Here is a 119,782-nt window from a genome sequence, read left to right as displayed (position 1 = left end):
AAGTTGATGTTTGTCTTCCTTGTATCCCTATATGGGGTTAAGTACAGATGGGTTGTAATAACAGACAGGTAAATTTGATTAAAGGTAGGAACAGGTACTCTGACGGTGGGAGACCATAAATCAACCTGTGTCTCTCTCTCTCTCTCTATTCCGCCCTTTACACCCCCTCTACCTCCACCCTCCTTCCCTCTCTTCGCTCAGATGAATGGGGGGAATGCGAGTGAGTCAGTGGAGCGGCGCTGGGCCTTTGCCTACTGACAGACAGTCTCCTGTGTGCTGCTCACTTCAAAGCGCTGCTGAAACCTGACTAGCTCCTTGTAAACAGTGCCGCCTGGCCCGAAGGCCCACTTCCTGCGCTTAACTCAACTTAATGGCTGGCTTGTTTGGCTTTGCACTGAAGCAGAGAAACGAGTGAAGAGTGAGAGAATGAAGAGAAGCGGCATGTGGGTGGGGTGCTGGTGGTAAAGAGAGTCAGATTGTTTTAGGGTTAAAGGGAGGAGGGGTTTGGAGAGCACGATGGAAAATCTGTATTATTTGGTTGCTTTTGTCTTTCTCCAGGGAAAAATAACAAAGGAGGAAAAAGAGAATCTAAATGAGGAGAGACATCTATGATTTTGTGAATATTTTAAGTAAAAGCTTGGATCTCAGACCATCAAAACTATTGTAAATGGAATCAGATGCACTGCATGTATGCCAGGTAAAAAAAAAAAAAAAAAAAAAAGCTTTTCACAAAATCAAAGTTGGTGTTGCATGACCCATCTGGGGAGGTTTTACACAGACTTTAACCTGATGGTCTTGACCTTCTCTACATACAGAGAAATGTTAGACGTACATTTATAGTGAAAACGCTGTGACAAAGCTACTGTACCAAACTGTGCAAGAGTTGATAGTTCTCAAGAGTAGATAACTCTAATTGTACTTTCTTTAATGCTGGTGCCCAGTTTTTTTTTTTTTTTGTTTTTTTCCTTCTGTGGCAGCCGTCTCCCATGTTGTTGATCTCAAATCTTAAATCTTGCATGCAGCCGTTTCCTGCTCGCTCGAGGGCAAGAAGGGACAAGCCGGGGGTAAGACAAGAAGAATGCTTTTCGAGTTGATATTATGATGTCGCTCGTATTGGAAGAAGGCCTTGGCATGTCAGAAAAAGGGATCATGTTAGTTACAAGCGCCAGTGTTCTCACTGTTACTGAGAAGCCTTTGTTCAAGTGCATGTGATTGCGGCGCGCATTTCTCGGTTTCCTTTAGTAGTGTTACTGTATATGAATTATATAAGGTCTATGGAGGGGGTTGAAAACATTACAAACAAAGGAAATCAGGACTGAGGAAAAGAGGAAAAAAATGAGAAAAAAAAAGAAAAGAAAAAAGAGCCAGACATGTAGTAAGCCTGTTTCTAATCAAATCTTGGCACAAACTCAAGAAGAACTCATGCTCTGAAGGCTAACTCTGGATTAGTTGCAGTCATACATTATCCTAACCATAGGAGAGCAGCTGAGATTTTCCAGAGCACACGCTACATCTATCTGTCTTGCTCTCCCTTGAAATCTCAACAGGAAGTGCAATATGTTCTTTCTCCTCCTATCACTGCTTTCAGAGGCGGACGCTGTGAGTGGGATTGATGGAGCTCAACAAGTTGGCAGGAGAATGTAGGTTTAAATGTACATTTCAGTTTTCTGACTTTGATTCAGGGCCTCCAGCCATAAATTCTGATTCTGGCAGTCGCCGTGAGGAGGTGTCCTGCTTTTCTCCGTTTATCTCGTGTCCACTAAATTCACTTTTATACTTGACATCTGCCCTACTCTGCTTCAATTCGGAGACATTTAGAAAGTGAAGAGAAAAAAAAATGGTTGTAATGGTTGTTGTTCTTCACTTTTCTTTTTTAAGAAAGGGGTTTGACATCTTTAACGACTGTTAAGCCCCTGAAAAGACTTACAAAATAACATGGTTCCAAAATGAAATATATCTCGTCAGTATTTCATTTATTTTCATATTACTATGATGATTTGTCCTCCCGGTCTCTTTTTTTAGGCTTTCATCAAGATCAACAGCTGTTCCAAATTCACTAAACACAGCCTCTCATACCTTATTGCCTAAATAAGATCAACATGTGGATTAAATTCTTGCAGCAGAGGCAAATATAATAGAAACTGGGGAAAGAGGTTCACTGTACTAAGCTCCCTAGCATTACTTTCTTGGTGGCTCATTTTCATGCCTCATGCACACCATTTGTCCAGGATTTTATTGCTCATAAGTGCACAGACCACTCAGGGGTGAAAACAAACACACACACAACAGACTGGAGGAGACTAACTGCAATGATAGGGGAGGGTTGTTGTTGTTGTTTTTTTGTTTTTTTTCTCACCCCTGTCCTTCAGGGCAAGGGTGTATGTTATCAGGGTAGAAAGTGAGGGAGTACTTCAGAGCCTCTCCAGCTGCTGAGCAGAGAGGTGCCGACAGCTGTGTGACAGATATTTTGGGAGTCTGCAGCACGCCTGGGATAATAATGGGCTTGATTGGGAGGAGTGTGTGTAGAGGGAAGGGAACGGTTAACGTGCATCCAGACACCACAATGTGTATACAAGCGTGCCACTCTCATAAACTTTCCAAGTGATGGCGCAAGTAGCAAATGATAACACACGACGGAGGGAACAAGTGTCTGGTGTTTCCAGCTACTGTGTTAACGTCATTGAAATTTGATGCAGCCAGTATTTATTTGTTAAAATATTATTTTCAGTAATATCTCCGGCCCGTAGACATGGAGCTACAGCGATCTGGGGTCACCATTTAAAGTATGAACACACTCACAGACCAAAAGCTTTCTGTTTGATGAGTCATGTATTATAATGTCCATGTGTCTTGTAATGAATCTACTGTATTTTGCACACTACTCTGTATGTACTATGAACTCCACACATTTATTCAAGCAGAAATATGCAGTATCAGTGGATATAATGAACCTCTCTCCCCCTCCTACATTATGTCCTATGTTGCTGTGAAATACTGTAATAATTATTCCAACTGATATTTTGGCTCGTGATCAAAGCTTTTTTATGAACCAAGAGGAAAGAGGAGGTAACAATGTCTTGAAATAACAATGGGCCAAAGGCAGTGTTGTTCCTATCCAGCAGGGGCTTAAAAATGAGTTTTACGGCCGGGGAAGTAATCATTGTGCTATTAATTGATAAGCAAACCAACCTATACAGATGCTTTACAGGGCAGTAAAAGCATTCTTATTGGCCCAATAATGCGATATTGCAGCACTAGGAGCACCTGTATTTCCAGGTAAACTAGGTAGTAATGCTCTAATCCAGTCTGTGACTATAGTTATTCTCCCCTGGGCCCCAGTAAGGCTTGAGGCTTCGATGATGACTTATTGAGTCGGCTCCTCTCTGGCGAGCGCCGGCCCCCCTGTTTTAATGGAGGCCCTCTTAACAGCTCTTTCTGAGGAATTTACAGCCCTGGCCCCGTCCCACTCTAGTCCAGGAGAGAGGAGGCGGGGAGGGAAGCACACTGCAGCCTTGTCCCAACAGAGCCAGCGGTGGAAATGAACAGCTTCAGGCAAGGTGGCAGCAGAGCTCCTCTGTGAGTGTGTATGTGTGTGTGTGTGTGTGTGTGTGTGTATGTGTGTGCCCATGTCTCTCTATCTCTGTGTGTGTGCTCACTTGGCTGTATATGTTTCTGAGCTTGTGTTCATGGGTGTACATCTAAGTGAGTGAGTGAGTGGTTATAGAAGGGCTCCAGTTCTGTAGGTTCTCTCTGTAATTTCACTCTCTGCACAGCGTAATCGCTTCCATGTGGGCCCTCACCAACAACAGAGTAGCGGAGGGGCCTCATTGCAAAGGTGGGAGTTAAACACATAGACACATACATGCTCACAAATGCTCTCTCTCTCTCTCTCTCTCTCTCTCTCTCTCGTGGAAAAGAGCTGCTAAACTAAGCATGTTCACGAATGTAAAAGACTGCGATATGATTTTTTCAAAACAGAAACATATAGATAACTATTTTACCATCAAACTTCTAATGCATAAATTCCCAGTGTGCAAACCAGATAAAATCTTATCATTCCAATGTCCCAGTCAGAGAAACAGCAGGAAGGCCAGTATTCCCAAATCATGCACATTAGTAATTTCCTTTAGAGATATTCAGAAGTTTAGTGGTTTTCCTGCGCATCCTGTGTGGTTATTTTGTGGCGACTCTCCCTGCACATGTCGAGCTGTCGGCTGGAATGGCCCGAGGACTGCTGGGCCAGACAGTCACGGTCAATGTGTGAAACTAACAGAGCGTAAAACAACAGGAGCTTTTGCACAACAGGGTCAGCATTTAAAAGACACCTCACCAGAGCTCATTTGCTATTTCAGGAAGAGAAATTATAAGGTTTTAGAAATCCTGACAGGAAAAGATGGTATTTTCGGAAGACAAGGGCAGAGTAATGTGATCTTAACTGAGAGACTGAATTGAAGACTTGAAGAGAGATGGATTTAGTTGAGCGCTCTGTGTTTCAAACGTTCAATTCAAGGATCTTCCTTCAGTGACAGCCAATGTTAATATTGTTATGGTGAACAACACCCTCTGCTGTTCTGGCACATGTACTGCTGCAATAAACACTTAACAAATAAACCACACAGCTACAACATGGTGACACGGTCCCTCAGCAATAAAATAAATAATTATTTGCTGTTCTAGTTTTGTTTAAAGGTTGTGACCATGCATACATATATATGTAAATGTTGTGGTGTCTCCTAAATGCTGGTTGGGCTTTAGTTTCACAGTCCGTTATTTCATTAAAAAAAAAAGCCCTTTGCAAGAAACTCATTCCACTTGTGTGAGAATAGTTGTGAGAATAGTGAGTGGTGGCACAGCCAACAGAAAACACAACAGCTTTGGCCTCTCAGTCGTACAGACAGAAGGAATGCTGACTGTTTGTCCAGCAAGCCTTAGAGGCAGCTGCTGCGGGAGACGGCAGGGGTCACAGCTTAAGTGTTACATTTTTTCCTTGGAAGCTTCATAATATTGTTGCTGAATAGTTGTATGTTTTCTGCTTTAACAAGCAAGCACAAGGAGGGAAAGGTCAGTAGGTTATTTAAGCCACAACTCTGCTGGTTGAGAAGGGGGGGTGTGTGGAAAATATGTATGTATGGAGAGGATGGAGTAATGCTTGATGCCATTCAGTCATCATTATTATATCTTTATTGTTGCAGCTAAGGGGATATATTTAACAACATATTACCTTCAAATAAAGTAAAGAAAGATTATTGAAACCATGAATTTTGTTGTTCTTTTAAAGCACTTTTAGAATGCAGAATTTAAGAATTACAGGAACATTACTGCATTAACAAAGTGGAAAGTACCATGTTGCAAAGTACACAATATCTAGTTCCTGTGAGTGGTTTAGTGCTCTGTCTGAAATCAGCCGAAAAGCAAAGTACTACTTGTGTGTACATACTTCACATCTAGATGGTGCCAGTGTCTTCATTCTTAGCGATGGTGTAAACTGAAGGACTGTCTCCTGCCAGCAGCAATACTGAAGAGGAATAATTAGCTGAGCATGCAGCTTTTAGATCATTACTGTGAAGTGGTTGTTAGGATTCATTGTTTAACCCTTTGGCTGCTTTTCTAAATGAATGGCCATGTTTTACAGCTTCTTACTGGGAAATCCAACCTTACCCAACCTGATTGGCACAGTATGTTGCCATCACTTGCAAGAGCTGGTTTATAAAAAAGCGAGCAAAGAAATTTGACACCAGAGGGCACTGAAGTTCAATTGTGCAAGCCCGATCATGTAAAGGTAAGTGCTTGTTGTATGATTAATGTACTTTCACATATGTCATGGTAGTAGAGACTTACAATTTGTTAGTCTCTATATCTGAAAATGGAAAAAAAAAGAGTGTGATACTGAGCAGAGACTGGGCTAGGCTGCTTCCACTGCAGCACCTACTGAAATATGCTTCACAACTTCTCCTATTTTAGCAATGAATCTCACACATTTGGCCCATACAAGACATAAGTTCTCTGATATGGAGACTTATAGAGACATTTATCATTAATATCACAAATATTAGCATTATGTCTTTTCTGATTGACTGTGCCCTTTGTTCACCATCAGTAGTCAAGGATATGGTGTTATGAACACATACAATTATGAGATGGATAAAGAATAGCTTTGTCAAACCATCAGAAGATAACAACGCATTCATGACTTTCCTGTTACTTGCTACTTGTTGCTACCAGTTTTCATGACACTGTGTCTCTTAGTTTAATACTTCCTTATTTTTATACAATTTCTGTTATTGCTCATGTATTGTTTGATGCATTAACTTTCATTCATTCAATACCTTTTCCACATTATTTAATTCTACAACTGTCTGCAGTTAAACATCTTTTAAATAAGCTTAACGGCTGCAACAACGTCCTCAAACATATGTCAAGAAACATGCTGACAAGTTTGCACCATCTTGCTTCCCATATTGTATTTAGTCATGCATGCGGTACATAACTGTGCCAGGGTATTTTTCCCATCATAGTCTGATGTCATATTTTTCATTCTGTCTTTCATGAGAAAATTAGTCTTTTGTAACATTATTATTAGTTTCGAATTCACTCACATTGCATCAGTTTCACTTTTAAGATACACAAAGATTCTTATCAGCAGACCTTCACTCTGTTATGACTATCTCTAGTCCACATCTATCCCCTCATGTTCAGACTGAAGAGTCACGGGGGATAGATCTAGAAAGACCGGGACTAAAATCACCACAGTCATTCAAGGACAGAGAGCAAATCAAACTACCTGCATGCATACCAGCTGCTGGTAAAAGCTACAACACATATAGGGGGCAACATCGTAGAAATAATGGGTCAGTCAGCATGTCTCCTCCCTGATCCAGGCCCTATTGTGTGCAGTAAGTGGCCCCAGTGCCTAAATTACATTAATTATGCTCCTACAGGCCACAGCTCTGTGGGAGAAATGCAGTGTTATCACTCTGTTTCCTCTTAATGAGCAGCTCAGCAGCCTCAGTATTTCTGCCAACTTTCTCAGCGTGTGTTTTCTTTTTCCCAGGAAGCTGTCACGTCTTATTTTCAGCTTTGAGTCAAACCTTATTAGATAAAATGTCTGTCATGGTGTGCAATACATATATATATAACTGTCCCTGATTTTATTTTGTACTGTGACACACTGAGTTCTTCCAGCATCATAACGATTTGTAGCTTTAACTAGGGGGCCCATGAACACAGTTACAATCAGATTGAAGCCCTTCATTGGATGACTGCCGTGTGCACGGTCACTCACACTGTGTCTGACAATGTGTGCTACAGCAGGGTATTTGGACACACGTGATGGGAGACACCATGATGGTTTGACAGATTATCTTGTGGATTCATCTGCCAATCCTGCCTTTGCTAGATGGGGCTTGTGGCTACAGACAGTAATTGCAAACAAGGCATGGAAGATGTCTGTGTCTTTTTAATGTGTTGAGTATTGTTTTTGGCAACTTTTCATTTTCACATTGAAGTTCTAGTGAATTGCAGTGGTTTATTTCTTATCTCTTTTCACAGCAAACTGAAATATGTTTCACAACTTCTGTTATTTTGGCAGCAATGATTCCCAAAAAAATATTGAAACTCATATATATCTACACTATGAAAAGGTCTTTACAATGGTGTATCTGTGTGTGCAGCCCTTTGGTAAATGTTTGATTTGGGAATTCTCTCCTCACAGAAACTAAAACAAGCCCCTCACACAGTGCTTTTCTTTGTGATCACTGATGTGGAATTTGGGAGGCTAGGATGGGAGTGGAGTGGAAAGAGATGTTTTAATCACCACGGTGGGCTTCTGTTATCTCCACTGACATAAAACACTTCTAATAATGTTTTCTCCCCTCATCAAAACTGATTCAGACATGTTAAGTTTGATAATTGTGACACATTTGTTCCCTCATGATCGCATCTTATAATAAATGATGCAGGTTGTGTGATGTCTTAGTGCTGCTCTGTTAGGTTGACTCTCTCAACAACGACATATGTTCATAACGAGAACAACAGCAGGCCCCTCTTGAGAGATCTTCTGGTTACCATCGCAGCAGGTGGGTCTATTGAAGTGACGCTATTACCCCGGGAACAGACACCTTGCCATGTGTGCTGGGATATACTGTACCGGGGCAGGCACTCACACTTAAAGCTACATAGGATTTATGAGCCTGTTGTTCCCAATCACAGCTCTACAGCCCACAGGCGTGAAATGACCCTCTGCAATGCCAGCGTCACTGGTATCACAAAGTTCAGTTGCAGCATTGATAAGTGAGCAGGCAAACATGGAAATCGATAAACTGCAGCGCATTCAACAAACAGCAGACAATACGACCTTTGGCTGGGTGGGTAGATAAGTCTCCCCTCCTTCCTCCCACTCTTCCTCTTCCTGCCTTTCCTTGTTTATATGTAGTATGTGTCTATTAGCCATGATAATAAAGACAGGGGGTGTGAGTAGTGGGTGGGGGATCTTGCATTGGAGTGATTTTGGAGAGATAAGGAGATGTCTACCCTGCCTGAAATGGCCAAAGTGAAAACAAAAAGATTTGTGATGTAGGTGGAGTTAGATTAGGGGAGGGTGAGAGAAAAAGGGCTTGAACATGTGCAGAGAAGTGTTAGTAGGGAGGTCAGAGCTGCACTGGCTTAGCAGAGAGTGAGAAACAGACACAGTGTTGGTTTAACAGAAGACAGAGACAGAGAAAGCAGCAGAGGCCCACACAGAAGTGACAAAGAGAGGAAGTGTGATAATCAGCTTGGGAAATGACAGTGTAAATTATTTGTTGGTTTTTTTTATTATTTCCGTTAAGAGACTGGGGTTGTTCTTCAAAAGACATGAGTGGTGATGGCAGCAAACAGCGTTATGTGTCAACCTTCAGGATACACATCAAGTCTCCTCATGCATCGGCTGCACCAGGGAATGGGCCAGGAACTATTGACACTAGGACCACAGAAAAAGGTACTGACACAGGTAAGGGCGGCATGAGAGAAGCAGAGATTAATAATTCAAGGTTGTGTGTTTGTGTTGGAAAGCGTTCAACTGGTAGTATTTACCATGTTATTAATGTCAGTACTTGAATAGACAAGTCTGAGCTTGGTAATGCTCCCTGATAGCAGTTGGTGCACTGCAACAAATTTGCTTTAATTTCCTCCTGGTGTTAAAAAGAGATTATTTTCTAGAGATAACTCCATATTTGTTGCTATCAAAGTTAATATCAGCTGTTTCTCCTGAGTTACACTTATCTGATTATTTTTATTGCATTTTTGTTCTTTCACTTTCATATCAGCCCACACTGAATATCATTTTTCTAATGCTCTCAAAGCTTCAGTATTTGAATTTAGATTCCTATTTGAATACATGACCTTTGACATCTTTTTCACTTTGGGCATGTGACTTTTGTCGTGAAACCTCAAAGGCTGATCTGAAGACATAACACAGCCAGTTTTAAAGTTTTGGTTAGTTAGATATGATGTTGTTGTCTATATGTCTATGTTTATCTGCTTAAGTGAACTATTTCAGAGTAAGTTGTCATCTAGCATTCATTATCACACAAACATCTCTCTATCAGATGTACACCTTCTACTGTATGCTTTACTTGTCAGCATTTCAGAAACTGGCAGATATGTCACCTCGGCCACAGAACATGTCTGAGGTTTCCAATGGTGTTTATGAAAGTTTCATTTTCAACAGCGGTAAACGGTTTTTAAATAATCCTGCAACACTTAAGTTGAACTAAGTTACTGACATAGTTGACATGCATATAAAAGCTTCTAAAAAAAAGTCTTGTAAAAAAAAAAAAAAAAAGGTTAAATAATCATGATGTGAAAGAAGTGTGAGAATCCACCCCTCAGTGTTTCTGAGTGCAGAAGTGCAATTCAAAGTATGATGCATGATAAAACAAGCAGTCAGCGTCTGCTACGGTGAGTAATTCAGCAGTATAATCCTCGGCTAAAGGTTAATGGTAAAACACCTGTTTCGTTAAACCATAACTAGTATACTGTATATGACTTAACATTACATCAAACAAACAGATAGGATCACTTTTACACAACATTTCCTACACCTGACCAAGCCTCTGTAATGACTATTGCTTACTCTCATGCGCTGCTGATGATAAGTTCTTGTTTATAAAACGTTACAGAATCAGAGGGAGTGAAGTTTCGTTGAATACCCACCCCTGTACGACTAATATCCGAACAAGAACTCGACTCTGGGTCCAGTGAGAGTAGAATACTGTATCAATACAAGACCTGCTCCTAAAAGGCTTAAAAAAAATAAAAATAAAAATGAAACAGGCCCGTCTGTGTGAACTATGTTTGAGAGAATAGATGTCAGTGGTTTTCTGGGCAGTGGTTACCTAAATTAAAGACAAAAGGAAGAGCAAATAATAGCTTTTGTAGTGTGAAATGTTATGGTAGATGACAGAATGGAACATTATACTCTTGATCGTTTTTGTAAAAACTAGGGTTTCACTAGACTTAATTGATTTTTATAGATAGTAAAGTTGTGAAAATTTATATCAGGTTAAGTTCTGTCATGTTTTGAAAAGTAGGGATGCAGTTAAGTGAAGTTTTGTGTTTGCTCTATACAATCAGGGAAGGATCACTCATAACACTCATTATGAATCCTCCTGCTTATGTTGCATTTTCTTTCTGTGTCTAACTCTTCTTCTCCATTTTCAGGGTTTCTTTCCTCTCGTAAACGTCCGGATATACCCGTCTTCATAGAGCCCCTGGAGGACTGCTGTGTGGACGAAGGAGGTGACATCACGCTACGTGGGGTTCTGACAGGAAGTCAGCCTATCAAAGTATCGTGGTTGCACAATGGTGAGATGGGACAACGTACTCTAAGATTTCTGGATTCCAGCCACTTTTTTTTTTTTTTTTTTTAAAGAATAAATAACAGTAGCAAGAACTTACATTTGGTTTATGAGAAGCAGTTTGTGAGATCCATCTGACCTCTTGTAAACTCTTGAACCCTAAATTTGACCTTAAGCTGTAAATCTTGGGGGGAAAATCTACTCTGTTTTGTAACATCAAGTGTACCGTTTCTGTTTGTGCTTGTTCCAACACAGCGACTAAATGAACCTTGAAACGATGCTATCTTTTAGGGTTGCACCATTTCATCAAATGGAAACATAATCGTCTACACATTATGCTTCACTCAGCCTTTCATATTTGGTATTTTGAGAAACGGGGGTGTTGGTCAGAATTTAAACAATACTTGGCCGTGAAACATGCATTAGTAATGATTGATCCACAGATCCTATATGTGGTCTCATTTTCAGGACTTCCTTCCTCACATTCATTCTCTTCATTGCTCTTGCACATTATGCCAATGAATGAGAGTGTTTCTAGTTTGTTTGTTTGCTCCAATGGGCAGGTGAAGTGGCTCGTTTTGGGATTCCTTCCTTCAATGGCAGGGAGGTGAATTTCGTGGTGAGGGAATGCTTGCCGGAAGATGCAGGTGCCTACACCTGCTTGGCAGAAAACAGCGCAGGGAAGACATCCTGCTGCGCCGCTGTGTTCGTCAGAGGTGAGGTGGACATTGAGACACATTGGTGACTGTTCCTTAATGGACATAAGAAACTGTCTAATTCTCATAAATTCCCATTTGCAGTTAATAGCAAACAAGCAAGAGTTTCATTTCTGATGTCCTGAGGTCTGTTGTCTCTTTCCTCTCTTTTATTGACAACCAATCCAGACTTTGAAACCATCTGTGGTGTGCACAATCGCGTGTCAAAGATCCCCACTTCTGCATCCAAGAGCGTTATGGAAAATGGAAAGTCTCACAAAGTTGAGCCACAAAAGCTCAGAGGAGGATCCACTTGTACCTCACCTACAGACTCTGACATGCAGAGTCCGGTCACATCTCCAAGAGGTAATCAGATTATCAAGATTTAATCATTTGTGGGCATTTTAGGAATTCAAGTCAATGTATGTATGTATTGCTGTGACATCACAAAAAGTCTTGCATGTTTTGATACCCCAGGAAGATATATTGGCCTCTTCACCATTGTTTTAACCTCTTCCGGATATCCATGTTATATTTTTAAATAAAAAAGGAAACGCATCATTTCCTGTCCTTGTGTGATTGGTGTATACAAGTAGGATTATGCAGGACTTCTACAACAATATAGCTCTTTGATACACCCACTAAAGGCTTTAAGTCCCAAGTGAGCACCATTTAGGGAAGTGGACAGTGCACAGTGCACAGTAAAACTTGCTGAGTCTGTTAACTGATAGCCATAGACAGAACAGGGCCACACCTCTATCCTCCCCCGTTAAAACCTACCTGCACTTGATCTCTCTCTGCAGAAGTCATCCCAAAGAAGAGAGCCAACTCGGGGAAAGGTAAGAAGCACACACTCATTTTTTAATTCCTCCAAATGACCAAGCAATGCACCTGTCGTTCCACCATCTATTCACTCTTACTTCTCTTTCTCCTTGTTCAGTGCCGTATTGTCTGCTGCTCTTTCTATTATCCATGTTCACTGATCAGAGTCTGTTGCTTTGTGTGTGTTTGTGTGTTTGTGGTGTGCCCTTGAGCTACACATGCACTTTTTCAGCCTTTGTTCTTGTTGTTATGTTGTCGAACTCCAAGCTATTGTGCCTCCATACACTGGGAAACTTTACCTTGGGGTGTATGCTGCAATAATGAAAGCATAAAAGCTCACATAATTAGGTCTGAATGGTTGTTATTACTGCAAAGGACACGTCATATTGATACAGTACGGATAATACTTAATGATTTACATGAAATATAAGAGAGGGCAAGAGAAGGAGATGTAATAATTAAACATCAGGCTGCCGGTAAATAAAGGAGAATGTAGATACTTAAGCCATTTAAACCTAATGGGGTTATCAGATTGTCTCCAGGCAAATTCACCATCATGATGCCAAAGTATTTGAATACTGACAGTGTGACATTGACTTCAGCTCATATATGGAATTTTCTAGTCTAATGTAAACACATGATAATTTAATATAACTGTAAGATACAGTACAATGACTTCAAATGTGTGTTCAGCCAAGAGGCAAACACATACTTCCTTCCTTTAAGGACATTTGTAAATAGTTGTGAAACTTATTATGGAACCAGGATAAAGAGGCGTCTTCAAAGATCAGGTGAAAATATCCAGCTTAACATTGTTTAACACGCTTCATTACACAAGGACTGGTTGTACTTGTATTGGGGGAAGGTTATCTGTGTTTTGCATTGGTTTCCACTTGAGACACTTGGTGTGCTGTAGGCTATAACAATAAGGGTCTTAGGGGAAGCAACGCACTTCCAGTCTTACCGCACAGCACACATCCCATGCCGCGGATCACGTAATCCCATTACACTAGTAGACATTTTCTCTGTGTCTCTGTCTTTATCTGACACTGTCACACTACACTGCATAGCTTCCTTGCAGTGTGACGTCACAGGCATTTAGTTGATGTTTTCAGCAGAGCCGATGATACTACATTGAGTCAGCAGACCGAAATCAAAACACTCACTTTGTTTTGTCTTTGCAGGTCCAGCATTACATTTTGAAAACCCCCCTCAGCACCTTGAGGTGAAGGTGGGACAAACTGCCCGTCTGACTTGCTGTTTCACCGGCAGCCCACCTGTAGTGTCCTGTTGGATCAGAAACAAAGATCAGGTGCTGTAATTTAAAGGCTAGTATACAAAATATCCACTTTCTGACCACCCAACTTTATTTGTCTCCATTGTCTGTCAGTATTTATCTCCTCCTCTCTCTTTTCCTTACTTTTTATCTGCAGATAGTGGATGGTCCAGAGCTGTGGGCAGAAAATACTGATCAGAGCAGCACACTTGTTATAGCGGAGGCTAAACCACAGCACACAGGTCGCTACACTGTTGTAGTGAAGGACCGTAAAAGCTCAGCACAACACACACTGACCCTTTCTGTCATAGGTAAGGCAACACACACTCCTTAGTGTCAAGACCATATCAAGTAATATTGCAGTTTTTTGAGCGGTGTATTCATCATCGTCCCACCAGAGAAGCCGCAGCCTCCTGCCTCCTGCCCTGTGATCTCCCTCATCACTGCCAGCAGCCTTGTACTGTCCTGGTCGGGCCCCTGCTACGACGGTGGCAGCGCTGTCCTGGGTTATGTGGTTGAGTTAAAGAGCCAAGGACGTGCGGACACTGGGGACTGGAGTGAACTCACTGCCCAGTGCAAGAGCACTTCATACAAAGTGTGCTCCGGGCTGCAGCCTCAAGGGGAATATTGTTTCAGGGTGAGGGCCTACAACACAGTGGGAGTAAGTGAGCCAGGCCCAGTATCAGCAGTGGTTAAGATGGAGCAGAAAGGTAAGGTGATATGGGTTATTCATATATGAAAATAGGGCAAATATAATGAGGCTACTATTACAGCTATTGTGTCTGTGTGTGTAGATTCACACAAACCACAAGAAGAGGAGGGTCCTCAAGAATATACCTGTGTCACTGTTGATTCATCTCACAAAGTCACAGATCACTACAATTTGCAGGAGAAACTGGGAATGTAAGTATCTGCCTGGACAAAACCCATTTTCCAAACAGGTTTGTTGAGAATTGATAAGTGCCTTTCCACAGAAAATAGGATGAACATTTCAGCGTCAGTCTTTCCTTTTATTAGCATGGGTTGTCTGGAAGGGATGGAAGTCCTGCCAAGTGCAAAGGAGGGAGGATTAAAATGCATGCATGTAGAGACATGGTTCTCACCGTATTAACAACAGTTGTACAACAGTGGTTGCAGTCATACTAAAATCACAGATCTGAAGATTGTTTTCCGGGGTTTGATTGCCAGCCTTTATAACTCAAGAAAAAATCATTGTGATGGGCTTACTTCATTACAATACCTCACTTTTTAAAGATCTATGATGACACAACATTCACATTTTATTTCTTGAGGTTTCGAAATAAAAAAGACTAAACACGTCTCTTCATCAGGGGAAAGTTCGGACTGGTGTATAAACTAACCCACAAAGTGACCGGACATGTGTATGCTGGGAAGTTCTACAAAGGCCGACGTGCCAAGGAGAGGGAGGCTGCTCGTAAAGAGATAGAGTTGATGAACTACCTTCACCACCCCAAACTGGTTCAGTGTCTGGCGGCATATGATCACAAGCCTGAGATGGTCATGGTGATGGAGTTGTGAGTATCGTCATGAAAGCCCAAAGTGGATGAATTCTTATAGCACCTGCAATGTTTCAACACAAAGAGATTTAATAACAGTTTGCTGCCCCTGTGGTTTGTCTGTCTGCAGTATAGCAGGCGGGGAGCTCTTTGAACGTATTGTGGATGATAACTTTGAGCACACAGAGCCTGCCAGTGTGCGCTACATGCAGCAGATCCTGGAGGGGATTGCCTACATGCATCAGCAAAACATTGTCCATCTGGACCTCAAACCTGAAAACATTGTGTGTGTTGACACCACTGGCACCTCAATAAAGATCATTGACTTTGGATTAGCCAGCAGGCTCGGTATGTGAAATAAAACCCTCAAATGTTTACTTGTTATTCTGGTGTGTGTTTCAGCACCAAATTATGCCTTTTATGTTTAACAGATGGTGACGCACCTCTGAAGGTGATGCATGGGACTCCAGAGTTTGTGGCACCTGAAGTGATCAGCTTTGAGCCTGTGGGTTTGGCCACTGATATGTGGAGCATTGGGGTCATCTGCTATATATTGTGAGTCGTATTTTTAATCCTATAGCCTTTTCTACATTAAAGGAATAGTTCAACATTTTGGGAAATACACTTATTTGTCTTCTTGCGAGTTAGATGAAAAGATCAATCCACTCACATGCCTGCATTATGCTTTGTTACCTTTGGACAGAAGCAGCCTTCATCCTGTTGCTAGTCTTTGTAATATGCTAAGCTAACGGCTACTGGTAATAGGTTTATATTTGTTGTACAGACAAGAGAGTGGTATTGAATTTCTCATCTAAATTTTGAGAAGGAAGCGAAAAAGTGTATTTCCCAAAATGTCATGATGTTCCTTTAAACATATTTTGTGTCATGCAAATGCAGCATATTCTTGACATTTGAATAGGTGAGAGCTGATTTTCTGACACAATGACTGCAAAACTTAAATTTACAGTAGTCACATCAAACTAGGATTGAGTCAGTTGAACCCACGTCTATCAAACTGACCCAGTCCTTTACCTATAAGTCTTGAGGGACTTAGTAAATTGCAACTCCAGAAAAACACTTTGAGAAACTGAGCAGAACATAATAGACTGTGCTGGTACTGATGGTCATGATGGATTGACTGCCTGTGGTTTGAGAATTTTAGCCTTTTAGTACCACCTAGTGGATATAGACTGATACAGTCAATATAATAACACTGCTCTTTTTCTGTGGTTGTCAGACTGAGTGGCGAGTCTCCATTCCAGGGTAACAGCGATGCAGAGACCCTGGCCTTGGTCACAGCTGCCCAGTGGGAGTTCGATGATGAGAGCTTTGAAGAGATCACAGACGAGGCCAAAAATTTCATTAGCTCCCTGCTTAACAAGGACACCAGGTGATGTCATAATCATACAGCTATTGCACAGCATCCCAGACCCCATCTTGACCTTAACCTTAAGCTCTGTGTGTTTCCCAGGCGGAGGATGTCCTGTAAAGAGGCACTCGCCCACCCTTGGATGGCTGCATTTGAGTCTGGAGATCATGCCGCCACCAAGTGTCTGTCCAAGGAGAAGATGAAGAGGTTTCTAGCCCGGCAGAAGTGGAAGGTAACACATTTCAGGACATTACTTTTATTTTTTTCTTTGAGTTTGAAATGTTGTTTTTCTTTTCTGACTTTTTTTCGTAATATTTGCGTCATAGAAAGCAGGCAAGGCCATGCTAGCCCTGAAGAGAATGGCTCTGCTGTCTAAAGGTGAAAGCTCTGTATCTCCTACCAGCCCTGGAGACGGTGAGACACGTTCTTTTATTATTTTCTCATCAGAGCCATTCGTTTTCCTTGTCTAACCGGGCTATATCTGTGCTCCTGGGGTTTTACCCGTTTTTCCATCTACTTCCTCTTTCCTCCTCCTCTCTGGCCCAGCATCACCTCTGAGTCCGGAGGCAGAGCATGCCCTGGAGTCTTTGGAGCGCAAGATGCAAGAGCCACCCCATTTCACCCAGACCTTGGAGGACCAGACAGTAGCTCAGGGATCCAGTGCTCGTCTCTCATGTCATGTCACAGGTACACACAGACTTGTTATCTTCCTTCATTCAGAAGCTCAAGACTTACCGCAAGTCACAAAAATGAGGACTAGGGACCTGATTTGGACTTGACTTGATGGTTAAATATTCAAATCTGAGGTTTTGACCAAGTAAAATCATGAAACAGTAAAAATAAACAGTCACTATCAGACCTATTGCTTTGAAATAAATATGTTCAGATACAATATATTCATTCAGTCATGTGACGGTCAGCATTCAGGCCTGTAGGACTTGGATCTTGGCTTGCAATTAGTTCATGAAGACTTTTGCTTCTTGCCCCTGTCCTCCCCCCTCCCATCTATCTTGGCAGGATATCCTGACCCAGGGGTAGTGTGGCTGTGCGGGGAGGCGCCTGTGGAGGAGTCATCCACAGTTCAGATAGAATATGAGGAAGATGGCTGCTGTACCCTGGTCCTAGTCAAAGTCGGCCCAGAGGACAGCAACGTTTACACCTGCAGAGCCACCAATGACCACGGAGAGACATCCTGCTCAGCCAAACTCGTTGTTCAACAGTAGATTCATTTCATCAATGCATGCTTACTGCATATGACAGAGACACAAGTATAAATATAATGTTCTTGAGTCTTGAACAGTTTGTTGTAGATTCTTATTTTAATTCAAAAAAAGGGACAAAGCTGGACATTCTGTACTGTGGCTGGATATATTTCTACGTGTATTATTGTACAAAAACTACAGATGAATATTGTTACAGAGTATATAGATAAAGGTTGATATTTCTTCATGGGACAAAGATGTGGTTATACATTGTCTTTAACAAACTGCATTTTCATTTCTTGTTTTAGTGAGCAGTTGTTCCAGCTAAAACCAAAAAAAACGCATTCTTACTTTGGCTCATGTGTGAATTATTTTACCTTTGTCTTTCCAAACCTGCCACCTCGCAAAATATGAATAAACAGATATCTGTTTTAAAAAGCACACATGCCTTAAATTATGCTGTTTGATGAAGAGCATGTTTTTTAAGCTGTTGTTGGGTAAAAGGACGTGATGTTTTTTGAAAAATATTCTCAGTAAAACAAATCTTAAGAAAACGACAAAGCTATTGTTTTTTTTCGTTTCAACAGTGTATCTCACGAAATATTCAGATGACAACAAAATGTGCAAAAAATTACTGGCTGTCCAAACTGTAGGAGATCTCTACCAGTATCAAAAGATACACTCAAACCATCAGTGTACAGACGCTTCAAGTTGTAATACTGACACAAACTAAAAACAAGTTTTAGTGGAATATCAAACTCAAACCATAGCAGGAAAAAAAGAAAATATTCTATATTTTTCTTGCCTGCAAATCACACATAATGACCAAAACCAACAATAAATTTCTCCTCACAAGTATTGTCTGTGTAACCTAAGCCTGATAGACTGTACGGTCGGTAGTTTATTAGTACAATAATACTCTCTAGCACATCAAATCCACAACTGAAAATATTCCAACAAACGCACTATTTACTCCTGTTTGAGTATAACAGTAACCAGCTGTTTTAGAAAATTAGCGTTTTCAAAAAAAATATTTGTGTATGTGTGATTCATATCTTCAGTACAAACGAATCAGCTTGCCTCATCCTTTCAGAGAATTAAGTTGTTCTATGTGATTAGCAATGAGAGTCATCCGTGGCGGTCTGACCCGTGTCGGACATGGGAGTGGGGTCCAAGGGTTGGAGTTGCTGAATTCGTTTTAACTGCGTTTCCAGAAGCTGTGAGTTACAACACGCGTTCCTGTGTTCGATCATGTTTCTCATTATGAACATGTGTGTGGAAGGTGCCACGCTGTTCAGGAAATAATTATTTTTTCTCATGTAAGTAAACAGCCGCTTCACCAGCTTACTGTTTACACAGTCCTGGAGTTCTGGGACCAGATTAACCCTTCGCAACACATCATGTGGGTCTTTTGTGTTACCCTGGTGAAGTCTGTCGTGAAGTGCGTAATGGTGGCTTGATCCAGTTACCGGATGTGCATTTTCTTCTGAATGCTCAAGTTTTTCTCTGAGCCATGGCAGGGGCACCTTCAGTTTCCGATGAACTGCTTTAGCCAAGTTCTTTGATGTCGGAGCAGCTGGTTTTCCTTCATGTGGATGAAAAGGGGGGTTGTCAGGAACTCGTGAGTTTGTGTGTGTTGCTAAACCATGTGCTGAGTCATACAGGCAGACATTTGGGAAATGTTTCCATGACAGGAGAAGGTCAGCAAAATCTCTTGGACTTTCTGTCTGCAAGTTGAATTTCAGACTGTAAACGATGCCATGGGGGCAAGAAACTACACACCATCCACCTGTAAAGGGGGGAAAAAAGAGGAAATTTATTGTCTCTTTTCTTTTCAGACTTATGTTTTTCACAGTTACATTTAATTCATACTTACCAGAGGTACCCCAGATAGATTGATGCACTTTGACATAAGTCTGTTGATTCTTCACTTTCTCCCTCAGCCGGAAGATGAGATCTGCACGAGATCCACTAGAGTCAACACTGGAACTTTTGCACAGACTTCGAAGAGTTGCTTCCTGGGAGACATGAAACAGAAGTGTTCACCAAGAATTCAAGTTAAAATTATCATTCTTAGCAATGCATTTATTGTAACATCTCTTGAAAGACACAAGGCATGAACAGAGAGAGGGTGAGCATGTTCACCTTCTACCTGTGAGATCAGTTTGATCATTCCCTGATTAAAAAAGGCAAATCAACACATGGATTTGGATTATAAAAAACTACACAAAAAGAACAACAACATTTTTTGTGGTTTTTCTGGCTTTACATAAAAAAGGAAGCTTAGGCCAAATAAATAAGGCTTATTTTTATTAATAACCTACATTTTGTTTGAGCAAATCCTCACAAAGACGGTCTGCAGTTACACTACTCAGTTCTCCCTCAGTCTCAGATGTGGGCATCTTTTTGAATTCGGTGTTGAGGACACTATCGGATTTGCGGGTTTCCTTCCCAATCCAAGGAGCCCAGAGTTCATAAGATGGACGAACCAAAAACGGATTTGTTGAAGAGTCTAAAAAAAAAGTAAGAACAAAGTCATAAGTGCATTTCCGATGGAAAATTGAAAAAAGTGTTAGAGCCACAATGTTATTTTTTTGTTTGTCTTATATTATCCTTACCTAAACCACAATGTGATTATATGTATACACATGCAGTTCTCACATTGGACACAGTGTGGAGCATCAATGCAGTAAGTGCATATAGCAAAGGTGATGAGAATCAAGTGTGCAGATGGGGAAGCAAACCGTTTTGACCGTGTCAGTGTGGCATCGTGTCGGCTTGGCCGAAATTTGAATCTGTGTTTGTTCAACGGAAACATCAACGTGAGTAAATATGGACAACGCTGTTATCTACTTATGTTAAGGTGATCGTGTGTATGCTGAACTTGGAATAAACAGATCACCTAATCCAAAGACATACAGTGCATTGGACACTGGTTTATTGTTTGGCTCAGAGCACACGTCTGAAACAAGTTTACCCGTTCGCACCTCAGTGGCTTATATGAGTATGTTATTTTTATCACTACGAAAGGAAAATATGTATCTATGCACACTGGAGTTGACTAATTGTAACCAGACTATAAATTAATGATATAAGAGTTTGAGTTTAGAGTTAGTGAAAATACCTGGGGCACTCTAGAGTACTTGCCCTGACGAAGTCCTTAATGGCTAAAACAAGTAGGTATGTTTTTAACTATGACTAAGTAGCCATGAAGTATTAAAGGCTTTTTAAATTTTTTACCTTCTTGTGGGCCTCAGATCTTTTTAATAACTCTAAATTAGCAGGATCCCCAAACTGAAGAGCACCAGCACTCCATGCATCTGTTTTTATAAAGAGTTTGTGTTTGTAAAAAAGATGAATCAATGCAAACAGTTACTTTATACAGTATGAAAGTTTGGGCAAATAACATTCAATCTTCTGCAGCTATGAACAGAAAATATGTTTTTGACATTGTCTCCTTCGTGTGCTCTAAAGGCCACTGACACTACAACATGATTTCAATCACAATTAACTGTTGAATTAAGAATGATCGATCTGGTCATCTTTGAAGTTCAACTAGTGGTTTAGCAGAATAAACAGACATAGCAACATACAGTAGGATTTAACTCTTTACTTACTGGGAAAAAAGCCTTGACTGATCATTTCCAGATGTACAGAGTCCCAGAAGTCCTCTATGTTGTGTTGTCCATCAAAGTCTTCAGGAGGTGTTTCCAATTCACTCACTACATTCACAGACACATCGGATAAATACAGAAACCATTTTCAATTTAAATTACAAAAATAAATAATAATTAATAAATAAATAAATATTTTAATTTCTTATTCTCAATTGCTAATAACTTACCCTCCAGTTTGGAGACTCTGTTTCTGTGGATGTCCATCATGACAACAGCGGGGGAAAAGCCACAGTTTACGCAGGAGTAACTGTACTCTGTGTTGTTCAAAGCCTCGAAGTGACAATAGGCTTGAAAAATGATGTTGATCGCGGGAAACTTTTGGCCCCGAAAACTCTCCAAACAGCTGATCAGTCTGGACACCGACACATGATTCTGTAAAGAAAAACAAAGGGATTATATAGATTTTTCTTTCTTACATGTATGCAAGTACAGAAAGATATAAAAGTGCAGTGTGATAAATACACATTGCTATATACACACCTGTAGGTTGTATCGCATATAGAGGCAAAGCTCTAGAGTCAAGATGACATGATCATTAAAGTTGTGAAGACCATCTCGCCATTCCTGGTACCGGTAGTCCATGTGGCATTTAGGGCATCTTTTATTGTAAGTCGAGGTGTCTGCAGTGAGTAGAAGAATAAAATCAGGACATCGAATCAGCAGTACGTGGTCAGTCCATGATGTATTTTACTTACTGTGATTTACACCATTCATGCTGACTATTGTAGCTTTGTCTGTGATGAGAAATCCATCTTCTAATCTGGGATGGCCTTGACAGAGCTTGCATGTTTCTTCAGTAGGAATCAAACATGCAGGATAATCTGTCAGTGCTCTTGGTGCAGTGGCATCTCCAGGAAGAGTTGCAGGTATTTTCTTCTCTTCATAAGTGTATCTCACACTTCTCTCCAGCTCTGTGGTAGCAGGATTACTGTGAGACTGAAATGTCTCTTGCGTTGAAGCGGGCAGGAGGTCTTTCCTAGTTTGAAACACGTGCCACTTACCGATGCTCTTGTGTGGACATGATTTACGAGGGTTGGTACAGGGGCAATGCCAGGTTTGTTTTTTCAAGTTATAAGTGACTATAACTCTCCCAAAGGAGGAGAAACTGCGTATTTTGGGCTCATGAACAGAGAGACAAAGTTGATGTGTGGAACCTCCCAAATCCACCAACACAGAAAAAGGCACATGGTCTTTCTCTGCTCCTTTTTGCCTCAATTTGCACATTGCCATCATAGATTCTTCGACAATATGCAGAGACACCAATTCCTCAAGAACCTCTGGATTAAGAAACTCCTCGCAAGCAATCTTGGTGCAGTAATCCAGCGATCGAATGTGCTCACACAGGCTGTAAATTAGCCCACTCTGCTTTGCAAGCAACTGGTACTTGTGACATTCCTCCAACCCACATTTTATCTGATGATGTTTTCCCCATGTTTTGCGCTGTACATGTATCGGCACAGAGAACCCATGAGCAACTCTTTGGACAGCAAATATTCCACGTGTTTCATCAACACACACGTTTTTAAGATGTGAAGCAGCAGTAATATCCTTTAGCCCTCCATGCTTCCTCTTTATGTGGGCACCCAGGTTTTTCTTGTAAAGACGAAGCGAGCAGTGAGGGCACCGCACTAATCTTAAACTTCTGATACCGTAAGACGGCAGCGTCATTGTGTCAGGATACGATGCAGCATCCTTGACTGAGCCCTCGGGTGAACGGGCATCTGTGCTCGAGGCCTCTGGTTGTGAAGCTGCGGGAATATCGCTGGATACTGGTGAAGCTACAGGGGAGTGGAGAGAAACTGAGGGTGGAAGTGTATAACAATGGTCTTGCTCTACTACTGATGTATTACACTCCATAGGCTCCTCCAGCAGATTCAACAGGCTTGGGTGAGGCTCTGAGTTGGGTACTGCCAGTGTCGTAGCTGGAGAAGGGGGTAGTGCTGATGTCGTAGCTGGAGGAGGGGGTACTGCTGTTGTCACAGATGGAGAAGGGGCAACTACTGATGTCACAGATGGAGAAAGGGGCACTGCCGATGTAGCATGTGGGGGTTCTGGTGATTTTGCAGGTGGAGAAGGGGGTACTGCTGCCGATGTTGTCGCTGAAGAAGGGCATCTTGAAATCTCCTGGGAAGCAGCAGTGCAGAGTAGTGATGGCAATAAGAGTGGTTCCAATGTGAGTGATGGAGGAGGTTTATTTTGACATCCGAGCGCATGACTTTCCATATCTTCCCTCCGTATGATTGTTTTTTCACAGTAGGGGCAATGATAATGACCCGTGAGTCTGCATGGCTGATTGCATCTGCAGATGATGTTATCTGCAAGAGGACACAGAACAACAGTAACTACAACCTTAACTACAATATTAAATAATCAATAAATATATGTAAGTTCTACAGCTAAGACAGTCCACTTACCTTTAACATGCAATGCAGTGCTGATATGGCAATCCATGTGTCTCTGGATCTTCTTGCTAGTAGTTGGCTTGAATTTGGGACACAGAAGGCAGTGAAACAAAGTCTTGCTGATATTCGAGCACTGTATTTCGAACTGGCCCCCAGGTTTAACTATTGATTGGTGGATCTGTAAAATAGCAATGTTTTACTTGTATTACAACTTTAGGACATTTTTAAAAACAACTTTAAAGGAGTAAGCACAACAGAGGAAATACAGACATTGCTCTGCACACATATAGCATTTCTACAATTATAACATGAGGAAAGGAAAAAAAATACAATTAACAAAATATATGAAATAAAATATAACAAAGATTTGACAAAACATTAAACGTGCTTCATGATGTCTTCCAGAGGAATGCCAGCTTTGTGTTGCAAAGATTGTTTAGTGATGGATAACATAATAATTAGAAAACCTTAGTTTGTTATTGTTGCAGACAACGACGTTTATTACAGTCATTCACGGTTCTGTTATCAGTATGAACCACAGTCAGTGGCATGAACAAATAAAAACTAGGTACATTGTAAAAATCTTAGAGAGACATTGTATATTATGGCTTTGAACCTTGTGTCAACTGAAGACTTTTTGGCTTAATTGTCAACATTAATGCTAGCTATTCCGTCCGCATACATGGGAACAGCTAACGCTAACTACAACAAAGTATAAAAGCGCTTTGAAATGACATGTTTAGCACTGAGGACTGCAGCTCTGATGAGATGTTAGTCTAGTTTATAATCACTTACTTTGACCATGATGCTTTGAAGCATCCAGTGGCTCAACTTCCATTAAAAATGTAGTTTTAAGTGTTGCTGCACGCAAAACTCTCTGCAGTCTGAGTGCAACTGTAATTGAAGTGCGCATGCGCGATAGCTTAAAAGGACCCAATTAATGCGGTTGTTCACCACAATGCCTGTATGGAATCAGGCCTTTATTTTAAAAGGTTTATCCATAGATGTATAATATGACTTACACCTATCAGCCACAACATTAAAACTACTGACAGTGAGATGTTAGAAGAGATGTTGGAAGCAAATCTATTCAGTATAAGATTGTACAAATATTATTTCACCCCACTCAAGCTATATAAAATGAGTCTGATTCAGAATAGTAACTGCTGGCAATGTAAGGAGGTTTTTCACATTCTTACACGCTATACGGGAATGCCCCTTGGTTCTGTCCATTAACTGTATATAAATATCTCTCTATATATATAAAGTCAGTGGTTCTGCCTGGTGTCTATCCAACTTAGCCACTTCAATTGCTAAATTGTATAGTTCTATAATCCTCAGCCTTTTCCCATTCTATAAGTAATCTTTAACTTTTTGATTATAAAGTTTCAACATCTTATCTGGTATAATCGGTTGGAAACGTCATTGAGATATAGTTAAATTGTGAGGCAACCCCCATCTTAATAGTATTTATCTTGCCCCAAAGCATGAGGTTAATTGCTTTCCACCTATCCAGATTGTTTTTTATCTTTTGAAGTAATGGTGCAAAATAATATTATACCTGGCTGGGTGGCACATGCTGTCAACTGGGTGGCGCAGGATAACTGGTTAGGTGGTTTCTGGTTTTGGGTGGGGTTACCAGGGGAAGAGATGGCACCAGGATGCACTATGGGAAGTAGGCAATCAGGCAAGGGTAGTGTGATGCTCTGGGCAATGTTCTGCTGGGAAACCTTGGGTCCTGGCATTGATTTGGATGTTACTTTGACACGTACCACCTACCTAAACATTGTTGCAGACCAAGAGCAGCACTTCATGGCAACGGTATTCCCTGATGGCAGTGGCCTCTTTCAGCAGGATAATACACCCTGCTACACTGCAAACATTTTTCAGGAATGGTTTGAGGAAAATGACAGAGTTCAAGGTGTTGCCTTGGCTTCCAAATTCCCCAGATCTCAATCCAATCAAGCATCTGTGGGATGTGCTGGAAAAACATGTCCAATCAACAGAGGCCCCACCTTGCAACTTACAGGTCTTAAATGATCTGCTGCTAATGTCTTGGTGCCAAATACCAGAGGACATCTTTAGACTTTGGAGGAGTCCATGCCTTGATAGGTCATCTGTATTGGCGGAACGAGGGGAACCTACACAATATTAGGCAGGTGGTTTTAATGTTGTGGCTGATTGGTGTAGGCCAATAATACATCCATGGGCTTATCGTGTATCTTGTCAAATCTGTGGACAATATTGCCAATTTCTTGATAACTGGCTTGTCAAAAAATGTGAAAATAAAATAAACCTAAAAGTTTGACTTGTCAGACAAGATGAAGATGAATAACATTAATCTAATTTTCTCATCATCCATTGCATTGATGGGACAAAAGACCACAATCATATTGAAATTGCTGTTCTATCAATTGTAAAAAAAAAAAATGAGACAATCTGTCTACACATCATGTGAACACATATTTTAACATTTTTTACGTAATATCCAAGGATTGTCGTTGGCATGCATGACATAGAAGGTCTATGTCATGCATGCCACCTCAGGACAGCTGACATGATCCACAGTAAACTTAACCCCTCTTGTAATTTTCAGTCTAGATGTGTACACTATGTAAATGTTCCAGGCAGAGATGAAAGGTGCCAGCCATCTTAGTAAATTGCCTCATTGGCTTACATAATAGTTGTTTTTCTTCATTGTTCAAGGGTAGATTAATATCTGTAAAGCCTACTATTCTTGCAACACAGAAAATGCAGTTATAAAAAGAACTCACAGGCAACAGTATTTGTGGATTTTATTGTATTTATTATCTATTGACTATGTTGAATTATACCTTCTTTATGTGCATTTTTTACCCTCAGTACACATAACCACACTTAGTTACTTTTTGTATAACTTCACAAGAAACATTTCTACATGAAATCACATTTTTTCACAATTGTCTATTAATACCCAGATATTCATAAAATATTTCAAACAGTTTGTTTGACTAATTGTATGATCATTACATAATTAGTTTGGCTTGTGTGTAAATATTTTTTATAGTGCAACAAACCCTCTTCCCATTTGGCAGTATGAATAATATGAGATGTATTTATTTTATCGTAAGAGCATTAGGAGCCAGGCAGACCTGAAATCATGTTGTTTGAATCACATGGTGAAGAGCAGAAAACCACTGAAGGTGTTGTAATTCATGCTATCATCATAGATGATCCTGTGTGCCTGGAGCTCCACATATACGTTATCTCCCACGTCCAGGGGGATGACCGCAGCATTGCTGCCCATGTCGTTGCTGTCAGTCCCAGATGTGTCCCAGACAGATGTCAGCCTCACACCATTCTTCATGAGGCTCACAACAGAGTTGGCATGAGGATTGATGTTGTTGAACATCGAGAATCGAAAGAAGTACATTCCTTTGACCATCGCTGTGAAAATGCCTGTCAAAAAAAGGAGAATGGTTTACATTTAATGAGTCCTTATATGTCTGTCTCTCTCTCTCTCCTTCTATGTCTTTCTCTGTCTGGCACACTACCTGTTGAAGGATTGTAGCCACTGCCAGTGTTGGAGAAGACCTTCTTATACTGCAGTGGGGTATTAGCAGAGATAGGCCCAGTGTTTCCAGAGCCAGAATCCCTGAGAGCTGCTGAAAAGGCCACTTGAGGTGCACCTGAGACCATCAAATTACCACAAACACATCAGAGGTTAGAACTGATAAAAAGATCAGGGAAGAAATATATCTCCTTGTTATAACCCACTAAAAACATTTGCCATATTTTACCTTCAATCAGGCTCCGCAGCTCCAGGACTTCTTTCCCAGTGTTTTGCAACTTCTCCTCCAGGTGTGTTATTTTTCCCACCATGTTTGCTACTTTCTCTCCCACTGCCCCCAGGGTTTGACTTATGGAAGTGAGGGAGCAGGTATCAGAGCAGCTGGTTGATCCTGGGTACAGAGAGACCCTGTCATTGTTTTTGTCGGCTTGTGCTTCAGATAGCCAGCAGCTGAACGCAAGAATCAGGACTGCAACTCTCATCATCCTTGCAGTTTTGAAATCTCTGCTTCGATGTAGTTTTCCTCTTTCAAGTCTAACCCCCTTTTATACTCCACCTGACACTGTGCAACACAAGAAACACCGGTTACAGGAAACGCCCATTTAAAAAAGAAAACACTATCTCAGTTGGGAAAACCTACCCAAGTCCAAAAGGTGATTAATGACACTTATACAGCATGTTACTGGCAAAGTTTACAAAGTTCTTTATGTGTCTGAGATAATAAAACACTACATACAGCAAGTTTAAAGACTTGATTAAATACACTTGTTAAAATAGGACATTTTGCAATTTGTTAGCTTTGCCCCATGACTGCACTCTGGTTAACAGGGAACTAAAAAATCTACAGATAAGTACGTTTTACGATACAAACCTTGTCATACTTTAAAGTTAATCAAAACGTATCATATCTGCAGCCAGTGTAGTGTCGCTGAAATTGGGAAGACAGGTGTTGATATTATATAATGATGCTTTCTATGTGTGTTAAATAATGTTTGAGTTTCTGATTCATTTCAGCACATTTTTCTAATGTTTTTTTAAATTACTTATATGTTTTGGTTGTACTTGTTTTCATGTTGATTGATACTGATAGTGTTCCTAGTGTGAATACTCATATGGCAAAAATGATGACTGTGGATGAACGCGTATGAATGTGGGTGCGAATGGGTCAATGTGGCATGTAGTGTAAAGCACCTTGAGTGACTGAAAGACTATAAATGCAGCCCATTTACCATTTACATATTGGTCTTTCTCAAGGAAAGTTCAATTCAAGTGTCAGATACAGCCTATATATATATATATATATATATATATATATATGTGTGTGTGCACACCCCACATCTGGTGGTAATGTACAATCAGTGACATCATCAGCAAGTTACAAAGATATAGTTGAGGTAACTGCAATTACTGAACATTAGAAAAAGTTAAGAGAATACATCAATACCTCTATCTATATACGTTTTGACATCAAGAGAAAAAAGTTTATGTAGTTTGATACATATTGTCAGGTAATATTACCAGGATTCACAGACATGATGTTATTAGTGCTTTTGCTCCCCTAATTGAGGTTTTTCCCTTTTGTGAAAGGAGATCAAACAATGGATGATTGAGCTTGCACTGTACTCTCAGTTCGTACTCGTTAATTAGCCATGAGTTGTTTGGAATGTAAAACCAGTTCTTTTAATTCCACAACATGAAAACAGACCATCACCTACCGAGTAAAGCTAGTTATTCTCGGAAGCTGAATACCTGAGCAGGAAGAATGTGTTGACTGTAGCCTCAGGTCACCTGAGGAGTGTTTCATCACGCTGGCTAACAGGATAGTCTGGCTTATTTCGATAAACCTCGCTAATTTAAGTGGGAGGTCCTTTCCATCACTGCAGCTTATATGAGTCCCAGCTCAGTAACCATGGTAACTTAGCAGAACTAGCCTGCTCTGTGGCAGGCTAACGGTCAAGCTTAACTCACTAAGACCAAGAAAGTGGATCATATCACTCCAGTTCTCAGATCTTTACACTGGCTTCCTGTCTGTCAAAGAATTGACTTTAAGATATTGCTGTTGGTTTATAAAGCACTAAATACATCTCTGATCTGCTGCTACATTATGAACCATCTAGACCTCTCAGGTGGTCTGGGACAGGTCTGCTTTCTGTCCCCCAGAGTAAAAACTAAACATGGTGAAGCAGCTTTCAGTTTTTTATGCTCCAAATATCTGGAACAAACTCCCAGAAAACTGTAGATCTGCTTCGACCCTCAGTTCTTTTAAATCGCAGCTGAAGACTTTTCTGTTTGCCGCTGCCTTTCATTAAACCACATTGAGGGTTAATGTATTAAACTGCACTGCTACTTTTATTCTCTTGTTTTATCTGTCTTATTCCCTTTAAGCTTCTTTTTTATTTCCAAATTTAACACTTTTTAATTGTGTTTATATGTCTTTTTACTTGTGTTGCTTTTATTTTCTGTTTTAATGCCTTTTATGCTCTATGTAATGCACTTTGAATTTCCTTGTTGTTGAAATGTGCTATACAAATAAACATGCCCCGCCTTGCCATGCCTTAACATAGCTGCATGTCAAAGAATGTCAGACAGACAGAAACAGACTCAAAAGACGGCTCCATCAAGTGTCTTTTCACACTCGCATCACTTGTCTGTGTTCAGGAAACATAAAATAGAAGAACCGTGAGGGACTTTTACAAAAATACTTAAGTAAATCCCCATTTTATTCGTGTTTACTCCTGTATTGGACTAGACCCTTTTATTTAAAAGTCTAGCGTTTATAATTTAAGAAATGAAAGTGTGCCAGCGTTATTTTGAAGTTATTTATTTATTCACTCACTCATTTTGTTCAAGCTGTGAAGACAAAAAGAAAACTAAATAAAGGCCAAACCATGTCCTTCTGCTGTGTTTAAATGTATACAGTATTAACTCCTTTATAGTAAGCAAAATTCACCGCTCTCATCACCTGTTCTGCCGCCGGGGAAAAGAAGGAACATGTCATTGGCAAAAGTCAGAACCTGCGGCTTCAAAAATGCTCACAATGTGTTTGAAACAGCTGTACTGTATTTTGAAACAGTCAATAAAATTCAGTAAGTCTATATTCATGTAGAGTAATAAATCTCCAAATGTCAATTAGATGGTATTCTGCATGAGAAATAAAGAAAAAAGGTTATGATATTATAGTGATATTTGATCCGGACAGACGTGATCACTAACCGGTATCCACTGTATTCATATCCTTCCCCAGTTTCTTTATCTCCAACTGCAACTTAATTTTTAACTTTCATTGACGCTTGTTAATGGACATTTTGTGAAAGAGAAAATGTGTCAAAGAGTATGATAATGCTGGTAAGTTGGTTCTCTTAAGTTGCTGACACTGTAATTTTAATTATACATCTGATATTATCTAGCCAGTGATTATATAACCACACTAATCTGAAGGGCAATACTATTGAATGCTCATTTATTAACAAATAAAGATAAAATCATGAACAGGGACAAGCGCTGCTCTTTACTTCCCCCAGACTCATCCAACCGGATGCAGGGATTGAATCGTCATGGAGGGACAAACCAGTGACTGGAAAAGGCTGGATTGAAAGACAGCACAGAAGCACTAATCATGGCAGCACAAGAACAGGCACTTAGTATAAGATCAATAGAGGCCACCATACCAGACAGGACCCCAGGTGCAGGCTGTGCAAAGATGCTCTGAGACAGTTCAGCACATAATAGCAGGGTGTAAGATGCAGGCAGGAACAGCATACATGGAACACCATAACCAAGTGGCTGGCATAGTGTACAGGAACATCTGCACCGAGTATGGGCTGGAGGTCCCGAGGTCACAATGGAAGACACCTCCTAAGCTGGTTGAGAATGACCAAGCCAAGATCCAGACTGACAAACTGGTGATGGCTAACCAACTGGACATCGTGTTGATTGACAAACAACAGAAGAAGGCAGTGTTGATAGACATAGCAATCCTGAGCGACAGCAACATCAGGAAGAAAGAACACGAGAAGTTTGAAAAATACCAAGGGCTGAAAGAGGAGCTAGAAAAGATGAGGGGAGTAAAGGCAACAGTGGTGCCAGTGGTAATCGGAGCACCGGGGGCTGTGACTGACAAACTGGGAGAGTGGCTCCAGCAGATTCCAGGTACAACATCTGAGGTCTCTGTCCAGAAGAGCGCAGTCCTAGGAACAGCTAAGATACTGTGCAGAACCCTCAAACAGACCGGAGCTTGAGGAACTTTCTGCCTAGTGTCTAGCCAACTTGGCCATTTCAATTGCTAAATTGTATAGTTCTATATTTGGAAATGCAAATCCTCCCCTTTCCCTAGGGGCACACATATTTTTTTAAAGTTAATCCTCAGCCTTTTCCCATTCTATAAGTAATTATTTGATTATATTGTTTCAATATCTTATCTGGTATAATCAGTTGGAAACATCATTGAGATATAGTTAAATTGCGAGGCAACCACCATCTTAATAGTATTTATCTTGCCCCAAAGCATGAGGTTAATTGCTTTCCACCTATCCAGATGTTTTTTTATCTTTTGAAGTAATGGTGCAAAATAATATTATACCTGGCTGGGTGGCACACGCTGTTGACTGGGTGGCGGCACAGGATAACTGGAGGCAAGGGTAGTGTGATGCTCTGGGCAATGTTCTGCTGGGAAACCTTGGGTTCTGGCATTGATGTGGATGTTACTTTGACACGTACCACCTACCTAAACATTGTTGCAGACCAAGTACAAGTACACCAAATCATTGTCTATTAATACCCAGATATTCATAAAATGTTTCAAAAATTGTATTTTCATTTCCTAATTCACAGTTTGTTTGACTAATTGCACGAACATTATATAATTAGTTTGGCTTGTGTGTGAATATTTTTTATAGTGCAACAAACCCTCTTCCCATTTGGCAGTATGAATAATATGAGATGTATTTATTTTATCGTAAGAGCATTAGGAGCCAGGCAGACCTGAAATCATGTTGTTTGAATCACATGGTGAAGAGCAGAAAACCACTGAAGGTGTTGTAATTCATGCTATCATCATAGATGATCCTGTTTGCCTGGAGCTCCACATATACGTTGTCTCCCACCTCCAGGGGGATGACCACAGCATTGCTGCCCATGTCGTTGCTGTCAGTCCCAGATGTGTCCCAGACAGATGTCAGCCTCACACCGTTCTTCATGAGGCTCACAACGGAGTTGGAAACACTATCGAGGTTGTTGAACATTGAGAATCGAAAGAAGTACATTCCTTTGACCGTCGCTGTGAAAATGCCTGTCAAAAAAAGGAGAATGGTTTACATTTAATGAGTCCTTATACGTCTGTCTCTCTCTCTCTCCTTCTATGTCTTTCTCTGTCTGGCACACTACCTGTTGAAGGATTGTAGCTCTTGCCAATGTTGGAGAAGACCCTCTTATACTGCAGTGGGGTATTAGCAGAGATAGGCCCAGTGTTTCCAGAGCCAGAATCCCTGAGAGCTGCTGAAAAGGCCACTTGAGGTGCACCTGAGACCATCAAATTACCACAAACACATCAGAGGTTAGATCTGATAAAAAGATCAGGGAAGAATTATATCTCCTTGTTATAATCCATTAAAAACATTTGCCATATTTTACCTCCAATCAGGCTCCGCAGCTCCAGGACTTCTTTCTCAGTGTTTTGCAACTTCTCCTCCAGGTGTGTTATTTTTTCCGCCATGTTTGCTACTTTCTCTCCCACTGCCCCCAGGGTTTGACTTATGGAAGTGAGGGAGCAGGTATCAGAACAGCATGTTGATCCTGGGTACAGAGAGACCTTGTCATTGTTTTCGTCAGCTTGTGCTTCACATAGCCAGCAGCTGAACGCAAGAATCAGGACTGCAACTCTCATCATCCTTGCAGTTTTGAAATCTCTGCTTCAATGCAGTTTTTCTCTGTCAAGTCTAACCCCCTTTTATACTCCACCTGACATTGTGCAACACAAGAAACACCAGTTTCAGGAAACGCCCATTTAAAAAAAAACACTATCTCAGTTGGGAAAACCCACCCAAGTCCAAAAGGTGATTAATGACACTTATACAGCATGTTACTGGCAAAGCGTACAAAGTTCTTTATGTGTCTGAGATAATAAAACACTACATACAGCAAGTTTAAAGACTTTTAAAAATGTTATATTGATTAAATACACTTGTTAAAATAGGACATTTTGCAATTTGTTAGCTTTGCCCCATGATTGCACTCTGGTTAACAGGGAACTAAAAAATCTACAGATAAGTACAGTTACGATACAAACCTTGTCATACTTCAAAGTTAATTAAAACGAATCATATCTGCAACCAGTGTAATGTCGCTGAAATTGGGAAGACAGGTGTTGATATTATGTAATGATGCTTTCTATGTGTGTTAAATAATTTTTGAGTTTCTGATTCATTTCAGCACAGTTTTCTAATGTTTTTTTAAATTACTTAAATGTTTTGGTTGTACTTGTTTTCATGTTGATTGATACTGATAGTGTTCCTAGTGTGAATACTCATATGGCAAAAATTACTTAAATGTTTAAATGGCAAAAATGATTATTTATTGAATTTTATTTACCTTTATTTATGCTGGACTTATTTTCATTTCATTATTTGTGTATTCATAAGGACAATGCACATGAATTAACATTTCTGCAACTGAGCCAGCTGGCTAATGTTCTGAAACCAATTAATTAGCAAATTATTATTTTTTAAAGTGTTGTTCCAGACTGACTCTGACTTGGAATGAGTTTAACTCAGATTGTTGATTCAGTGAATCAACAGTTACTGATTACCTGCTCAAGGGTATGCTGTATTTGAGAAAGCTTTCTGCAAGTCAGTGGTTCAAGTGAGGTGATGCTCATTATTGCCTGTATCACTAGGATTATATACTTTTCCTTTGGACTTATATTTTTGTCTCAGAATAACAATGCAAGATAAAAACAAAGATGTTTTTGGGGTGACTGACGGATGTACACCCTTCTTATTCCCAATTCATATACTGTATATACTTACAGGGCAGCTGTGGCTAATCAGAAGATTCCCAGCTCCTCCAGTCCGCATGTTGAAGCGTCCTGCCATCAGTGTATGAATGTGGGTGTGAATGGGTGAATGTGGCATGTAGTGTAAAGAACCTTGAGTGGCCAAAAGACTAGAATGGCGCTATATTAATGCAGCTCATTTACATATTGGTCTTTCTCAAGGAAAGTTCAATACAAGTGTCAGATACAGCCTTATATATATATATATATATGTATATATATATATATATATATATATATACATATATATGTGTGTGTGTGTGTGTGTGTGTGTGTACACCCCACATCTGGTGGTAATCTACAATCAGTGACATCATCAGCAAGTTACAAGGATATAGTTGAGGTAACTGCAATTACTGAACATTAGAAAAAGTTAAGAGAATACATCAATATCTCTATATATGTTTTGACACCAAGAGAAAATCATTTATGTAGTTTGATAAATATTGTCAGGTAATATTACCAGGATTCCAGACATGATGTTATTAGTGCTTTTGATCCTCTAGTTGAGGTTTTTCCCTCTTGTGGGGGGAGATCAAACCATGGAGTGAGTTTATACTGTGCTCTCAGTTTGTACTCTGTTCAGTTACATTAGTCATGAGTTGTTTGGATGAGTTCTTGTAGTTTCACAGCATGAAAATAAACCATCACCCACCAAGTAAAGCTTGTTATTCTCAGAAGCTGAATACCTGAGCAGGAAGAATGTGTTGCCTCACGTCGCCCGGGAAATTTTGCACCTGTTCCTGGAGGCACGTTTTTTTCGAAACTTGTCAAAACACAACAAGTAAGCAGTTAACAGATATGATCTACTACACTGGAAATCCTTGCTTGTGTCTTAATGTGGCCAGTCACTGTGATCGATTGCAAAATTCTCCAAAAAAAAAAAAAAAAAAGTGCAACAAACGACGCTTAGACATACAGGTTTACGAAAATACAAGAGCTTTTTAATTCCACTGATATAGACAAGAAAAAGCTCTAAACAGATGTTTGAGCAGGAGTCACTTGTAAATGTTCCCACTAATTTTGAAAGAAGACATTTGTGTTCAACATCATCATTTGATGTTGAAGTCCTATTCATAAAATAAATATATATGTACAAGAGAGTAAATAAATGTTTATGTGGCTTATAAATATAGAGTTTTAAGTATATTCCACGTGCATGTCAACTCAAAAATAAGATATGAGTGAGTGCAAAAAGAAGATCCAGTCTCTTATGTAAGACAAGTGTTAACAGTAGGTACAAGTAGCAGGCTGGCAGGGTTTGGTTAAAGGTTTGAGTGGATGTGGATGAAGGGGAGGTCAAAAGGGTCGCCCTCATGTCGAGCGCCTCCTCAGTGACGCCTCCTGCCGGTTCCTGTAAAGTGTCGCTGCCCGTGACTCAAAGGCCCTGACCATCTTCTTAATCACTTCGTCGAAGAATACGCCGGCCAGCTGAGAGTGCAGAAGAGACTTGAACTCAAATGACACCTGCGGAGGACACAGGAGAAGACAAGCATGTTAGCTAACTGTTTGTGAGACTCTTCACTAATTAAATAGTAAGTTTAAAGAATATAGACCTCGACCTGTCAGTTCTAAAATCAAAGCCAAGATACCTTAAAAGTCTTTTTTTTGTCAGTCAGACTTTCCCTCCTGTAAATGTATTTATTGATAATCAGACAAGCAGCTTCTCTTTTTTAACATGTTCCACTGAAATCCAACCACTTCCTGGCTGACCCTGAGACAATCTGAGCCAACATTAAGGTCAAACTCCTGTCAGCGGCTCTTTAACACCGTTCCCTGTCACAACAGCTATTTCAAGCCTCCAAGGACACCAGCATGCTATTCAAGTCTAAATTTAGAGCATAATGAGATTTTCCTCAACACTTCCTTTCAGTCAGTAATCCTTTCAAAACAGTACAAGAACAAAAGACTTGGAATTAGTCTCTCTGTAAGTATGCAATCTGATATCTCAAGTCTCATGAGCAAGTCATTCTTCTGTGAATTCCATGGATTCACTGTCACTTATCTTTTATTCTTTTGACTATTTACATTATTCTATTTTAATTGCTTTTCCCCCCCATCTCTCCAGCTAGATCTCTCAAATTTGGCTGCTTCAAAACCCTAATTTCCTCATGGCTGTCAGAGTCAAGTTTACACACTTACATAGAAATCCACTTTGCAGGAATCTGGTTGGTCTTTGTGTCCAGGGGCAAACCTCCATACTGTTTCAAGATGGTTAAAGAGGGATCCATCAGTACACAAGGCCTGTTTAAAAAAAAAAAAAAGAATCTTTATTCATCAATGAATACCGAGCACAGAGTCCGTTCATTGTCTGTCTACAGTCTCTCTACTCTATAACATAAACATTGTTTAAAGTCACAAAGAAGTGATATTTCCTTCGAGTGAAGACATTTTAGGGTGAAACAGGATGATGTGGTGGGACCAAGAAGAATCCACTGCAGTTGACTAATTAAGTCAGTGTGAAAGCTCATGCTGGTTTCAAGAAAATGTCCACTGTACTGTCAAATGCATCAAGTTCTATCTTAAAACACAAAGTGAATATATTTTTTCCTCATACGAGAATAGAAATTTTACTTCTGTGTGTCTCGGTGGTGGTCTTTAAGGACCAGTTTGTAGGATTCATGCCATATAATATTGATAATTATGTTTTCATTAATGTATAATCATCTGGAAATAAGATTTGCGGTATTTTTGTTCCCTTAGAATAGGCCCTTTATATCTACATAGTCACCAGTTTACGTTTCCTAGGATGGTGACGGAATTTTCTGCTCTACCTCTGATTGGCTCTGACCCTGATATTTTAATCCTAACCATCTCACTCCTCATGCCTAAACCTAACCAATGAAGGCAATGAATACTAGCCACTCAGAGGCAGGATGAGGCAGAGTAGGTCATTCCGTCGCTATCCTAAGAAGAAAAATTTTGCAAGCAGGTCCTTTTCCACAGAGCCTGCCACGTTGCACTGCCAAGTTTCTACAGTAGCCCAGAACGGACAAACCAAACACTGGCTCTAGAGAGGACCTTTCACATTTTTTGTGAGTTTCACTGCCACCGTAGTGGGCACCGTAGGGATTTTCAGTTGGTTGAAATATGCAACCTCACCGCTAGATGCCACTAAATCCCACAAACTGGTCCTTTAAGACTCATCCTCTCGCTAGTCCTCCCTCAGTTCCACCTAGGCCTCTTCCTCTTCAACCAAATTAAAATTTCCTACCCACAGTAGATTGCAGGATGGCAGGAAGTAGTAAACATAACTTCAGAAACATTGGATGACAGCACTGACAAGATGTTTGTGTTTTGTGTTGTGTTTACTGTGAAATAGTATTTGAGTGAGTGAGTTTACTGGAGCTACCAAGACAAGGACTTACCCTGACTTGGTGGTTTGGGATGACGGTAACTTCAGAGGTGTAGCGCTCCACGACGGGGGGGAAACCTATTTCGAGCTCCGCCCGGATGTCACCGTTTCGTCCCTTCATGACCTGAGATTTCTTGCACCAGGGAACAAAGTGCTGATACTGGTCCACACTGGCCACCACATTGAACATCTGCTCTGGAGTATACCTGAACACACAGTTACATGAAGACAAGAGAAGAGATATAGAGTTGTGAATTTTATTCTCAACGTTGTTTTATACAGTATCTAATGTTCCGGTTTAAGTGTATTTTGATATTATAAATTTTATTTTCTGTCCTTTTGTACATTGTAGTTAATATATAATGCTCCAAACTGCTATGTGTATGACATTTTAAGTTTAAAATCAGGTGTTTGATGTAGGTTTCTTTTAAATAAACCCATTTACATTATTTTTTGTGGCTAAAATTCATTCCTAATGTTACCCTGCACAAGAACTAAAGGATGTTTTCATTTCTTTTATTAACTGTTATGAATAAATACATGACTTTCAGTTAAATGTTGGTTGTTTTGTGGGTTATTGTCTTCTGATTTCAATGGTTTCCAGCATGTTAAGGTAATATATTGTGGGACTCACCGTAATGTCCGGCACTCGGTGTACTCCATCCTCCGTGTGCTGATGGGAGCAGCCAGGTTGATGAAGCTGCGGCTGGGTGTGCTGACAGGGGTGGTGGGGCATAGAGGCAGGCTGGCCCTCCTCACTGCCAGGGCCCCACAGGAGCCCAGATGTCTGAGGGGAGAAAATGTATGGGAACACATAAATTAAATTGTGAAAAAAGAGGTAGCGGTGTGCTTGAGGACTGTCTTTATCATATAAAAGTCAAGAAAAACACAGGTGCTCTTGAAGAAAAGGAGCATCACATGGAGGGTTTGTGCCTGAAGTTTGTTTTTCCTTACACATAAATTAATTTGTAGGAAATATAAAAAAGGACATACGCAGTGAGGGGTTCAATGCCACCTGACAAGTTCAATCAGCATTTTCCTGAGCATTTACTCATTTACACACAGTATTTATGTTGTGAATTCATACATTTATATTCATTTAATAGCATCAATTCATTATGTGAAGATCTTTTCAGGGCCAGAAAAGCAATCATTAACATCAAATAATTTTGTCTATCTGGTGGATGCGTACTGAAGATGATTATACTGACTTAAAGCTGCAGCTAACCATTATTTTCATTATTGTCGATTATTTTCTTGATTAGTTGTTTGATTCATAAAATGTCAGAAATTGGTGAAAAATGTTGATCACTGTTTCCCAAATGCCAAGATGATATCCTAAAATGTCTTGCTTTGCCCCAACCAACAGTCCACAACCCAAATATATTAAGTTTACAATCATAGAGGGCTAAAGAAACCAGAAAATATTTACAATTGAGGAGCTGGAAACAGTGAATCTGGAAATTTTCTTCTGAAGAAATGACTCAAAATGATTAATCGATTATTAAAATAGTTGGCAATCAATTTAATAGTTGACTAATCGATATATCATTGTAGCTCTATTCACTACATTTTATTTCTTAATTAGTAAACGTGCTGGCAGCTTATTGAATACAGCGTCAAAAGAACCAATAAGAGGGGGAGGATACATTCCGAATAATAAAAAATATATCCGGTAATCTGAAGAATATTAAACTGAATCCAAATTAGGACAGCTGTATGACTAATAACAAGTGAAATTGAGCTACAGTCAATGTGTCGCCCACCTGTTGGCATCTCAGAGGGAAAGTCCCACTATCACTCACCTGACATTTGCTCTTCTAAGGTTTCCTCGTACAAGCTTTCCAGAGTGCGCTTCAGACATCTCCAGCAGTGTCTTGAGGAGAAGAGGAGTCGTTTTGTTGGCCATGGCGATGTGCACGATGAAAACTAACACAGGTTGGTTTTTTTTAGGAGAGATATCGAAGTTAGTTCCCCAGCAGCGGTGACCCGGCTTTTGTTCCCACTGATGAGTCGCCTCGCTCTCCTGATAAGGACAGTAATGACGTAACGGCGTCATTGGCTCTGGCCAATCAAAGAGAAAGGTTGATAAAGTTTTTAAATAATGAGATGATCGCTTATAAATTATTCTAGCTACATCATTGGTGAATCATAAACGTTTTAGGTGATGTATAAATTCCCGAAATAAAACTTTTTAGAGAATTTATTGATTTCTATGACGTAAAATGCATAATTAGACAGCGGGGTACTACAGCATCTTATCAGTTGAGGACTCGTTATTTACGGGTCTTAATAACATCCAGTCATCTGCGAAGCACTGTATGCGTGTGTGTACAAGTCTGTCTTTTTGTAAACCACTTTATTACTTGTTTTTGCATATATTACAAATAAATGTATTAATTGAAGTATTGTGGGATGAATAGTGATATTATTGTGTACTAGTGTACTAGTCAGACCTCCCCATTCCTTACTCACAGATAGACAGATTGAGGTCCTTTAGACCAGTGGTTCTCAAACTTTTTCACGTCAAGGACCCCCAAACTGACACAAATTAGACCACAGACCCCCATTTGATAAGATTTTTGCTTTTAGATGTTTTATCACAGAAAGTGTATGAAACCCATGACCAAAATAGTCATACATTCTCAGTCATTGTGTTACTTATGGATAGAATCACAATGAAAAACCCTTTTTGCAGGAACCCCCTTAAGGACCCCTGGGGATTCTCAGATCCCATTTTGAGAAACACCACTTTAGACCAAACACTCATATCAAATGGTTTACATGAAAAGATTTGTGATGTCATGGTTTATGCAGTGACGCACAGAACTGTCAGACAAAAATAAATGATGAGGAAACACAGATTTGCCGCCTTTTTAAAGTAATGACAGTAATATAGTACATGAATCATTTGTGATTGAACAACTGAAAATATTTGTTCACAGGATTTTTGGGGGGGCAAGTCAAAGTCTAAATGATTCTGTGTGAGTAATGAGAACAACAAGCACATGATTGGCACATGATGAACCCGGACTTTGTTGCTACACCTGGAATAAAGGTCATCATCTACATTCAAATTAAATGAATTACATTGAAATGAATCAATTACATTAAAAATAAATTCTAATACAGACTAAATTGAAATGTCTAAATTATGATAATAGAAAACTAAGTTTAATTTTGATATGTTTTACAACAGCCTTTAACTAACTCTCATTATGCTGATCCACATACAGGCTGTATGAAGTGGCTGCACAGTAACATAGCCAGAACTGTTAGTGCAGGATCGGGCTGGAATTAGGGCACCTGATCAACGAGGGATTTAAGAACCTCAGTCAATCCAAAGATAGGACGGAAACGTAACTAGTAGATGTACAGACGAGCTTACATGTCCCAGGTTATAAGAGAACAGACTCAAGGGCTTAACAGAGGCACGCCAATCCCAAAGTTACACAGGGAGTTGGATTCTGTACAAGTTGGCACTCATTCAGTCTGAACTTTGATTCAACAGCCCAACTTTTTGCTGATTTGTTATCACAGGGATACTCTCCAAATTCAGCAAACTGCTGCTGGTGTCATGAAGGCACTGGATTGATGTCACTAGTTTGTAAAGACGTCACTGAACCTTCATTTTCAGTTCACTTCCCTTTTAAACAGTGATGTTGCAGCTGAAATATCAGCTTGTCTAGTTAGGTGAGAACTAAATACCAGAGACACAGTATTCTTTTGTGGTCCAACTGTATGCAAACGGGCTCCTTGATCTCTGCAGCAAGAGAAGAGCACATTGCACAGCTCACGCAAACATTTTATACTTTCAGCCTCCACCCAACAGCAACCGTCAACACAAGCACCTCATGTACAGTCACACACCTCTGTCTGCAGACACCTGTTTCCTGCAAGATATTCAATATTAATTCCATATATGGTGCTGTGCTTGTCTTGTGCAGCTTCCAGTTCTTGCATTTAGTTCCTCTTTTCAAACGATCACTTCTTAGAATCAGGGTCATCAGACGAAGCACTTATTTCGTCTACACAAACAAGGTGCGAGACATCTTGGTGAGACATCTTACTTAAAACAGGACAATGTGGTTACAGCATAAAGTTACAGTTAAAGGTCAATAGATAAGTCAAGACTGCATCATGTTCTTTTAAGGCAAAAATGATCAGCTGAATAAATACACTTCTACACTGGATTAATGATCATCAATGTATTAATACAATAATATAGTAATTTCTCCAACAGCACACTTCTAATATCATTTTTTCCTCCACAGCAGACATATTTGGTATATGTATGGTATGTGTATATGCTATATGTTCTTATATCTTTATTAGTGTGATTGCTGCAAGCAAGTTACCCCATGTGCTTTCCTCATTTAAGCACATGCAGCATTGCACACAAAAGTGAAGTAAAACATAATTGCCAATTTTGGCAATTCACCCATCTCAGTGGCATATCAGCATTAAGTTTCTATTTCAAATTCTGTTTCACAGTCAGGTTTACTTTGGACATAGCCCAACTCAAAAAGCTCAAATATCACGCGGTTTTGAGGTCCAAAGGTCATTGGCCTGTGTTCCAGATACGGGTTTTTGCCCTCAACTGCCTGTAAATGGAGTGGACATTATCTTAGGCAATGACCTGGCTGGGGACCAGGTCTGGGCTGATGGAAAGCTGCCAAAGGTTGTAACCAAGTTGTCATCTATCTTGCAGGAACCTGTAGTTGTTCTAAAGTGTCCTGAAGAATTTCCTACCACACGCAGTGAGTCTTGCTGCTCCCCAGACTTCTCAGAATGGTAAACAGGATGCTGTTTTCCTTGCAACATGAGGCTGTACTGTGTGGGGGAGGAGGAGTTGGCACTTGATGATGCCATTTTTCAAGTTTGTCAAGAAAATTCTGAAGCGCCGCTTGTTCTGTTGAAGGCTTTGGCCGAATTAAGTTTGTCACCAAATTGTGTTTTTGAAAATGTAAAAGCTGTTTTGTGTGCTAAGCCAGTGCCTGAAGCACATAGTTTTGATCACACACACACACACCAGCTCTTTGGTAATGCCAGTATGGATGGGGCTGGAGCTGCATGGGTCCAGACAAATGATCAGTGGGTTGATCCCCCAGTCAGCCACTTCTTTAAGAAGTTCAGCCTGGGACAGCCTCTGTCACTTTCAGTGCTCCTCCTGCTGTCCTGTGCTTTTTCCTTTTGCAGGTTGAGATGGGTGGAGCCATTTAATCTGATGTGGTTCACCTGGGCAGTACTGGGCCTAGATTATTTTGGCTGGCTCCTCCACTCTGTCTCTCTCATCATCATCACACCTACCCTTCTGGTTTGCTTACATTTTACGTTTTTCCTGCTCAACACCACATTTCCAGTCAACACTGTATACGTCACTGACTTACAGACTGCAGATTCATTTATTAAGTTACTTTTGCCTTAGTTCTGAATAAAATATAATTTAAAATATTGTGTGATCTCCCTACTTGTCTAGCTCACTGAATCTGGGCTGTGATGATTTTCAAGTCCACAAGTCAGTGCTCCAGATATGGGTTTTTGTCAACTGCCCAACTGAATGGGGTGAACACTATCAGTGAAAATCTAAGAATGATTGTTAAAAGTCTTGGACTATTCGAGGAAGTTTAATTCAATCCACATAATATTGCTCACTGGTTGTAATATTGCCAGGATAAAAAACTATTGGGAGTACTGGTTGAGCATGAATGTGTCATAATTATTTTCTTTATAATATATCTATGTAGGTAATTTAATACCACATGATATTGTTTTATTCTAAACTGTAATTTCTATTCACTCATCTCTTTGCTTAATTTCATTTTTACAAAGTTTGAAATTCCAGGTTCAATTTAATTTAATCTTTTTTTGCTTAATGAAAAGATTATTACATGACATAGGTCCTGAAAATTATTCAAGTACATATACAATGAGCATATTGGTGGCGGTGTCTTACATTTATAGAGGAGCGTGGGAGTTGTCTGGGGTTAGGTATGCTGGATGAGGGGTCTATTTGGATACTTTTAAACAGGTTTAGGCTCAGCACATATAATGACACATTAGGTTCTATGGTACCCTGTGGTTTGGGGACGGGGTTAGGGAAAGGCACTGCTTCTTATCTCAATAATGTTATATATCATTGTACTTTCTCAGTTTAAAATTTTTTTTAAACATGGGGGTCCTCTTATGGTGTTTTGTTACTCACAACCAGCTTGAATAGTTTACTATTTTTCATATCCACAACTTTACTCAGGACCTTACATGATGGATGAGCTCAGACTTATCACCCGGACTGTTCAGGGAATTGACCATGTAATTAAAAGGAAAAAAAAACTCCAACTCACTTAAAAAAGCAGAAGGCTTCTATGGCATTGTTTCTCTGTATTTAGATTTCAAGTTAGCGTGACAGTGTTCTCCCTATCAATTAAGGTTTAGATCTCAAAAACTTATGAAGTAAATATGTTTACATTTAGAAAGAGAGGAGGATTATGGCAACTAAAAGTAGCTTAAAATGGAAGTACTCCGATTAAGTTCCTCAAATTGTACCTGAATAAATGTGCTTAGGTACATTAGAAAACTTTCAAACTCACTGGATATTGACGTGTTGCAGGAAGACATCCAAACTCTCACATGCTCCCTCTACTGCAAATTTACTGGCACAGTACACCTCATTAAAAGGGAGACCTGTGACAGAGCATGAAGTGCCAAGATAGGGGTTGTTTTGGAAATTTCATGCAGGCAGCATGCATCAACATGATTTTCTTACATGATTTCCATCAAACCATCACAAAAACTGCACGAGCGGAACGATGCTGACATTCAGCTACTGCTCAACCATTCGCTTGTCTCACCGTGAAGCCCTCAAGTGCTTCTGGTGACCAGAATGTGGCCCAGACCCTGAACCAGAAAGGCCTGAATACTCTGGACGGTATCCAGGAGGTTGACCTCAAGAATCTGCCTCATTGAGTCCAAGGACTGGATCTTCAGTGGCCCCATCAAACCCACACCTGTATTACACACTGCATGCACCGAAGGAAAGCCCATTAACACACACAAATTACAATCCTAATCAGAAAAAACTGACACAAGACCACATTGACATACCCAGAATGACCACTCGTTTCTCCACATCCCTGTCCCTCGTATCCAGGATGGATTGTCGGTCCATCTGGAGTATGTCCGAGGTGTTCTCGTGCAGGCCGATCACACACTCTAAAGATGCTCCTTTTTGGCTGGATTTCTCATCGTGGCATGCACTAAACAATTAAACAGGAACACACACATTGGAATCAAATGTTTTATCGCACACAAAAAAAACAACATTCACAAATTATCTGTTGCAGAATATGTGTGGAAAGGAAGTCAGATGGGTGTAGTATCACATAGTGTATACAGTTTAATCATTACATACTGTAGAGTGTCTCAGTGGGCCTCAAAGGTCCTTAACATCAACAGGTCCTGGCCCAGTGCAAGCTTTCTAAGAAGACACCTTTGCACAGCCAGGCTGAGACTGATCCCCGAGGACCAGCCTGTGATCAGCACCACCTTTTTGTCCATGGAGCCTAGCCCATCAACTTCTGGAGCTAATTGAGGAAGACACCTTTAAATGAGCCAGAGGATGAGATAGAGGCATGGGAAAACTCTCTGTTTTCATATATTTTGCTATTACAAGGACAGCCAATCCTAAACATCTTCCAGTTATCGGCCAGCTGGAGTCCTCCCATTTTTTCTCATGTCCTTGTTAGTAATTTTTTTTTTTTTTTCCATCGAGACATGGAAAAAAACATGAATGTCTTGTGACAAAGTGTAAATGTATTTTTGTGGGTGTGTATATCAAACAGGTACCATGTGTACCAAAAACTTGGTACACATGGTACCTTTTTGTCCTTGAATTTCATTAGTGACACCAACACCAGGTGGCAGCAAAACATCACAATATCAGTCCTGTACCAGACCATAATCAAAGCCACACTGACCTCTGGGTGCTCCATTGACCACATCGAGACAATAAGGCTGGAAATAGTCAGCAAGAGGCACAATGGGTTTGAGTTGAACAGATCTAGGAGGGAAATGGCTGTGTGTTGTTCTCATAAGATCTCTGATTTGGTGATTTGCATTCTTTTCCCAGGTTTGTGTTGAGGAAAATTGTTATTTCAGATAAGTCTAATATAAGGCCTGCCATTCACTGATGCCATCAAGCTCTGTTAGTTTTGATTAAAGTAGTCAGACCATACAGCAATGCCTGTAATATTATTTGAATGAGTGACAAAACAATCTCTGTTCAAAGATCTACTTATTCTAATCTTTTTTTTTACATCTTTATCAGCTGATGAAAGCTCAGAAAAATTAAGTAAGTGGAGCTTAAGTTGAGAGTATTTTCTCACACACACTGTTCCCAAGGTCAAGAATGAACTTCCATGATCAAAATGCTTAAATTGTGTTCAAATAGTCTTTGACACAGAAGAGAAAGGTCTGGCAAGTCACTGTTTTCAGGATGTGGAGTCTCAAGTGCTAAACTAAGATACTTTTCATTGTCTAAATTAATCTTGTTAAGTCTTGTCATCTGTGAGCACAATCATTTGGATTTAGGCATTTCAAACAAAGGCCTTGCAAATCAAATTTAGTTGCACTGAGAGAAAACTGAGGGAAAATTTGACCCATTTTAAAGTAGGAAATTCTAACCAGAGCCCAGAAGTGTCTGTTATTAAGTACAAATAATCCATCACACAAGTTCTTAGTAGTGGAAACTATTATGATCAAGGGATGACATACCGCTGCATGTTTGTGAGTTTTCACTAGGTGGAGACAAAACCTCAGGTACAAACCAGTCAGCTATCAGAGTCTGCTTTTCTTTCAACCACAGCCTGGTTCTTTGTGCTGTGATATGGATTTCTAGCTGATTAAAATGTGTGTTAAGTCTAGTAATCATGAACATAGCACATCTTCCTATTATAAGCTATCAAGAAAGACTTTGCACGTTACTGGGTTTGGATGAATTATTGGGTAAAAGAAGTGCTCAGTGTACTGATTCTCAGGAAATGTCATATAGTGTGTAGAATATTCAAGATTCGACCTTTAAGATTTCTTGCATGACAGTTGATCTAGAGCCAGTATTTATGTTGATATCGTGAACAAGCCTCGAGCCTGTATTTCTTTAAGAAACTCTCCTAGTTCTCTCCTACGCACTTTTATTCTTCCTCTTACTATGTCGCAACCATGTTTCTGCATTTTATGTAGTTACAATCCCATTTGCATTGATTCTCCTGCTGAGTTTTCTGTCTGGTTTAAAGAACTCGGGTCTTTATACAACATTTCAGCAGCCTGATTTGAAATAATTTCTTCTGCTGATGGGCGCAAACCAAGTAGGAATTTCCTGCCATTTTGTTGCGTTCCTCCCCTTGAGATGGCATCAGCTTGGCTGCTGTCCCAGAGTCTGTGGGACAGATAACAGCAGGCCATGAACCTCTCTCAAATATCTACAACTCCCAGACATTGTTAAAAATCTTGAACTGTTTGACCTCAGATGTTAGTGAGTTTTTGCTGTTATATGGTACACGTATACATTCATCATTTTTTATACCTGCTTATCCTGTTCGGGGTCACGTGAATCTTTGCCATATACATGTCGCATTGTTACTGTTCTTGTAGATGAGGGGGTGAAGCACATCCATGTGTGCAAATTGCTTGAACTTTAGTGAGAAACCAAATGCAAGTGAAACAAATTTAACTTTCATGATCGTTATATTCAAACTCATTATGTTCTGTATTGAGTTTCACTGGTGCAGAGTCAAGTGAATCATCACACAGAGTTGTTTGAGCTGCACTTCATCCATTAGTTTTCTCTGAATCCATCCTGGCATCATGGTATAGTCTATGGTCCATGGTCTAATTTGGGCGGCTTCCTGCTACACATGGCCTACAGTCTCCCTGTGGCCCAGTAATTACCAAGAGAAGGTCTAGTGGAGGTGCAGAGTGGTCTGGAAAAGCCTTTAAAACGCCTCCTGGACATGATTGGCCCACAGAACCGCGAGTAAACAGACTTCTGAGGATCTAACAGCTTTTCAGGGCAAGAGCGAGGACATCCCACGTGCACACCTGTGTGTTTTTGTGGCATTTTTGGAAGAAAAAAGAAAAGTGGCTTTTGGAAGCAGTTGCGGCAGGAGGCCAGCCTCGTGCTCAAGGAGGAAATACATGTGATGGAGCAGTAATTCTGGACTGTGACTGCAGTGCAAACAGTGAACGAGGTATCTGCTGCAGCTTCAGGACAAAAAGGGTAACAGCTCCTTGGTATCAGTCACATTGGGCCGTGCTATTCGAGGACAGACACATGTAGTGAGAGCACAGTGCAGACACAATGCAAGGTCTGTAATACTGTACTCTCACAGTAGCTGCAGGAGCAGATGTACTCGACAGGATGTCCCATGTGAGAGTGATGAGCAGAAGTGAAACAGCTGAAGATGTATCGTGGTGGATGTGGTGAAGCTAAAATGACAGGCTATACCTGGAAACAAAGTGAAATGACACGACATTTACTGAATTGGACTGAATTATTCAAAACTTCTCGGGGGTGTTGATTCACTGACAAGATAAATCTGTTTACTGCCCTTTTCTTGAAGATGATAGATCAAACGTATTAGTCTCACAAAAGGATGATGTTGGATGTTTGTCTTACATGATTAGCTGATGTGATAAGTCAAAATAGGGGTTCCTCATCAGCTCAGTAAGAAGAATAAGAAAGGGCTTACTTGGAAATAAAGCCTATTTTTGACTAAAGAATTGGGTTATGCATGATAAGGTGATCATATCTGGAGCAAAATGTTTCCCTGTGCAGCTGAGATGCTGACAGCATTGCTGAAGCTTTAAAATAACAAAGACTATTAACTGTGTTGTGAAGGTCCTCCATAATATCATGCATTTTAAATGTGTCGTTGAAGATAATCCAAATGTGAGACACAATTCCTAAGATACTCCGCTCGATTTGTCACATTATGAAATGATACACTGAAATACAGTAACGGCCATGTTTTTTTTCATACATCTCAGAGACATTGTGACTTTGTGTATGCAGCTCAGATTACTCATCGCTTTGTTGAGTAAAACCCCCCCTACCACTCTTATTTTTTATTCTTAAGTCAGTGAGAATGATTTCCATAAAACCGACGGATATGAAAACAGTATGGGACGGACATTTTAATATTTTGGTTTGTGTTTTATTGTCTGGTGTTGCTCCTATGCCAATAAATTCATGTTACTACAGCATTTCAATCTGATATCGAATTATTTCATCTCTACCTGTCTGAGGAGTTTTGTTTCACTGTGTAAAACCACATTTTGACTGCTTTGGTCTAGACTTGATGGATTTTAAGATTATGCGTCTGCATCTGATGAGGTTGGGTTACTCCGTGTCTGTGACCTCTTCTTGCCTCTCTCCTCAACTCACAGTGGATACATTTAATCCATATCTTTTTCTTCAGCTATGGCTCTAATCATTCATCAAAGTCTGCAATCTCTCGACATTTTTACTTAAAAAAAAAAAAAAAAAAAAAATCCACCTTGAAACATGTTATTTTTGGTGTCTCTCCAGAGTTTCTTCTATTTCACTATTGTATGTTTGCATGTATCTCTTTGCTCACAGTTATAGTAAAATCCCAAAATAAAGGAGAGAGGTTTTGTGCTTGTGTGTGTTGCAGTTGGGGCTCTTATATTAGATGTTGCAGGCATATGTGGTAAAAATAGAAAGTATCCCCTGCTCTGCAAAACCCATCTGGACAACTATAAGTGAGGAAAGAGATTGAAAGAATTCCTTCCTCTGAGAATTTAATCCAGGATGATAAAAACCCAAACCGAGAAGCTATAACTTTATACGCCCGCTTATAAACCACCGGCTGATGAGAGATGTGGCTCCGACAAATCATTCTGTTCTGACGACCATGGAGAATATGGTAAGTTTGCTTCAATAAAGAGTAAAGCGAGAGCCTGAGAAATGCACAGTGCATTTTTCACAAGGTAATATGGAGGGAGCGGGGCACTTTCTGGTAAAATCATCACGGGTGAAACAGGAGAGGACGTGTGGAAAGTATGAATGGTGCTGAACACACATATACAGAGGCAGGATCAGCACATTTTCAAGTCCTAATCTACAGAAGAGAAAGAGAAACGCCATCTGTCTGACAGCATTATTCATGCGAAAGCTGCGAGTTCATACTTCACTGTGTTTTGTGTTACGACAGAACCAAGACAGAAAAGAACAAATAAATAGTCGTCAACATCTCAAGTGCAAGAATATTGCAATCTTGCTGTGGGTTCAGTGGAGGTGTCTGGTCAAACTTTCATCCCAGAGGTCACTCAGGTCCTGTCATGGGGTCACATGTATTTTCCCAGAGTCTTTGATATATGGGATGAGTGAGGGGTTATGGTGGCCTGCTGGACATGAGCCTTTACGTCAGCCGTAACCCTCGGGGGCCATTGCCTGACCTGCCGGTTTGGCATTCCACAGAACCAGTTTGTGTACAAAACCTCAGAGCTCCAGGAAATAGCCGGGATTGTGTCATGGGAAATGTCCCTTCTGTCTTGATTCGACCGCTCAAGGCATTCTTTCTCGCTGTTATATTGGGGACATCCTGTTCCTGCTCGTTTCTGGGCCTTTATGCACTTAAGTCTGTCCTGGGACTAGACCTGACTTGTATTTAGCTCAAAACACTGATATCTTAGTCATGACTTAGGCGTGGAGGTCAAAGCAGGACAGTTTCAGCATGTATGCATTCCTCCTGCAGCTGCAAAATCATGGAGACTTTTGTTCGATTGACAGGCACAAACATATCTGAACAATGTATCAGAGGCTTGTTCCATTGCGAGATCTGGGTGGTTTGATAACATACACAGGAAAATTTTGACAGTCTGAGGGCCGATCTCATCAGTAAAGGTCTGCTGGGTCCCCGGTCTGGCTTGGAAAAATACACTTTAGGCAGCTTCAAGGTGTCAGTGGTTGAATGTGAAGCAGGATGGGACTCTAAATGTTGAACAAAAAAAATTAAAAATATGTTTTTCTTGAACGTTGGGTGGCTGTAGACTGCTAAGTAACACACATTCCAGTGTTTTATCTTTTCTTTCTTGGCTCTCTGTCTCTTTGCTTAAAGTACAGCAGGCAAAGAACGCCAGACGCTCCATGCATCAGTACCTCACCTGTGAAATAAAATGATGGGTGGTGTGTTGGGGCATGGCAAGTGACTCAGCCATGCTGGTATTTACCCAATATCAAATGGAGTTTCTCGGCAATAAAGGCAGGCATGTTTTTCGCACTACCACTCTCACTTGGCACAGTTCTCACAACGAATGTCTTCTTTTCGCCCCCTCACAGTTTTCTCTTCCTCTTTATTTTTTTTCTCTCAATGCCCCACTTTCTTTCTTTTTTTGCCCAATTCACCTCTAAATAATACTTCTCTGTTTGCAATTTTTGCCTCCCTGCAGACACTGATGCAGTCAATGGTGCACTCCACCATTCTAGTTACCTGGATACCCTCTGTTTACAGCTGTGTCTGGACATATTGTAACTAAGTGTGCAGACATAACATGAGCCATTGTGTTAGCATGCATGACAGTAAGAGGCAAGACTTCCTTCACAGCGTTTCCCACAAACATAAACACTTTTTTTTTTTTTTTTTTTTTAAACTGCAAAAATTTCATTTGCATTTTCACATTCACATTGACACGTGCCTTTGCCTCTGTATTTCTGAAACTCTTTTCTTTGTTCGCATGTGCACATGCTGAATAAAAACCCACTTCCTCTGCTTTTAGGCATACAGACATTCACACAAAGGAGATTAGTGTGCTCTGCAGTTAAGATGCAGAGTTCAGACCTGCATACTTAATACTTGGCAAGATATGGGTTTGTCTCAGTGCGCACATTGTCGCTGTTTTGTTAAGTTTTTTGCTGGTTTAAGGATACCCCACCTATATTATTAGATTGCATAAGCTTGCTGTTGAAGGGAACAGTGAAAATTGGCACACAGTCTGTCAGTGATTGTTTTACCTTGGAAAAATTATCTGAACACAACCCACATCGCCACTTCATACCACAGTTGTATAATCAACACCTGAACTTTCAAGTCACACGAGTCGAGAAGAACACAATGACATCAAGTTTTACACCCGTGGCATGCAAACCTGCTACATGCCTATCACAGTGAGAGCACTTTCTTTAATTGACGCATTTAGAGGATCATATTTCCTCAGTAACCTTTGTCATCTGCTCTCAGCACAGGCCCAGTATACCCCGCACTCTCACAGTTGAGAGCTAATCCTTGTTATTACCTCAACAAATACCTCTCTCACACACCCGAATAGAAAGAAATGATGCCTGTCGTCATTTCATGCATACTTGTTCTGGTTTGTCATTGTTTTTTCCTCCTGACACTGCGGTGTTCTCAATGGTTGTGTTCATGCCACATTTGAAAAGCCTTGCCCAGTAATAAACTCTGAAATGAAACTCACTTCATATCTATAATGCTTAAGAGTAACAGGGGTCAAATATTTGTATGAGTTGTTTTCTATTCTGCTTTCCTGCTGCGGTTCCTGTCAATTTCAATTCGTCTCTGGTTAGACAATAACTCCTTTTTTTATGGCTAAAGAACATTTTTACGAGGTTTAAAAGGAGAAGTCCCATCTCAGATACCCAGATGTCTTTCTGTAGCTAAATTTCATGTGACAGCACATGGCTGTGCCTTGGTTTTTTTTTAGAAGTTTAAGACATCAATGTATGGAAGCCTGATGATGACTTCAGCAAAGCCTAAAGATACACCGGATAAAACACAACTGAAAGCCTACAGTTTTAAATGATGAGAAACACCACTTTAATTTCATGGAGGGTCATAAGCAAAAAGAAGTTAATATATTATATTTTCTAGCTTGCTGTAAGACATTCTGTATTTTACTTGCATTGTAATCATCTCTTCTTTGCTGGAAGGGATTCAATGTCTTGCTCAAAAACACCTCTTAAGTGTGAATACTTGTTGACAGCTTGACGTGAATGTAAGCCTTTGAAGGCACTGTGTGGTTTCCTAGTGCACTTTGTCACTCTGCTGCATAACTTTTATTTAAATTTCCATTTGTTGTTTTGTTGTTTGGTCCATAAATGAGAATATATTGCTGTCAGTGCTAGTGAAAGTAAAAGTCAAATGCCACTATTGTTAATAAAAATGTCAAATTGAAGGATATTTTGCCCTCTTAAAATCATCTTCAAACATTCTTTGGCTCTCAAAGCATCAGAGAGTGTTATTTATTATCCCAGGGATATTTTAAAACTTCCAAATAAACAGTGGATTATCTAAATTTACTCATTCTACACAACCTCCTTGTCTGAGCTGAGGATGCATATTCAAAACATTCCCAAGGACCATCTGGGTCTTATCACCTCTCAACATCACTTCCTTCAAATAAAATGACCGAGATGAGGAGCCAAGTCCCTTAAGTGTGGTTGAGCAAACTGTAAATGGTGCTACGTGCTTATCACACATCACTCCCTCTTTTGTCATGTCACTGGCCCTGGATTTTATTGCTAATGTGGATGAGATGTTCTTCCTCCACTTGTACTAATGTTCTGACCGTGCTCTAACACTGCTGTCTTTTAAAAGGATTAGCAGGAGAGTGAAAGGCTAAGACACATTTCGACAGAGACGGCGGAGATAGAAGGGGTCACGGTGACATGCGTTGGTGAATTTCTCAGACATCCTTCTGGTAGAAGGCAATTTGAATCTGTCATGTGGTTATAAAATGACAGAGCAAAGGTCAAAGGAAAGCTCTGTGAAACGTGCTGAGCTGCATGATCCTCTGGGAACTAGAAGTTCTCCAACTTGAATAGATCACTCAGCTGTATCTGGGGCGAACATTTTTGCTGACGATATTTCATACTTAGTAATTATTACATAAGACCTTTTTGGCCTATAATTTAGGTTTTGAGAGCTGACTTCTGTGGAGGCAGCAGATATCAGGAGGAGGAGAGAAGCCCTGAATGCATGATTATTAGCTGCCGGTTATATAAGGTGGTTTTTCCGTGACTTCCTCGACCCAGCAAATCAAATCCGGAGTGGAGTGACATCTGTGGCAATCTTTATGACAGGCATGTTGGGAATGCCATGGCATCATAGCCTAATATGGGCATTATGCTGAGTTGATGGGCCAGTTTGACTCTCAGTAACATTCCACCTCCTCTTAGTTTCTGTTTATCACGGTGTTATGAACTCACCTTCACATTCCTTTCTTGTGTTAGGCTCATTTGAGGACGGTGACAGGATTAGTGTGTCTGAAAGTGTCTGAAAGCATGGGCGAGGTTAATGCCCTTCCTCGCATTTACAATAAACTGAAACAGTTCAGTCAGTTGTTTGATTCTGATTTGAGATGTTGCTAGGTGACTCATTTCATTTACCATTTTGTTAGGCTACACATATAAAGAGTTTTGTCTTTTATCTAGCTGTTGAATTACGGGATGGCTGTGGCTCAGGAGGTAAAGCAGGTTGCTTGCTAATCACAGGGTTGGAGATTCAATCCAAAGCTTTTCCCTGTCCGCATGTCGAAGTAGCTTGCTGCTATCAGTGTGTGTGAAAGGGTGAATGAGAAGCAAAAAGCGCTATATAAATGCAGCCATTTAATTACTCCAATGGACAGTTTGGCCACTTAAATTCTGGAAAAAATTATAACATGAGAAAGATCACTTGATTAATGACTTACTAATTTATATATAACTGCAGTCACAATGGCTAATTGGAAACTGTCATCACTAAAATTTGCAGCTAGCTGCAATGTTAACAAAAACAAAGAAAGTTATGGCGGAGGAGGATGAACATCAGCCAAATGGATTTTTCACAACCCGCCAACCTAAAAGTTGGTTTTACAAATGGTTTATTAACATTACGTGTTAACGCAAAAATGATTGAGTTGCAATTGACAGGGCCACTATAATGTATGCCTTATGGGAAAACTATTTGTGGTGACAAAATGATATTTACACTACCTTGTGCTTCGGCTTCGATGGTAGCAGGATGTAATCTACTTACACTTGTTTTCACCTGATAAATCTACCGTTGAATACACGTGTGCCTTTAATTTTCTGAGAGATTAAGGGGAGGAAAGTAATGTGGAAAGACTCTGCTTGGCCTCATCCTAGTAAGCTTAGAGCTCACTTGTGAGTTTATTTAATTCATGACTGTCCTGGCTGTCTGAGTCTCACAGTGGACTCAGCCAGATCATATGACTGATCTGTCTCAGGGGTCTTTGATCAGTGCTTCGGATCACATACTGCAGTGGACATATGCTGTTCTTCTCATTAACATTATACTCCAGACAAAGGTGAAATGACATCAAAGGTGCTGGAGAACTCTTACGTGACAGATATGTCATGCTAGATTTTGGGAGGTGATAGTTTTTATGGGATTTGTAATCTAATTTGTATGGCAGGAGTTTTTGTTTCCTGTGTGAGGAGCTAAATTTTGTGCTATTGTAAAATCATTACCCTGAAAAATGTGGACCTTGTCAAATATTTCAGTCAAATGATGGTATTTATTTGTTCAGTCTCAGTCTTGTCTCTAGTTTAACAGGGATGTGGCAGCAGATTTCTCCAGCCTGGCCTTGCGTCAGCAGGGAGATTCCTAGAGATCCAGCATCTGAGTGCTGCATTCTTGCCGTCCCTACACATTGCCATTGCGACCCTCACGAGACAAAACAATAAGACGACCACAGTCACAGACAGAGTTGTTTCCTATCCCCCAGCTGGAGTGAGGGGTGTGAGAAACATGCCCGCTGAGCTCAGAGTTATGGCCAGAGAGGCGAATAGTAACACACAACCAAATTCCACGGTAGCGATGGTCCCCTCTCCTCCACAGACACTCCACTCAATAGATGAGGAAGACAGACAAAGGAGCAATTCTCTTGTTAACACAAGAGGCCCTGTCTATAATAAATACGAGGCTATGAATGAAGATAGAGATGTGTGATGAGGCTTTGAGACCAAACCTGAAAATCCAACTTCAATTCAAGTTAAAGAACTTAAACCCAACACAACACATACTTCACTCCTCAGATTGAATCATTGGAATTAATTAGGAAGATTATGTTAAAACCTAACAGATGGCGCTGACCCTTGCGTTTATGAGTGGGGTTTCAGGGTTTTCGAATTAGAGGAGGGCCTGTCAGGGGCGGGTTTCCCATCAAAGTGGGGACTCGCCCTCAGCGTGGCCACAGACGTCGGGCTGGAGGGCGGCTCTCAGTCTGAATCCCTGCCAGAATGTTTTATGTTCGCATTCAGCCCGAGCAAGGCGCTTCAGACCACTGGAATCCAGACACTCTCCAGCTCTTTACATATTATTTAAAGGGCAATTTATTTTACTTTACATTTTCTGTCGCCAGTTCAGGCCAACATTACTTAAACACTTAAAATCCTACATAGTGTTGTAAAACAGGAGTGTAAAAATGTTCACTTCTGTTTAATTCACCCAAAACAAACTCCTTCCTGTGGAAAATTAGATTGTCGGAGTGAAGTATGCTGAGAAATGATTCATTGGTGGCTGCGGGTCAGTTGTCTGATTTGTGATGCGATCAGCTGAAAAGCTGAGGAGTATTATAAAGAAGGCAGTTTTAACGCAGAGGCCTGAGGGGACGCATGAGTAACTAGCTGTCGACTAAAGCTATAAGTCATAGCTGTGGGGTCCTTGAGTGCTAAGCTAATGGAAACTTATACACTTTATAAGGATACACACACTTGAGTCTAGGTGCCTCCCTGGGAGGTCTTGCAGGGTTAAAGAAGGTAGTGGGAGCAGAATATAAAATTATGGGAGCGAACGAGCAGCCAGATTCTCATTTAAGTTCATGGTAGTGTCAGGCCGCCCGCTGGATTTATTCAGGCTGAACGGAGTATTTTTTTGTGTTTGAATGAGAACAAAACACAGGAAAACAGTAGCAGGCTACTGGGCCGCAGCCATGCAGCGCTCAACAATATGGGATGAATGATTTCCGTAGGAAAGGAGGGACAGGGTCCAAACCCACTTCATCATTACTTCGCCTCTTTGAGGCAGCAGGAAGTCAAGAAAATAAATTTCTGAACTGTGGATTTGATTTATGGTCATACGAGAGAATGCAGGTGAGGAAACATAGGTATGTGTTTGTGTAACAAAAATTAGCTGTCATGTGTTAACATAAGCTTCACCATGTGTTTTTTTATACTTTTTTGGTGAACTTCTTGTCTTCTGTGTTAGTGTTGGTGAATGTTGATTGGTTGCTTTGTCCAACATTTAATCTCGTCCACAATAAACCAACCATATTGCCACGAATCTTAGTTTGGCTATTTATGGTTTCAGGAGGACGACTGCTATATTTTGTCAGGATATATTTAAAACTTTCCATGAAATTATTATCGGTCTCTAAAAATAGGAACAAAAAGTGCTGAATAACAATAACAAATGATTAAATGATAACGTACTGTACATAGTGTACATACCGATCAGATTAGTGCACAAAACAAAGGACATTGTTCCCTCTATTATTCACTGCACCTGTTCACAATAAGAATAGAGGATTGGCCATGAGGTGTGACAGTTGCAGCTAAAAAGAAGGTCATCCACTTTGTCTGACCTTTGACCTAAACCTCCCCTCCACCACATTGGATGGACATGCAAGTCAAAAAAAAAGGAAGGGCCACACAGTGACATAGCAAAGCTGCCCCTCAATTACATGTGGTCAAACACAAACTATCACCACAAACACACACATGAACAGGCAAATCACACATTATGCATAAGCAAACAAATTTGATGCAGTGTATCTCACGCAAAGCTGTGACCTTTTAGCTCTTGAGATCTACCTCGTGCGGTCTTCACCTCACAAAATTTTGACCCTTGTATGTTTTATGAGGTATGTTATGATTTTTGCCTGTCTTTCACCTCTTTTGAAGTTGAGACCTTTCCATAAACCAAAACCACAAAGCTCTCCCCAATGGCCTTGTGGTGGGATGGAAATAAAGCCTAGCCTAACCCCTTTAAAGATCTACTTGGCTATGGTTTAAAGCAAACTTCTCCTCCCACACATATTTATTCTTTGTGGGGGGAAAAAAAATCAAGTGCTATTTAGATTCTGAAGTCATAGAACTCTTAGTCTAGTTATGTGTTGTATTCATCAGCAGTTTTGAAAGTCTTCACATTGTTTCTCATTGTATATTCTTTACTTGTTTGTCTACGTGCACTTGCGTTTTTAACCCGGCAGCTTGTTGCACCGTCACCACGGCTACGCAAACAAACACAGAGAACCAAAGCAACACGCTTCAGCAGGTAATCATTAGTGCCAAGCTGACCTTTGACCCCTGCAATGCCTCAGATGACATATGGCCACATCTACCTGCTGTTACTGGAGTCACTGGGCCGCGTCACCCAGCAGCAGGAGGTGTGGTGTAAATGCAGTGACTTGCGTGCCAGTTAGATTTGTTTTATGTAGGCTGTTAGCTCACTGATAGAGCATGCCACGTTAGGTGGTTTTCAGGTACAGCGGACGGTGTAAAGGTTGTTTTTTTTTTAATTCCCAGAGGTATCACGTGTCAGTCTGTCATCTCCGATAGCTGTGTAAGGGAATATTTCCTTTCTCTTTTATGAAAGAAACCCACTTTTTTTAAAGATGATCAGGAAATTCCCTTGGCAAAAGCCAGCCACAACATAGAAATGTTAGCAAACGACTATTGCTGATTTCCTTGCAGACGTTCATCCTGTTTACAGTTCTTAATTTATGGGTGTTGGGTTTTACAAGAGGTTTTTTTTTCAATAGAAAAGCAATGGGAGTTTTCTATTGTCCTCATTCTCCCTTTTAATTTGACTTTGTTTCTTTACATTTCTATTTTTTTTTATCTCACTGGTATGTCTGTCTGCTAGACTACCCTATTTCTAATACTTATACCCCCACCTCATATTCTCAGTTGGCAATTAAAACACATTTTTTCCATTTCTCTCTTGAGTCAGACATTCCAAATGGATTTCTCTGTTTCCCCATTTCCTCCGTCTCCTACGCTCATCCTTCTTCTACCCGCTGGCATGTCTTCTTCTGTCACTTTGGAATTCTTCAGGTTTACACTATTATCTGACCATTTCAGACAGAAGTGAAAAGTCAAACTCCTCCGCCACTTGTATCTTGGGTTGTTGGGAAATCATGTTTAGTACCGTCAGGACAACAACTGCTATTTTTTACAACTCTATTTTTTCTGAGTCATCAAGTCCCTGAGACAACAGTAATTTGTTTTTCCAGCCAACCCACACAGATAAGCTTTTGATGGATAGTAACGGGTGCAGTACCGTTGTGGCCAGTATTTTTCATCTAGTTTAACAAGCTGTCTGTCATTAAAGTTGTTGTTAATCCCATTAGATACTATCTGAATAATAAGAGTATTATGTAGACATAAGGCATAAATGGGGCTGTGAAAGGCTTTATATTGCCTGTTGTTGGATTAATGATGTGGTTGTGAGGGGGGATGGAGACCGGAGACAGAAGCAACCCACAGCAACAGCTGACAAAACCCTTTCAGTTTCTAAGTTGGTCTGTCTGTCTTGTGTCTGTCCTTGGTTAAGCCTAGATGCATCTGTTGATGCCCACACCCCAACAGCCTTTAGGATAGTGTAATATCTAAATCTGCATGTAGCTATTTTGGCCAATCTAGACAAGTGTTGTTAAGCTGTTTGGAGACTTCCTGCATGTGTAATCAACCAGAAAAAGCCCAACAATATGCTGCCTCTATTCTACACTTTGTTGAGAAAGATGAAAAGATGGTCTAATTATCCTATGTGAATACATAGCATTTGTCATAGTATCACTTACACAAGTCTTCCTAAATCATCTGCCTGTGTTGTACAAGTTTATGCAGTTTCTTTTTTTCTTTTGCCTGAAGAAAATAAGCACTTTACCACAATCACTGCCTTTAAGTGCAAACAGTGTCTCACAGACATGCATACAGCTATAGTTATGAATTCCTCCAGTCTGGGAGGTCATACAGTGCCAGAGAGCAAAGCAAAGCAAAGCAAGGCAGGATGTGGCAAAAAACATCTCCTCCGTTTCACTCTACCTGAGTACACTTTCATTTCACTCTGTCTCATCCTTCTCTTCCTGTGTGTGCTCTTATCTGCTTTGCAGCAAACCCACACAGTATGAAAACAAATCAGTTGCTGCAACCCAAGGGAAAAAAAAAAGTCTGTTAAAAGCCTTTTTTCATATTTGTGGGCAAGAAAATGTGCAGTTCACACTCAACATTTCCACTGCAATCAATGGGTCTGAAATTTAAACACAAGCATTCCCAGTGCTCAACTCTGTCTTTCCTCAGTGTTTCCCATCTGTTGCATTTATCCTTAACATCTTGTCACTTTTTCCCCACAGATTTTCAGGTCAGGAGAGATGAACCAAAACCAGCTGTTCAAATTTGATTAACATCCATGCCTGTGTTGCCCCTTTGAGAATATTAACACACTGAGTGGGCGACTGGCAGTTGCTCATTGCAGCACCCAGGGAGTCAAATAGGGTAATGTTGATGACTGATTTGCAATCAGAGGGGTACATCTTATATGTATGTAAGCCCAGACGAATGCATTTGATAAATGAAGCCCCACTGGGATTGAAAGTAGTTGAAAAACATGTTAACTTCCTCACTTAAAACATCAGGGTGTAGGGTTTTTTGCTGAAACAGAAGCTTGAAACAGAGGCAGTGCCCTGTTAGTTCACTGTGAAAAACCAGAAAACAAATTATTACGTACAGAAACATTGACTGTTTCCCAACTACTGCTAATTATGTCAATTTCTCAGACATGAGACTTAATACTCACATGCTATAATTCACTAAAGCCATATACGTCTGGAGACTTATTTGCAAAGGTTAGGCAAGTCACAGTCACAGTTTAGGATGTTTGTTCTCGCTAGTTTATTTATTTTTTCTTGATTTGGTTGGATCAATAAAATAACTGTGAAAGACTATGCTCATCCTCAAAGCATACGGAAGAAATAAATAAGTAGTAACATATCGCCAGTCATTTAACCTATAGTTTAATCTGAAATTGCAGATGTGTCTTAACCCAATAAAATGAACAAATAAACAGAACATGCTAACTATTCATTGAAAAAAGACTGTATATACATTACCCTTAATATTTTTTTTCTTTTGTAAAGTTTTGTAAAGTTTTTTATCTTTGTTCCCCAACATTATGGAGGACTGTTCAATCAGAGCATCCAACTCTACCACACATGATAAGATAATGTGACTGCCTGAAATCCAAATGGAGGATTCTCAATGAGGCCACACACTGCTTCCTCTCCAGGCCTGTTTGCCATGTGTTGTCTTTAGATTACAAACAAGGCGATGTGATCTCGAGCCTATTCTGATGACTTATTTTTATCCCTCTTTCAGTCCTTTCTCTGTTGCCAAAAGGATTAGGAACTTATCTTTTAATACCGTTCGAGCGTCAGCTCTGCACGTCATCCTGCAGTCTAGAAGTGAATGACTTCCAGCACTGATGTTTGGGAACCCACTGAGGAGACGTCTGTCCTTTTTGTTAACCACAGTAGTTGATGTGGCAGAAATACCAGCAGTAAGAGAGAGAGAAGGAGTTAAGACGTGGGTGGTGCGTTAAGCATCTAAATCAACCAAAGCTATTGGGCTGTTTAATTTTATGAGGTGTGAGACCTTTGCGGCTCCATTCACTGAGGTCAGCGCAAACAGATTAGAGATCACACCAGTGTGTGACCTAGGCTCGCCATCATTACACCACTGCACCAATGATTTATAGAGTTGATGAAAGCATGACATCATGTATTAAATCAGCCTTCTGTTAGTCTGCCCTAACCCTCTAAATGGTGACATACACGCTATCCGACCAAGCAAATTAGGGTCTGGTCGTGCAGAGACATGGGGCCCTTTTTGCCAAAACATCAGTTGCTTGTTAATTACAAATTGCACAACACATGATACGATACGACAGATAAGATGTGTATTGAAGCCCTGTATAAGCAACCGAAGAAGACAGGGAACACTTATCGACTGAGGTGAGATTAGCAAGTAGCCCTCCTGAGTCTGAACCCATTCATTACATGGAATCCTCTTTCTGCATAAACAATGGTTTATAACTAAGAACCATAAACAGAGAATTTAGACAGCTACCAATCACGCTCTGGAAGGACTCAGCATTCAACAATTTTGCAGATGTAGTCTTTTAGACCTTGTTAACAAGGAAAATTTCCTAAAAAAAAAAAGGTGGATGGCGTTATCATTCTCATGAAATGTTGCCTGTGAAGCTATCAGATGGAGCAAAACAAAGGGAAGAAAGGGAAGGGAGGTAAAGTAAAAGACTCAGAGAGACTCAGTAAGAGCTGTTTGACTTTATTCTTCATTACCTCCTCACAACACCTCATAAGTCAGACATTTGCCGGTGCCGGATGATGGCATACTTCCTCATTGATACCGCCTCAGTGTTATAAGCACCGGGTGGAAACAGGTCATTGTGGTCCTTCAAACAGAAAGGAAAAAGTCTGGGATGTTATCAGGAGATCCTAACATGATTCCACGGGGCCTCCAAGCAGACTCATAAAGGAGCTGCAGCAAACATTTAACAGCACTGTGTCACAGAGTCACAGGAGAAAAACACTTACATAATGAGGAACCCCCCTCTCTTTTTACACACCCATAGGCAACAAAAAGGAGAGGAGAGAAAGGACATCTTTGAAAATGTGGACAAAAGACTGTCTGTCTCTCTAACACATTTACCTAAGGGAGTCATAAGAGAGCTTAATAGTGTACCCTGATCCTGCGATGGCCGCCTCTTTAACTCCACATTGCCTCTGCCCCTCCACCCACAACCTTTTACCTCTGCTGGCTCTTTTTAGCGGCTCTTTGTAAGAATAACTGCACCTCTGATTATTCATCCTGCATGAGGGTGAGATGCCTGCCTGCCACAATGAACGGAAGACGCATTCATTGGACTGGAATGAAAATCACATCTTGTTTTACAGTTGAGAAATTATATTGTTATTTCACCAAATCGTCACATTTAACCTATCACATATCCTTTACGTCAGTCAGATCCATATCTTGAACACTTTATTGGAACGGATCCAATCGTTACTCTACAGCCGAGGTCTTGTTAAAAACATGAGCTGTGTTTTCTGACCCAGTCATGACTAGGCCTGTTTGTTCCAGTGGTTCGGAAAGCGTTCTTGGTCCCCAGGTCATGGCTGAACTTCTCATATTTATGTTAGCTAAACTGCAGGCTGGCAGGCTAATTCGCTGGTATGTGTTTTCATTAGGTCTCTGGGGCCAGGTAGAGCTCCCTCACTAACGTGGCTCCTCTGAACTCTGACCTCGGCTTTAATGGGATGGCTGGCAGAGAAAGAGGGTCATGGCTTCAGCGCGGGCCTGCTAGGACTTAAGGTAACAATTTGAGGAGGCGTAACAGGTTATGTAACCTTGACGCTGGATACTAATGACTCGGTAGGGTTTGTGGAATGTCCACTCTCAATAGGTCTCTTTTACATCAGTTGCTGTTTGTGGCAACAAAATTAGCTTTGGTATGGTAAGATAGGACAAATCCTGCTCTGTGTGCTAGATAACAGCTATGTAGGGCATGTGATCGACCACTAGCAATGTGCTAAGCCACGGGCAATAAAATCAGTACAGAAGGACCTGTCATTCTGTCATCTCCTCTTTTTCTGCTCGCTTCCCTCAAGGCAGCACAGATACCCATCTCCTCATTTAGAAACATGAAATATAAAGGCTGGTATGAGCATCTGCCTTCTTCAACAAAGACATGTGCCCAGTAGAGCTGTACCATTAATCAACTCATCGCCGACTACTTTGATAATCGAAAATTTATTTTAGTCATTCTTCAAGTCACACCTTTGCTGGTTTCAGCTTCTCAAAAAGTTGAAGCTTTTACGTGTCATACATGATAGTAAAGTGAATATCTTTGGATTTTGGACTATTGATCAATCAATATGAGACATTTTTGGAGCATGAGGAAGCATTTTTCACTATTTTCTGACATTTCATAGCCAAAACCATTGATAAATTAATCAAGAAAACAATTGTCAGATTGATTGATAATGAAAATCATCTCTAGTTGCAGCCCTAGTGCCTGCTATTATGATGAAAAGAGTGCCGAAACACTTACTTAAACAACGACTACACAATTAATCTCAAAAATAAATACAGGAAAATAATCATCAGATGAAGCTCTAGATGGCAGTGACTGATAGCATGAGTCCACTTATTGGGTACAACAAAGCATTTGAGGAAGGAAAATGTCTCATATTGCCTAGTGTCTGATATTACCTCCTTACACAAGGCTATAACCACAGCTCCTACCACTGGTTCCTTTATTGTCTGGGATCGGCTCTCAGCTGGGGAAGATTTGCTGTGTGTGTGTGTGTGTGTCTGTGCTGTTTGCTTGGGGTCAGTCGGGGCCTCTGTCTTTCTAACAGCTTCACAGTTTCACAGTTTTAGCTGCAGCAAGCCCCTGGAGGTTAGGTGACACATTTCCCATGGAGTACAGGTCATCGTCACATTGGTCCACTCTGCAGGCCATAAATACCAATCATCTTCCCTCACAGGCTTGCCTTTATGTAAACTATCCTGACAACAGCTCCGTTATGATAGTGCGTCTTCTATTTCTGACTCGAATATTAGATAACAGAGAGAGAGAAAAAAAAAAACTGTAGCACCTGGGTGTAAATCAACATCACTGTACTTTCCAAGCTAAATATCTTGCAATGCCTGATGAAGACTTGTCTAATGGGATGCTTTGAATTCTTCTTTAATGACAGTGCAGCTTCAGTAGGCAGACAAACAACTCTCCCACAGATGAGATAGAAGACGCTATGCAGAAAGCTCCCACACCTCAAGGGCAGCTTCACATTCATGACTAAAGTTGTGTGAGAAAAAAAAAGGCCAACTCTCACCTGAAGTACAGCCAAGCCAAACCCGGTGCAAGCAGCAGGAAAACAGATACCAATGTCAAACATGCCTCAAATGCTTGTGAGCGCATGTGTGTGTGCACGTGTTTGTATATGACTCTGGACATATTTTGCGTCTTTATGGGTTGTTTTTTTTTAAAATTTGGGAGCAGGTGGGTATCATGCAGGGTTAGAAATAAGGGAAATAAAGGGTCAATCAGCTTTGAGGTTAGGTTACCATTTAAATGCCTTATTGATTAATGTCAGCAAACACATTTTAATTCTTGCTTTACTGTTTTAGTGAGACTTAACTCGCCCTTAAAGGGTGACATATAGCTGCAATTCTAAACTGATATTGTACATCATAACATAGAAACTGCTGTAAATTATGAGGGGATAAAGTGCACAGTTCTTTACGATGTCATTAAGGATGTTTCATATTTAATCATTGCTACAATTTTATTGGTTTAAGTCATCATAATAAAAAAACTGCTCAACTGAAAGTAACGATTAAAGTGTTTGTTTACCTGCACCAAGATAAATTCCTATCACTTGAACGCACCACTGCCAGCTTGCAGAAGAGGTCGGTCCTGAGTGTTGCAGCAAGCTCCATTGGTTTCTACTGCTGAACGTCATCGCAGGGGGCGGGCGAGGAGTTTTCATGTCAAGAATTTGTAGTAGCACTCAAACCAATTTGCCGCACCGACGGTGTCACACTCCTGCGGGGCATCATCTTTTGTTTGGGATACGCGTTTAACCTGGATTATCTCCCGGTGGTTTGACACAGCTCCTGTAGGCTCTAGACGACCCTTTTTATCATGCGAGTCTTTACTTGATCGGATCATAAATCTTTGTCTTTGTTTTGGTTTTTTTTTTTTTGGTGAAAGAGAATTGTTTCATGCCAACTTCAATGCCAGATTCAGCAACGATGAACAAGAACGGAATCGTGACAAAAATCCACACGAGGATTAGAGCTGACCCGTTCACAGCCAATTACGACTTGGTCGGCAAAGAACTGGGCAGGTAAATCTGTTTGTCGCATGAATGGTTTCCAGCATTCATTGATGAAAAAAAAAACTAATCTGTGTTGCTGACTTTGTTCGTGTGCTGGCTGAGTGGAATTTGCAACACCATGATGATGTAAATCGGGTAATCATATTAGATGTTAATCTCTGCACTTGGTAACGTGAAGCGTGTTGATTGAACATTTCTAATCTCGCATTCCATCTCAGGGAAAAGCTGCTGATGGAGTCGCGCATTTGGCATCCCCGGACGCGCAATGGTAATGCGCTTTTCGTGCGTCTTGGATGAAAGTTGATGAATAGTTTTAGGACTTTCTGATCTTTTGGATTTAAAAAACTTGAGTTGGACAGAGTTATGTGAAGATGCAGGGGGTCCAGAAAGCTTTGAGAGAGTATGAGTTTGCATAGTTGTAGAATGATCACTGAAGAGAAAGCGTGATATTGTTCTCTGGGTTTAAGTTCACAAACCTTTGTTATCGTTTCTTCTTATGCCCACCTGTGTGGTTTAGTAGATCCTCCTACATGAGGTGGTGAAAGTGTAAAATACCACGAGCTGAACTTAAGTATTGGTTTGGAGTCGTATTTTGAATGAGTCAAAGTATTACAAGTGTGAGGTAATGTGGACTAATGAGAGTACAGGTACAGCTTACACTTGGTAGACACTGTAAAGTCAACTATAACTCAATATAGTGTGAAGACTAAAGACAGTTTTCCTGTTTCATACCGGTTTCTCAAGAGATGCAGCGTCAAATATGCCATCTAACGTCATTCACTTCTCCGTCTCTCTCTCTCTGTCTGTCTGTCTTTCTCTCCAGCTGAATGCATTTTGTGGGTCACATTTAATGTGTTGGACTCAGACACTGAAGTGCACATTCCAGTGGTGTTTAGGCAAGGATTCCCCAGTATATACCAGACAATAATGACTTCTCACCCCAATTCAGAATTAAGACCAAGTCACCAAAGTTGACAACCTGGATTCTGCTTAATGTTAACAGCTGTTTGATTGCTACTTGAGCCAATTTTTGCATCTGTCTCTATAACTTTGCCCCTCTGCAGAGTTTGGGACAGGCTAAATAAAGAGTCAGTTGGTAGCGGCCAGTTTTCCTTGTCAAACACTCTGGGACATCCTGGGACAGCAGCCAGGACCTGTGTGTGTGTGTGTGTGTGTGTGTGTGGAGGGGGGGGGGGGGTCGGCTGGAGGCAGCTGATGAAGTGTAGGGTACAGCAGCCTCTAAACACCCTCTCTTCCTCCCCTCTCCCTTCATCCTCCTCCCCTCCTCTTCCCATGACTTTGACCCAACAACATCCTGAGATCAGGCTTCATAATCGTATTAAGCGCAGGAATGTACATAGTGCCGCTTGCCAGGAGATCAGCTATATAGTTTGTACATTAGGAGGGATGTTGACCACATTATAACTTGTTGGTGCATGATTTGATTTTTCCTGTAGTTGTTTCAGCTCTCTTGATCAAGTTGAAAGAAGCAATAAGGCTCATTGGCCTTATTTTCAAAGCCTTCTAATCAACAAGTTTTGCATTATGAGTGTTGGTCCCCTGCAGAACTGTGCACAAAAATATGTTGTGGTCAACTTGAAAGCAGGAAGCAGGAACCCATGTCTGTGTGTTTGTGTGTGTCTGTCTGTCTGTGAAGCAGGCAAATGAGAGCTGTAAGGACTGTCATTTCTCATCGCACTTCAGACATGAGTCAGTGACCCGCTGAGGGAGACAAAACGCAGACTCCACAGGAAACCAATTTCTCAATCAAATTTTCACCATCTCCAGTACTGGAGAGGAAGAGGAGGAGAGAAAAAGAAGAGAGAGAGAGAGAATTAGTTTTATGTGTCACAGTAAAAGCTGATTGATGACAGACTAGTTTCACACAAATTCTACTGAGAATAAATCTGCAAATAAGCTGTTTGATCTGTATAATTGTATTTGTGGTTCCAGACAGCATGTATGAGAAAGGCCTCATTAGTTGTAGTTTGTTTTCTACTCTAACAGAGCCTGTTGTCACGCGAAAAAGGAAACAAACTTAATGTGTAAAATATTGCATGAAAGTGTTGTGATGTTGTCACATTAAAGGACTGTATAACCAGCAGGTTCTATGCCCAGTAGTGTAAAGATAGCTGACTGGAAGATGGCTGTGTTTAGTAACCTCTGACCTGTTGTCAGCCTTTTAAAAAAAGGCCTCTTGTTGCTCCTTTCTGTGGCCAGCGGTCATTTCTTTTCACTCCATATGTAGTTCCCAGCCCACAGTGAGCTGCTCTGAACTTGGCTAATTAAGGATGAAAAAGCTCTGACAGGTTTTGCCTTTTCATTCTGAACAATGAGTCGTCACCATTCTGTGAGAGTGGGAAACAGCAAAAGAGAGGGAACAGGCCTCACAACGCCGGGGCGGTAGCCAAAACAGAACCAGGCTCCGGCCAGAACAGTTGCTGTTTTTGGTCCGCAGCAGAGTGGGCTTGGGGTAATGTGTGGGAAAATGACTGGCACCATGCTGACTGGACCTTTCTGACTTGGCCACTTCATTCAGATTCTGCCCAGTTCATAGTCATCTTTTCACATCCCTTATTCACTTTTCCCAAGCCTTCTGCGGTGTATCTGTATTGTGTGGCTCATAAAACGTGGGAATGTCAGTTAGCTGGATATATTTGTTAAGTTTACAGTATCCATTTTAGCATGTTGTGGCTCCAACCTGACTGTGGCAGCAGTGACCCCCTGCTTGGCCAGCCTTGGTCAGGTGGGTGGTCTTGGTCTCGGGGCTGCTGCGTTAGCCGACTGGTCAGCTTTTGTACGACTGTCAAAGGAGAAACAGGCTCTAGCCGAGGGTCTGGGTGGAGGCGTCAACACAATTCCATTTGTCCCTGCTGCTGTCAGCTGTGAAGAAAGGGAAGCGGACAAGGCCTCATTATCAGCCAGGGAGGGACTGCTAGTGATTGTGGTCAGCTTGACACAGAGAGGCAATTCTGCACACGTCGGACATCCTGCCCACACCCACGGCTGACCCTCAACACCTCCCACGAATCCATCTGGGTAGATGCAGGAAAATTAATGATAGCGGCCAGGTTGTTAACGTGACTGTTGTTTGTTTTTTTTTAGTCTCATGTTCTCCTAAATGGAGTGACACCCAGTAACAAAGTTGTTGCTTTGTGTTTGCTTGACCTATAAAGTGGCGTTAGCCTTATCAGGTCCCTGCATTGTTCAGGAGTCCTTGCCAAACCGTCAGCCTTATCTGCCTCGTCAGACCCTCCTAGACGCTGGAGAGAGGCGGGGAAATCGCTCTACCTAATGTCTAATGACGTCTCTTCAGCTGAGCATGTCAGTGGTCAATAGCAGTGCTTGTATTTTCAAATAATGCCACTTAACCGTCTTATCTCTGAAACGTTCTTTAACCTCGCCTACAGTGTTGCACTCGTGGCCGGTTGGCGGGCTTTTCCAAATGTCTTGCACTGTAATCTAGGTTTCACCTCATTTAACTGTCTTGGGCTTGTCCAGTAATTTTAGCCTTCTTCTACTGCAGCTTGAATGACCTAAATTTGATTCAGTAGTCCCATTGGCTACTTGCATACAGAGCAGAACCATCTCTGACCAACTATTTTTAAAAAGCCAGTAATGTGGTTGTGATTATTCTGCCTCCTCACTAATCACTCTCTCGCTCTCTCTCTCTCTCTCTCTCCCCCTCTTTGTTTCCCAGGGGAAAGTTTGCGGTGGTGAAGAAGTGCATTGAGAAGGCAACGGGGAAGCAGTATGCTGCCAAGTTCCTGAGAAAGCGACGGAAGGGCGAGGACTGCCGCATGGACATCTTGAACGAGATTGCCGTGCTGGAGTCAGCCAAGGCGAGCCCCTATGTGGTGGCACTGCATGAGGTTTATGAAACCAACACCGAAATCGTCCTCGTCCTGGAATGGTAAGACAGTAGACGTTACAGAAACAACAAAAAAAGGTCTTTTTAAAAGTTTACTCAAAAAAAGAGATTCTACATCACATTTTGAACAGTCATGTCTGACTGTCTCTCCCGAGTTTGTTTGTGTTCAGACCCTCGTACACACACACACAGCTCTGACTTTCACTGCCCACAGGAGAAAAAAGGGATGATGGAACTCAAAATGGCCTTTTGAACTTTCATCACTTGTTGGTGTTTGAGCCATGCCAGGAAAACTAGGATAAAATGATCTGGTGCTAAATTACTAGGCAGATGAAAATCCATTAATCATCCCTTTAAAAACTTTCCATCACTGCAGTTTTTCTTATGCAGAATTACCGAGATACGTGAGGACACCAAACTAGCTTTGAGAAAACTCCCTGATACTGTATATTCATCCAGCTCTACTTGATAACTTAATAAGCAGAGATTTAATCTTCATGGAAATTAGTTGGGGAAAACCTCACGTCAAATGTTACGTACACGTCATGCAACATCCTGTATTTTGCATAATGACTATGTCAGTTCTCTGATAATTTGACATGCATTGTCAGCTTTGTGCAGTTTATCTGTCTGACCTATGAAAAAATCCACCCACCCCATAGCTTATAGTTATGTTGTAGTTTCTGAGAATACAGTTGCGTGTCACTCAGGTCTTTCTCACCTCAAAGAAAAAACAGACACACGTGTGAAATGCATAGCCTTGCACTATTGTTACATGAGTTCTACCTTAAATGGAAATTCTCTCGCTCTGTGTGGTTTGTTTCTCGTCACATCAAAGCCTCAGCGCCTCAGTTCCTAGTGAAATGACTGTTAGTAACTGTCTCTTTAAATGCCCGCAGTAGCAGAACCGCATCATGTGTATTGCGTGTGTGACAGTGACAATATTGAGCTACAAATGAGTCAATCAGACCCTGCTGTGAGAACTTAGTGCTCACTGCCAGACAGTGTGTTGCCAGCATGCAGGTGAACTGGCTGGCAGCTGAGTCGAGCTGCTTGCTGACCCAGCAAGGTCAACTTGGCTGTCTGGCTCTGGTCTGTTGTGGTTGGGTGTTAAATGACATGATGCATATCCACTAAGTGTCCTCTGACTGCACTAATGACGCCGTCTAATTACGATTTGGAAAGGACACTTAGCCTCTTAATTACCTCCCTCGCCTCATTTCAGAGAGATAACACTGGGCAATTACTCTTGAACCACGTTCCTCTGACCCTGTTCCTGGACCACTTGCTGCTCAGGCAGGAAACCCTCTCCTGCAGAGTTCTTGCTAGTCATCCCCATCACAGACATGGAATGCCTCTGCAGAACAAAGACTTCTCTGTAGGGGGAGGGGGGGGGGCTGTGTTTGACCTCTGACTGAAGTGTGAAAGGGGAAGTAGCACCACAGTTCACCCCTGCATGCCTGCAGAGAAAACATAGCAGGAGGTCAGCTGACAATTGTTCAAGATCCTCTCCAGCTGCCAAATGGAGCTGCACTGAGTTTTTTAGTATGCAATTAAGCAGCCTGCACATGTGCCCGTTATAATATTTTGGCATTTAAAGGGCTCGGTTTTTAAATGTCACTTCATGCTGTTGTTGTCCATTCTTCTGTACATTTGTCTAAAAGTTGCAGCAGCACTCACAGAGCGAAAACGGTGCTGCATCTTCAAACTGACTGACCTCAGCATGAGTTTCAAGAATCGCAAAAACAATTTTCCATTTCCTGTGGGTTTCAATGTAAGCGGCAAGCAATGCTCCCAAAAGTAGCACACCACCGCGCTGGTATAAAGTGTTGTGTGCTCACATACACACACAGACACACACGTCTTGTAGCCGCAACCACTTCCTTGGTAATGTTAGAGAAATGGAAGCGAGAAGTTGAATTCTATCATCCTCTTAAAGTGTAATGCCAGTGTGCGTCAGTTACACAAAAACCCTCAGCATAATTGAGAGATGGTCACTAGATGGAAAAATGAATGCATCACCTCTGAACTCCTCAACTTTGTGACCATCTGATAATCTAACTCTTTTTTTGTGCACGGCATAGTCCTTAATTTCCTGGTCTCTAGATACACTGGAGTGTACTGTAATAAAGCAATAAACCCATTGTAGCTGCATACAAGGTTAAATATGAGGTTACCTCTGTAGATAAAGAAATCCTAATGCATCACAACCCCAGGAATTGCAGCCAAACCAATACTTTTTTTTCCTTTTTAAATGTCAAATACTCTTTAAAAGTTAAATGGGTTGACTATGTATTAAGTTGCAAAAATATTTTCCTCATGAATCTTATTAAACACTCAGATCATCTCATTCATGCGTTTCCTCTCCTGTTGATATCACAAGTATTTGCTTGCTTGACGCATGCTCATTGCACGCTCCTGACGGCATCTTTTCAAAACCCAACACACTGCAAGAATAAAATTCATTTTGGTTTACCACATAATAACCCTTGCTATGGCATGACTTGAATTTAATTTAAGATTTTTTTCCATTTCCCTATTTTGAATTATTTTGTTTAGAGAACATTGCCATGTTTTATGTACATTTAATTTCAATATCTCCTTGCGTTTAACCTAACCCATAGCCCTCATGACCTCACCAGTCTTAAATTGGACTATACTGGAGTATGACTGCTGTCCAGAAAATGTAGCCAACAGACAGGCTAAGCTTGTGGAAACTGGTTGACGGGGTGCTGTTAAGGTGACGTCAATGAATGAGCACCCGGTTTGGTGGTCAGCCAAGAAGGGATTTGACCAGATAGCTTCTCCTGCAAATGTAAAATGAGGTTGACTTGGTTTACCGCTTAAAGATAGAGAAATATTTTCGTCTCTTTCCCACTTAATAACCCCTTATTCCGAGTTTGAAGCTCATCTGTTCTCGGCTCTTGTCTTCAAATGATTGTTTAGCTTCACTGTGCCTTCACTTCACTCATGTTGACTACAGTAGGTTTATTCTTGCGTGTCAGTACAAGGGAGGCCGTCTGCCCACACACTGAAATAGTGAGTACATTAACTCTCTTGGAAGGAGGCAAAGCATGGAGACCATATTTAGACTTCAGGGAAGTATCAGATAATTCTTAAGTGCTTGGCCAGAAAGTGTGCAGTCTGTTGAATTTAAACAAGATGGTCTTTATCAAGATTTTAAATCCTCTCAGGCCCTCTGCTAACAGCTTAATGAGGCCATTTAAACACTTTGTCATTTCAAGCCTTTAACCATTCAGACAGGTACAGTAAATGCCAATAAGTCAACTCAATGTCTCTGTCCAGTTGAAAGATTCAAGTTCAAGTTCATTTTCGATGTAACACAAACTCATACATGAGGACTTTTCAACACTAAAATCAAGTGTCCATCAAATTACACTCGTATGCCTCTCATTTCCTCTCCCAAATTTAAACACTAACACCAAGTTTGTTTGCCTTTTGGTATACATGTGCAGATCAGTGTAAACAGATTTGAGTGCAGAATTTCCTCGTCCGTCTCCAGTGCTTCTAAACTCTTTAGGGGTTGTAAGGTGGGATTGAGCATTTTTTTTTGCAACAAACGGGGTAGGTGGCAGGTCAAGTATTTGGTTCTAGGAGCGAAAAGATTATATGGACCAATGACGGATATCCTCAAAATCCCAAAAAAACATGAGTGCTATTTTCACAGCTGAGGATAGTAAAGGGTGCATGGTTAGGAGGCTAACGGGGGATTGGGTGGTGCTGGTTATGTAACAGACATGCCCAGGGCCTGGTCACAAAGTTTTCTTCTGAAGATAAAAAGCATGTGTGCGCAATCTAAATCCCCCACACATGGTTTTAGTTTTTTTTGGGGGTGAACTGTCAGCTCCAGGCATTGATCTGACTGATGGAGCATCCAACGTAAATCCTCCACTTAACTCCACTTTACTTAATGTTGTTACACAAGAACAGCAAGACCAGGCAGGAATCTGACTATTCCTCTCGCAAAAATGTGACAAGTCACCACTGAGTTGTCTGATTACTAAATTCCAAAAAAAGGATTCTCCCTTTAGTAGTTTTTAGGAGAATGAGCAAAAAACAATGCAGGCTGAGGCTCATATAGTATCTAGTTACCAACCAGACACTACTCCCCTGCCTCCCTTTATTCTCCCTCTTTGGCCACTTTAAAGCTTAGTATCAGTTCCCTCTCACTTTAAGAAAATATTTAGGCTTTGATTAGTTAGCTGTTGTTTGCCACTGCTTCCCCTGTTTTGATTTAGTAAGTGAACTTGCAGCATATCATGCTGTATGAGGCCTTATCTGAACCTGCTGTAAGCTGATATGACCGTTCTTATCTGCAGTAATATTCCTGTGTACGGGAAGGTACATGCAGAGGCGGGGTACCTAAAATTATACTGATTCACGTTGGACTCGCATACCGTCTGTAGATGTGGATGGACTTTGTTTTTTCAAGCCAAAGTACAAGGATATGGGATGTTATATAATTTTAAAGAAAGTGGAAACGACTTTGGGTTTGTTCAGTAAAATTGCACTAATGGGATCGGTTGGAATTTGCTATTGTCAACGTGTGCAATTCAAAATGAAAGGAAGGGTGTATTTGTTCAGTTTAAGGCAATTTATTATGATAAGTTAAAATGAATAATCAAAAATGAAAGTCAGCCAAAGTAAACTCTACTGGGTGGCTATCCATGTACAGGTCTTTTCTTCTCATCTTATCCTTGTTTTGTTTTCTCAGTTTTCCTTCCTGTGCTTCCCTTTCAGCGCTGCCGGTGGCGAAATCTTCGACCAGTGTGTTGCCGATAATGATGAGGCCTTCACAGAGAAAGATGTGGTGCGGCTGGCCAAGCAGATCCTGACTGGAGTGGCCTTCCTGCATCGAAACAATGTGGTCCATCTGGATCTGAAAGTAAGTACACTGAAAGATTATATGACAATATAGGACAGTCCACCCCCCGAGTAGCAGACTGAGGCAGATATTATTTCTGTTATGCAACCTCACCTCATTCAGTGTGTCACAACCCAGTTCCCACAAGACATCGGTCAATAAAAGAACCTGACTATCATGTTTTCTTTATTGGCTCTTAGGTAACAAGGTAGTTAATATTGAGGGTATTTTTTTTTACTTAAGCATCTCACAAATTAACCAAGTGTTTGTTTTCTCTTTGCTCATAAAATTTTATTAATTTTTTAAAAAAATGAACAAGTTACAAAAGAGCTGCATAGGTTCTAGATAAAATGATCAGTTCCAATACACAAAATGCTCTGTTTAAGAGTATTGATTGTGTAAAATATTTGGGTGTGTGGCACTAAAGTATTTTCAAGAGAATCTCATGTACTCTTCAGCTGCTCTTGTGGTTTGATGGACTATAATGGTCCAGGCTTTATAGTTAGCCTGTCTTTTCCTCTTCTGTTTATCTCAGATGTTCCAGCCAACTCTGGCATAAGTCAGCCTCACCCAGAATTAAGCACAGTTGTCCGCACACTAAAGTATTTCCACACACTAACCATGGAGCCATCTAACCAGTTGGCAGGGATACCCTACCTGTTTTCAGTCTCGTCTGATTGGATTAGTGAGCATCTGAGCTGAGCTTAGAGGAGCAGCTAGATGCTGACCAGACTTCAAATCCTCGTGGGGCCATTCACCGCAAATGCTCTGACTCATTCACACTGACTTGTAATCAGTGACGAAGATGTCAAATGTCAAAAGATGTTCAGATGTCAAACCTGAAGCTTCTCGAACGATCATTAGTCATTATGTAACATACCACTGTCTAATCTGTGTGTTCGTCCTCTCCAGCCCCAGAACATCTTGCTGACCAGTGCCAGACCTTTAGGGGACATTCGTATTGTGGACTTTGGCTTGTCAAGACGCATGGACAAAATCACAGAAGTCAGGGAGATCCTGGGTACTCCAGAGTATGTGGGTGAGTCCTGCATTCAGCCCTTAAATACCCACAATCACCTGTGTCTTTTCAATTTGAGTGCCATTTATCATGACTAACTATGTGCTTCATAACTAACTATGTGTTTCTGTTGCAGCACCAGAGATCCTGAATTACGAACCCATCAGCACTGCTACAGATATGTGGTGAGTGTGCTACTGTAGTTAATGAGACTATTTCCAGTCATTTCTGCCTTGCAGGACTCATTAAGTACTTATGGGAATAACAAAACATTCAAGACAGTGACGTCACCTCCCTAACGGGCAAGAGATAGTTTTATGTCAAGACCTTTGAACACAAGATAATCTTTATTTCATACTTGCACATTTAATGAATTAATAACCGCCACATCTGTTGTGCTACAGTGTGTTGCAAAACATTCTGTAACTCTCAAAGATGACAAATGGCCTTATTAACTCCCTTCCCTTTCTTCCTCCCTCTTCCAGGAGTATTGGGGTCCTGACCTATGTCATGCTGACTGGTGAGTCTCCTTTCCTGGGTGACAACAAGCAGGAGACATTCCTCAACATCTCCCAAGTCAACATCGACTATTCACAAGACACATTCGAGGGGATCTCCTCCCAGGCTGTTGACTTCATCAAATCCTTGTTGGTTAAAAACCCCAGGTGAGTCTTTTTTACGGTAAAGATGCAGATGAGCAGATGTTCTGATTGTGGCTCAAACTGAAAAGTTTCCATCAGCATCACATCGATCTGATTTGCACACCGAGGATGTGAGTCAGGTTCACACCGGTCGGAAGTACATCCGCATGCGTGGTTGTGGTAACATGATTTGCGTCACTTGTGCAAAAAGTCATTTCCTTTTTGTGTAAAAATCATGTCTATAAACTCACCCCATTTAACCCATAGAGAGAAAAAAGAGGAATTTATAGGCCAGTGCGTTTTGTTTTGATATTACACCAGATACTACACTGCATCAGTCGAAATTTCACCACATAAAAAACAAGAAAATTTAAACCAAGGTGGTTTTCAAAGGAAACTATCTAACCATATTACTGATAAACTCACTTCAAACTCTAATTCGGACTGACTGCTCCAGCACAGAGCCCTTAATTTGTCAACACAATTTGTTGATGAAAAGTAGCAGTAGCCTCTGACTCTTGTCCAGAACCATAATCTCCCATAAGTATCGTTTAATTGAAGCAGATTAGTTGAGTTGTTGGAAAGAATGGAAGATTCCTTAGTGTCAGAGTAATAGTGAAAGATGGAGGGGAAAAACCTTCAGAGCAAACACTGCTTTTTTTTGTGGTTTTCCAAACCAAATGTTGAAAAGCAATATGGCTGACGACTATGAGGGAACGGATTGAGTGAATCTGAATATCCTGGAAATTCATTGGTTATGTAAACTCTTCGGGAATTTCCACTCATCCACAGTGTTATTGTGTTTGTATGTACAGGAAGAGAGCCACGGCAGAAGAATGCCTCAGCCATGCCTGGCTGAACCAGCTCCCCCATCCCCACTCCCACCCGCACCTCAACACCAGGTCATCTTTGGATGAGCCGGAGACGAGCCAGTCGGAGTCTGAGCCCGAGAGCCCGGCTCCCTCCCCTGAGATGGACTTGATCGGGTCGTACCTCATGTGCCCGGGAAAGGGTGAGCTGAAGACGGGCCGTGACGCCTTCTCCTTCAGTGAGCCTCCCTTTCCCACGCGACCTGAGATACAACAGGAGCTGATCTGCTGAACGACATCTGACAGGTGGAGAGACACTTAAGGAACTGAAACTCCACGGAGCAGATGCTGAAAGCCAGTGAGCCTGCAGCTTCTCGGTCTTGATATGACTCAGGGCCGTGCTATATGGATGCTGTATGCCTTCTGCTGGCTGCTTCTACTGCTGTGATGTCTGTGAGCTGGGCTGTGTGTAGTTTGATACCTGTGTGTGTGTGTGTGCGTGTGTTTGAATAATGCGTGCTACTCCGTGCTGATTTTATATGATGACGGGAGGAATGTGAGAGGAATGAAGATGCAGGAGAAAGAAGTGGGAGAAGACACAGCACTCGACAGCGAGGGTTTTGTCACAGGACTGCACTGCTGCCTTAAAAAAAGTGACTGAAATGAACTGGACTCGGCTTAACGCTGTGGCTAGTTCACTCCTGTGCGCACACTGGTTTCTCTTTTTCACCCAATTAGCCTTTTGAACTGGGTTCCAGAGGAGAGGCAGGTCTCCCGCTTCCTTGGGAAATGACTTCACTCACATCAAAACATGTTATGCTTCAGCTGACCCAGTCATACCTTATGTGATGAGTTTTGTTGAAGGAAGTTAAGGGTTTTGACAGATGTTTCTGTTAAACAAAGGAATTAAAGTAAAGGACAGCACCTACGCTGAAGCCAGACGTTAACTGTTCCACTGTTTTATATGTTAATTTATGTGTGTTTGTTCTACCACTTCAGCCCCTTAAATACACAAAGCCACATCAATGCCTGACTTAAAGATGGAAATAGTAGCATTCTTATTTTTTTTCAGGACAATCTTGAGCACTTTTTTTAAAATTTTTGTTATTGGACTTTCATGTAATAATAAGAAACCAAAGGCTCATCAAGTACACTCCGCTGTCACACATTGTACTGTACATATTAACAATTTCCCACCAATCACAGTCGTCACATGATCTTTTTTTTTTTCACAAAGTGCCACTTCGTCAACCTCACTTCTGTGTTAATATTACAGTCAAAATTTTATTTTGTTCGCTATTGCACAAGTTGCACAAATTTTTTTTTTTGTTTGTACTTAATTGAGAGGTTGCCACTCAATTTCATGCTCTTCAAATATTGTGAAAACGACAGTCTTGGAAAGAGGGATTGACAGGGGTTAAAAAAGTCCGGCTTTGCTATTAGAATAGTAACAGATGAACAATGATATGGTGAACTGAAGGGCTCAGAGTTGTATACATATGTGATATTTGCCTTCAGATGCTCGGGAGCAGAGAAATTAGGATTAATTTCTCAAAAGTACTGAAATGTATATTGTGAGTTAGTATTAAGATTAATATGTAAAAATAATTGTTTTTTTGTTTTTTTTACCAATGTATGAATGTTAACATCATTGTATCATGTCTTATTTTGTACATTAACTTCTACTTATTCCTTTTTTTTCTGCTCTTGAATTTCAGGCAGGTTTGCACTTCCCTTTGGACATTATGTTAAAATGAATAAATGTTGATGGCATGCATTGCAAAAATGTAAAAGAAAAAATACATGTACGTTTTGTATCAAACTCCTCTGTCTGTGTCTCATGTTTTATAGCAACAGTAACGATGACATCTTAACATTGCAGCGTGAGTTTACTTTCCATAGCTTATCACTTTCTAATTTAATCAAGTTTAATCCAAACTACAGCAGTGAAAATGTATGACTCTATGGTTAGGGGTTAGGGTACAGGAATTCAACCTGATCCAGGCTTGTTTTTCAGACTACATACTGTAATCTCTGTCAGTAGAAGGCACACAAGTAATAGAATATCTTCAATTAAAAGTTTTCACATTTTTATAAACCCAAATTCAAGTCTATAAATGAATCTTAGGTGGGAATGTACCCATTAGGATATAGAGCGGATGTCTGAATTTAGTAGGTCTTCAAATACTTCAGTAAGTGCTCAAAAACAACTGAAATATTCTCAGAATTTATATTTCCAGAACAAGGAGGCAGTGGACATCTCATCGACACTCATCATGTTCATGTAATCTACTTGCACTCTCTGGAATTTAAGAATATAAACATGCGATGTGAGCAATTTGATCAAAGATATACAACACTGAGATTGCTTCATTTTAATGGGCCTGAGTTGGTATAAACTCTCCGGTATTTCATCATGAAACAAAACAAAAGACAAACGTCAGACTTGGAGAATTTGTTCTTCCTCTTATTTCCGTTCTTGTTAATCATCTTGTGACCCCTCACATCAAGCTGATGACCCCCTGGGGAGTGGGGAAATCTACACTCTAGGGTACATATTTCACATTTTTGATGTTCATCTCTTAGTTTCATGATGCATGTCGTTATATTTTTGTCTCATCCCACCATACTGTTATCTCCCCTTATAAAAACCCCACGTTTTCATCATCTCATTTCTCACTTTCCATAGTGCTGATGATGAAGAACAATACCTGTCAGTGTTTCTGTTGACTGGTCTTGAGAATTCACCTGTGTGTGTGTTTGTGTGTGTGTGTGTGTGTGGTCAGTAGAAAAGTATATCTCATACCAAAACAGATTACCCACACTTGGACCACATTGCTCGTGAAGCATCTGCTTTTCTTCTCAGTATGTCTATTTAGAGAAACAGAGTATCATAAAGAAAATAAAAGTCCTCTCAAGGGCCAGTCTTCCATAAATATCCAGCAGCCTCTCTGTACAGGAAATACCAGCATCCTCTGAAGAAGAACACTCAGTAATGCTTTCCACTGTAGTAAAGTTTCTTTCTCTTTCTGTCTTTCTCTCTCAAGGGCACACATGTGCTTGTTTACTTGTCTCAGGTTAAACAACATCCTTGACTGCCAATATCCTGAATTCTTGCTTTAATGTGCTCTTCCTTGCGCTCTTGGCACTGAGCCAGTCCGGCTCTGCTTCGGCCAATAAGGAGAAAGCAGGACTCCCTGCAGGGTCCTGCTCCGGTGGCTCTTGGCTGGAGTGACCGCTTCCCCTAAAGAAAATCCTGCTGCTGCATGGAGCTGAGGAATGCCAGAAATGTTCATAACTGGCCTCCTTCCTTTATGCTTCTCTTCCCTCTTACTCTCTTTATGGGGTTTGTTTTCTCACTGGAAGGTAGTATTGTTTCCATACCGCAGCGCACACACACACACACACACATAAACATACGCTGGAGTGGTTGATTAAGTGGATGTTTCTCAGAAGGACTCTCTGGCTCAGTTGTTGTCACTTTGATATTTAAGGTGACCATTACGGGATGATTTAAAACAGATGTGGAGACAGTTAAGTAGAGAAAAAAGCACTCGGCTCCTACAGATCCAAACAAATATAGAGAGTAGACCAAAGCTTCGTGTGACATCCAGATAACCTGCGCTCAGCAATCTCTACGAATCGAAGCAAATGTCCAGCTTAATGGTTTTTGAAGGTTAACAGGCAACAAATTGCTTAGAAACATCACAATGAGGTACATTACTTTGCAAAAAATTAATTTGTCTCCCTTCAGTCTGTTGTAAGTAAAAGAACATAACATTTATATAGCAAATGTAGATCGGGAAAGTTGGAAAAGCTACACGTCACAACAATCAGTTATATAACCAGAGATTGTTTGATAGCAGACTATAGAAACTACACTATACAACTGGCATCACGACAGCAACCGACTGGTGCTCAAATATTTGTTTATGTAAAGCACTTTTCCTCTTCATAGTCAAATATTTTCTGTTTTCTGAGTAGACGAGAACAACATTTGTCTGTTTTCTGAGCCATTGAACAACTTAAAATAGCTTATCAAAAAGATGAAGGTTACGTAGGAGCTTTAAGTGAGTCCTATTAATTTACATAGAGTAGTGCACAGAGCTAGATAGTACTAAAAATATCACAATACAAGCAGTATACAACAACAGCACCACAGTGTGTGACAGAGTGCAAGTACCATTGTGCCTACGGTACTACAAATTCTCACAATGATCCTTTTCAGCACTATAGAGCATACATTTACCACTATGAATAATGTTTTTGCTTGAAAGAAGAGAACTTGAGACATCTTTTTTTTATTGGTACAAAGCGCATCGGGTATTTCTTGGTACATACTGTGGTACTTTGTGCCTTGTTCTACTTTACAGCTCTGTGTGGGGTACTTTGGAGGAAACAGTTGACTCTTTTATGATACGTGATTCATGATTCATGTGTTTTTGTATTTGATTAGATGTTCAGCTGCACAGACGCCCATGGTGCACTGCAGTTTGAGTGTTTGATCCCTTGCTGAAAAGCGCTTCAATAGATCATACATCCTCCTGGTTTGGCCTGTGGGTTTCAGTTGAACCCTATTTTTCTAGGCCATCATGCCGCCTCCATCAGTTGTCTGTTTCAATCACCGGTAAGGATTGAACGGAGTGTTCCCATATCCTCGCGGCATCTCTCTCTCTCTCTCTCTCTCTCTCTCTCTGTCCGTCGGCCTGACCTCTCGCTCCGGTTGTCTCTCTCTGCCTCCTCTAACTGATGTCCTTTCACTCTCCCTGTCTCTCTCAATCTCACAATCTCTAGATCTCTCTCAGTGCACCAGATTTCTCAGAAGTAGTTCCTCTCGCACCTTACATAATGGGGAAATTCCTTTACGCTTATGTTCCTGATTATACTGCTGTTATGGAGATATCGTTGGAGTCGGTGGGGGGGGGGGGTGGTCAGAAAAAAACAGTTCTCCAGGGTTTGGAAAACCTGCAACCTCCAACAGCCTCTCCAACTCTCTCTCTCGTTCAATTTCAACTCATAGTTTGTTAATAACCTCAGCTCACCTTTACATCGTAGACATTTACCATCTTGATGATCGTGCAATGTATGGCTAATCAAATCATTTTCATTTCATCACTTTTGGAATGTGCTCAACAATATCTTTAACACTCTGACCTCTCAGTCACTTCCACTAAACTAGTTAACTCCTGCTACATTCCAGTGTTGACCTAAAGCTTTTGGTGTAAACCTTCGCGAGGACCCTTAAGATCCACAAGCCTGCAATAAGTTCAAGCACTGCCGCCTGTTGATGCTGATGGATATCAGTGGCTCGTAAAGTGTACCGAAAGAGGATAAAAACAAGATGTCCTCACTGTTACCTTCTAAAAGACAGGATTCTGTCTCCAGTCCCAAAATCCTGAAGTAATTCATAGAGATAAGGCCAATGACAAATCAAAGCCTGTCTGAAATTCTCCATGCTCGCTTGCTAGATGCTGACCGGGACAAACGATGGAGAACATTTCTTTCACATGTCTCAGCAATGCTTGCAAAAGAAAAACAGAAAGAGGTAGAGAGTTTCCAGAGAAGGCAAAACACTCGTAACCACTGGTAATATGTTTCTCATGGTGGTGCATTCATTGCAGTGAGGGAGGCAAATGCCTTTGGTTAGGCAGAGCTATTTATTCTGTCCCTGGAAATGCTTGGAAAAACAACAAAAGCATTCGGAACAAAGAGTAGCATGACCTGATGCCGCTGCCTGTTTTCCCCCGTCTGCGGTGACTATATCCTCCCTCAACATGGGGGCACTACTGGCACAGATCACACTCAAAAAAAGCCACACAATAGTCACACTCAGCTAAGGGAGAACTTTTCAACTCAAAAGCGGTGTGAGGAACTCAACCAAAACAAGGGACACTGCAAGAGTTGATCCTTAAAAGGCTCAATTTCATTGAGGGTAAGCTCATGGAAAGAAACAAAAACACTGCCAGTTCTGTTGTTTGGGTTTGCAGGTTGCGGTGCGCACAAATGCCCGCTCACATGTACTTGAACTGTGGTTTATACACACACACACCTGCCAGAGAACACACAGTGAACTCCGTCCTCTGGCTTGGGAGGGAGTCCAGGTTTTCAGACTGACAGGAAACAGATTCTAGTGGTCTGGATCTTAATGGAAATTTTTTTTATTAGGAATAACCCCTTGAGATGATCTTGTTTACAAGGGGGTCCTCAACAACAATGATAATGAGACAAAACATTAAACCAAAAGCAAAAATAACAACAAGATAATAAATGATACCAAATGTGGCAAACAAACAAACAAAAAAACAATAAATATCAAATAATAAGACACACAAAATCAGATCATACTCCAGTCAGAGCATGAAAATAAATCATCCATTCATAGATTATAGAGAAGCATTGTCAGTGATTGCATTAAGTAATAAAGTTATAAAACATAATTACAGAGGTCTTATTATGGACATGCACAACTGATCCTATAATAAGAAGAAAGGGCATTTTTGAACAAGTGGAAAGATGTTATGGATCGAATATTTACAGGTATATTATTCCAATCAGAGGGAACTTTAAACATAAAGGCTTTCTTAGCTATTGACTTGAGACTGCAGGAACAGAAAAAAAGCTGTTTAGAGTGTCTTAATAGATAATTAGAGGAGAAAGGTACCATAAACAGTTTTAAATAGTGAGGGTAATCAAAATGTATGCATTTAAAAGTAAGCTGCAGTCAATGTCAATGTGTTCTTATGATGGGAGAAGGCCAATCATGAGATTAATACTTTGTTCATCACTCACAATGATGAGTTATGAAAGGACAGCCAAGAATAAATCTTTCTGAGCTCTTGATTTTCAGCCCACAGCGCTCTCCTTGTTTACTACGCTACAGGATTAGGGAGTTATTTAGAGCACACACACACACACACACACACAGAAAAGTACCTACATGGATCCAGACACGTGGTCAACTCTAGGGAGGATAGTCTACACTGAAACTCCTCTTTCGAGCAACTTTAGATGATGCTTTCTGCCTTATCTCAGCATTAAACTCAAAAGATGTCAAACTGTTTTGGAAAGAAGTGAAATAAAGGACACAAAATTAAGATGTTAATTTTAGTAGATCGCTCTGCTGTCATTTGTAAAACATAGTCTGCTGTCAAAGATAATGAGATTGGTGAAGATCTGACAGTGATTTGTACTCAAGCGTTTCTTACACTTACTTCTTCTATTTCTATATGCTTGTATTTTGGGTTTCTAGACCCAAAATACAAGCCCATTTTTTGTGAGCCGCCACCTGTTGATTTGTCAGTATTTTGCATTTTTGCACTGAAGATTTTGAAATGAGAGAGAAGCAGACGTCCTTTTCTGGAACTTGGTAACTTGTCAGTGGAGCTCCAAACTCCTCCAGACTCCAAGAAATGTTTTCAAGGTTTCCTGGAGCAATTAATTAGTCAAAAAGTCAGCTGTCACATCTTTTTATGTGATTGTCACTTGTTTTCTTTTTTTTCTTTCTTCTCCTTTTCCCTCCCTTTTCCATCTCTCCTGGCTTTTTTTTTTGGCGTTATGTAACTCTCTTCCACGGAGGTATGTGGAGGTGTGCATATTTGTGTGTGTGCCTGTGCGTTCAACATTGTCACCGCTGGCAGATTTTCATATTGTCTGAAGCTTCCTGATGTAATCGGCCAAATCGTCGTGTGAAAAAAGAGCCTGGAAACAATGGCTGGGGGTCAGATGGGTCGTGGAAAACCGTTTGAAGAACAATGTTATCTGGAGACCTGGTAATAAAATCCCACTGGTGTGTTAAGATACGAGCCCTTTGAGAAAAGAGAGTCTTCCGCTGTCCCAGACTCACCTGTGCCGTCTATTAGGCGAATGGACCTGCTTGTCAGTCAAGTCTGAATGAACATTTTTATCCTCTCTGTCTATCAGACACCATAACTCCTGATGTTGACAGCTTATGGGAGTCTGTCTTGACAACAAGACAGGCTTTATTTTGGCTGTGTTGCAGCTGAATGTCAAAAGGGATCAAGACCTAGAAATATTAGTGAGGACAGATTGTGTCAGACAGTTTTTACACTAAAATCAAACAAAATTGAAGGTTTGGAAGTCTGCTGTTTGTGTGTGTGTGTGTGTGTGTATGTGAACTTTAAAAGTGGGCTAGAATGGAAAAAGGGGTCTTTTCATTGTCCAACTTTTCCAAGCTCTTGTGAAATACTTTTCCAGTTGAGATTTGTTTATACACTCACTGACCAGAAATTACTTTTCTTGTGGGTCTGATTAAAAAGGACTTTGTTTAGTCCGTGCCAAAGATGTGTCAAAGATATCGCATAAAAGACAAAATATTAGCCTAATGATTTCTTTCATAACAACAGCACAGAAGCACGAGCTATATGAGCTGCTCTTAAAATGTTATCATTTGTTTGTCTGAAAGTCTAACACTGGGCTTGAAAGTGTGTGTGTGGGTGGAAAACAGAATAAAAGAGAACATCAATATTATTCCACAGCTGCAGAGTGCACAGTACCTTGGAAAGGATCTTGAGTCTGTCATCCCACAAAGATGTGTAAGATGTTTGAGTCTTGATGTGTGCCAGCAAGAACACAGCGAATCCAGATTTCTTGCAGATTCATAACACATACTGTAGTGTGGGCTCTTCACATGGTGGAGCCTGTGGTCAGCCACAAAACTATATAAACAACATTGCAATATTACACACAGTAAGGTATGGATTGCTATTTGTAGTTTATGAAAAAGTAAAGCAAAACATGACAGTAATACTTGTGGATCTTTAGTTGTTACCAGTGTAGCTGTTTCTAACTGGCTAATACATCTAAAACTCCTGTTTTCTGTGCCTGGATCAAGACAACACCGAGGCCTGCAGCACTAGAACAGCTGCAAAAGCATCTCTGTTATCCCAAAGAAAAATCTACTTTAACCTTAGAAGAAACACAACATTCCTTGAGACAGTTTCTGCCAAACGAAAGTGCACTTAATGTTTGCCTTAGATAAAGGAGTGAAATAATAAGCTCAGTCTCTTCGGGGTTTATGCTTTGAAACTGCAGAATAGAAGTCCCTGGAAGTGTAAACACAGCAGGATTTCTGGGGCTCTTATGCAAGCTTGCTCTCACCCCTGGTTCTACATGACACTCTGGGAAATATCAAATTAAATGAGCTTGCTCGAAAAAAAAAATTGTAGGATAAATAAAGAGCTCTATTATTACTTTGTGGCTAATAGCAGCCACCCCCCTCGACAAAATACAAAGGATAGGGAACATGATGTTCCTCATCTTCATGGCTAAAGGTTTTTATAGTAGGCCTCCCAAGGTGCAAGTAGGATGAGACACTGTGTTAGACTTTGTGTTGGCAGTGACCCATAAAAAAAAACCTTCCCTTACATGCTATGTGTTAAAATGCAATATTGTGTAAAGCTGGATGTTTCTTGCTGCTTTTGACAGGACTGAGTGAGTCAAACAAGCTCTTTCAAAACGGGTGGAGGCACAAGTGGATACTCATTATAACATAATTGCCTGTAGACGGCTAGACTGAGCGAAACCAGTCGATTACACAATGATAACTGACATGTTAAAGAAAAGGCCCATTATGCACAGAACACGCAAGTGTACATCAGTTTCCTATGCATTCAATGTTCTTGCGGGTAATTTCATTTTAGTTTGCCAAATAAATCTCTGGTTTCCTGTTTCAGGCACAAAGTTCAGCAGTGGAGCAGGTAATCAAAATAATGAATCTGTCACAGACTACTGTAGGTGCTTTTATAAAAACTTCTAATATGCAGTACAGTGGGAAAAACAAAACTCTTATTTCTCAGGGACTGCTGTAACTGCACAGCCTGTTCAATAGCACCACCAAGAGGAGTGCTAGCAGAATGAAACACTACAGTTTCTGGAGCCACTATTATATGTACAGAGATATGAGTTTACTCAGTATCATTACAGCCTTGAGTGATTTATTGCACTATGTTAATGAGGTACTTTTCTTTTCTTCCACTATGTCAGGAAAGCAACATTCAGTACACAAACACATGTACTGCTGTAACAGCCTGTACACATATATACGAAACAAACAAAAACTAGAAGAGTGCACTTGGTAGAGTGCAGGTTTCCACCAGGTGTGTCTGTTGCCAAGTATAGTCTCAGTTTTCTTTAAGATGCATAGAGTAGTATACTGGTATTGTAAGTGAGAGTCCTGCTGTGTTCACTTAAACTTAATACGGAAAAAATAAACGGTACAATAAGTCCAAACTTCTCTATACTTATTTAGAACATTTTGTTGTAACACACCACACATATTAAAACTTCTCCCTACCTACCTAAGAAGAGAAATTAAGAAACTAAGAAGAGAGAGAGATATCTCGCTCAATTGTCCCTCCCGGCTCCCTTACAGTCAAGATGACGGCAACGCTAACAAAAACTGGGATTTATTCATCTTGTATCGTGCTTAACTTTAGTAGACTATAACATATCAATTATGGGGTGAATCTGCAGATACTCCGGTTCAAGATGAGACTAAACTTTTCTATGGATGTCGGCTTGTTAGCTACGACAAAGGCCGAGACGTGGCCTGCAACAGATTTGTTTTTAGCCTAGCCGATAGACAGAAATGACTTTTGCCGCAGTTATTGATCACTTGCGTCCCCCACCGGCCCGTTAAGAGGAGTGAGGAGTCAGCAGTCAATGGCGGTATAAAACATGTTATAAAATAGGTTTTTCAACAAGTGTGAATTACTGCAACCACGAGAGATCCCTGAGCATACAATCATAAATGTGCAAAAAAAAAAAAAAAAATTAGGCTGATAGGTCCAGTAGTCTGTGAGATTAGCTGCGAAAAGATACACGCACGACCAAACACACGATCAATAAATAAAAAAAAACCTCTCCATGGATCCTTAACTATTTTAATGCCACACAATTTTTCATTCTCTATTTGAATAGATGACAAGAAGGTTGATGAACACATTAGATGAAAACAAGTTGTTTTTGGCACATCTGGAACATGAATCATCATATTAACTATGTATCAATCATCTTATATTGTGTTTCAGGTGACTTTTTTGGCATTATACAAAACTTTGGTGCCAAGTATGATCATCTAAAATAAGTGAAGGCCAAAATCCTGCCCCCAACTATGTTTAATATTGAGCTTTAAAAATGTAATGCATAATATTGAGATTTACCTAATAATGAACACCACTGTATATATATATATATATATATGTTACATATATGTCCAGCCCTGCAGATTTGTATATAAACATCATACTTTTTAATCAAACATCTCCTATTTTGGAAAATAAATTCCATGACAGAAACAAACAAAAAAAAAATCCAAAAACAAAAGTTAAACCAGTTCTTTCCACTTTATTGACACCGAGATGCACAATCAATGTTGGTGCTTCACAATTTTAGAGGAATTCTCTATGAGCAAGTCTTCTGTACGCCTGTCGTACTCCCTTCTAAATGTCACATTTAACATTTTAAACAACAAGTGAAACCAGCATATGGAACAACAAAAATATGAAAGACTGATACTGTCAAATCATTTTTAGTATGTTGGATTATTAGAGAACATCCACCTTTACATCCATCTACAGATTCCCCTTCATTCTATCCATGTATATCCATAAGAAACAGATCAATAAACACAAAGAGCATCTATGGCAATGTTAGAGCACAACACAGGATTAAACAGTCAGTTCATCTTAATTTCCAAAGAACTGTTTAACTGTATTCCCTTTGGACCTTTACAGCTCTGTGTGCGAGGTCAGTATGCAGTCTAATAGCAGTGTCTGCATGTGCAGTGCGTTTCTGAAACCGAACAGATGAACTGAACTGCGCACGAAGATGTCGATTGAATAACAATGCCGATACAGAGAGAAAGAGACGACCTGGATACAACAATGTGGAGGAGATATAAAGAAAGTTAAATACAATGTTTGCTCCTGTGTGTAACTTAAGCCACTTTACTCTGAATAAGCATCTGTCAACATGTAAGTAGATCTAATTTATAATGATCTGCAGTGCAACACTCCCACAAATGAAAAAAAATGCAGGTTTTTATAAAAGGACAAATTTGCATAAATAATATTAAACTAAATAAAACACAGGTAAAACAAAAAGACTTCACTAAGACGAGACATATAACAGATTACAGATAATGCTATTTTTCTGAGGAATGAGTAGTAATTTCTGAGTAGATGTGCCAGATTTAGATACTGATTCTTAAAATGGTGAGAAGTTTAAAACAAAATGGCATTTTGACAGAGGTCAACAACAACAACAACAAAAAAAATCACTATTCATCACCACACTGATTCTCAAGAAATAAGTGACTTTAATAGAAGAAGAAGAAGAAGAGTAGTCAGATCTCAGTCTTCAAACCTCCCATCCAAGATGCTTTCAAATGTGAAAGGGAGGAACTTGAAGCCCTGGCCCGAGTAAAACTTGTTTTGGAACTCAACCCTGTAAAGGAAATAAAAGATGCAATCAACAATGATCAGGACGCCTCTTTCACAACAACACAGACACATACTGTGATGACAGGCAGGCTTGGGTAATGCTGAGCGGAGCAGTTGCGGCTGGCTGATGATGACCTCTGCTCTCTATTTCACAGTCTTCCTCTGTAACAGAGTCCACCTGCACCCGCTCATGTCTACATCCCTGCTCCTGGAACTGGTCCTGGGTCCCAGACATCTAAGCCTCTTCCCTTCTGGTAAATGATCAGGCTCTATTTTTAAAAAAGGCCAATGCTAAGTGACAGCCGGATGACCTTTTAACTGAGGAGTCGCAAATACTTGCCATTCCATCAGTCTGTCTGGTGTAGGAGAGTAGACGAGGGGGGGATTCTCATTTTAAAAAATTACTGTACATCACTTTTTCTTTCAAAAACGCTCCGACGTACGTCCTCTGTGTCTTGGGCTGATCAGAGTTAAAAGAAAATTCAAAATGCATACCAGCAGTCTTGTCTGTACTGATTATCCTAGAATTTCACAGGCTACATTTGTTTTAATTTCAGAGATATATTTTTATTCTTTTTAAAATACAAACACCAACTCGGGACATTTTTCTACATATATCAGAAAACTTTTTCTTTCTGATGCAATCACTGGAAATTTTATGATTGTTGTTTTTATCATTCGCTTCTCTGTGTTCAAAATTGATCGTCCCCGAAGGCCGTTTAGTGAGAGTTGACTCACCGAGTGTTCTTGTGCAAAAAGGACAGTTTACAGAGGAGACCCGACTACAACGTAGGCGTGCTCTGTAAATGTGCCAGTGGATTATAAAACCAGGATGACATTCAGCACAGCCAGACAAAGACACTAATGAGGAGACAACAAAGGCGTGTCCGTGCCATTCCACAGACTGTTCTGCACACCATGCACACACGCGGCATTAAATGGAAAGCACAACGCTGACAAGAGCCAGACATGTTCCAGGCTACGAGCCAGGAAAGAGAGCGGGAGATGGGAAGCCACAATCTGTTAACTTCTAATTGGGACACACCCAGGTTGACTTGCAGATACACCCTTGCTCTGACTGATAACGGCATTGCAGTGACCCCTACTAGACACAAAAATTTGAACTTTTCAATAAAACACTGGAAGTACTTTTAAACATTTTTATTCTGGGCTGCATGCCTAGAATATATGCAAATTGATTTTTAGACTGTTTATTATTATTAGTTTATAATATTTTCAGTATAGTAGGTCTTTTACTACAAACACTGATAATATCTGATGCCATGTTTGTTAAAAAAAGACAAATTCCTCTCCCTGACGCCCTTTTTACACTCCTGACTTGTGTTCAAACGGACCAATTTTTTAATTTTATTTGTTTACTTTTCCCTAAATAAATGTCAGCAACACTTGATCTACAACTTCAGGACAAACTGTGACACTTATTCATTTGCCCCCTTTTAAATGCAAGAAGCTGGTCCTGGTTCTTTGCCCTGAAAGACAGACTGATATGGTGACCTGCTGTATTAAATTACTCACAGACTGTTTGTGTGCAACCTGAGATGGTCCACTGAAAACCAGAGAGGTTGGAGAAAAGCTCTAACCTGCAGATGGAGCTATAGCACTGTAGTTTACAGTGCTTGTAGTCATTTGGCATTCCCTGACTACTTCTTTTAAAATAGCAAATTCGATGTATGGGAACTAGGTTAGTGTTAATAATTATGTTATTATGTCTTATATGTTCTTTATAATGTAATTCAATCACATTATCCAATCAACACCCCTTTCAAACCGATAAAAACTGAATATTATAGTGCCATGTGCATTATGTTGTACATGTGTTGATGTAGTTCACCCCTCTGTATACACACAAAAATGTAGACACCTGTGATACCATTGCTTGTATCTTAAGTAGCAAAACTAAAACAGCCTTCATCAGTCAGACTTAAGATGTTTCTGTATGTGGTATGCTGCACTTCCTTTTTCTTCACTATTGGTTTTGTGCGTCTGCCTGCACGCGTGTCTATGACAGGTAATACACGAGAGTGTGGCCAATGTTAATATCGAGGTGACAAAGACAGGAAGCGACACACACTAAAACAAATGCAACAAAACGAACACGTTACACAACTTACCAGTGCAGTCGCAACGCGTGCAGGAAGGCTGACAGACCTTCCATAATGAGAAGAATTGCCACTGTGAGAACAGCGAAGAAGAAAAAGACTATGGACAGGAGGAAGAACCCTCCGAGGCTGCTTGTGGAAAGGCCGATGTGCATCACCATGGACCACAGCACCTCTGACAACTCTGTGCATAGAACGGAGGAAGCACACAGATTTTACTGCAGTGATGAGGAAGGTGTCCATTCATCTTACTAAATATGTCCGTTAATTTATGGTCAAACCTTGGGGATAAAGGGAGGAAAAAATGCATTGTGTAACTTACGTGCATGAGCCAGACTGAGGGCCCAAAGCCTCAGATAGGAAGCAGTGTTGGAGATACAACCCAGGCAGTACTCTATGGTGTGGATCGCCTGGTGCACTGCCACGTCTGAAAAGTTAAACTGTGGGACAGAGACATGACATTGAAATGTAACTGCATGTCAATATGGAACTCTAGAAAACAACAGCTCTACGACAGGTCCTGAAGTCCACATAGGAGGAGTCTGGTTCATTGTGTGTGCATGATCATTCGGGTAATTAAAAGGAAAGCCATTTGTAGAGCAGCACACCCTCAAGATTAGAAGAGGCATTGTTGTCTTAGGACGCTGTGAACCCATAAAAATCAGTTGTGCTGCTGATGCCTCATGCACATCACTGCAACTGTAAGGAAGCACTGGCCAACAAGATGCTGCGCCCCCTGCTTGAGGAATCCCTGCAACCCATGTTTCAAAAAAGACACCGACCACACACACACACACACACACACACAGACTAACACATACATACGCACAACACAGACACGGCTAAGAGCAGCAGGAATAGGTTGACAGCATCCACAGTCAACAAAGCTGAGGGGCGGAAAGAGAAAGGATTGCTAAGACATGCACAGGGAGGGATAGATTGCAGGGTGGAGGTGCAGTATGATCTCCTGTCCTACCTCTTCCTCCTCGCAGGCCTTGAAAGCAGGTGACAAAAGGCAACGCTTGGTTATTGACAACACACACACACATATATAGATGGACAGACAGACATCAGTAAACAGGAAAAGTAATGAAAGAAATCAGTTACTTGCTTAAAAAAGGAAATAAAGATGAACATTAGATGATGACAACATTCTGCTCAGAAGTACAGTCAAGACATTTCAGAATTCAATTGGGGGATTTAATCAGTTTAATGTAAAACAACTCAGCATCTGCTTCCTGGTAGTATTAAAGCTCTGCATGATTTATTGAAAAAAAAAAAAACATGACTAGTTTGAAGTTCACAAGAAGTGAAACAAGGAACTGCACACAAAAGTGGATGGTATATGAAGCACAGAACTGTGCTACAAAGTAAACAGGTAAATGATGTTTCTTAATTTAATCTCTGAATTGCATTTATAATAATCTAAGGGTGGAATAATAATTTAGAAATTTAACACACATTGGCGCTTGTAAACCTTTTGTACCAGACCGGACATTCATACATAATTGATGTGTGTCAGCGGCACAGGAGGAGTGGAAACATACAGGTATTGGTTTCTCTTTACAACTGTGTCTAAATGACTAAATTATTAAAAAGATGTGAGTAGATCATATAACCCGTTTTCCCTTCTCCTCTCTCACCAAACCGCTGGCCTGCCGTTACTCTAGCTTTGTAAGTAATGGGAATAAAACACAGTCAGGTAGAGGACAACGTTGTTGACGTGGACGTTTCTCTTTTACCTCAGGCTCCTCCTCAGAGTGCTGTGAGAGCTGGTCATGCTGGATGATTTCTGCCTCATCCTCAGTGGGTCCGTTGCCCACCCTAATCCCTCCAAAGTTTGCTGTGCCCTATCAAAAGAGATGGGTTAAAATAACAAAATCACTGGAATTAATAATCACTTATTGTATTTATAGCTACAGTACAATTATTGATGGCACTTGCAGGCTTTATCTTACCAGGTTTTTCCGCCACAAATACTGTCTCCGCAGAACCAGAGTTTTCACTATTAACATACAAGGAACACATGCCAAGGCGATGACCACCAAGAGTGATTGTAAGCCCATCTACATATTCAGGGAAGAAGAACAAGACAAGGAAAAAAAAAACACAATAAAAGGACAATTAGCTTGCAGAGGTTCATTTAGGGACAAAGAGATGACATGTAGAACTAAAATGTGTATCTGACCTGTCCTCTGTAGAGAGGTTTGTTACTGGGGTCATTGTAGTTGAAGAGGAACATGTTGATGAAGGCAATGAGGAGACTAGGCGCATCCTTAGAGGTGCGTGCATCGTATGACACCCACTTATAGAAGATTAGAAGGACTAGGTAGCCAAACAGACTGGACATGAAGATAATCTCTGGGATAAATCCCAAATAGATATTTAGTGGCTTCTTGAAATACCTGATGAGAAACACAAACAGCCAATTTGTCACAATCACATACAAATTCAAAGAGAAAGAAATACAACGAGAAGTGTGGCGGCATAAATAGAGATGAAAAAAAATCTCACAAGTGGTTGAAGAGACTGAGAGTGACTCCAAACAACATGTGGATGACTCCCAGGATAACAGACATCTTCATCTTGAAGGAGTTCAGGAATGTCAGCTTGTTGGTGGCAATGTTCCATATCTAAGAGACAATATGGTCAAAAACGGTTGCAAAAATCTGATATTTTTAACATTACACTTTGATAATTAATGTTGAAGTGCAAGTTTATGTTACCACTGCTACTATTCATTGATAGATTTTTAGCAATGAGTCATTATTGATCATTTATTTTCAACAGATATATAATAATTTGCCAGACACAGCTTGAAAGAATGTTATCATTAGCAACTAAGCAAATTTTTACTTGTCAGAATTATGAGACCACAGATGTGAAAGAAAAGTAATCACCGGATCAATGCCAATAGGATACGGCCCATTGAAAACTCCATCTATTGCTGGGTCCAACTGCAAAATTTTATTCCCATCGAGTGTTTCGAACCTGAACAGGAAGAGAACACAGATCAGTTTTCAGACTTGAGTTACTACAGCAGTCACTGGGTTAAAGCTCCAGTCGGTCAGTGATTACCAAAGACACTTACGTCCAGTTGCCTCCCACTCGAGCGTCAAACATCGGCCTGACGCTCCAGCCGGAGCCGAACAGATTGAGGGACTTGGAGAAACAGTCGTTGTAAATGATGCCCGTATAGACTGAGAAGATTCCCATCAGCAGGATTATGTAGCGTCCTGCAAACACCATGCTGAACATCTGTCGCGAAACATTAAAAATTACATTAAAATCTCAAGTATAAACTAAATCCATGGCAGCAAGTCATGTGTAGCTTAGGGGCTGGTATGTGTCACATGTAAGGAATGTCTAGGGCTGGTGAGATGGTCATGATGGGATCCGTACCTCATTATCGTTCTTCTGGGCCATCAGCCTGCTCTCTCTCAGCACAAGGTATAGAGCAGCGCAGGTCATGAGCATCCCGTGGCCCAGGTCACCAAACATAACCGCAAATAGGAAGGGGAAGGTGATGATGGTGTATGGAGCTGGAGACAAGGAGGCAGGCATCATATGAGGGGAGTGTGGTGAGGCAGGGGAAACGACACATGCGTGAAACAACGTCATGATACACAGCATGTCTCAACAAGGTGATAATGGATGATGACGCAGATGCTGCAGCTGAAGCAAAGCCACAGCTGGGTAGATAGATGTTTTTAGGAAAACGTTCAGTTGGCTTTGAAGATAAAGGTCAAAACTGATGGTCTAGGTAAGACAGACACACGTCAGACTTTTAGGGTAGTACAAAAAAATAAGGGTGTGACACATGTTTACCTGGATTAATCTCACGGTAGCTGCCGATCCCATAAGCATCCACAATGTTTTGAAAGCCTGAGGTGAACTTGTTTGTCTTGTTATAGGTGGGTGGGGTCTGCTTGGTCTGCATTCTGTTGAGAATGGAAGGCACAGTGGAGCCGCTCTTCTCCTGAAGTGCACACAAGATTATGCCACAAATTTATTTACTTTCACTGAAAGTTGAAACTCTTTCTAACTGAGAAGACATGAGAGGTATCTGCTGCTTTCTCAGTAAATCTGATGCCCACCACTGCTCTGAGCTGTGTATGAAGTGTGTGCACCTGGCTAGCTTAACTTATAAATGGTGTCATACATCCTCAACTACCCCCCTTTTTACACCCACAGTAGCCTGTTTTGTTTTTTTCAAACGTTTATACAACTTTTCGAACAACTGTTTACTTCTTATCTGGAAGAACTTGCAAGTGGTGTCTGCCCCCGCCATAACTTATTAGCTCCTCCAATTCATGTAGACACAAGTAAATAAATATAATTTAAGTTGTGAAGAATATATACTGACCTTAAGTACAAACAAAAGCTTAAGTATGCTGCTGGCTGAACATCCTGTTTACACTGACCTAGTTAGTTTCAAACTGGTTCTGCTACATTCAACATATAACGAGGTAAACTTGAACCAAAGTCCACTTTCTAAAAATAAAAGATGTGTGTCTGTGTCTTTGAGATGTGAAGTAACCCCACTAAATGGTGGATAGTTTCCATTAAACATATAGTGCTTGGTGTTCAGTTACTCACCGTCCCCCTTCGCAGGGCAAACTGGATGGAGTCCAGGTCAGAGACAGGACACCACACCTCGGCGATCAGACACTTCTGAGTGACATCAATGTTGCAGAGGTTTAGGGTGTGGTAGATGGCCTTCATCTTCCTCACCTTGATGAACCACACTCTGACTGTCTTGGCTGCAGCCTGCAGGACCCTCTGCCTATGATCCTCTGTCTGGTTCAGCACCTTTAGGGGCAGACAAGAGTAGAGGTGGTCAAATCCCTGCAAGGTAAACTGATTAACCTAATCATCACAGCAACAGTCCCTGAGCTGAAAGGTTACACCACAAATGCTCCATGTGATAGTCAACACAGTTTCAGTTCATTTTGCTCCTTGTCATCTGTGACAGTGGTATTTGGCAGCTTGACATATTCGGTTTCTGCAGTAGAGACAATGGAAGATGCTTTGGACTCGCTTTCACTTGTAATGAATCTATATCCTCCGTGGCAGAAAAACACATTACACAAGCCTTCAGAAACTCCTGCAGGTTAAATTGGACTGACAAAACACTTTTAGGGCTGACTGACTAACACACTCAGTATAAAGACTTTAAGACACTCGCCAGCCTTGCAACATTAATGCTACAAACAACCCATAATGCAACCCTCCGTGTAGAAGTCGTTTTACACCAGTACTTTATCTATTGAAAAAGAATATCTGACGTTGTGAACATGTAATTGTCTAGCCGTTGACGGACTGTGTGTGCAAAACCTATAGACCGACATGCATAACTGGTCAAAAATATTCTAGGTGGTTCACTGATTAACGGTTAACTATTGACATCCCTAGTCAATACCCACTCCTACCATATTGGATCACCCTGTGCTTTCCTAGAACTATAAGCGACAAAATGTAGATCCATTTCTTAAAATAGGAAATGACAAACTTACAATGTCCAGTGTATAGTAATCATCACCCAAAATGATATTGAAAAAAGGTATGAAAGAAATCAGCATGTTCAAATTACATGTATTATAAATCATATCAAAATTACTTCACAGCCACGTGAATGATAATGGATCAGAAGACTCATAATGTCATAACGGGACACTAAAAACAGCAACATTTAATCAGACATACATTTATATTCATAGAGGGTTTAAATTTACTGGCGTGATCAGTTGAGTCATATATGGAAGGGAGCAGGCTGTCTAATCCATTAGGTTCTCCCATAAGAGATATAGGATAGTCTCAAGTGTGCTGCTGTATGACTCACATTTAAAGCCAACTCCCATGATCAGCAAATAGCAGGATATATAAGCTCTATGCTGTCTGCCTATAGAAAAAGTCTTGCCTGCTGTTGAGAGGCTTAATGGTCCACATGCAGCTGATTGCTACTCAAATAGCTTGACATTCTTCCTCATCCATGCCATCCAGCTCTCATGCCCACGTAGCAACAAGCACCCACATTCCCAAGTATATACAGCTGTGAGAGGACATCAATCGAATTGTCGGACAGGATGCATGCCAAGAATGAAGTATCTGTCTTGTGCTGTAACTGTCAATGATCCTCCAATATTTGAGCACATCTATCTTGAACAAAAGGTGAAGTAGTATGTGAAAGACTCACATAGAAGTATAGCAAAGTTGAGCTCTATGACATGCAAGTCTGTGCAAAATGATGTAAAACACTCCCATGAACAGGTGTATCATTACATGATAAAGATACAGGAGGGTTCTCATTTGCAAAAGAAACAAAAGGAAAGGAGGATTCCCTGGGGCCTCTCTACTTTGCACTAGATAACAAGTCACTGAGGAAGAATGCAACATGGCAGACACAATGACAACAGTCATTGTGTTGTACAGTCTCTGTACAAAGATCCAATAGCATTTCAACTAATCTCCCTATCCTACATCATGGGTCACTTACAGTACAGTTAGGATTGCAGACCATCTTTTGTGACATCTTTTAAGTATCCTTCTCCCACTTCCATCTTTGAATTAGATCAGTGGCCAACGTATGTAACATTTTCTATGAGCTGAAAGGAACTTAGATCTCTACTGCTTACAAAATATCAGACTTGGAGGCAAAGTTGGAAGCTGAGAATAAACTGTATAGAACAGATGTGTTACCGTCCTTTAACTGACCTAATGACTTATGAAAATTTCTTTACCAACACTTTCCAATGAAAAGAAATTTGCTGACCAGGCAGACACAAAAAGGGGAACTAGCTGGTGTGAGCCAGTGTTAATGAGTCAACCGAATGTAGGTGCTTTCTCTGTCAACGTATTTACCATTTGTAGGTCATCAATGCGAGCATTCACCCCTGCTAGCATCTCTTTCCTCTCCTGAGGTGTTTCTGGACACGGGTACAACGTTGCTCTGAACCTGAGGACAGATGAAGAAACACAGATAAGTATCTGTTGGCCAAAAACACATCAGAAATCATACAAATATTGGCCAGTCACTTACCCCTCACAGATCTTCTTGACTCTGTTCTTAAGCTGGTCTCCTTGGAAGAAAATGATGAAGACAGACTTGTGGACCTGGTCCCCCTGTGGAAACATTATACAGTCAAGACTTTGGTCAGTATATTTCTGTACTCCACTTGTTCTAAGTGTTAAACAATTAGTTTAAAAGTTTTTTTTAGAGACCACTGATTATTAGTTGGGTTTACAGTACTGACCGTGGCAGGGTCCTCCAGAGGATCTTCAATGTCTGCCTGCCTCAGGAACACATTTCCTCTGCAAACTCTCCACAGCATCCTCTCAAACGTGGGGATACGTTCCCTTCCAATAACTCCAGCCACAAATCTATAACAGAGGGACAAATTCTGTAACTGTTGGTGACGAAACATCTTAAGAAATGCCTTTGAGAACTTGATGACAAACAAAAATTAGGAACTACAATGTCACAATTGTCACTCATAGCCTCAACAACATAACAATTACTATGTAAAGCCTCGGTCATTTTTTCTACCTGAACAACTGGGATGGTCTTTATGTGAACGCTAAGCAACTTCAATCTTCACCCAATAAAATATCATATGAAATACAAAAAAACTTTATAAAAAATGTACATTCCATAATGTTTAAAGACAGCTTAGATTATCTTCATGTAATTAGTCAACAACACAAATTTGCTGTATATTGTCTGTCTAATAATGAATGACATTATTCTTTGGTTCTGTCTTAAAGAAGAGCTGATCATGGTGATAACATGAAGTGAAATATCTACACTAGTAGGATTTACACTTGTGAATGTGGATTCTGAAAGGATTTCCGTTTCAGATGACCTCTGTTGCCTGACTAAGCTGGGCAGCCTGAGCTGGTGTGTGGGAGGTGATTGGCTAGTTGTAACACTCCGGTTTCAGACACAGATGGCTGAAGTGCACAGAATGGAAATCTACAAGAAAGGCTTAATCCTTTTAAATTAGGGACAACCACAAAAAACAGACTCACCCCAGTCTGAGAGGAGCCCCTCGATTAACCTCATTGGGGTCCAGAAGGGTGGATGACTCCTCCAATAAACTGGGGTCCTCCATCTGCATGAGAGTCATTTTACAAATCATCAGCTACAATAGCAACATAATCATTTATTGCCACTAAATTACCAGACACGCATACTTGTAAACATTGCTGTTATTTACATGAATGTTGTGACAATTGGACAGAAGACAAAAAGAGCAAGAGCCAGGGATTATTTCCAACATAGACAGTGACTTTCACTAGTTAATGACTGACCAGCTACATGTTCTGCTAAATAATTCACCTCAATCAAAACTCATAACAACTTGTTAAAGATGACTAAACATCGGAAGTCAACCCAGTTTTGCTTGTGAAGGCAATGAAGTGGAATTGATGTTGGGCAAAGGTCGACAGGCAAGGAATTTGCTCTGGCAGATGAACAGTGTGTGCACAACTGACTCTGTGCAAAGTATTATACAGCAGTAACATCACAGCATATTGACTAATGTGAATAGCTGGTGTAAATGTGCCAAGGCCATGTGAGCAACTATAAACGGTCACGAGTGGAAACACCTTTTGCCAAATCAAGCTGCAATAAGCACTCCTTTGTGTATGTGTGTGTGTTTGTGTGTGTGTGTAAAATCCACACAGAAAGCTTTTCAGCAGAGTCTGTATAACACCACTACACTGAGTCTAGACTGAAACGTTTTATCTTGCCCACATCACAATAAATATATTAATGAATTAGATGGTCTATCAATAAATATTAGTATTATATAGTTCATTTGCCCCTCAAACTGTATTTAGTGGTTTCAGATGTCACAACCATAGACATTAACAGTTACAGTCCCACTTCTCTTTAAGGTCCCTGCAATACTAGTTAAACGAAAAACCTAAGCACATTGTTTTGCAAGGCCTGCGTGCACAATCAAGCTGACCTCATCAAAAAACTGTTGCGTGCGGCGCAGTATGTGCTTGAGCTCAGTCAGTTCCAGGAAGTTCTTCTTTAGGGCTTCTTGGTTGGTGTTTATTTCTTTCAGCTCATTCTCAAGCTTCTCAAATGTGGCCTGCAGGGAGACAAACAGAGCGGTCAGCTCAGGGAAGCAGCAAATAATAGAGCTCACTTTTAATCTTTAAGAGAGAGAAGTCACCTCCAAGTCGATCATGTCCCTTGGGAAAGGGACTTCAGGGTTCTCTCCTGTGTCAACTATCGGGATGTTGGCCTTCTTAATCTCTTTCTCCACAAACCCTGCGAGAGATAAGGAATAGTTTTATTTTCATGTAACTAGTGTACAACTACTCCCAGCCCTGGCAAGAAATATTTAAGCTCACTTACTTAGTTTGCGATCCATCTCTTCACATCGTCGTACTTCATTGACAAACTTTCGTTGGAACACATTCACATCAGGATTTAACTGCATGAAAAAACAAAAAAAAACAAGAAACATAGGTTAAGCAACAGAACATAGACTGTCATGTTTGCAGGGACATTACATGAGAAATTACAAGAATTGTGCATCAATATCCAGAATGGGTACCAAACCAAGTACATGCACTTAGATCAGCAAACTAAGATGCTACGATATCAATAATTTAACTATGAGCTCAAATTCTGCATAGCCATATATCAATTACCATCATTCTTAAGAGGTTGTAAATAAACCTTTGTGATAAGTGTGAATAAAGCTCTTTTCTATATCATCGTTTGTAATCTTTTATTTGTTTTTAACTGGTGGAGGATGTCAGTGTATAACGTGATCACATGAATAAGATACCACTGTTGAAGCAAAGACCTTCTCTGTTAAAGCCCATCCTGTATTCTAGCAGAACGCTTCCCTCAGGGATTGTCAGGAATGGGCTTTCTCATGCGTGGAATGAGGGATCAGCTGTGAGCACATGATTAACATGATGCAGAAGGCATGCACTTTCTCAGCAGATGACAATGACCTACAGGTACCCCTCTTGGAAAGCAAGTCTGAGATGGTAGAAAACAGTAAACCTAAAGAAGTCTGTAGATATTAAAGCAATAATGATTCAGAGGATAACGGGATGGGACAGAAGTTGACTTACATCACGGAACTGCACCATCCCAATCTCTCCCAGCTCACTGACACAACAGTAGGCAGCTTCTGACTGGAGGAAGAGCTGGGCCAGCGTCATCTCTTCACTTCGGAAGAGTTCCCCCATGTTGTTGGAGGATGTCAGCACCCCTAAATCAACCAGAACCTCTAGAAGCGAAACATCGATATTGTCCATCAGTAACACACAACCTTGATTATCACTTTTAGTTAAGACACACTACATACTGTATATCAGTGTACATTCTATTAACATATGAAGGATCAAAGAAGTTCTACATTCAACACTTTTCTCTGCATGGCGCACTAGTGTTATGGTCACTAATGAGGGAGTCCTTCCTCAGTTGTGCGCTAGTTTCGCACATGTGTGAGAAGTTGGCATGTGACAAAAGGAGAAAAGAAAAAAAATATCAGGTTGTCCCCATGCTGATCCCATGATCAGTGCAGGAATGTAGTTACGCTGAAAGAGAGTTTGCTGTGTAATTGCAATATAACTAGAGGACTTTTAAATGGACTCAATTTCTACTGTGGATGGAAAGCACAGGTTAAAAGCCAATGCAGTTAGTCTGCAGTTTCTGTAATTGCTATCATTTAAAACCAAAAAGGTGAAGATTTTCTCAGAATACTTAAAAGCTAAGCAGCATAACCTCCCACTGTAAAACGACTACACAAGGCTTATCTGTGGATTATGAGGTAGCATGTGACCTGTAGCTCTAGTAAGCCTCAATACTCTCACTGCATCAATCCAGAGTGCACATTTACAGATGTAACACAACAAAACAGGTTTCTCTGACAAAACTACCCAGTGTGAACACTTCGTATTTATCTAATGGATTAGCTAACATGTCAAACAGTAACGTTGGCTACGGTAACTAGCTTAGCGACGTTCCCTGACAGCTATAGCTTCACCTGTCAAAACTGGAGATGTCATACCAATAAACCAAACTGACAAGCCATTATTACAGCTATACGGCCATCGACCCAACTAATTTATTAACATGGCTTAATGCAATAACGTAGACATAGCTACTAAGCTAAAAAATGTTTTACGTTAGCAAAACAATATTGGTTGACGGTGCTAACTAGTCAGAGGAGCAAACGTTAAAGTTTAACATTAAGAGCAAAATATAAAACAGAATATTAACTGTAGTGATGTTGATATTAACTTTTTCTGACATCAAGTAGTTGGTTAGCTAACTCAGATATCAGTGAAACTAATGTTATCCCAGTTTGCAATTTAGCGATAAAGTGTGGCTAACAGTACAGCTAACGTAACTTAGCGCACCTGTTGTTCGATACTTAACTGACACTACAATAATAAAATAAACATTACAGTAGTTTAAACCATTTCTCATTTCAATGTATCTTATCCGTAAGCAATAGTTTTCACTCACTATTTAAGTGGAGAGTCCTTCCTCCCTCTCCTCTTTCCTTTCCTTCGTAGTTTCCTCTATGCTGTTTATTGTGGACTCGGCTGCTTGAGGCAGCCAACTCGACTCCCTACCGACCTTTCAAAGCGGAAGTATCGCGTCAAACTGTGAGATTCGCTATCAGTGTCACAGCCAATCAGAGGCGGAGTAGGGGCGGGTCTTCGCAGAATTGTTGTCAGAGTGTTCAGCGCTCCCTACTGGTCACACTGCGTAACTACAATCCTCTCTAACAAAGATTTTATTTTATTCAAGTATTTATAAGATTGAGTTTCTTTTTCACATTAGTTTCTTTGAGAAGAGAGAAAGAAAGAAAGAAAAAAAGAACTGTAAATGAGTCAGACACCCCCCCCCCCCCCCCCCCCCCAAAAAAAAAAAAAAAACAAGCAAACAAACAAATAAACAAAATATCTCATAAAATTCATACATACAATATAAAAAGATGGACAGAATAGTACAGTACACATTCACCAGTAACTCAATGTGTAACACATGGCAGTTAGCAAGGAAAGGCACACAGTTTATCCACACATTTGGTAAGGCAGGGCAAGGCAATTTTATTTATATGTAGGGCTGCAACTGTCCATTATTTTCTCGATTAGCCAATTAATTGTTTGGTCCATAGAATGTCAGAAAATTGTGAAACATGTCAATCACTGTTTCCCAAAGTTCAAGATGATGCCCTCAAAAGTCTTGTTTTGTCCCAACCAACAGTCCACAACCCAAAGATATTCAGTTTACTGTTATAGAGGACTAAAGAAATGGATGAAAAGTCACATTTGAGGAGCTGGAATTGGAGAATTTGAAGTTTTTTTTCTTAAAAAATGACTCCATCGTTGCAGCTCTCTCTTTATATGCACATTTCACTACAAGTAAACTCATTGCCTTAACATACATACAACAACACACATCATGTACAGATACATGCAATACATTAAAGGTGCAGTGTGTAGAATTTAGTGGCATCTAGTGGAGCGGACTTGGCAGAAATGGAATATAATATTCATAAGTACGTTTTAATTAGTATATAATCATATGAAAATAAGAATTGTTGTGTTTTTGTTATCTCAGAATGAGCCTTTTACATCTACATAGGGAGACTTCTTACAGGGGTGTTTGGAATGCATTGCAAGGTCCATGGATTTATATTGTCTTCAAAAACACTGGTAAACGTGAATATCTTTGATATTTCTAGGGTAAGAAATAATAATCAGTATAAATATCTGTATTATTTCCATTTATGAATGTAGAGCCGAAAACTTAAACAGCGACCACTTGAAAACAATGAGAATGATAAATTCCTGACTATTTTTCTCCATGAATTAACGCTGACCTGATACGATGTTGCGTTGCAGTTCCTCATTGTGGCCACTTGAGGGCGGTAATGATTCTGAATCAAGAGGGCAGCTCAGGTCTGAAAAGTGAAGCCAATGCGGAAGTGACTTAAACCTGCATTCTCTCTAATGGCCAGCAGGGGGCGACTGCCTGATTTATTACGTCAGTAAACAGTTTCCTAATGAGTTTATGGTCTCAATCGCTCGTTTCAAGTCCTCTTCAATACAGCTGCTGTTCATTTTGTAAATTAGGGCGCCATTTAGAGTAAAATAAACAATAAGGCACTGTATAATTTGGGGCGTCGCTACGTTGTGATTGACAAGTCGTTACCACGGTGACGAAGTTGGTTAGGCAACGTAACCATGGCGTAACCCGAGATTCACAGAGTATACGCGTAGCGGTAGCCGTCGCTATCAGTGTGTTTTCAGCTCATGAATGTTACTTGTAAAATATTGGTCGTCCGGTAAGTAAGCCTGTTTTTCGCTAGGGAAAATTAGCATTAGCATTAGCACAGTTAACCATAGAGCAGTCATTTTCAATATTTCTTTCAAAATTGTAGCTCTACATACAGAACTCATCACTCCAGGGATATAACCAGGTAGTATCCAAATAAATTGATAAGGTATATTAATAAATAACATTTACATAAACTGCAGTTGTGCTCACATATTGAAACGTATTCTAGGTTGAAATGCTGGTTGATCTGAATGTGTTGATGATCGGTTACTGTCCTCTAGTGGTCACAGTGAGGAACTGCAACACTACTGGTGAGTACTTTTACTTATGGTAGCTTAAGATTCTTGTTTTATCTCATTTTATTTATAGGTTTGTTTGTTTTTTAACTTGCTCATTTCAATCAACAAATTTGTAAAAGTATAAAGAAAATTTCTCCCCTTACACATGTACAAAATTTTGTAAAGCAATCACTATGTCTCACATGACCAAGTTTGTTTCAGACTTAATGAACCAAATAGGTGATTAACTGTAGTTTAGTTAGTCACCTAGAATACTACCCTGAGAATACTATCCAGGCTATCAGCTGATAGAGCAGTGTCCAAATTCGTTTTGTCAGAGACAGTAAAATTCATATTCACTGGTTTTGATTTGTTAGATTTAAAGTTCCCCTCCAGACATATTTGAAGATGAATATAAAATACTCTACTTTGAATAATAATTTTGTCTATGTTTTCCACAAAAAAAGTTCAATTATCTTGTTAAAATTCTTAAAATGACATCTCCTCTTTCTCCCTCATTACAAATTTCAGAATATATGAATATGTAAATATTGTTCATTTTGAAAGTTTAACTGCTGGACACAAGATGTCTCCTACTTCACTGTAAAGTCTGTTCTCAGTGTTTGTGCACTGGAGGCTACAAGCTTCCACATCACACTTATGTAAATTGAATATTGGACCAGAACTGGTCTAATATTCACAGCAGTTAAACACACTCCCCAACATCTCTGTTTCTTCCATAAAGTATTACTTTTCTTTAAAATTAATAATAGAGTGTACATGCAGAAAGTGACCATGATTTCAGAGACTGGGAAGTATAATAATTAAAGAATAAATAATTAATGACATCGTGCTGGTGGGAACTGATGTGTTTTATGGTACTGGAATCCCCCCCCTCACCTTTCCCAGTTAAAAGAAGAATGAGTCATGTCACTGGAGGAGGTGGAGTTTGGGACTTGGAGATATGCTGTCTTGTGCTTGGGGACAGAATGGGGTGGAGCCCCAGCAGAAGGGGGAGCCGTGGGCAGGGGCTGGGTGTAGGAAGGGAAAAGTTGGACTGGGTGGTTTCACAGGGAGCAGAGGCATTTGAGTCAGGGCACACATGCCTCAGCTGTGAGAGGCCCTACTCCCCTTGGCTGGCTGGCATCCCAGAGCAGAGGCAGAGAGAGACAGAGGCAGAGAGGGCTGAGAGTGAGAGACCGAGGGCGAAGAGAAAGTTAAAGTGTTAAGTAGACTGGGAAGAGGCAAACAAGTGGCAGAGAAAGTTTTCTGCAAGAAAAGAAAAAGGATCAGAGACTGTGTTGTGTGCAGCGTTGCTCCTGTAGGTAGTTTGTCAGTGGTGTATTTTTATCTGCAGCGAGTGTGCAAGTGGTTTGTATTTGGAGTTGACAGCTATGGCGGATACAGGTGTCAAAGAGGAGCATGTAGCCCTGGTAGAAGTGCCTTATGATGATGATGAGGTCGCCCTGGTGGGTGCTGCCACCGAGCCAGCGGTAGATGATCATCACCATACTGAGAAGGTGGACATGCTACTGACCACTACCTCTGGAGACAAGAGTGAAGCTCAGATGAATGGGGTCATGGTTCTGTCTCTGCTGGACAAGATTATCGGGGTGGTAGACCAGATCCAGCAGACCCAGAATGGGCTTGAGGCCCGGCAGGAGGCGATGGAGAAGTCAGTGTCAACCATCCAAGGGGAGCTGGCTAAGTTGTCCAAGAATCACGTCGGCACAGCCAACACCGTCAACAAAATGCTGGAAAAGGTACGCAAGGTCAGCGTCAACGTCAAGACAGTGCGAAGCAACCTGGAGAAGCAGGCGGGCCAGATCAAGAAGCTGGAGAGCAACGAAAATGAGCTGCTCAAGAGACGCAACTTCAAAGTCCTCATCTACCAGGTAAAGTGGGAGGGAGGATACTGCAGTGTGTGTATGAGCTTGTTCTTTATTGTTTTTGACACATAGACTAAGTAACAGCAAATATTCCTTGCTTGAGAACGTGTTGATAAGCAAAAGATGAAAATGAATTTACACGTAGCTATTAACACTAAAATTACATTGACAGTACATGTTAGTCCCGAAAATGGGTGTGTTGCATTCCCCGCATCACAAAGGAAAGTTGAAAGGAGGTGTGAAATGCACCTGAAAAGTAATTGGTGCGTCAAAGCAACCTTTTGACATCATCTCACCAGAGAGAGTTAGAGTCACACTGTGGCATGAATTGACCCTTGTCAGTGAAAAGGGGAGTAATAGTTTCTTAGACGAGAGGATGCTGGTCAAAGCTTCAGCTCGGTGGTTTCCATGACATAAATATCTGAGGCACTTTTTCCTAAAACCGAACTGAGTCTTCAATGTTTACAAAGAATCAGACACTTCGGTACTCTTAATAGAAGCTGTTGTACAGTTTATATTTACGCGCAGTGTGAGGTAAAATGAAGACCGGTAGTGACCTCTCCCACTCCACAGGGATTCATGATTACCCAATGAAACTATATAAAGAAGTTGGTGTAAATAAAAATATAAGGCCCATAAACACTGGCATGAGGGGCTACTTGAGACAGAAGCAACGCCCCACTTCTAAGCACTCAGAGGACAGATAGTTGGCAGGCTGCTGACGTGTGCGATGAAGATGTTTTTTTTTATTGTAAAGATTTCTCAGAAGTGAGACACACTTCATAAATGGTGCACAAACCTGCACTTGAGTATTCAAAATTGTATAAAGTATTGGGGCAGGATCATTTGCACTTCTCCTCAGGCCAATGGAAGAGTTTACAACAACAAGGACTGTGAATATCTTGGAAATGAAAATAGGAAGAAAAAGAAAAAAAAGGACACAATCTGAGTTCATGTGTGAGAGTGTGACAGTGCAACTCTGACCAGTCTAACTACCATTGTGAATTTGAGACTCATCTCTTTTTTTAGCAGGACGTGCATGCTGTCATGTCTGGCTGGTAAACTTTCAGTCTACAGCGTGCACGGTAGCACTTCTGCTTTAGTTTACTTTGTGAGTAAAAAGGTCTCAAGGCTTCAAGAATCAGGAATTCGTCATAAGAACATAAATCAAATGAAGGCTCAAGAAAATGTCAGCCACTTGATGCGCTGCATATCTTAACCTCTGCAAAGATTTTCTTTCAAAAACATTAGTAAGAGTGACTCTGAGGGGTGCAAGCCTTGCATGAGTAGAACGTACTCCAGGATCTGTATCGGTAAGCACAAACTTTTTCAGATCCCCCCTCCTGGGATGTCCACTGTGGGAGCAGGTTACACTATTGGCATCTTGCAGAAATCCAATCATAGACGCTAGGCCTTAGTAAATTACACTTGTAAAGCAGGTGTCCCCTGCTGTTTGGGACACTGCACAGTTTACAGTAAGCCTCCTTAATTACATGTCTGTGTGCAGTTGTCAGTGTGGAAGATACTGTGCATAAAAGGGGTGAACAGTCTGCACCTCTCCTCAAGAGCTTGCACCGTTTTATAAAGCTTTTATAAAGTGATTTTATATGTTTTTTTGATTTTTTATTTTGAGTAACGAGTTATGCTTGCGTTTCAGCAGACACTATGAATCAGTCATTTCCTTTTGGTATTATCACATCCGTAATACCCTTATTACTGTCTAAACCTGTTCACCGTCATATTTTCAAAGCAGTCGTAGGCGTCGTAGCCTCCATGTTGCAGAAGCGGTTTTGGGCTCCCACGATCTATTTATTTCCAGAGAATGGCTGCACCGTGTCCAGTTTAATTAGAAAGGCTGATCAGATATTGGCAGCATTTCAAATCAACACTGGCTCTCAGTCAGATTTCATTGCTTTCAAGCCTCTGTGTGTTAATGTGTTAGAGTAGGATACGTTTAGAAGTAGGTTAAGGATGGGATAAAGGTTAGGGTTAGGTATGTAGAGGTTATGGTTAAGGTTACGGTAAATGTCCATGGAATTAATGAAAGCTAGCTCAGTGTCCTCACAAGTAATACCAACATGTGTGTGGGTGTATGTGTGGGTGTGTGGCCATTCCTCACCAATATTGGCTTTCACCTGCAGTGTCAATGTCAAGCAAGGCAAGCATTTGAGTAAGACAAGTGAAACATTTTCGTAGCATTACTTTTGCTGTGTAGGACCATGTACTCTGCTTTGTTAAGCTGATGTTGGCTTTAACTGTGAGTGCCGTATTTTCCTCGTATGTCACTCTGTCTCCGCGCCCTGAGAATAGCCGCATACTTCAAAGTTTCTAACCGGAAAGATTTTGACACTGATGCTTTATAATTAAACCTGCAAAGATGGTAGCACACAGGATCCCCTGACAACAGCTGGGTGTGGCGACGAAGACATATTTATCAAATGCTCATTACATATCAGATATGCATCACAATATCTTTAACATCTTCAATTGTACCCTCTCAAATTAGATCTCAGTGAGTAATGTTAAAACAATGGCGTTGCTATGGTTTCCCATGAAACTGACATATGAAACAAACTCACTTTAGTCACACAAGAGCAAAGAAAACCCCTCATTAGAATCGCTATTCTGCAGCTAAATTTTAAAAGATTGTGCTTACATTTTGGGAGTTTAGAATGTGAAATTCATGCTCGGGACAAATTTCATCAATAGGTGGTCTCTTTCTGGACTTAACAGGCTGGGGTCTTACAATTAGAAAGCCCTGACTGTCCTTGCAGCAGCTGAGGGTCTTCCTGCTGCACAAGGCTCAAGCAGCCTGTCACCAGAGCTCTGCGGTCCACAAATGGCGCTGCTTTTATGCCCCCGCTGCGTGTTTCTCCCTTGACTGTACTGTATGTGATATTAGACCACTAGTCTTTCTAGGAGAGGCAAACATATTGACCCCAAATGAGTCACTTCATTTCCTTATTTCCTGTCAGTCTCATATAACCAGACAATTTACTATTTAAGTTTGGCCTTGTAAGACAAATTTCCTGTTGCAGTGTTCGCCAATAGCAATAGCTGTCAGGAAATAAACACAGACCCTAGATGTTTCTTAACAACACAATTCTGATTAAATGTTTTATAGATAATATTGATAATATTTCTAACTGAATTGTCACAATGGTTGTAATAAAATGGTTGTTAACATTTCAAATGTACCTCTAGAGGCCTTTCTGTTTCTGAAGCAACTCCATATTCAAGCAATAAAGAAGTTGCAACTGTCTTAGCCACTAACGGTGTTAGCCACTGTTAGGCATGATTAAAAGTGAAGGAGAAACCTATTTGCTTCTTCCAGTTTCTCAGTTGCCTGACATTACAAGAAAAAAAGAGGTATTGTTTTTACTAGACAACCACACTAGTGGTGCTGCTCTGACGGCTGAGCCTCGTGCTCATCCTCAGGCAGACCATGCACATCTATGTCATTGTATAGCACACATTAATTGTCTTGGCCTTCAATTACTATCTCGGACTGTTGCTGGCTAAAAATCTTTAGAGCACTCTGGCTCTAACTTGGCTCAGCCCTCCACATGTTCCATATGGTCTGCCCAGGTGACAGAGGAAGACTTGTATGGTAGGGGGGGTCCTGCCATAAGAGAGTAGTTTTTATAGTAATCCCTGCACTTTTCGGCTGTTAAAACAAAAGAGTTCAGATGAGGCAGGCTTTGTACTGATCCTTTTAATGCAAATGCAGCATTATTTTAATTTTATTTTCATGAATTTATACAAATTTTGGTACAAGGCAAGGCCAAAGTTTATTTACATAGCATGACCCAGCCCTTAGTGCTCAATGTGGTAGTTCTGTTAGCATACCTAAAGTGAGCTAGCCATTTGGAGACAAGTAAGTTATCCCCTAGAAAACAATTATACTTGAAAATCAGAGCTCTGCTAGTGGTGGGATTGAACTATAGACTGTAAAAAAAATAATGGACATAGCTATCGTGACGTCACCCACTGGTTTGTGGACTCCTGTTTTGAAGCCTTGAGTTCAGCTTGTTATTTTTTTCCCACCCGCATTCTGCGAAGACCTGCCCCAACTTTGCTTCTGACTGGCTCTGACCCTGATATTCTTACCCTACACCTAACCATCTCCTCATGCCTGAACTTAACCAACAAAGGCAACAAGTACTAGCCGATCAGAGGCGGAGTAGAGTGAGTCTTGCGAGTGTGGGTGGGGAAAAAAAATAAGGCAAGTTTGGCATTTTGACCATCGCCATCTTGGTTTTTTAGAGCCAGAAGTGACCATATTTGGACAACAGGGTGGGGCTGACCCTAATGCTAACTGCTAGCTTGATTAGCACTGTGCATTTACAGTCTATGTTATTAACTGTGATGTTCATAATGCTAATGCTAATTTTGGCTAGTGAAAAACGGGCTTGAAACCAAATGTACTTACTGGAAAAAATGAACAGCTGACTCCTTAGAGGGTTTAGTGCAACCAAACGCTGAACAAAACTTTTTAGGCGACCAAAATGTTACAATTAACTTTCATGAACTGAAAATCCACTAAAATGGCAACAGCTACACCTATACTCCTATTCTAATCTGGGGTTACGTTACGTTACGTAACGTATGTTACCAACATTGTCGCCATGGTAGCGACTTGTCAATCACAAGGTAGCCACAACCTAAAGCATGCCCTGCTTTTTTGTCTATTTTACTCTAAATGGGACCATAATTTACAAAATGAACATCATGCTGTATTGAAGAAGACTTGAAAGTAGCGATTGAGACCATAAACTCATTAGGAAAGTGTTTACTTTAACTAAGTGTTTTAGTGATTGGTGTGTGTGTTCCATAATGCACGTTATCTATTAAACTATGCGGATTAATCCACTTTATGCAACGTGATATTGTCTGTCCATCAAAGTGTGAGATACTACTGCAGTGTGTCTGGAATCGGGGTGTGTTTGGCTGCAGCTCAAGGATGGTGATAGCCATGTGGTCACCTCTATCAGGGAGATGTAAGCCTTCTCAGTTACAGACTGCTTCTTCTATGCCCACCTCACAGACCTTGCAGAGCTCAGATCACAGCCAACAAGCTTCGCCACCAGCCACAGCCCATTTTTCTTTAATAGCTTTTAATCCTGCCCAGACTATATAACTCAATTCCACTTACTCCAGACGCACTTACTTCAGCTGCAGTTTTTGGCCACTACAGCTTACTGAATCTTTGTTTCCAGGCATAAATCTGATCTCTGCTTCATTACACAGAGGATAGTTATGAAGCACTTAACCAACCCCTTACACGCAATAGCAAACAACTGAGGAGCCCCAAAAAACACTCGACCAGCAGCACCAAGTTAGTGTTGTGATTCATCCCGCCAGCATTTCTCTGCCGCTCCTGCCAGGATGCCAACTGGGTGTCCTCCCTTCCTCTAAGTTTCTCTCCCCTATCACTCCCACTGTCTCCCATTCTACTCCCACTCAGACCTCTAATCCAGAACCAAGGGCACGGCTCATTCAGTATTTCCTACAGTACTTGTATGTACTGTAGTATGTTGTTCACTTCCAGTCTGTCCTCGCCGTCATTCTCCCTCCCACGGTGGTCCTCTTTTCCAGGCTGGTGGAAAGATATCTGGCAGGCTCCACATTTCACTGTTGCATGTCATCTACTATGTCGAGCCAGTCCTGAGTTCCAATGCTTGGAGGCGTGTGAGCCTCTGCATGTAAAATGTGGTCCAATAGTTACCTTTTTAAGAGTGCATTCATGTGTTGCTTGCAAGGAATAATGCATACAGCAGCAAATTGCATGATAAAAAAGAAACATTTCTGATATATAGCAGTAACTGTTACATAAAATGTTTTTGGATGTAAAGATAACCCATATTATTTTATGGCAACACTCATTTTTGAGGACTGCAGGTCAGAGAAAACACATTACAGTGTCAGTGTGAGACCTGCCCTGCTTCTCATCAAGAGAGTTTTGTAAAGGTTTTTAAATAAGGCTTTTATTTCCTCATTTTCCTCCCATTTCCTATGTTGTGGTAAGAAAAGTGATATCATGAAGCCAGATCTAGGGTTTCTTTTGGCATGTTTGACCAAATTTGGGAATTGTACTGCTCTGATCCTCTCTATCTCACACACACACACACACACACATTTTGTACGCCTCAAGGAAAAAGTTAATACAACACAAAGCAAAAACAATCCCTTTTTCATTTCGTTTGTAATTATTTTATATTTCAGAAATAGCAAAACCATTGTCCTTGCTTTAGAAGCCCTTCCGTCTTTGATATCACTTGTTGAAAATGAGTGTGCTCTGAAAACAGGAGTGTACCAGCCTGTATCCTCTGTTATTGTTCACTTTGTTTTTCTGTTTCCTTTGCTTTTCTAAAGCGGAGATTAAATTTTCAAGCTGACACAGTCAAAAATTGTGCATTCATGTTGAAAGGATCTGCCATTTAGAACAGTTAAAACTCAATAAGAACTAAGGGTTGGTGTATCATAGTTGGACAGGTGTAATTTTACACTTACAGTGAATTTGCTTCCTGCTCTGGAGATGCATTTGCTGATAGTGTTAATGTATCCTTTCCTGTGCACCTGTCATTAGGATATACAGTTTGTACAGTAGAAAGAGAATCCCTGCTATTCCAACACGTGGAAACACTGCACATGTCTGTATGTGACAATTATTATCGTCTGTTAGATGTATCTGTCTGATATGGTTGTTTGTGTCTTGGTTCTGTAATGTTTTACTGCAATATTTTAGACTACATGTGATTCAATTTAGCAATGCATTTTTGTGAGCTGTTTCTCCGGCTCTACGAGAGGACACTCTGAGTCACTCCTATTAAAATAACTACATTTTATGTGTCCTGATGCCTGATCTCGGGACCCAGTTGCCTTCCTGTCTTACCAACCATCCCTATCCCACAGCAGCAGACAGATTTACCATCTGAGACTGATCAGGTAACCCCTCGATTTCAACAGTTGTAGTTGTCATCTAGCTTATTGGCCGGCTAACAGAAATGTGTCCTCATACCAAATCACAACTCAGTGGAAGCTGCTGTTACCCTTCGTGCTGTTTATTCCAAGATTTGTAGGCACACCCTACATCTACGAGGCCAAAATAAAAAGTTAGCCAAATGATCTGAGTTGGTATATTAAAGGAGACTGCTACGTTGCTTTTGATTATAAATACACCAGCAGCGATGCAATGGAATAGTGTAGGGTCCTGTTTCATTGAGTGGGTCTGAATTTAGCAATCAGTAGCACCAATTGATTGATTAATTGCATACATTTGTTTGTGTGGGTTTATTTTCAGATGAAAGTGCGTGAGTATAAGGCTATGTAGCCTTAGTTTTGGGGCACATAATGTACTACTACTATACTTTATATATATATAAAGTAACAAAAACACCAATACTGGCGGTGGATATCTCAAAATATCTGCAAATAGTTATACAAAAAGTGTCTCTTAAAGTAGCTTCCATACATTTACTATTAATATAAGTGACTGTTATTGCTGTAACTTAAGACATTGCATCTGAAAGTAAAACCTGGTCTGTGCAAACATTCAGTCTGAAGTGCAACAGTCAGGTTACCCCCGGTGGTATATTTCCCACTGCTGCTGTGGCGGCTCACTGTTCTTGTTACAAGTATGTGATTTATAGTCTTTCACTGAAACTGTGCCAGGACACGCCGTGGGTTTTGGGTACCCTTGGGATTAGATTTTGCATGCACATGGATGTTTAGAATGATTATCTATAAATAATGATACTGAAATTATGTTATCAGGCGTAAAAGTTGATGGTGAAATATTTGACCTATTTTAAAATGTTATCCATATTTTATCCTTAAATTAGCCCATTTTTTCATATTTTCTAGTTTTTACGGCTTACAAATGTATAATATTATGTTTTAAGGTATGATATATATGTCTCAGATCAACAGACAAAGACAGAATATTACAGTCAGTTTTTCCATCTATAGTATGCCAGTTGCATTATTCATACAAGCGACAGCTCAATTCAGAACAATGTGTGGGTGACTGGTTTGATGCCTTCCTAACAGTTTCCCCAGGTGTTATTTGTCAGGAGTTATTTGCCATTTAACATTATATTGGTCTAATGTAAGCCAGTAGTTATAGTTTCCTAAAGTTTAGCCCGACACGGTATTCAAGTTGGCAGGTTATTCATGCCTTCGCTTGATCCACCAACGTCACATTATCCTGAAACATGGTGAATATATGAATGATTACAGCACACTCTTTCACTTAAAAAAAACAAAAAAACAATTTAAAATCTTTTTAATCCTTGTAATATTAATCATACTGCTTCATACTTAATGCAGCAGAACGTATGACTTCGTGTTTGCTCCTAAACTCGTTCCAGCACTTGGAAAATCTGAACTGAGATGTTAAATTTGGGTGAAACGCTACTTACTGTTCCAAGTTAGTGTCAATATGGATGGCAGCGATAGAGGGAAAAGGGATCTTGTTATGTAACATATTCCAGTACTGTTGCTGCCAATTGACACAGAGATGTAAATGGAAAAGTAAATTTTCTATCTTTACATGGGACTAACCCTGGGATTCCAGTGGTTTCAGAGTCATGGATGTGGGAGGCTAAGCTGTGGAAAAGGGTATCCCCATTCAGGCTCCAGTGTATGAAATCACAAATCACTATGACAGGAAAACCAAGGAACTCCCTTCCTGTGGTGTGTGCACTGTAACATGACATCGCCTTGTTGGCTATGCGGTATACAAAGGGCTCTCTTTAGATGAATCTGTCTGTCTATAGACAGAGCAGGATTGGTCGTTTACATTTCCATTACTCGCAGGACACTTAAACATAGTGCCATCAGAGTACTTAAGGGGATAAGGGGGGCTTCATGAAACAGAATTTGCACTGTGCCCTTAGTCACAAGAGTCACTGCAAAATGCCTGAGGTAGTAGGCGGCTGGATTCGTCCTCTGTAAATTGTTTGAGCTTTATTTAGGAGTGTGTGGGAGGCATCAATATTAATGACCAGAGTACATTAGCGTCCTTATTTTAGCCTCGGAGCACTTTTTAGGGATCAAAGCATCACGATTCAGACCTACGGCTAACATGTGAACCTTCACCTCCGTTTCATGTCAATCTCTCATTTGGCCTTCTCCTATGCTGCTGGAGGGGCACATGGGTCAGTGATATCACTCATTGTGAAAGCTAAGTGCACAGCTGCAAGAACTGGATGGGATCAGACAGCTGGTCCTGTGACTCACCGTAGAGGCCTTTCATCACACTGCCTGAAAAGGAATGGTGTGGGTATGTCTGTCTGTGGGAGTGTTTATCTACAAGCAAGCGGGTTGCTAAATGTCTATATGTTCGTATGTGTATCATGATTGTGAGCGTTCATGTGCATGGATTTGTCATCTAAATAAAAGTCAGCCTTTGTACACGTCCTAACCTTTCAGGTGTTAATAAATGTATAATAAGTTATATTTCATATCAGACACAAAACAGGAAAGTCATTTTATCCAAAAAAAAAACGTATTAATGTATGCAATCAAAGCGCGTGCACACACACACACACACACACACATATATAGAGTATACATATATATATAGAGAGAGAGAACAGTATACAGTAAAAAAGCCACCTTACTACAATTAATAGTGGGTGTTGCCATGGAAAGACAGAGCAGATATCACGGTCATTTTTGAACATGCATAAAACTCAGAAACTTCTTTTTTTAAACAGGCAATCTTGCCTGTAAAAATTTTTCACATATCCGCCTTGATAAAGTCACATGCTGACACAGCTATTGTATTATTTCATTGACGCTGCTAATTTAAATATTTAAATAACTAAGCAAGAATAGAAGGAGCGGTGATGTCCCTTGCGTCATCAGATAGAGAGACAAAAAGGGGGGATGGAGAAAGGTGGATGCCAGTGGCTTTAGTCAGTAAGCTGCCGTGGTCTCTGTATATGGCTGATTGAGAACACTGTTTGCTCTGTTGTCCATGGTAACAGTCGGTGGTTAAATTTTTCCCCGAGCCCTCGTATGAGTCAGACAGAGAACATTCTGCGTCTCATGAAATTTAGACCACGAAAAACATTTGCTGTCGTTATATGAATGAGTTTTGAGGGATTGTATAAGTTTCACAATAGCTTGAGAAAATTCTGGTTAATTATTTAAATATACCCAGTTCCCCCAAAGCAGGAGACGCTGCTGATCTCCCATAGAGATGATGATGATGATGATGATGATGATGATGATGATGATGATGATATCCTGCTTCCTGCATCTTTGCCTGTTCTACATTTCCCTCTCTCTCTCGCTTCCCTCTCACAGTATGTTTTAGTCTTAGTTGTTTACCAAAATCTTTCCCCTCAGTCTGCGGGGACTTTTTAATTGCATCTCCTATGTTGTTCCTTCTCAGGCAGCTTAGACAGTTGTTGGCTTGTCTGAGCAAATTAGTTACACACACACACATGCACATGCGCACGCGCACAGTTCCCACTCAAACTTGCCAACTTTTCCATGAGGTATGATTCACACCACTCCTGGAGGGAAGAAACATTAGTAACAGACCCCCTTCTCATTGAGGAGAGCACACATATACTCAGTCACCATTCCCCAGGCACCTGTCAGTTAATACACACACACACACACACACACATACACACAAACAAACAGATTACAGACTTTTCCATTGCCGGAGAGTGGGAGGAGAGAGGAAGGTAACACGGGGACACTAATGGACTTTCCATCTTTTTCCTCAAACTCCAAGTCTCTTTGTTTGCAATCAGTCAGTGAAACCCAAACAGGGTTCGCTGATATTATCACAATTACCTCAGATGCAGAGGGGAATTGACTCAACTTTTCAGAATGCAAACAAAGAAAGGTTCCAACATGCAGTGTCGGTATTATTGGATATTGGTTCCCACAGGCCTTAAAGCTAAGATTAGATATCACCGAAACATTTCAAAAATGTGACAAAAATATAACCAAAAATCACAAGTAAATAATAATGCAATGATAAAACAGCAGCTTTAACATGTAAAAAAAGTTAGTTAAAAGTTAAAATTAATTAAAAAATCCTTCAGTGAGTATGGAAATTCTTTGCAACGTGTGTGTTTTGTTTTCCGTTAAATTTAAGGTATATGTCAGAGGACTTTTGTGCAGTGATGAGGCACAATATGGAACTGACGTGTTGTAATTTCCCTGTTTTGTATGACCTCAGCTGTTCCCAGAATGCTGCGTACTGTGTGTTTCCACTTTTGAAGTTTCCCGTTCAGGCATCAGAGCTGCTAGTACCTCTTATGAAAGGTGTTCACAGTTCGGCTTCATGGAAAGAACTGCGGGTCAGTGTTCCCGTGCAAGAGGGCGGGCGTACATGAATACGGTTGCATAATCATGCATTTGTATGTGTGTGTGTTTCTATGGAAATGTCGTTTCCATATTGTCACCAGGAACACAAGAGATACACTCTTAACTGGATAGAACTGGTCTGGATAGAAACGCCATTTTAGGAATCTATACTTTGCTTCCCGTTTTTTCCCACCATCCAAATTTACCTCACAGTCTTCATTTAGATCTGATCAGAATTTCCTGTCTTTTCCTGTCTTGTGTTTATAATATTACATCATTCTGACAGAATCAATGGAAAAAATGCTGCTGCAAAACTATGCGCTCATGGATTCAAAATATCTCTAACGTTACCATATTACAGCTCGGCCTCACTTTGCTCGTCATGTTATGTCTGCAAAGCAGGTGCAGAATTTATTTTAGTTTAATTGTAACACACTCACAACAACTGAGAACCTAATGTTGGTATATTGTTGTAGAGATGTCAGCTGTTTATCCAGCTAAACTTCATCACCCACAGGAGGCGACATGAGGAGTTGGTTGCTATGGTGACAGAGCACTGTGTTTATCTGTTGCTGTGTGGGAGGGGAGGGTGTTGTGTGGCAAGGGTGTCGGTAGGACTGAACGCCGCAGTGGCCGGTAGCCAAAGAACGGTAGATGGAATCCGGAGAGAGGGAAAGGCCAGCCCAAAATAAACCCATACAGAGCAGGATGGCCTGGCCCACTCCATACACAGCACCAGATAAGGAGGCAATGTCCATTTTATGATAGGATCGAATGGCAATATTTGGACTGCCCTGGGAGATGTGCAGTTCATGTGATCTGACAGGTGTCTGTCTTTCAGATATCTGACTTTAGAAGTCAGATATCAGGATTAAAATCAATTTTTTCTATACATACTGCAAGTTTCAAATGACTTACCCATCTTATTTGCCTTGAAAAAAGGTATAGACATGTCTTGATCCTTTTTCAAGAAACCCTCATAACAGATGAAACTGTATCAGGAACAAATTTGACCAAACTTTTTGAAGACAACTACATTTTTTTTTATATATGCTTATACCATTTCTTCCCTCAAACGCAGACACAGGTACAGTTTTCATTAAAATGCATGGGGACTAGAGTCAAGCCTTGTGTCACATAAGATGAGAGACGCGGAGGTGTTGCAAAATCAAACCAGTGAGAACAGAAGCAGAAATGATCTAATCTGTAGTGACCACTGCGCTGCAAGAGTAAATACGATTCAAATGAGATCGGATGACGAAGATGCTGGCTGTGTGTCAGGAGCAATGCGTAAATGTAATCTGTTGACATGGTGATGATGATTAATTTGACAAGTTATTGTTGCCTTAACTGTTTGTTTTTTACACTATTATACAATGAATAGCTTATGGTGGAAAAATAAACAGACATTTTCCTTCAGCTAGCAGTGCTGCAC

At 40.6% G+C, this 119,782-nt stretch overlaps 8 protein-coding genes across 10 annotated transcripts in view; 3 read left to right on the top strand and 5 right to left on the bottom strand.

Annotated features, from left to right (window-relative positions):
- The first annotated feature begins 8,624 nt into the window (after positions 1 to 8,624).
- Positions 8,625 to 18,644, top strand: mylk5 (myosin, light chain kinase 5). 2 transcript variants are annotated; one of them, XM_067615848.1, is made up of 17 exons: positions 8,625 to 8,974; positions 10,699 to 10,842; positions 11,399 to 11,551; positions 11,720 to 11,896; positions 12,334 to 12,369; positions 13,537 to 13,664; positions 13,786 to 13,939; positions 14,027 to 14,338; positions 14,423 to 14,531; positions 14,960 to 15,163; positions 15,276 to 15,493; positions 15,577 to 15,700; positions 16,383 to 16,535; positions 16,617 to 16,746; positions 16,841 to 16,928; positions 17,061 to 17,201; positions 17,532 to 18,644. In XM_067615848.1, the coding sequence occupies exons 1-17, from the start codon at positions 8,851 to 8,853 to the stop codon at positions 17,735 to 17,737; spliced, it is 2,601 nt and encodes an 866-aa protein (XP_067471949.1). In that variant the 5' UTR covers positions 8,625 to 8,850; the 3' UTR covers positions 17,738 to 18,644. The 2 variants fall into 2 exon arrangements, with proteins under 2 accessions (XP_067471949.1, XP_067471948.1); XM_067615847.1 differs by having other exon boundaries at positions 8,625 to 8,986.
- Positions 17,815 to 24,706, bottom strand: LOC137201028 (uncharacterized). Its single transcript, XM_067615845.1, has 9 exons — positions 24,591 to 24,706; positions 23,808 to 23,973; positions 22,089 to 23,708; positions 21,874 to 22,013; positions 21,561 to 21,765; positions 21,334 to 21,438; positions 20,041 to 20,228; positions 19,593 to 19,734; positions 17,815 to 19,505 (listed from the first exon to the last, which is right to left on the bottom strand). The coding sequence occupies exons 1-9, from the start codon at positions 24,612 to 24,614 to the stop codon at positions 18,832 to 18,834; spliced, it is 3,264 nt and encodes a 1,087-aa protein (XP_067471946.1). The 5' UTR covers positions 24,615 to 24,706; the 3' UTR covers positions 17,815 to 18,831.
- Positions 24,707 to 26,589: 1,883 nt separating this feature from the next.
- LOC137201467 (complement C1q-like protein 2) lies at positions 26,590 to 27,862 on the bottom strand. The gene is made up of 3 exons (XM_067616551.1): positions 27,575 to 27,862; positions 27,329 to 27,463; positions 26,590 to 27,233 (listed from the first exon to the last, which is right to left on the bottom strand). Exons 1-3 carry the CDS (start codon positions 27,828 to 27,830, stop codon positions 26,947 to 26,949), a joined length of 678 nt encoding a protein of 225 aa, XP_067472652.1. The 5' UTR covers positions 27,831 to 27,862; the 3' UTR covers positions 26,590 to 26,946.
- A 2,288-nt stretch (positions 27,863 to 30,150) lies between these two features.
- On the bottom strand, positions 30,151 to 33,244 carry LOC137201289 (complement C1q-like protein 2). The gene is made up of 3 exons (XM_067616255.1): positions 32,974 to 33,244; positions 32,728 to 32,862; positions 30,151 to 32,632 (listed from the first exon to the last, which is right to left on the bottom strand). Exons 1-3 carry the CDS (start codon positions 33,227 to 33,229, stop codon positions 32,346 to 32,348), a joined length of 678 nt encoding a protein of 225 aa, XP_067472356.1. The 5' UTR covers positions 33,230 to 33,244; the 3' UTR covers positions 30,151 to 32,345.
- A 2,071-nt stretch (positions 33,245 to 35,315) lies between these two features.
- Positions 35,316 to 39,778, bottom strand: si:ch73-141c7.1 (coenzyme Q-binding protein COQ10 homolog, mitochondrial). Its single transcript, XM_067570669.1, has 5 exons — positions 39,554 to 39,778; positions 38,383 to 38,535; positions 37,762 to 37,954; positions 36,536 to 36,637; positions 35,316 to 35,860 (listed from the first exon to the last, which is right to left on the bottom strand). Exons 1-5 carry the CDS (start codon positions 39,655 to 39,657, stop codon positions 35,708 to 35,710), a joined length of 705 nt encoding a protein of 234 aa, XP_067426770.1. The 5' UTR covers positions 39,658 to 39,778; the 3' UTR covers positions 35,316 to 35,707.
- Positions 39,779 to 65,370: 25,592 nt separating this feature from the next.
- On the top strand, positions 65,371 to 78,754 carry stk17al (serine/threonine kinase 17a like). Its single transcript, XM_067615859.1, has 7 exons — positions 65,371 to 65,717; positions 69,409 to 69,621; positions 74,341 to 74,485; positions 75,377 to 75,503; positions 75,619 to 75,667; positions 75,968 to 76,147; positions 76,939 to 78,754. Exons 1-7 carry the CDS (start codon positions 65,593 to 65,595, stop codon positions 77,222 to 77,224), a joined length of 1,125 nt encoding a protein of 374 aa, XP_067471960.1. The 5' UTR covers positions 65,371 to 65,592; the 3' UTR covers positions 77,225 to 78,754.
- A 9,522-nt stretch (positions 78,755 to 88,276) lies between these two features.
- Positions 88,277 to 103,166, bottom strand: atp6v0a1a (ATPase H+ transporting V0 subunit a1a). Of its 2 annotated transcripts, XM_067615755.1 has the most exons (22): positions 103,020 to 103,166; positions 101,618 to 101,775; positions 100,884 to 100,962; positions 100,699 to 100,796; positions 100,486 to 100,614; positions 99,542 to 99,624; positions 98,767 to 98,893; positions 98,553 to 98,635; positions 98,375 to 98,468; positions 96,113 to 96,325; positions 95,342 to 95,492; positions 94,916 to 95,055; positions 94,605 to 94,771; positions 94,414 to 94,504; positions 94,028 to 94,146; positions 93,702 to 93,918; positions 93,472 to 93,579; positions 93,256 to 93,363; positions 92,490 to 92,534; positions 91,836 to 91,953; positions 91,526 to 91,697; positions 88,277 to 89,397 (listed from the first exon to the last, which is right to left on the bottom strand). In XM_067615755.1, exons 2-22 carry the CDS (start codon positions 101,732 to 101,734, stop codon positions 89,304 to 89,306), a joined length of 2,553 nt encoding a protein of 850 aa, XP_067471856.1. In that variant the 5' UTR covers positions 101,735 to 101,775; positions 103,020 to 103,166; the 3' UTR covers positions 88,277 to 89,303. The 2 variants fall into 2 exon arrangements, with proteins under 2 accessions (XP_067471856.1, XP_067471855.1); XM_067615754.1 differs by lacking the exon at positions 92,490 to 92,534.
- Positions 103,167 to 106,142: 2,976 nt separating this feature from the next.
- Positions 106,143 to 119,782, top strand: part of cavin1a (caveolae associated protein 1a) — an 18,542-nt gene continuing 4,902 nt past the window's right edge. The window contains exon 1 of the mRNA XM_067615446.1: positions 106,143 to 107,016. Within this exon, the coding sequence (XP_067471547.1) occupies positions 106,516 to 107,016 (501 nt within the window). The 5' untranslated portion in view covers positions 106,143 to 106,515. The remainder of the gene's footprint in view (positions 107,017 to 119,782) is intronic.

The sequence above is a fragment of the Thunnus thynnus genome, chromosome 17 (assembly GCF_963924715.1).
Source record: "Thunnus thynnus chromosome 17, fThuThy2.1, whole genome shotgun sequence".
Lineage (NCBI taxonomy): Eukaryota > Metazoa > Chordata > Actinopteri > Scombriformes > Scombridae > Thunnus > Thunnus thynnus.
The sequence above is the reverse complement of the archived record's forward strand: the minus strand, read 5'-3'. Positions and strand labels throughout refer to the sequence as shown.

Excerpts from the sequence above, each read along its gene's own strand:
- LOC137201467 (XM_067616551.1), bottom strand. The coding sequence starts at position 27,830 with ATGATGAGAGTTGCAGTCCTGATTCTTGCGTTCAGCTGCTGGCTATCT. Across the intron at positions 27,464-27,574 it reads GCTGCGGAGCCTGATTGAAG|GTGCACCTCAAGTGGCCTTT; the intron begins GTAAAATATGGC and ends TGATGGTCTCAG. Across the intron at positions 27,234-27,328 it reads TGGCTACAATCCTTCAACAG|GCATTTTCACAGCGATGGTC; the intron begins GTAGTGTGCCAG and ends TTTTTTTGACAG.
- atp6v0a1a (XM_067615755.1), bottom strand. The coding sequence starts at position 101,734 with ATGGGGGAACTCTTCCGAAGTGAAGAGATGACGCTGGCCCAGCTCTTC. Across the intron at positions 98,636-98,766 it reads CTCTGGAGGACCCTGCCACG|GGGGACCAGGTCCACAAGTC; the intron begins GTCAGTACTGTA and ends ATGTTTCCACAG. Across the intron at positions 91,698-91,835 it reads CCTCAGTCTGGCTCATGCAC|AGTTGTCAGAGGTGCTGTGG; the intron begins GTAAGTTACACA and ends TTCTATGCACAG.
- LOC137201289 (XM_067616255.1), bottom strand. The coding sequence starts at position 33,229 with ATGATGAGAGTTGCAGTCCTGATTCTTGCGTTCAGCTGCTGGCTATGT. Across the intron at positions 32,863-32,973 it reads GCTGCGGAGCCTGATTGGAG|GTGCACCTCAAGTGGCCTTT; the intron begins GTAAAATATGGC and ends TGATGGTCTCAG. Across the intron at positions 32,633-32,727 it reads GAGCTACAATCCTTCAACAG|GCATTTTCACAGCGACGGTC; the intron begins GTAGTGTGCCAG and ends TTTTTTTGACAG.
- mylk5 (XM_067615847.1), top strand. The coding sequence starts at position 8,851 with ATGAGTGGTGATGGCAGCAAACAGCGTTATGTGTCAACCTTCAGGATA. Across the intron at positions 11,897-12,333 it reads TCCGGTCACATCTCCAAGAG|AAGTCATCCCAAAGAAGAGA; the intron begins GTAATCAGATTA and ends CTCTCTCTGCAG. Across the intron at positions 14,532-14,959 it reads TTGCAGGAGAAACTGGGAAT|GGGAAAGTTCGGACTGGTGT; the intron begins GTAAGTATCTGC and ends TCTCTTCATCAG.
- stk17al (XM_067615859.1), top strand. The coding sequence starts at position 65,593 with ATGCCAACTTCAATGCCAGATTCAGCAACGATGAACAAGAACGGAATC. Across the intron at positions 65,718-69,408 it reads GTCGGCAAAGAACTGGGCAG|GGGAAAGTTTGCGGTGGTGA; the intron begins GTAAATCTGTTT and ends TTTGTTTCCCAG. Across the intron at positions 75,668-75,967 it reads AGCACTGCTACAGATATGTG|GAGTATTGGGGTCCTGACCT; the intron begins GTGAGTGTGCTA and ends TCCCTCTTCCAG.
- LOC137201028 (XM_067615845.1), bottom strand. The coding sequence starts at position 24,614 with ATGCTTCAAAGCATCATGGTCAAA. Across the intron at positions 23,974-24,590 it reads TTCAAAGCATCATGGTCAAA|ATCCACCAATCAATAGTTAA; the intron begins GTAAGTGATTAT and ends GCTATTTTACAG. Across the intron at positions 21,766-21,873 it reads ATATGCGATACAACCTACAG|AATCATGTGTCGGTGTCCAG; the intron begins GTGTGTATATAG and ends TTTTCTTTACAG.
- si:ch73-141c7.1 (XM_067570669.1), bottom strand. The coding sequence starts at position 39,657 with ATGGCCAACAAAACGACTCCTCTTCTCCTCAAGACACTGCTGGAGATG. Across the intron at positions 37,955-38,382 it reads ACCGAGTGCCGGACATTACG|GTATACTCCAGAGCAGATGT; the intron begins GTGAGTCCCACA and ends CTGTGTGTTCAG. Across the intron at positions 36,638-37,761 it reads TCCCAAACCACCAAGTCAGG|GCCTTGTGTACTGATGGATC; the intron begins GTAAGTCCTTGT and ends TTTTTTAAACAG.